This window comes from Cryptomeria japonica, chromosome 5 (genome assembly GCF_030272615.1).
Source record: "Cryptomeria japonica chromosome 5, Sugi_1.0, whole genome shotgun sequence".
Classification (NCBI taxonomy): domain Eukaryota; kingdom Viridiplantae; phylum Streptophyta; class Pinopsida; order Cupressales; family Cupressaceae; genus Cryptomeria; species Cryptomeria japonica.
In genome coordinates, this window is record NC_081409.1 from 318,188,060 (window position 1) to 318,332,238 (window position 144,179).

The following is a 144,179-nucleotide window of genomic DNA, read 5'->3' on the forward strand; positions in this document are numbered from 1 at the left end:
TATCAGGTTCCTACACTACTCCAGGATATCCACAAGTGATTAGAGTAGCCAGGATGGTTCCTAAGTATCATTTTGTTTATTGTCTACGAATTGTTCCAATGAAGTTCTGGGGCATGTACTAATGGTGTCTACGTGGGAAGTTCACTAAGCTACGTGATTTTATGCAAAATCTAGTCATGTATCACTATGGCTTACTGACTACAGCGTATACCTCAACCATATGAGCATGAACCATTATGGGGGGTCCATATTTTTTATCTACGATGCTTGCTTATAGGTACAATGCTCCAAACTTGGTTCCTGCTGCCTCGTCCAAGATTGATACTACCATGCTCAATGATGAAAAATAAAGCACTATGGATCGTCTTTTCATCTCATCTGTATATATTGCATTTTGTTTCATTCCACCCATCCATACATCCATATAGCTGCATATCATTCATACATAGTAATGACAATGGATACTCTCTTTTTTTGATCTTCATCCATAGGAATGAGTCAAAGGTCCTCCATACCTTCTATCTAACATTGAATCCCCCCTCGCCCTCCCCATCTCGATAATCAACATCACATACCCTACATCATGCCCCATCAATCCAATCAAGCCACATTCATCATCGTCCATCTCTAACACGAGGGGTTGTGTTTCCCATCCTAAGTCATCCTATAAATCAAGCAAGTTACTCTATCTACATAGGTACATCAACTCCCACACACCTAGACTATCAACAGATACTCTGATAAAGTATCTTCGAGTCTCAACAAGTAATCGATCATGGTAATCCTAGACTACATTAGGCATTTATCATAATGACCTAGTCTCAACGGGGTTGTTATGATTCATCACAACCATCCATCACACACACACTATCAATTGATCAACCAATCAAACACAATCACAACAAGCAATTATATCAATTGTCTAAGTCTCAACGAGTATTTTGCTTCATATACCTTGACTTCATCGGGCAATTACATCAATTGTCTAAGTCAAATCAGGTCACTTTGATTCACTTACTCAGACTTTATCCTGTCCAAGCGACCAATTGACATCAACTGCCATGCTTTGACTTGACCGGGCCAATTCCACCAATTGCACCAGATTGTCCAACCAATTTTGATCAATTGTATAGCATCAATCGAAAGCACAACCACCACATTTTCACCATATCTCCTACATGACCTAAGGGTACTCACTGGCTTGATGTTTCTCCGTTTTAACTCTGATTTCTTCTATTCTTTCATTGTTATTGCTAAATTCTTCTATTCTACCTCCCCGCCCCTTCTCGTTCTTTTTCGAGAAATCACCCAATTTTCAAAAAAAATCGGCCCATCTCTCGAGGGGGCATACCACCCATTAAATTAACATTTATGGGCATATTTCTTCACACCTATTTTTTTCTTTGAAACGACACGATAAACCGCATTGTCTCAAAGAGGGGCAAATGTAGTCACATAAATATGTCCATTTTAATTAAATGAATATTTACTATTTATTTGATTAATAAATCCACTAGCCAATAGTTAATTAAATTAACATTTAATTAATTCATCTTCAAACATTCTCCTATTAATTAAATAAATTATTTAATTTATTTTAATTCATTCATTAAACCAAATTCACAATAAATTAAATGAATAAATCATATTTATTTAATTTAAACCCCTTTCCTCTTTTAAATAAATAAATAAAACATTTTTAAAAAATCATTAAATAACCCCCACTTGCATTCTCCTACAAATGCAAGTTGCAACCACAAATTGAAATAAATTAATTTTATTTTAATTAAAATCCTATTTTTCCTCACCCACCAAATCCACTTGCAATCATAAATCCCCTTCTAGACCCTTCTAACAACTTTTTAATCATTCCTAATTAGCCTAATCCATCCCCTAAATATTGTCACATTCCTAAGCAACTTGGAGTCACTTCTCAAAGACTCCAAAGTCTTTGAAAAATATTTAATGCTTTATGTATTCAACAAGCTAACCCCTGAAGTCTTCAAAACCACTAATGGCTCTTACATGACCATTAATGGCTCTTACATAACCATTTATGGTTAAATCCACTTGCTCCCATGGTTAGAAACTTTACCTCTAACTCAACCCTCATTTAACCCATAGGTCTCTTCAAGCATTTATTGTTTTGACCATGGTTATCCTCACTAACTCTTGCACAAGAGTTTATCCATTGGATAAAGATATTATTTATTAGATAATGACTTTATTCATTCAACTCAATATTAACCTTACCTCCCGAGTTAACCATCAAGTCATGTCAAGCATTTAATGCTTCTTTCCTCTCCTCTCAACCCATCTCTTGCTGACATTTGTCATCCTGGGATTGGATTGAAAGCTCTCACATGGATCTTAAGCCCTTCAATCCTAACCCTTGATGAGATTATTCAATCTCAGCCCTCCATAGCCCCTTATTTTACCTATAAATAGAGCTCATTTCTTCATAATCCAGATCCTTAAAACTTGTATGCATCTAACTTATAGTGAATTTTAGAGAGCATTTAGCATAATCATCCATATTTGTCATTTTGGGCTAAAATTAATATTAAATAATTAGATAATATATCATTTTAGCTTGTTCATATTTGCATTCTCATAATCATCCATTCTACAATCTTGAACCTCCATAAGACATCCAAAATAGTGCAAAAAGTTACTGAGAGCTACACTCATTTGGGAACTTGGAGAGGAGAGGAACAAGGGAGGAGAATCTACAAGCATGGTGGAAGGCATTTGGAGATGCCTTGTTGCATTTATTTTCTTTGTTAAATGTTCTATTTTTCTTTTAGTGTCTCTCTTGATATGCTTTCTTAGGATAGTGTTTGATCTTTGATTTTCTAACACTAACAATTGGTTTCTTGCTCGTTGCTTGTGTTTGTAATCCTAACCATCCTTTTTGCAGAGCATCAATTCTACTTATAAATCTATTAAATTCATAAAGATATCATATAATTAGATAATGTTTGATTGTTATTATTATAAGAAAGTGCAATATTATATGTAAATTTGAGTAATCTAACAATTACCAAAGTTAAAAGCCTTAGGAATTTATATGAAAAATACAATATATATTTGCAATTGTACTATCAACATGCATTTTGGATTTGTAAGCATACTCAGCAAATTTGGCAAGCGATTGCCATTTTTAGTAGAAAATTAAAATGGAAATCAACTCTTTTAGGGCTACACTTTTCTCACAATATAATTTCAGAATCTTTTTGGCAATGTATCCTTCTTTATATTTGGCTGCTCTGATGTAAAGTCATCTTTTCTAGTATTTTTCCTCCATCAGAAGTGATTATGCATGGTTTATTCTCTAATATTGTTTTGCAACAGGCGACTCTTGTTAAAGTCTCGAAGGAGAAGCTCAACAACAACTTTGAAGTACAATCACAATTATCTAGAATGCAATATTAGCTAGCATCTATAGCTAAAGACCATAATGGATCTCTTCTTGCAATGTTCAAGATAATTACTAATGATCATGTACTTTGTACTCTTGGAGAAAAGCAATTTTTCTCTTAGTGTATCTGATGGTTACTCAAATCTTTAACTTTCAGCTGATGTCGTTATGTATTGCTTCCTTGTACTCATCCTGGGTTGTCTCATTCAGACCAAATTGGCTTGGTAGGCTTCTTCCAGATTGTTGATATCTATTGTACATTCTTTTTCTTCTAATAAAATTATGCATTTTTTCAAAAAAATAAATAATTTGCAATTAGAAATTTCTCACCTTGACATTATGTGCGTGTGTGTGTGTGTGTGTGTGTGTGTGTGTGTGTGTGTGTGTGTGTGTGTGTGTGTGTGTGTGTGTGTGTGTGTGTGTGCACGTATACATGTGTGTGTGTACACACACACACCAATAGAGATATATATGCATATACATACATATGTACACACACACACATATATACATACACATGCATATATGTACATACATACATACATGCATACATATATATGAAGCAGCCATGGTCTGGAGGTCCCTCAAAGAGAACAATTTGGATCATGCAACAAGAGTAAAACAACAGAAGCAACAACATAGAATGTCAAAAATGCAAGATCAGATATCCGCAATATCATAGGTTCATCATAAACTAGCTGACAATATGCGCGCAAACATGCAGGCTTACTAGCCTTATTACAGAATACATTCCAAAATACAATCCAATTGGACCTCCAAGAGGTGTTTTGATTACAAATCATGAATTGAAATAATCATCTAACTTTCCCTCCTAAGGATCAAATACAACAAGATATATAGCATCCGGAACACATTCGAGTTGGCCACAAAAGATTATGTTCTCCAAGATAGGAAAATAAAACGTGTAAAATAGGTCGGACCCAAAGCATGATGATATCCTCCACCAAGGATGAAAATGAAGCGTGAATCACAAAGGAAGGTCTTCTAAGGGCTCAGGAACATCAATTGAGGTGCCAATTATATCTATAAGCCAAGAAATCGCTCCACAAGAGAAGAAATCTCCAGCTAGTCGTTAAGCTCAAAACTGTTCCAGAATCCAAGAAATAGATAATCCGAAAGCGACAAATTGCCAGAAAAAGATCCAAATGAACTAAAAAATATGGAATAAGGAATGAGAACAAGTCTGGAAGCCAAAGATTTGATCCATAACGAAAAAAGGAACAACTTTCGAAGAATGTTGGAAGAAACACAGAATTGAACAAACTAGAAACATTTTTGTTTGGTTGATGAAAGATTGCTCATTGACTGGGGATGCTCCTGCATCAGACACCCCAGGTAGAAAAAGATGTTCCACGAGAGGAAGCTCATGAACATCGAAAAAGATTCGAGATATAGACCCCATGCTCATTTCTGATCCAAATGTCTTCTTTGTGTGCAAGTTTCTTTCTCCTTACCTCTTCTGGTACCTTTGCTAGATTCTCCAAATTCTTCTTCTCTTCTCCCTTTTTTCCTTGCTTCATACCTACACCTTGTCTCTTACCACCACTTCCCTTCTTCTGCAAATCTGATTTAGTTCTTCCACCAAAATTCATCTTGTCTACCACCATAACTCTAACTTTGTTGTCATTTGGTACCACCTTGCTATCAGGCCTATCCATAAAGTCTTTCTTCAAATCCAAGCCATCCTCTGCATCCTGCTTCTCAGCACAACAACTCTTCTCAAAGCTAAAGTTCTTCACTTCCTTCTCCTTCTCCTTTAAAGAATCCAGTGTAAAAATTTTCCCATCCTTCTCAATAGCGACCAATTTCCTTCTACAATCATAGATAACTCCTCTATCAAACTGCCAAGGTCTACCCAACAAAACATGACAAGCACTCATAGACACAACATCACACAAGACTTCATCTTTGTAAGGTCCAATATTAAAATCTACCCAGCACTACTCTCTCACCTCTTTTGCATGGTCATCTTTCAACCAACTCACCTTATAAGGACAATTACACTCAAGCCTCTTCAAACCAAGCTTCTCTACTATCTCATCAGATACCAAATCATCAATACTTCCACTATCCATAATAACCTTACAACACTTACCTCTTGATTTGCATACAATCTGGAAAAGATTCTTCCTTTGTGTAGGTATGGTCTCCTCCCTGCTTTGCAAGACTCTTCTAAACATAAGAGATTCTCGTTGCTCTGGTTCTACCATACTCACATTTGTAGCTCTAGTTTCCTGGTCCTCACATGCTAAGAAATTCATTTCCATTCCTTTGTTACCAGTTCCCTAAGAACACTAATAAGGTCTATGTCTGGTTTCTCCACACTTGAAGCATTTACCCAAGAACTCCCTGTTGTTACTACCAGTTCCTTTTCCGTGTGTCTTCTAATCCGGTTCTTTACTCCATTTAGATTTTGATACTTTAGCAGTCTGCTTCTCCATACTGCCACTCATCTATCCTTTATCTGTGACATGTCTCTCTCTTCCCTTGGGGTTATTCTGTTGTCTTCTCTTCACTTTATCTTCTGCCTTCAAAGCTTATTGATAAGCCTCCTCAATTGTATAAATCTTCATCATACTCATCTCATCTTGAATGTTAAATTGAAGTCCATTTATGTATCTAGCCACCTTCTCCCTATCCATCTCTTGATGTTTCGATCTGATCATCACTTTGTAGAACTCCTCAGTATACCCTTTCACACTCATGCCCTTCTTCTTCAAATTCTGTAACTTCTTGAACAATTCCAACTCATAGTCTCCTGGAATGAATTTAGCTTTCAATCTTGCAACCATCTACCTCCACCGGGTGATTTTCATCTCACCATTATCCACGCTATCTAGAACTCTTTCCACCATAAAGAAACATGTCCTTTCAACTTAGTTTGTGCTAACCAAACTCTATGGGTCTTTAACATCTTAAAACTCGAAGTAGTCCTCCAACTCTTCGATCCAATCTATCAAGTCTTTCGAATTCAATGTCCCTGAAAAAGTTAGAAACCTCAACTTTATGAATTTTACTTACTTGTGCCACCGCTCTACGAAATATATCTTCTCCCTCATCTATTGGTCCTTCAACATCTTCGGCCTCTAGCTCTTCACCTGCCTCTTCATACTCACCTTCTTATTCTGGATTCCTCCGCAAACTAGCCATCACATTTCAAATCTTATTCCTCATCTCATTTATGAAATTATCCATCATCTACTCTACCCTTCTAGGGTTCATCCTTCTCAGTGGCATCTCCTCCTTTGATCTGACGCAACTACCTCAACTCGACGATCTGCTACAAAGTTCCAATTGCCTCTCTATCGGTGATCTATTCAACACACTTGCAACGTACCTCAAATTTGGATTTGTTCACCCAAAGGAATGCCTCAAGGTTTGCAACCAGCTTTGATACCATCTGATGCAGCCATGATCCAGAGGGCCCTCAAAGAGAACAATCCAAATCATGCAGCAAGAGTGACACAACAGAAGCAACAACACAGAATGTAGAAAATGCAAGATCAAATATCCACAATATCATATGTACATCATAAACTAGCCAACAATATGTGGTCAAACATGTACGCTTACTATCCTTATTATAGAATACGTTCTAGAATATAATCCATCCGAACCTCCAAGAGGTGTTCTGAATACAAATCATGAATTGGAATCATCATCTAACTTCCCCTCCTAAGGATCAAATGCAACAAGATATATAGCATCTGAAAGACATTTAGGTCGACCACAAAAGATTACATTATCCAAGATAGGAATATGAAACGTGTAAAATAGAACGGACCCAAAGCGTGAAGATATCCTCCGCCAAGGACATAAATGAAGTGTGGACCACAAAGGAAGGTCTTCCAAGGGATTGGGAACATTGAGCGAGGTGCCAATTAGATCTGCCAGGCAGGAAATCACTCTGCAAGAGAAGAAATCTTTAACTAGTCGTTAAGTTCAAACCCGTTTTGGGAACCAAGAAATAGATAATCCAGAAGCAACAACTTGCCAGAAAAAGATCCAAATGAATTGAAAATCTAAAATAAGGAGCAAGAACAAGTTTGGTAGCCAAAGAATTGATCTGCAACTAAAAAGGAACACCTTCCCAAGAATGTCGAAAGAAACACATAATTGAACACACTAGAAATTGTAGACACCTAAAACTTGCACAACTAATTAATTGAATTTTATTCATTTAATCATCATTTATTCACCTATTAATTAGACTAAGGTTTAATTAAAATCCCTATTCCTCTTTTTAGCCTATTAATCTAATTAAAGATTTGATTAAAATCATTTTCTTCTAGCCTAACCTATTAATTAAACCAAGGTTTGATTAAGTACCCTTTAGTCATTTAATTGAATAAATCTTATTTATTTAATTAAAACCCCTTTTCCCTTTTAATTGAATGTACATTTGATTAAAATCCCTTTGCATTTAAATAAATCATTATTTATTTGTGAATACTCCCCCCACTTACAAAATCCTACAAATACAAGTTGCACCCCTTTTGGCTAAAATAAATATTTTATTTTATCTAAAAATGCCTATTTTCCTCCACTTGCATTCTCCTACATTTTCCATTAGCATGCTAATATTCTTCTAGAACCCCTCTAACCCCTCGTTAACTATCCTAATTCCTCTAATCATGTCACATCCCTAAATTTGGGGGAGTCACTTCTCCAAATTTGGGGAAAAGTCTTCAAAATGTGTTGAAGACTTTACCTTCTTCAACAAGTTAACTTGTTGAGTCTTCCAAATTTGTAAGGCTCTTATAAAATCCTTGAAGGTTATCTAACTTTCAACAAGTTAACCTCCAAAGTCTTCAAAGAGCATTTAATGCCTCTTACAAGACATCATCCTATCCCATGATGGTTGTCCCTTTGGCCATCCCTCAACTTTGTACAAGAGTTTACCTCTTAGACAATAGCATGCTCCCATGGATAATAGCATTATCCAATTATGTCATCCCTTGATGTTATCCTTAATGCTTACTTAGCATCTAATGCTTGCTTAGCATCCTCTCAAGCCATCTCAAGGTGACATTTGTCAACTTGGGATTGACTTGAATCCCCCTCATGGATTGATAACTTTCAATCCTAGCCCTTGTTAAGATTGCTCAATCTTGGCCATTCATTTCTCCATCTTCTCTATAAATAGAGACCATTTCTTCAATCTTAGGATCCATCATTTTTTGCATCCATATTATAGTTATTTTGTTGTGCAGGTTATCAAGGAGCTCCAATTGTTCACCCTCAAGCATCTAGGCCATCCTAATTGCATCATACTTTAGACTATTTCATGTTTTAGATTATCATTTAGCTTAATTTCATATCAATTCCATAGCATTCTCATATCTCATTTTTATCTTAGCTTAATTACATCACTTAATCTTTCAATTTGGAAATACACCTCCATCTTGGATATCATCTATCATAGTTCTTCAACCATATGATATCAATAGTTTTTCATCTAATCACTAGGATCTTAGTTGCATCCATTTTTATCCTAGATCATTCTTCATCTCTTATTCTTTAGGTTGACATCTAAAAGATCAAGTGTTCTTCCAAGCTGAGAGCCAGTTTGAATCTTGAAGATCTTTGGAGATAGAGGACCATGAGACGATTTTGAGCAAATTGATTTGATTAACATGTTTTATTCATTTATATTTGATCATATAATGTTTCATGGCTGCATTTTATGTTTGCTTGTTGCCTTGCACGCCTCCAACAAATCAGGTGCACAGAAACAAATATTTTTTTTGGTTGATGCAAGATTGCTTATTGATCGGGGAATGCTCCTGCATCAATATATATATATATATATATATATATATATATATATATATATATATATATATATATATATATATATATATATATATATATATATATATATTTGTGTGTGTGTGTACATATGTATATATGTATGTATATATGCATATATGTATATGTATACGGTGAAAATGGAAACAATATTGAAAGACTAAATGAATTCAACCACAAAACCCTAGCCTAACAACAACAAAGATCCACCATAACATATGAAGATTACCTAAGACAATGCAAATCAAATGAAATCACAAAGATTATACCATCACATGTCCAATAGGGTCTGGATCTTAATTCTTCCTATCTCCATTGATCTTGCTTGATATATTTGCTCTCAAATTTTATGTGCACAAGAGATCAACAAAGAACGGAAATGTGGTTGCAAGTAGGCTTGATTGCATATGCAAGTTCGAAAGCGTAATCGGGGCTGAATGCATAGTGAGGGTTTGATAATGAAGGAAGTATCCTCTTATATATAAGACACTATAAGAAATGGAGGGATAAGATTGAGAGGTGTAAAAGAGGTCGGCTATGAATAGAGGGTAGGTAAAAGAAATAAGAAAATAATAAGAGGGTAGGTAGTGTATGAATTAAGAGATGAATGACATGTGTCATAGGTAGAAAAGGCTAATGAATTAATTAAACAAATAAAGATTTATTTAATTAATAGAAGAAGTGGGATAATTAAATAAATAAGATATTTATTTAATTTAGGAAAAGGATAATTCAAATAAATAAATGTATTTATTTAAATGAGAAATAAGGCTAGAAGAGGATAAATGAATTAATTAAATAAATACAGATTTATTTAATTAATAGAAGAATTAGGCTAAAGTAATTAAATAAATAAAGATATTTATTTAATTAGACAGGACAATTTTAGGTGTCTACATTTTGCCCCTCTTTGAGACAATGTAGCTTGTCGCGTTGTTTCAAAGAAGATAAGATGAATTGATACAAAGTTGCCGCAAGATGGGAATGATATGCCCCCTCGAGAGATTGGATGAAAATGTCTGGAAAGATCACAGACAATCTCTCGATAAGAAAGGAAGGCTAGAATGGACTGACTGAATAGGATAGAGTGACAGAGTCATAGGATAATGAAGACTAACTCGGGAAATGAGGGCTAGGGCTAGGGTAGGGCAGTATATAAGATAGACCACGAGGGAACACATCCTCATTGTCATCCACACATCCAAGAGATCAGAGTGTAGAGAGAGAATTGAGTAGCAACAGTTAGCAGTGATGGCATTGGTGCATAGATTCGATCGCGTTCACCGATATCAGAGACCAGTAGATGCAGGAGAGTCGGTGAGTACCACAAAACCTCCTTGTACTTTGTCGCAATAAATGTTGTCATAAATGCATGCTAGGTGGCACAATAAATGTACTTTTAGGTGATGTCAAAAAATGTCAAAAACGTCGAGGCGCATCTGCGTTGGTGCCAGGCACGTCTAGGTTGGCTAGGCGCGTCTGTGTTTGTGCCAGGTGCATCTATGTGAAATGCGAGCGTGTTTGCGTTGTGCAAGCGCATTTGTGCAATGTGGGCACATCTGTGGAGAGCAGACGCGTATGTGCAGAGCATAGGCACGTCTGTGTATTTCTGGTGCGTCTATGCAGAGCAGGCGCGTTTGTGCAATATGTAAGTGCATTTATGTCATGAAGGCGCGTTTGTGTCAAAAATGTGCATTTATGTCTTCTAGGGCAAATCGATAGTTCTATGATGAACATACGCTGTCGATTGGATAAGCTGCTGAGAGGATACACTCAAGAAGGTCCTCTAGGGAAGACTATGATAGCAGATAGGGCTAGGATTGACAATTCTGTCATAGAACATACGTTGCCAATTAGGAAACTACTCAAGAGGATACACTCAAGCAGACGCCCTAGGATAGGATAGATCAAGGCACTTTGTGATGAACAGTGAGTACCAAGGCATAGTACTTTGTGATGAACAGGGAGTACCAATAGGAGCAGTACTTTGTGATGAACAGGGAGTGCAAATATGAGCAGCACTTTGTGATGAACAGGGAGTGCAAGAACACGTAGTACTTTGTGATAAACATGGAGTACCATTAGGATAAATAGCAACACTTTGTGATGAACAGTGAGTGTCACTAGGATAGATAGCAACACTTTGTGATGAACAGTGAGTGTCACTTTGACTGACATGATTGATTTACTTGATTGCAGGAGTACTTGCCTATGCTAGAGTCACGTGAGAGATTCCCATTGACTCAGAGGTTACGACCAGAGCTAACATTCGAGGACAGGGCTGCCATTTAGGTTATGGGTCTAAGATACATTCTATATGTGCCTGAGTTTCGGGCGAACATGGGTTTGCTGACTGCGCTGGCTGAGAGATGGCACTCCGAGACATGCACATTTCATTTGCCAATGGGTGAGATGACAGACACCTTAGAGGATGTGTATAGGATACTGCGGATATCGATCGATGGGGAGTTGATACCCTATGATCGAGATGGAGACAGGGAGGCATTGAGATGAGTGTTCCGGGATCCAGGACTGGAGATGAGGGCTGGACACCTGGCATGGGATACCATGATAGTGACAGGACTGGCACTACCAGCAGGAGTGATCAATGGGTTCCTTTATCCGGATAGGGTGACACGAGGGGTGGTTGCAGAGGACACAGGGGCCAGGAGAGATGATCTTGGGGTGGATCCTTCCAGGGCTCAGACTCCATCGAGGCTAGGCGGCTCCGAGGGAGGGAGTTCATCATAGCCTTAGAGGGCTCTCTATGTATCAGTTTTGTACCATTTTGTATGATGACACCTTCGAGTGATTGTAGCCATATGATTTTGACATCATTGTATCATGACACTTATGATTATATATATATATATATATATATATATATATATATATATATATATATATATATGAGATTCATCCTTGTGGTGGCTATATGCATGTGTACCTATGTGATGTATGTTTCTATGTGATGGTTATGATATGGATGCAAATATATACATAATGAAATGCAATATTTTTGTTCTTTTATGTTTTTAATATGTTATGCCAAATGCAAATGTGAATGTTTGAAATGCAGATGAATATGATAATGCAAATGACTATTTATATGATGAAAAATTAAAATGTACTAACATGTGTTGTGTGCAGGATGTGATGCAATTGTGATATCTATATGTATGTATGAAATGCTTAATATGTGGTAATGCAGGTGCAACTACATGAAATACAAATATTTTTGGTGTGTCATTATACTCAGTCGTGTGATAGGAGGCTACGTGGACTCAAGAAGGACGTTGGAAGTTAATCAAGAATGGGGGATGGAAGATAGAAGATATGAAAGTGAAAGAGCTTCTTGTGTGTTATCATCATTGAGCTTTATTATGGCAAAATAGGTTATGACAATCCAAGCATATCTTTGACCCAGAAAGTCATTGTACCTGTTTGCATGGAGATAAGATAGTAGCAAACAAGGAATGCCCCAGTTCACACTAGACTCATAATGTCCTCATATCCTTGGAAAATTCATAGCATTACTAAGAGACAATACATAGACAACAAAGAAAAATAGGTGACGATACCCCATCCTCGCCTTTCTAGTCAAAGACATCTTGGAGATAGAATCTCTAGTCAGAGACATCTTGGAAAAGCTAAAAGACATGTCACCAAAAGATAAAATCAAAATAACACCAAGACTCAACACCAACATCCACTGTAGTCCTCAAGTTTAGTGTTTCTTGTCACTTGCATAAGTCTTATTTGATTGTGGTCACAATGTTTACTTTCACAAAAAGGATAGATAGCACTGAACCATAATGTTGTCTGAGTTTGTTGAAAGATTTGATTTGTTGGAGCCCATTGTTGTTGTTGTGTCTCATCTGAAACTGATACTTTATTGCGGAGAAGACAAAACTTTATTGTGGATTGGTGATGCAAATGTTGCTTTATTGCAGATTGTGTGTGGATAGACTAAAGAAAAGTGGAAGAAACTGTACTCCTCGAAACATGTGATGTTCTCAGTTCCACACCCATTACTAGACTTAGGATTAGCCTTAGCCACAGATAGGAGCTGATTTATTATGGATGGAAAAAGGTGAAAATGAGGGATTATTATGAATGGTGAACCAATCTTGGGTAGATAAATAATAAGCCATGATGGGAATGGGTAAGTTTATTATGGATGGATAGGTTGTGAGTGTGTGCAAAGTGAAAGGATGCAAGTGAATCCTGAAGGAGGGAGGAGCAATGTCTCTACACATGGTGCTGGTAACCCAGTTTTCACCATGGTACTTGCCCAGGGCGTTACCGAAGTGGTTTTCATCATTGGACGAAAATGTTTTTCTTTACTTTTTTCTTTTTTTTTGTGTCACAAGGCACCTGTTTGCCAGGTTTTCACCCAGTAACAATTTTTTATGTTTTATGATTTTTTTTTGTATTTTTTAATTTTTATGATTTTTTTTGTATTTTTGAATTAGGATACTCTGAAGAGCTATATGTAAAACCTGCAAAGGTGCATGTTGTTGATAGGATCCTACAAAGGTTCACCCTCTGTGGTTGAGAGCTGATATGCACTGAATCCATAGGCTGCTGTAATGATGTAAGGACCAAGCCAATTTGGTTCGAACTTGCCCTTCTTCTCTATGTCTTGCTGTTTTTTAGGATTTTCTTTGAGAACTAAGTCACCTACATCAAATGTAGGAGGTTTGACTTTATGATTGTAGTTGTGTTGTTCTTTGACTGAATGATGTGTAGCTCGAGTGATTGTCTTCCTTGATGAAGGAATTGAGATATAATTACTAGTTTGTGGACTACGTTTTCCCATATGCGTGTCACCTAAAGAAGTTTGGGCATCCCCGATAACAAAGTCCCTTGAGGAAGCTCCATTAAAGGTCCATGATGTATCGCCAGAAGGGAATAGATGTATGGAACAAGTGGATGAGTTATGAAGGCTCATGATTGTGAAAAGAAGTGAAAGTAAAATGGCATGATGAAGACTTAGGATCAACAAGTATGCTTTTTGGCTTGAAATTATAGAACTTTTGCCCCCAATTATTTTGGTATTAGGGGAGATCAACTCTTGTTCTTTTTGCTTCATAGGAGTTTTATCCTTGACTTTGATTTTTGCAGAGTCCAATAGCTTTTGATTTTGATTTGGACTAAAGGACTTTTCTTTATTTTTGACTTGTAGATTTTTCTTTTCAAAGCTTGATTTTTGATCCCCAATGAGTAAGGGCTTTTGTAATTCTTGTTGATCCAAGTCTAGAAGTTGAGTGGAAATGGAATGAGTGGATGAAAAGGTAGAGCTATGTGAGTTCTCAAGAGGGTTGGTGATACTCTCAAAATATTCTTCACTGGAACCACTCTTAGGACTATTGATATCAAGAGATGCTTGCACCACTAGAGGATATTTGCATTCAGAGTTAGTAGCCACAACAATAGGTGGTTCACACCCAATTCCTTTCAAATTGTTTATAGATTGTTCATGTTGACTGAATACCTTAGGAGATAGTGGGAGTTGATCAACATGAAAGATATACTCACCACATCCCAGGTCTTTAAACTTGAACTTTTCTTTGAGCTTTGTTTGCTTTGATGTAGAAGGTTTCAAGGATTCTGGATCCACATATGCTGATGAAGGAATAGCTTCTCGATTGACTGGTATTGTTATTTATGATTGAGGTTGTAGATTGTTGCAATATATGAATGGATTTGGATCCGCTTTGACGGTCACTTCAACTCCATTGTGTGGAAACTTGATACATCGATGATATGTAGATGGGACTACACTCATCTCATGAATCCATGGACGTCCTAACAATATGTTGTATGTAAGCTCTAGATCAAGGACATGACAAACCACATCCTTTGTAATTGGCCCAACTCTGAGAGGCAAGGTGACTGTGCCTTTGGATGAACGCTCTTTGTCATCATATGCCTTGATGGTAGTTTTGTTTGTAGAATTCATAGCTTTATCAGAATATCCCAATTGTTTAATAGTGCTCAATGTACAAATGTTTAGACCTGCTCCTCCATCTATCAGGACTCGTTTTATTCAATGTTTGTGTATGAAGGCTTCAATGTGCAAAGGTGTGTTATGTGGCTGACTTACGGAGGCATCGTCAACTTCTGTGAATGTAAGGGAGTGTGGAATGGAAAGGTATCCCACCATGGCTTGGAACTGGTCCATGTTCAAAATCAGTAGGAACAACAGTATCTCTCAAGATTTTGTCAAGAATAGCTTTATGTGCGGGGGATATGCGTAAGAGCTCAAGGATGGAGATGAGCGCGGGTGTCTTCCCTAACTGTTCTACAAGGTCATACTCAGGCTTGGTCGATGAGGAAATTGTGTTTTTGGTTGGAGCACCTTGCAAAGTGAATTTACCTCGATGATTTGTAACATTACATTCAGAGGTAGGTTCGGAAGAAGATCCAATGCCTTTTAGGACAATCTTGGGTCTTTGGGTAGAATTCTCAGGCGTTTTGTCCTTGATGATAATGGTAGAGACATAATTGTCCATCGAAATGTGATTGATAGTTGAATCATAGTTATAGGATGCTCTGGTATAATTGGTTTGGTCATCTGTGGCTTTATACTTTCCCTTGTCATGCTTTGGGAATGGTTCCTTAAACATCTCATGTTCTTGGTTGGATGAGTGTCCTTCAATCTCAATGTCACCTCTATCAATGAGATCTTGTATGATGTTCTTCAGTCGATGACAATTTCCTATTTTATGACCCTTGCTCTTATGAAATTCACAATACTCATCATCATTCCACCAATTTGGTTTAACCTTTGGCTCATATGGAGGAAAATCTGGAACTGTGATTACCTTGTTTGCCACTATCTTTTTGAAAACGGACTCTAGTGGTTCTCCCAATGGAGTGTACTTCCTTCATGATTTGGAAGTTGTTTGAGTATTCACTTGATTGTTTGTATAGATTGATCCAGAAAAAATGATTTTGGGTCGCATTGTATTGGCATCAACAACACCATCATTGACTGTGTTTTTGTTTTTATTCCAAAATCTTGGCTTATCTTTTCCTTTAAAGTCATCTTTGTTTTCCTTGAATATCTTAATGACTCCTTGTCCAATTAGGACTTTCTCTGTTGCTAAGCCTTTTTCAATGACATCCTTGAAGGTGGACAAACAAGCTCTCCTTAGATCATAGCCAATGTCTTTGTTAACATTTTGGGTGAACATTTCTACCATTTGCTTTTGTGGAAATTCATAAGAGCATCTGCTGGCTAGATTCCTCCATCTTTGTAAAAATGATAAAAAAGACTCCATCTTTTTGTTTGGTGTTGCACAAAGTAGTGAATGATATGTCTGTCTCTATGTTGTAGGAGAAATGTTAGATAAATGCCTCTGCTAAGTCACCCCATGACTTAATTCCAGGTGGAAGTTGAGAGAACCATTCCATACCTTGATCACCTAAGCATTGTGGGAATAATCTCATCAAATATGTCTCTTTTGTTACCACTTCAATGCAAGTTGTGAAAAACTGTCTTATGTGTGCCTTAGGATCCCCTTCTCCTCTGCACTTATCAAACTTAGGTGTCACAAAGTGTGTAGGAAATGGAGGCATTGGAATGCTCTTGTCAAATGGATAAGGACATATGTCTCTCATTGTGTAAGTTGGCTTCGGTGTATTTATGTCCTCTATTTTCTTTTGTAAATCCTTGATTTGCTGTTCCAAATTGTTCTTAGGTGGAGACCGACTTCTTGGACCATACCCCATGCTTGAGGCACCGATTGGAGGAGGAGCATGTTGCATATATGGATGATATTGATCATACACATGTTCATATGGAGGAGGTCTATAATGATGTTGCATATATGGACCACTTGGTATAGAGTCATGTTGAGGAACGACATATTTGTTTTGTCCATGTATACCATACTCTATAGGAATGTCATGAGTTTGTTCTAGTGTGTTGCCCCCAAATTTGACATGGGGTTTCCTTGTGTCCAAATTTTGAGCATGCCTTTGAATATCCAATTGCTTTGGTGGTTGATCCTTAGCATTGGTATGTGATTGAGCATATATTTCTGCATAAGACTTCCATAATGGTTTGCACAGGTGAGTATCATATGCTTGACCATGTGTGTATGGGACCTCTAGTTTTTGAAACAAAGATGATGGTGATTCAGGCAGCATATGTGGTCCTCTATTGCCTCCACTATTAGGCCTCCTTTTATCCATGTTGAGGTGAGGTTGTTGCAAAGGTCTTTTTTCCATTATTTGAGACATGTCAAAATCATGAGGTATCTTGGCTCCACTTTGTGCCATCACTTGTAGAAAATATTGTCTATCTCTCCTCATTATTTCCTCAACCAATTGATTGAAATGGAGATTCATAATGGTGTCTTCCACTTCTGCTGAATGTACGAAAAAGTTGTCCATATTGTCATTGTGTGTATCATTGTTGTTTGTAGTGTCCATATTCTCAACATTTGGAATGTTTCTATAAGCATCCATGTTAGGTAATGTAGTATGATCAGAATTGAAAAAGATATCATTGTCATATTCATAGGAACTCATGTTTGCGGACTCTTGAGCCTCTTTAGTTTCTCTCCTAGATTTTTGGGAACGGGTTTCAACCATGAACTAGGTATTGACCAAGATGTATGAGATTAGATGAAAATGGAAAGAGTATGGAAGACTAAGAGTTGGATGGAATGTAAATGAATCTGAGGTGTACTTGCAATGTCCAAAGTGTAAGACCAAGTATGTATGTAGCAGAGTAGGTGTGGCTTCCAAAGAGATGATAGTTTCTCTTGATGAGGTAAGTTGACCTTGACTCTAAGTAAGACCAAATGAGACCCAAAGGTGATAGACCTTGATGAGGGACCACTTAGCAAAATGTTGTTGTATGTAGTGTGTTGACAAAATAAGATGAGGACAAGCAAGTGACCTTTTGACTCAAGTTTAGACAAATGTGAATGTAATGTAAGGTGTAAAGCAATGATGGACTTTGTGAGACCCAAAGACAGGTTGAATGCTAGATGAAAACCCCAGAGAGATAACCTAGGAAGCTCAATAAGTCTGAAACAGACTGTTCTTGTTTGCTGAATTATGAAATTTTTCAATCCTGAACACAGATGTGCCTGTATACTTTACAAACGCGCTTAAAGGACACAGACACTATTCTGTCAGACACAGACGTGTTTCTGAGATGCTGCAATGTTGCTGAAAAGACACAGACGCGTTTCTGCTCTTCACAGACGCGTTTAGATGACACAAACGCGTTTCTACAGACTTTGTGCAATTTTTCCAATCTGTGAATTTGTTTTGTTGTGACCAAATTTGTATGTTTGATTGTTTTTCATGACAAGAGGACACAGTGTTGATGAAGACTCAATGTTTGCAAGTGTTTATACTCAAAATGACTCCAAGAAAAATGTGTTGTTTGATGTAAAATTGTTTTGCATACACTTGAAGACATAAAAGACAGAATGTTTTGGTGTTTGGTCTTGAATGTTTGATTGTTCAAAATAAGTCAAGCACAATTCTTATGGCTGGCCAAGACAATAGTTGTTGATCCCACATGGAGTTTTCCCCAAGGCTATGCTATTCAAAGTGGATACTTAGATGCTTGACCCCACTGGCTCCACCCTCGACACTCACTTCTCAGGGCAGCCAAGCATCAGTCCCCATGAAAACTCCTTGTGGCGAACTTTGTATCTCTACTAAGAACCGTATGTGTGTGGGCTGCTACCAGAGGTCCGACCTCCTACCCCAACAACTAGAAGGATTTTGTCTTCTAAAACAAAAAGGTGCTAGTAAGGGCATCCACTCGTGTGGCCATACATGCGGCACTTTCAGCTCTGTAAATACAGAGGGCTCCCAGCTGGTAGGGGTTACGCCCTACAAATGATCAAATAATTTTGATCAAACGGGTTTATGGGGAGACATAGTGTCGGTATGAACTAATCAGCACACGTTATCCATAGTTTTCACCATGGATACAGTTATTTATAGTGGTTTGGAAGAAGATGGCTTTTCTTTTGGTACCACTTGGGTCGTTCTCTCCTTACTAGTAGTCCTAATGACCACACGGGGAGACAGACCTTCTAAAGATTAAACAAAAAGAACCTATTGCTCAAGACACAAAAGACAATGGTTCAATTTTAGTGCACCAATTGAAGTGTTTGCTAATCTATGAAAACAAGGTACACAATGAAAGATCAAAAACCCTTGCCAAGGTCCTGCAACAAAGATCTATTAGTAGTTTGGATTGTTTGAAATAATCACCCCTTCCTGCAAGCACACAAGTTAGGTAAATTTTAGATCCAAAAGACTTTGTGAAAATAGGGGCCTTCAACAAAACGATTTTGCTTTCAAGACAAGCTACACCAATCTTGTTAGCTAGATTTGAAGATGTTAGCTCAAAATAAACCAAATTTGAAATTTGAATGACACAAAACCGAATTAAAGAAAACCCAAAATGTAACAAATTCACACAGACGCAGTTATCAGAAACACAAACGCTATAAAATTTCACAAACGCGCCTAAAGCCGACACAGACGTGGTTCTAGAACACAGATGTGGCTCCTGGACGCAGACGCGCCTGAAAACTCCACAGATGCGACTAAGGCACACAGACGCGACTTTCAGAATTTGCAGAAAAAATAAAATACTGTCGAGGACACAGACGCGATTCCAGATGTCGCAGACGTGATAAAAAATAAAAAACGCGATCCGAAAGTACGCAAACGCGAAAATATCAAAATGTTGTCGAAAATGTTAGATCTGCAACTTCAAAACACAAAATTTGCAACAAAAGATGTTAAATGCAAAAGGGACAAGAGTCCCACCGGACGTGCCAAAATGTATATGGTGAAAATGGAAACAATATTGAAAGACTAAATGAATTCAACCACAAAACCCTAGCCTAACAACAACAAAGATCCACCATAACATATGAAGATTACCTAAGACAATGTAAATTAAATGAAATCACAAAGATTATACCATCACATGTCCAATAGGGTTTGGATCTTCATTCTTCCTATCTCCATTGATCTTGCTTGATATATTTGCTCTCAGATTTTATGTATGCACAAGAGCTCAACAAAGAACGGAAATGTGGTTGCAAGTAGGCTTGATTGCATATGCAAGTTCAAAAGCGTAGTCGGGGCTGAATGCATAGTGAGGGTTTGATAATGAAGGAAGTATCCTCTTATATAGAAGACACTATAAGAAATGGAGGGATAAGATTGAGAGGTGTAAAAGAGGTCGGCTATGATTAGAGGGTAGGTAAAATAAATAAGAAAATAATGAGAGGGTAGGTAGTGTATGAATAAAGAGATGAATGACATGTGTCATAGGTAGAAAAGGCTAATGAATTAAATAAATAAATAAAGATTTATTTAATTAATAGAAGAAGTGAGATAATTAAATAAATAAGATATTTATTTAATTTAGGAAAAGGATAATTTAAATAAATAAATGTATTTATTTAAATGAGAAATAAGGCTAGAAGAGGATAAATGAATTAATTAAATAAATAAAGATTTATTTAATTAATAGAAGAATTAGGCTAAAGTAATTAAATAAATACAGATATTTATTTAATTAGATAGGACAATTTTAGGTGTCTGCAATATATATATATATATATATATATATATGTGCACACACACAAGTGTGTGTGTGTGCACAGAAACAAATATTTTTTTTGGTTGATGCAAGATTGCTTATTGACCGGGGGATACACACTCACAACTCCCACTGCATGTGCAATATTTGACCTTGTACACACCATCGCATACATCAAGCTACCAATTGTTGAAGAGTATGGAACCTTGGACATCTAGGAGATATCCTCTTACTTCTTAGGGCACATCCCCTTAGTCAAATTAAAATGAATAAGTAAAGGTGTACTAATTGGTTTTGCATCCTACATTTGAAATCTTTTCAACACCTCTATGTAATCATTTTGAGACAATGTTAATGTGTGTTATTTCCTATATTTTGTTATTATCATACCAAGGATTTGTTTTACTACACCCAAATCCTTCATAGCATATGACTTTGCTAATTTTTTTTTGAGTTCATTTATATGTTGCATATCAAATCTAGCAACAAGCATGTCATCAACATGAAATAACAAGGTAATATAACTACCATTATCAAATCTCTTAAAATAAATACAATGATTAGAATGGCATGTGTTTTAACCTTGTTCAACCTATAAAGCTATCAAATTTCAAATATCATTGTACATGTAACGTTGTTCAACCTAAAAAACTATCAAATTTCAAATATCATTGTTGAGGTGCTCGCTTTAGGCCATACAAGCTCTTCTTTAACCTGCACACTAAGTCCTCCTTACCTTTGATCTCATATCCTTGTGATTTCTACATGTATAAATCTCTTCCTCCATATATCCATGGTTAAAAGTTGTCTTTATATCTACTTATTCAAGATTCGAGTCTTTTATAGCCACAAGAATTAGAATAGTTCCGTTTGAAATAATTTTAACATCAAAATCTATACCCTTCTTCTATGCAAAATATTTTCCCAAAACTCTAGCATTATATATTTCAAAAGAAATTATTTCATCAAAATCGATACCTTTCTTCTATGCAAAATATTTTACCACAAGTCTAGCCTTGTATATTTTCTTAGTTCCATGTTTTTCCTTCAACTTATAAACCCATTTATTTGTCAACATTCTTTGACCTTTGAGTAATTGAACTAAGTCCCAAGTACGGTTTTGTATCAAAATATCCATCTCATCTTTCATTCCTTTCTCCCGCTTCTTCTTGGTTTCCACCTGCATTGCTTCTTCATTTCTTTCTAGTTCACCAGAATAAGTCAACAATACATAATACAATGAAGGAGAGTATCATTTAGGGGGTCTACTTATTCTGGTAGATCTTCTTGTAGGAGTCTGAGCTACTTGTTTTGTTCTAGTTGTTAAACATTTTAAACTTTTAGCACCTTTAAAACTTCATTTTTGGAAATTTCATCAAGGACCATATACTTTATCCTTTTCATGTTTCTTTCTCCACTACTGATCTTTGTACATGACCTTTTCATTCAATATAACATCTCTACTCCTAATGATTTGTAATTTTCACAATCCAATAAACAATAACCAAAATGATTAACTCCATATCCAATAAAAGTACACTTATTGGATTTTTCCTCAAACTTTGTTCTATTTTCTATGGCAATATGGACATATTCTTCACAACCAAAAAAATTCAAAAATTAGTAGTTTACCCTTTTTCCCGTCCATGCCTCCTTTGGAATACCACCATCCAAAGAACTTGAAGGTACTATGTTTATTAAGTGAACAATAATATCCATAAAATTTTCCCAAAATAGTAATGGAAATCCTAAATGCAATCTCATACTCCTTGCATGCTCCATGATTGTTCTATTCATCCTTTCAGACACACCATTTTCTTATAGTGTTCCTGGAACTGTCTTTTGTCTACAAATCCCATGGTATGACTAGTAATTATCAAACTCTTTCCTCTAGTGTTCACCTCCATTATCTCATTCTCAACTATATCTTTCAATTTCTTAAAGATATCAAATACATCATATTTTTTGAAAATGAAATAAACTCAGTTAGGGATTAGACAAATTTGGAGCAAATACAAATGAACAATTATATGCATATTTAATTACATAAAGATGAAGAATCATACACAACACAAATAACACAGAGATTTAACATGGTTCACCCAAGATGGGATACATCCACTAGAGAAACAACCATCCAATCTTTTATTATTATCCAATAAATCAGTACAATGCCATTACAATGCCTTATACATTTCAGCCGCTTATAACAAGCAATTTTAGGGCAACGACAAAGTTGGCTAACAAAATTAACCATAACCCTAAAAGAATATTCTCGTTATCTTTTTCTCGTACTCACATTCTCATACGAGAATATGAGAATGCGAGTACGAGTACGAGGAAAAGATAACAAGAATATTCTTTTAGGGTTAGGGTTAATTTTGTTAGTCAACTTTGTATGTTGCCCTAAAATTACTTGTTATAAGGGGTTGGAATATATAAGGCATTTTAATGTTGTTGTATTGATTTACTGGATAATAAGAAAAGATTGGATGACTGTTTCTCTGGTGGATGTAGCCCATCTTGGGTGAACCATGTTAAATCTCTATGTTATTTGTTGTGTATGATTCTTCATCTTTGTGTAATTTAATCTGCATATAATTGTTAATTTGTATTTGCTCCAGATCTACCTAAACCCTAACACTTCTTCCATTATGTTAACACTTCTACCATTGTGATTGTAGCTTCACTACTTTTGGGGGATGAGATCAATTCAATACAAATATTCTTGATATATACATTATTTATCATAAGAGCATGCTGGCCCTAGAGTTAGTGGATCCCTTTATGTGCTTTTTCATATATGTTTTGTGACCATTATCCTTTGATTTGTCCTTTCTTGGGGGCATCTCATTGTGGTAACGTGCTTGTCTTTTGGATGCATGCTACCTTAATGCAATTGCTCCCAATAAGGCAGATGCAATCACTTTAACATGGGGGCATACACTCTACTCAATATTACACTTTATGCATACACCATGACATGTTTTCATATTCAAGTTACTTACGAAAATGAGCCTTTTGCTTTGTAATTTGGTATTTTTATTTTCATGACTTAGAGTAACCGAATCTTATTAGGCTAGTGTAGTCACGTTCTTTCTTCTTCTCCTTTCTTATGTTGTCCCTTTTATCTTGATATTAGAGTATTGAGATCCTAAAGTCCCTGGGGGCTTAGTGTGTCTTGTCTCTTTGATATCTTGATGAAATTTTTTCAATGCAACTTTGTACTTTATTGTGAGTATGCTTAGTCTCATTCTCTTGCTAAAGTGGGGGCTAAATATAGCGTCCTAAATTATACTCGCATACAATTTTGTCCTCATCTAGGCTTGACTTTAGTGTTCCAATTTCCAAGGCTTGATTGCAATGTTGATTATGCTCATACCACCTATCTACTCTAGATCCTCATTATCTTCCCCATCTTCCCCCCATTTTGGAGTCCTCATTTTCAAGACTAGGGTGTGGTATGCTTAGGTCCTAAATCAAGACCATATTAGTCCATGCTTTGGGCCTCTTAATTAGGTCCTGAATTGGGGCATCATAACGGTCATCACAAATGAGTAAGAATTTGGATCCCGTGTCATCCTATTTCAAAAAATCAATTTTAGTTTTGGATAAAAAGTATAAAAGGAGGTCTAGCCCTCTCATTTGAAACCTTACTGAAATCAAGATCTCAATTACACTGTTGGCAAAATTCAATTCAAGTGAGCAAGCAATCAATCATTCATCAAGCATTGGAGTAGAAGTGAAGTCAAGTTCAAGTATTGAAGATGACATCCATGATCAATGTTTTATGAAGGCATCCTACATGAAACCCTAAAAGCTTTGTGTGAAGACAAGCAAAACTTCATCAAGGTAAACGTTGTGGTTTCAAGCATTACATTTCATATTCAATCTTTTCCTCAAAAGGAAAGCACTTCATTACATTCTTTCATTACATTTGTCAATTCAATTTCATGGTTAATTCCAAAATTGGGGTTTGACCTAAGGCAAACCCTTATTAGCAACATATTTTCGTCTCTTTCCGTGTGCAAGAAATAGGTGCGAAGCTGTACATGGGAATTCTGGTAGCGAATAGTGACGAATAGATTTAGCTTTCAACGACAGCAAATTCAGAGGACCAAAGAAAAGCTATACTACCTGGTCTTGAAAAATAAGGCCGAACTTCTGATAACAGGTTCTAGACATTTTCTTTTGCCTAGATCTAAATTTGTGGCTTAGTGGGATATCTATTGTATGCGGGAAAAGCGGGTCGATAGAACTTAAAATGTGAAAAATGAAGCCTAAGGAGCCTTGCTCACACACCCACATGACTTCTTGGTGCAAGCTATGGAGTCATGAAGTATGGCTCAACTTCCCAAGGTTGGTTACATGGTTCTCTATCTCACGTCTACATCTATATCTTCCTATTTCTATCAGTTTACTTCAATAATTCATTGTTTTGCCATAATTTCACAATTACATTACAAATTAAACTAAGAAAGAGGATAATCAATACAAACCAGTTAAATCTAATCAAGATCTCAAACCTTTCCACATTGGGATTGAGCCTAGATCTATTGGGTTCAAACCTCTTTCAATGTAATTTGGTTGGTTAGGCTATTTAGTGGATTGGCTTAGTGAAACCCTAATTCCCAATTTTTCCATACATTACAACAATATTCTAAATACGACCATCCTTAAGTGCCATTAGATATCACAAGATAACAATAAAATAAGTTACACAAGTCTATTGCTTACTAGATTAGATTCATGTTATTTAGGGATTAGTTTGTATAACTTAGAATTGATCTTAAGTCACTCGGAATAGGCCTGCAAAAGATTTTTGGTCTATATAGGGTTTATGACCATGAGCACATCGATGACATCGATTTTTTGTATCATGATGAATTGACTATATAGATGTTCAACATCCATATTCCATTATCAATTTGAAAGCTAATTACACCCATCTTTTACATTTAATTTCAACAATATTATTTCAATTAACCTTCTCCCAACTCTAACTAAATGTAAGAATTTATAAAATTATAAATAAATGACACATTCTTAAAATTACATTAAAAAACAAAAAATATACAAGATTCTAATTTATTAAACAAGGACTCTTATTCATCTTTTATAAAGATTCTAAAAAATATACACAATTATATTAAAAAATCCTAAAAAATGTATTATGATTCTAATTTATCCCATAACATAAGTTTCACCATGAAAGCTTTCCCCCACAAATACAATATTTAGGTTGGGGTGTCATGGAGGGGGGCTTCCTAAAAACTTTCAGTTGGTGCTACAAGATTTTTTAGGATTATTTTAGAGTGGATGGTCCCATGAATTTTGTAGTGCAATTTAAGTTCTATAATTTATGAAAGATGGCAGTCTCATGAATTTTGTTATTTGATATACTCAATTCAACAAAGTAATAAATATAAAATGATAAAAAATAGTTATTTTCAATGGGTCTTCCATTGGTGAAGTTGAATGGCTATTGGTGAAGTTGAATGGTTCTCAATGAAGGTTGGGAAGGACAATTTCTAAAAATGATTGCCAAAAGACCTAAAAAAGACCTAAGACAACAAGACAATTTCTAGCCCCTACCTTTTTGACACGATCGAATCTATAGCCTTTAAGATCTGCTATTTTTCAGATTTAGATTACAATTAATCATAAAGCTATTTTTTTTTTAGCTGGATGATAGGTACCTCTTACTCCTTAAAAAATAGATACGGAAGCCCCCAACCCCCTCATAGGACCCTAGCATTCTAAAGTCTCGGCTCCATGGGACCCGCATCCTAATACCTACTTCAATCCTACAGAGACGGGTAACGACGAGTGCGAGTTATCATATTTTAAAAACATATAATGAATACCCACGTTTTTCAATTCAAAGAGCTAGATTTGGTACGCCTGGAGATCGAAAAATGGCGCACAGGTTATCGAAGACGGAGAAAGCCCTAACCTGGCCCGAAATCAAACTCAAAACAAATCTTGCGGCCAAAAAACTTAAAGGCTCTCATCTTTTCACGGTTTGTTCTACCTCCCAATTCAAATCTCTCATATAACATTCAGTGGATTGTCCCATAAAGTGCATATTCTTATTAACAGTTTGAATGAATTTCTTATCTTTTGACACTGAATTTTATCAATGCATTTCAGATTGCAGTTAAATGGGTCGAGAGAATTTGGGTTCAAAAACTTTGTTAATTTACAACGACAATTTAGACCGGAAATTATGCATAGTTCTGTCTAGCGTCCCCTACTAAGAGCAGTAACTACAGAATTGAACATAATTCATTAAGCCATACCTCGATGACTTGTGTTGGGCTTATATTATTACCGAGACCGAGGTTCAAAAGCTCCTGGAGTGGGTGTGGAGAGGCCAGGTACAAATCTTGGGTAAATTTTCGTGCATTGGTTTGCCCCTAAAAGTACAGCTACTTAGGCGAAGGACAGTTATAAGCTGGCATTTCCAAACACAAAAATTAAGTTGTACAAGCCACCCTGAATAGTATAATTTCAAACCTCCCCGGAGTGTGTGGATGAGGCTAGGTGCAGTTGCTTCTTTAAGGCATAGGTTTGCCCCTCATCGTCTGCCCACATAACTCAAGGACAGGTGTGAGCACCTTCCAAAACCAAATTAAAAAAAATTGTACGAGCTTTGACGAGAAATTTATTTTTCAGAGAAGGGTGCGTTGGAGCAAAATTAGTGTGCAGGTATACTCATATTCACTTGAACACATCACTCTTTGTAACACTGCTGCATGAAACTACCAAAAAAATATAGGGAGAAAAAATGATGCAGACATACCTCGGTTCCTACAAATTAGTAACTCAATCTGGATACTGAAATCAAATGCAGTAGAACTGACACAGAGAGTTAACAAAAAATGACATGCAGCCAAATTTCCATTAACAGCGAACACAGGAAAAAATATTTTATTTTAGAAATATCCATTACATAAGTCTAACTCCTGTACTTAACTCTAGCCAAAAGTTTTGCTAATTACAGTCTAAAGGCGTCAGTATAGAAAAATAAAAAAGTACTTCTAATTTCAACTCTCTAAGATCTAAAAACAATTTTAGAGTGGTCCTATGTGGCTACTTAATTTTTAGTAACAGAGGTGTCTGATGTAAATTTTTAATTAAGCTCTAAGGATAATTTGGAATCTTCTTCCATAGTGGTAGAGTTGTTATAGTTTAAGGATTGGAATTCCAGCTGTGGATAAATAGTGGGGCTGGAATTATGCAGCAATATTAAAATAAATAAATTATATTATAATAAAAATTACAATTTAACAACTACTTAAATAAACAGAAAATGAAAAATATAAGATCATTAACTCTAAAAAAACTCCTAAAACATTTGAACAATATCTGCTAAAGAAAATTAGCTAAACAGCAACACTAGACAACTCTGCCAGTTGGCCCAGTCCATCCTTTAGATAACAGTTATTTTCTTTTTTGCGAAAAAAACAAGGCGATTCCAAACAGCTGCTATTTATTAGAAAAATTAAAGTTGTCTCCCCCACCAGTTTCTGGACTATGCGTCCATTAGATTCAGATTCGGTGATGCATCAAACAAATTATGAGTATTGGCAGTTGGGAAGCAGTCGATGCCCAAACTATATCCCCATTTTACAATCAGTGTTCCATAGGAATGCATCCCCACCCCTCAAACTCTGTATCCGTATTCCTGTCTCCAAATTTTAGGATTTTTGGGGAACTTTTAACAATCTCCTTTTATGCAATCATCTCATTACCCACGCCCCTCAAAAGGGGATTTGTGAACATAGTTTGAAATCCACAATATATTCAGTCTCTAATTTCAGGACAGAGGGGGAAACACACAAGAGCAACTTATTTGATCTCTGGGAGCAAATTTAATGCCCATTAAAATGGCTGAAGAAGGAACATATACTCAGGATTGACATTACTGATTTGAAGCATATGTACAGTGGGGCTGAGATAACATCACAAAATCTTCACAACTGTTCAGACTTCAGAGTGATTAAAAATGAAATATATAAGGCTAGAGCTGCATCATCCAAAGATGGAAACACTCCACCCAACAATGAATGTTTTGCTGATAACCTGAACTAGTAGCAGTGGTTGGCAGTCTTGGTATCATTATCTGTTGACATATCTATTTGATAACTCCTAAACAGGGCAGTATAGTCCTAAAAGTAGAAGTCTAAGTCTAACTGAAGTCACAAGATGTTAATTTTAGCACTTTCAGATTAATGTAAACTCAGAAAATCAGAATTTATTTACTAGTTAAATTGATTAAATGAAGAGTTTAATAGTTTTCCAGATTTAAGCATAACTAAGTAAAGAACAAAATAAGCACAAGACACAATTACCCTGAGAAAACCTCCTAGGAGGAAAAACCCAGCCAGAAAAGATCCTCAGATCTGATTATGGATTGAATTCATATGAAGGTAACAACACTTATTTCAAGTACTTGAAGGTGATTGCACTTAGTGCTGATAATGTCTGTCACAAGACTGCACTTTCACAAGCATCAAATTAACACGCCTGCCCCCTTTGACAGTAATCAGGTACAAACCCTAAGTCTCCAATATTTGGATCTGAAGTCTGCTCTTTGATGGACAACAACCTTATCCCTAAGTTCGCTCTCTTCATTAATGAATTTCACACCTCAACTGGCATGTGTAGTTCGCTGATATGACAGGGATAATTCGCTTTAATTGCAGATGTAGTCTTCCTCTTGAATTCGCATTGGTAGGCACATATATTTCGCATGGATGAAGAAAACTGAATGAGTGAATGATAGAGTGAAGTTGAAGTTTATTTATATAGGGAATAATGATCTTAATCATGTCGGCTTGCATTATGATTTAATTACTTTAATTTATTTATTTAACCGAAAGCATTAGGATAGGGTTGGCCCAATACATGGTGGCGTGTTGGCTTGAGTGTAGCGTGGGATCTTCATTTGATGCCGTGAGGTATAGGGCCCAGCCCTACACGTTGGGGAAGGGGCTGGCCCCCTTGGGCGGATTCCAATGTTGCCCATGGCAATTGGAATCCGCTATCCCTAATTATAATCAACACAAGATACCGAGAGGAATATTTATGCTTTCTTATAATGAATACTGATGTCGAGGATAATCTAAACAGTGATATAAAAATATTATATATAAGAAAACCAAGAGCTATGTTAAAGAAACAGCATCAACAAGATTTTATTTTAATTTTTTCTATGAATTAGGCATTTATATTAATTAATTGTTTTAAAAAAAATACACAATAACACAAAAATATTGGTGGGTGGAGATATTCATGCTTCAAAGTCTAAGGAAGGGGGAGGCTCATACATATAAAAAAAGAGTTACAAAGCTGCTAAACATCTATATAGAACTAGTAGCAGGAGAGAGATCATGCTCATCTAGTTTCTACATGTCCGGATTTTCCTGTCTATCTGGAATAAGCTCCCAGCCAGTAGGGGAACCATCTGAATTATCCTCACAAGTTACCAACAATAGTATTGATGTTCAGATCCTTTAAAATCCTCTGAAAAAAGGAAAGGCTGCTGTTGAATCAAGAACAGATAATTTTATTTTGGCAGAACCATTTCTTAGAAACATAGGAACCATGAAGCCAATATCTTTCTCGAGGATATCTCTGCAAACCAAAAGATAAGCAAATTTTAACTTTCTAGAGATATTATTGGAAATTTAATAAACACATAAAAATTTAAAAGTAACAAGAAAGAGAAATAACATATGTTTTCAATAGTTGAAAACTTAAAGCTGTCCTAATTGCATAGATAGTGACAGAGAGAGTAGATTATACACCATGAGTTTCAAAATACGTAAGACATTATACAGTTTTTACTACCAAACTGGTCCAGGATGTTAGGTTCAAGAGAAAGGTCAACTGGGAAGCCAATATTGCTGCTGCAATGCCCGCCAATGCTGTCCTGGAACCTGATTCTCATATCCTTGGTGCTTGTCTCATAACCTGTACAAGCACATCAGGAGGACAACAAGACACACTTCAATAAACTGTTGCTGAATAGGTCCAGTTACACTTTTACTGGTACATTCATTTGATGAATATGTGGTAGGTTCTGAGTTTTCAAGAGCAGCGATAAAGCTTGCAAGTTGCCAGCATATTTCACCAGATGCATCTTGATTTAATGGCATACCAAAGAGCAAATTATCACCCTGAATTTGACTGTGATCTGCATAGAACAGGTTTGGCTGGAGAAAAACCTGCAGATGAGTTTGGCCATAGATGAAACTGCCTGGTATATTTACTTTCCCAAAGCTTGGGCCTCCAGGTGTCTCGATTACCCTTGATCTTTTTTGCACCTGTCATGTCTTTGTTCTTTTATCAACTTTTTTCATTTGCTGATTTGCAATCTCAATAGTACTGTGAGTGTTTCAGTTTGCCTTAATAATTTTGATTAGTAAGTGAGATTAGTGGTCTAGTCGAACAGAATTCAAATTATTTTCATGTTCTAATTCAGATCACGAGTACTAACATCTCCAAGGACTTTTAATGTCATGGCTTTTGGGCTGTCTCTAGCATGTGGTTGCTATCTTAGATCTAAATTGAATTTATTAGTTACAAGTTATTTAACCTAGTGATATTTATTATGGTGGTATATTCCTTTGACAGAAATTCTTTCCACATTGATAATGTGCAAGTATTGCGAGTAATCCAACATTGGCAACAGTTATGACTAAGAGGTTTATGAGTCCATGATGTACACTCAAAGCTTTGCGAATCTGGAAGCAAGCTTTGGGATGCAAGTACCTGCATGGATTTGTTAATGTCGTCCTCATTGGTGTTAATGTTTGCCAACAATTTTGGTGTTATTCCTTGTGGGCTTTCTCTAGCGTTTGGTTCTTGTCTATGGATCCGAAAATTACAAGCAATAAGGATTGTGTTCCATGTCAGTAATCTCTATCTCACTGCGTGTGTTGTGAATAATCCCATGTGGATAGCAGTTGTGAGAAATAGGTATCTTTTAAGTCCTTGTGCAAAAGCAGTGCCAATGCAGCCTCAGGCTTTAAGGTGCAAATCTCTGAATTGATGTGTTAGCATTGCCCTTCACAGACCAGCATCACCATTGGTTATGGTGTCATGCCTTGTGTGCCCTCTCTAGCTTGTGATTGTTATTTCTATAATGGCTGTTAATTTATAAACTATTTAACATAATGCCATGTCCCTATGATGGGATTCGCTCTTCATCAGTCATCCCTCTCTATCTCTCTAACCTCCCCTTTGCCTCTCCTAATCCACTCTTCATTATGCATATCTGTGGCTGTCTACTTATGAATTTTATATGCTAGTTCACTAGTATGTATAAAAAGCATTCCTGTGCTCCTCCTCACCTCTCTCTAACGATTGCAGCCATCAATCCATCTGTTTGTGACAGATCTACAATTTTAACGAGCATTGCTAGGAATCTTGGTGCCCCTAGAGAAGGCCATGGCTAACTCATCATGCCTTAGATGCAACAAGCCACATAAATAAATTAGCATACGTAGAAATTCATTATTTTTTAATTTTTTTATTACTTTTTCCAAAAAAAAAATCAATAAAAATATAAATTCTCATCTCATTAAAGATGTTAACATTACAGCATTTCATGAATCACCAAGATACAAATTTGCAAATAAGATACAATAAAAATCAGGACAACTGCCCTACCAATTCATCAAATAATATCAATAATACATATCTTTGATTACAAATAGTTTAACTGTCAGTCACAGATCATTTTTCATAATCATCTCATTTGAGTGCAAACAATCATGGTTGTCCAGTTGTAGGAGGGAGAGCATCATCTGAACACTTAACCTCCAACCACAGACCATTCAGTCCTGTTGATGTGTTTTTTAGGCACATGCAAACACAGAATAAAATACCCAAAAGTATCTTATCCTCTCTTGAATAAAATCTCTCAAATGCTGAAGATTAGCTTAAGGATCACTTTAGAAGACTTCAAGGTTCACGAATGTAGGGTCACTACGTGTGGATAAACTCTGTTGGTTGATGTGATTGCTGGTTTCACAAGGGGACTTACATTGAATTGTCGAATGCTCGAATCGCTGGAATTTGATCATTTGATATTTCAATCTTATGATGCTTTTTGTCCTAAATTAACTTGAATTTAAAAAAAAAGGGGCAAAAGATGGAGGGTTGAGAAGTTCTATTCTAAGACCTAGAATGTGAGATGATAGTTGAATGATCAGATGGAATCCTACTGGGCGAGGTCTCACCATCAACCTGAACAATTCGACACAAGCTCAGTGCAATCTTCTAAGGGCATTTCAAAGATACTTGAATCAATACCATCAAACATTGATCACCATACAAGTTAATGCATAAGCAATGGATGTTTAACAATTTGAAGTTAAGCTCATATCATGCTAGTTGACCACACAAGGCACTCTTACAATCAACAAGAGGCTAGTGGTATGGACGAAATGGATTTCACACAAATGCATTCAACAAATTCCTCCATTCAATCTAATCAACATGAAAGCAAACGAGAAGTAGAAACCACGAGACTTGTTGAAATAATACATTTCACCATAACTTCAATGAAAATAGTATCTCATTTCAAGTCTTTAACAACAATTTCTTCTCCTCCTAATCTATTTTAACCTCTATTTTATCTTCTATTCTATTCTTCTCCTACTGTTAATTTTCTGACCCAGATTAGTAATCAGATTATTAGTATTTAACTGTTTGTTAATATTAAGTAAAGTAAATGACAGAATGAAAGTAAGTGCATAAGAGACAAACACAAATGCCCTAGGAAAACCTCCAAGGAGGAAAAACCCAGCACTAAAGACCCACAGGTCAGATTATGTATTCAATCTTAATTGTACCAATACAATACTTAGCTGAACTCTTCAACCTCTTATCAGATCTGCACCTTTTAATGGTCAGATCTGCCCTTCTAATTACTCCAAGTCTGCATCAAATCTGCTCTCTAACAGAAATCTGGAACATCAAATGCCTTTGACCTCCTTGGATAAGTTCGCCCAATTTACTTCTCAATTTCGCACACTTAGTTGCAGAAGTATTTCGCTTTGCAAGAGTAAAATGAGATTTTGTATTTGTGTTTGGTAAATGATCATTATTTATATGATCATTTAACCCACATAACCTCTAAGTCGGCTTTGTTTAACATATTCATTTTGGCGCCAAGTTATTAATGTGGCGTGGTAAATAGGGCTGGTCTTTGTTTAGGGGCACGTTACCCTTTTAGGGCTGGTCCTCCACATTACACTTAAGGGAAGGGGTTTGGATGTTGCCTTAGGGCAATCCGAACCCTCTTTCCTAGTTACAAACAACACTCCCTCTTAACTAGGGAAGAGGAAAATACATAATCTGAACCTTTAGAGTTCCATCTAGCACACAAGCATAGAATTACATCTTCCACCTAGCACACGAGCATAGGATGGTTCTAGCACACAAGCATAGAAAGTGTAATACAAAAGTGGGTCTTTACATAATTACAATTTTCCATCTAGCACACAAGCATAGAGTGGATCCTTTCATTCTTGCACACAAGCAAAGAATGATCAAAACACTGCAGATAGAGTCACTGAGATTGAAGCTCCCTCTCAATCAGGACTTCATTTTCCATAATACCAAGTCTATCTATGAAGTATTCAAACTTCACTTTGGATAAAGGTTTGGTAAGAATATCTGCAACCTATTCATCTGTGCTAATAGACTTCAGCTGTATGGTGCCTCTTTGCACCATATCTCGAATGAAGTGATAATGGGTTTCCACATGTTTGGACCCATCATGGAACACAGGATTTACCGACATCTTTATACAACTTTGATTATCACAATGAATAGTGGTAGGACCACTAGGTTGACCAAATAATCCAACAATAAGTTTGCGAAGGCACACTGCTTCTCTAGATGCAACTGATGCTGCAATGTACTCAGCTTCTGCAGTGCTCAATGCTACTGAAGATTGCTTTCTACATGCCCAAGAGATTACTGCAGAGCCCAAGTTGAAACAGATACCCGAAGTACTTTTCCTGTCCTTGACACTTCCTGCCCAATCTGAATCTGAATATCCTTCCAAGAAGATTGAGCTATTAACTGAATACTTCAGCCCATAGCCAATAGTGCCACGCAGGTATCTTAGAATGTGCTTGGCAGCAACCAGGTGAACAAGTTTAGGCAAGTTCATGAACTGACTGAGGGCATTCACAGCATAACAGATATCTGGTTTAGTATTGACTAGATACATCAAGGATCCAATCAACTGCCTGTACTCGGATGGATCTGCAAAATCAGAGTTAGTTGCAGAAACACTTAACTTCTTTAAGTTAGATTCCATAGGAGTAGATATAGATTTACAGTCCTCATTCTAAATCTTTTCAAAATGTCAATAGTGTATTTTCCTTGACTTAGAAAAATTTCATTGGATTTTTGCCATACTTCTAACCCTAGGAAGTAATGCATTAGGCCTAAATCCTTCATTTCAAATTGTGAGGCCAATTCTTTCTTACATCTCATGATTAACTTATTTTCACTAGTGAGAAATAAATCATCCACATACAAAACCAGAAGAAGCATATCATCATTATATATTTTCAAGTAAATCTTAGCATCAGCATCATTCTTACGAAATCCTAAGCTTAGTAGGTACTTATCAATTCTTTCATACCAAGCACGAGGAGCCTGTTTGAGACCATATAAGGCTTTCTTCAACCTGCAAACATGAGAATCTCTTTTATGGATTACATAACCTTCTGGTTGCTCAATATAGACTTCTTCCTCAATGACACCATTGAGGAAGGCTGTCTTAACGTCCATTTGATGTAGTTTCCAACCTTTGGCTGCAACAATAGCTATTATAGATCTAATAGAAGTATATCTAGCGACATGAGCGAATGTTTCCTCATAATCTATGCCTTCCTTTTGAGAAAAACCACGAGCTACAAATCTAGCTTTATATTTTTCAATACTACCATCAACATTATGCTTAATTTTAAATAGCCATTTAGAGGAAACAACAGACTTACCTTTGGGTCTGGGTACAATGTCCCAGACATCATTCTTGATGATAGATCCATACTCTTCATCCATGGCTAATTTCCAAGCATGATGAGACATAGCCTCTTCGACATTGTGAGGTTCAGACTCAATGATGTTACACATTATAGAAATGTAGTTGGCGTGATTTTGAGGTTTCTTGCTATCTCTAAAGGTTCCTCTGGGAGCAACAAATCCTTCAGCATCTTGGATAGTGTTTCTAACCCAAAGTGGCCTTTTCTTGTTGACCACAATATCCTTAGGTATATCTGTAGAGTCCATGGGTTCTACTGGATCATCCGGAACTTCTTGATCCGGGAGGTCAACGAACTCCTTCTGTATTTTTAGGGTTAGCATCAACATTTGAATCTTGATTTTCAATCACAATATCATCATTATCAGATAATGATCCTTTAGATCTTTTGAAAGCAATATCTTCTTCAAAAGTTACATCTCTACTTACCTCAACATACCTTTGACCTGAAATGTAGATCTTGAAGGCTTTGGACGATTCACTGTATCCCACTAAGATGCCTTTCTTTCCAGAGGGATCCAACTTGGTTCGTTTTTCTTTAGGCACATGAACATACACAGGGCTGCCGAATATCCTTAGGTGGTTGATGTCAGGTTTGATTCCTGTAAAGGCTTCTTCAGGGGTTACATTCTTTAGAGCACGATGAGGACACCTATTCTGAATGTAAACTGTTGTTTTGGATGCCTCCGCCCATAGGAAAGGTTGCAGGTTTTGATCATGAATCATGGCTCTTGCAGCTTCAACAATGGTCCTGTTCTTTCTTTTAGCATCTCCATTTTGCTAAGGATTGAGGGAACACAAAACTCCCTCTTAATTCCTGTCTCAATACAGAATTCATAAAAACTACCTGAGGTGTATTCACCTCCATTGTCAGACCTTAAACATTTAATTCGATTTCTAGTAGAGTTTTCAACCAAGGCTTTGAATTCTTTAAATCTGTTTAGGACTTCTTCAGACTCTTTAGATTTAAGAAAGTAAATCCAAGTTTTCCTAGAGAAATCATCTATGAAGATAACATAATAAAGGAAGCCGCTAGGAGATGCTATAGACATGGGACCACATAGATCTGAATGAATAAGTTCTAACCTTTCTTTAGCCCTACTATCACTTTTATGAAAAGGGTTTTTCACATTCTTACCCTTTGCACAACCTTTACAAGCATCATCATGGGATAAACTAAGTTTAGGCATACCTTTAACCATTTTACCAAGAGTGGGCAGAGCTTGAAAGTGTAGATGTCTAAGTCTTCTATGCCATAGCTCGCATGATTCAGGGGCCTCATGAATGAGAGCTTGAATTGGGTTAGCTGCAAGCTTATATAAACTATCATATCTATTTCCAATAACACGAGCAGATTTGAAGTTAGATTTCTTAGACCAAGCAAGTACTTTCCCTTCAGAAAATGCTATTTGTAAACCCTTATCTTCTAAAGCAGAAATGGAAATAAGATTTCTTTTAATACCAGGTACAAAAAGGATATCACAGAGTTGTAAGGAAATACCGGAGTCTAGTTTTAAAGAGGTAGTGCTAGAACCTTTTACCGAGTATCGAGCATTATCACCAATTACCACATGAAGGTTGGTATCCTTTTCTGTCAGATTTGAAAGATGCTCACGAAAACCTGAGATGTGTCTGGAGGCACCACTGTCGATTATCCAAGCATCACTGTCCGTAGGAACGTTGCTTGATAGAGCAAAGATAAGAAGATAGTCCTCATTTTGTTCAGCAACTTCATTTAAATTGACTTCTCTTTCCATAGGATCATTCTGACAATCTCTAGCATAGTGACCATACTTATCACATCTGAAACAGCGAATGTGGGAGGAATCTCTTGACTTTTTCCTTGGATCATAAGAGGAGGATCTAAAAATCTTTGTTTCTCTTTTCTTTCTTCCAATGCCCACCTTTCCTAGACTTAGCTATGAGAACATGATTATCATCTTTGTGAGAGTTCTTGAGTTTTCCTCTTACCTCAATTCGAGATTCCTCTTCAATGCAATCAGATTGAAGACGCTCAAAATTGGGACGTTCAGCTCTTCCACCAATGCTACGAATGAATGGTTCCCATTCATCAGGTAGACCATTTAATGCAATCATGACAAGATCTTTATCTGAAATTTGGCAATCAAGGTTACTTAGCTTGTCCTTTAGTTCATTGATCTTCATAAAGTAGGCCATGATTGAGTCTTCTTCTTTCATTTTGATGTGAAGTAGCTACTGCCTTAGAGCAAGAGCCCTGCTGAGGTTGTTGACTTCATACATCCCTTCCAAGTGTTTGATCATTTCCCTGGCAGAAGCAAATTTTGATATGACAGTGACAAGATGATTCTTGAGAGATTCAATTATGATCTTCCTAGCCTTGAGGGAGTCTTTCTTGAGTTGCTTCAGTTCTTCAGCATCTTCAGGAGGGGACAACCTTTCTTCTTCTACGAATTTAAGTAGTTCATTCTCTTCAAGAATCAATAGAATACAGACTTTCCAAGCAGCAAAATCAAGGGCTCCATCAAGTCCGTCTTCAGCCCTCAAACTTGACATTTTAATCTGAAAACAAACAGCAACTAAATGCAATAAATGATATACTGAAATCTGAAGTTAGTAACACCTTAGCTCTGATACCATGTTAATTTTGTGACCCAGATTAGTAATCAGATTATCAGTATTTAACTGTTTGCTAATATTAAGTAAAGTAAATGACAGAATGAAAGTAAGTGCATAAGAGACAAACACAAATACCCTGGGAAAACCTCCAAGGAGGAAAAACCCAGCACTAAAGACCCACATGTCAGATTATGTATTCAATCTTAATTGTACCAATACAATACTAGCTGAACTCTTCAACCTCTTATCAGATCTACACCTTTTAATGGTCAGATCTGCCCTTCTAATTACTCCAAGTCTGCATCAAATCTGCTCTTTAACATAAATCTAGAACATCAAATGCTTTTGACCTCCTTGGATAAGTTCGCCCAATTTACTTCTCAATTTCGCACACTTAGTTGCAGAAGTATTTCGCTTTGCAAGAGTAAAATGAGATTTTGTATTTGTGTTTGGTAAATGATCATTATTTATATGATCATTTAACCCACATAACCTCTAAGTCGGCTTTGTTTAACATATTCATTTTGGCGCCAAGTTATTAATGTGGCATGGTAAATAGGGTTGGTCTTTGTTTAGGGGCACGTTACCCTTTTAGGGCCGGTCCTCCACGTTACACTTAAGGGAAGGGGTTCGGATGTTGCCTTAGGGCAATCCGAACCCTCTTTCCTAGTTACAAACAACACCTACTACTATTAACCATTACAAATGAAGAGCTTGAGCCTTTTATAATGCTCTCATTACAATGAATGGCTTAGATCAATTTGAGATCAATGGCCGAGATTTTACAATGAAAACCCTAATTAGGGTTTGTTACAACAAACTCAGTTCTGGCCAATGAAATAATTACTACACTTTGGCATGACCAATAGACAATAAGGGTAGGTGCCTCGAAGTTTGTACCATCATGGGCGAGTCAAGTACATTGAATTTAGACATGCTGATGTAGAACTCCTTTGACTGGGTGAGTGGTGTGATGTTCCCTACGCAATATCCTGGAATGAATGCAAAAAGTTGGTAAACTGAGAGAAAACAATTACCTTTTAATCTAATAATTTTGATAATATACATAAAGATCCTCCAGATTGCCCATCCAGACCATGCTATACCCACCGGGTCTTACTACATAGTGTGGGTCTTATCTTTCTGTTCATACTCTGTTCCTCTGTTAATTTATTATATTTGATCAATCAGTTAGATAAAAATCAATACTTGTATGGCTGTTCATTGATTATTAATTCTACTCTCTTTAATCATCATTGCTTATTAATTAAATTACATTAATTGTATTCCCATAATATTATCATTTAAAGGTAGTTTTTATCAAACCATAGTTACTTTATTCTTATATCTGCTATATGTTGGTAATACCAAATAGTACCAAATACCAATTCATTAAAGATTATTTTCTGTGCTATTTTGTGATTCTCTGATTATTATTATGTACATGTCACTGTAATCTGTATGTTTGCTGTATATTTATTAGCAGTAATATCCTTTGATTAATCCACCTATGATCTCTGTCTAACAGTTTATTGTACCAAATTGTACAGATTCTAGTATATTATATTCATTTTATTTTAATATCACAAATGCTTTCCATACCAGTCTTATGACAAAAGTACTTACCTGGAACGATTCCTTCCTTTTTTACGACTCGTTTGGAAGCTATTCCTGTAAATTCCTTCTCCACTACTTGCCCGTGTAAGAGCCCAACGAAGCCTTATAAAGCACATCGTGCAACCATGGCAGGATGAGTCACGCCCTTTTTGGAGGGACGCAACATTCTTACCTTATTCCCCGATGTCTTGAAGAGACACGATTTAAGAAAAGAGTCGTGATTCTTATAAGAATATCGCACAGTATAACTTATGGGTTATTAATTAATATTAGTAACAAAATAGTTAATATCAATCGTTAACATTTGCAATAGAATATCATTACTATTATTTATCATTACACTAATAATCAATAATAACTCACATAAATCAGAGATTAAATAATTATTGTTTTTTCAACACAACAAATGGGTTGAATATTCAGTGACAGAAATTAAATAAAGATTTGTAGTATAAAAATATATTCATGTTTAGTACATTTAATTCTGGGACATGACAGTCCTCCCCTCTCGATTTTGCTTGTCCTCAGCCAACTTAAGTTGGGGATGATTAAAAATTTCCTCACTTTCTCAAGTAGCATCTTCTTCAGGCAAACCTTACCACTTAACCAAGAATTCTGTAATGTCCCCTACTAGGCTGAGACATGTTTTAACCATCATCAATCTATTTTAATATACTTATGACTCAAACTAGATATATATTAGGAGACATTTCCTCCTTAACCTGAATCCACATCAGTGATATTCCACTGCCCCACCAATTTACTATTAATAAATAAATCGTTCATCTACCATCCATAATTCTTAAGGCAAGGGTCAAGCCAATTGTGTTGTCCCCAACATGAAAACATCTCCTTTCCCAAGTTCTTAAACACTGACAGTAATAACAAAGATTATACAGATAAACATATCTTCCTTACCGTCTTTTATCTTACGGACTCTTTCTGATTTACAATCTAATATTGTTATTTGTCTTATATATATATATATATATATATTTTTTTTTTTTTTCATCGTTACTCTATATATATAATACTTATTCTGATTTGAATATATACACAAAAATAAATTAATTAAATAAATAATATAACCAATTACTGTTGTATCTGCTAATTACCTATTATATACCTTATTAATACTACCATTGCTTAAAACATTGGTTTAATATATATTGTGGCTGGAGAAAGGCGGACAGATCTGACGCATAACAGATCTGGTCTGCCATTGTTATGAGTTCAAATATTAGTATTATACATATTGCACTCTATGTTAGGATTATTATTATATTCTGCATACAGACATTATCAGGCTGCATATATTAAGCCTACTTTTAAACTCATTCCCTATGCATACCACTCAGGGCAAGTATGTTACTGCCTGTAACTTAATAACAATTCTGGTTTGATCTAATTGATGGTGATCAACAGGGATGCAATCTGACCTCCTTTTATGAGCACATACTATATATGATGATTCCCAATCTATTCCATCGTTGTCCCTATTCCTTCCCTTCCCCTTTGATAAAGTTCTACTACTGCCCTCTTATATCGTATGATTGGAAGGATAAGTCACTTAGTAGGGTCACGTCCCTTTAATTCATTATTCTTCATAACAGCTCATTTATCGTTTCCTTCTATATTATTATTCTGTTAGACTTTCCATTCTTTCACTATGATAATCGTTGATGCCTCCCCATAACTTAATTTGATTACAATCAATCTATTAATACCGTAATTCCTTTCAGTTTCATCGACTATTTAGCAGCTTGATGCTTGTGTTGACTAAATGTTTGACGGCTTTGATAATATTAATCTGTGATACTTGCGATAAGCTCCATTCATAGTCCTCACGTGGGTTATCCTTGCTGAGGTGGCCTTTATCATTGTTTCCTACATTCTCATGTTCGGACCAGATCTCGTATGAATGCTTGCTTACTTCCTTTGAGTGGCACATCAAGGGGAATAGATGCCGATGACTTTAAGCCATATAAGTTAATCGCACTTCTCCCTAATAATCCATAATTTTTATATTCAAATCATATTTGAATAATGCCAATCTCTTTCCTTAAATCGATAGTCTCTATGGCTAATTGTTGTTGTATCCTAACATAAATTATGTTTTTAATTTATAATATATTAAATTTATTTTTATTTGAATTATTAGTAATAAATATTAATTAAATAATAATATTAATAAATAAATAAATTTCAAATAATCATTAGTTGGTAATTATTATATTAGTTAATATCAATAATTACTTCATTTAGGATATATATATAACGATTAGGGAGGGGACATGACAAATTCTTAAATAGTTTTGTTTCTCTACTTCTTCTCTCTCATGTTCAGAATAAGTTCAGGTTTCAAAATGAGTTTACCTTCACCATCAAGAGGGGGCAGCTCTTCACATGGAGTAATCTGTTGGCCCAGGAATTTCTTAAGCCTAGATACATGGAAAATGTTATGAATCCTGCTGTTTTCCGGTAGTTCAATTTCATAAGCCACCTTGCTAATTCTTCGCAATACCTTATACGGACCATAAAATTGGGGTTTAAGCTTTTCAGCACCACTGGCCTTAAGGGAAGACTGCCTATATGGCTGAAGCCTCAAAAAAACCAAGTTGCCTACCTCAAAAACTCTTTCTTCCCCCATTCCGATCTGCATACATTTTTTGCTGGTTTTGGGCATGGTTGCAGGTTATCCTTAAGGGAGTTCATAATATTCACATTTTGTTGTACAAAGTCCTTAGCACCGGGCACCCTGCTTTCTTGGATGGCCAAGCCTCCAAAAGTCAGAGCATCATATCCATAGAGAGCCTTAAAAGGACTCATGCCAATAGACATATGATGGGTTGTATTGTAACAATACTCCCCTAAGTGTAGCCATCTAGTCCATGCATACTGCTGGTTTGTAACATAATTTCTCAAATACCCTTCTAGCTATTTGTTCACTATCTTTGTCTGACCATCAGTTTGGGGATGATAGCTAGTAATAGGAGTGAGATCTGTACCTGCTAGTCTGAATAGTTCTTGCCAAAACTGGCTAAGGAAACGGCTATCTCGATCACTGACAATATTCCTTGGTAACCCATGCAATTGAAATACTTCTCTGAAGAAACCTCGGCCACTTGGTGGGCTTTATATTCGATGGAGATCGCAAAAAAGTGTGCATACTTAGTTAGGTGATCCACCACCACATAAATGCGATCTTTACCTTGAACCTTGGGTATGCCTGTAATAAAATCCAGAGATACTTTCCCATTTTTGGTCAGGAATGGGTAGTGGTTGTAAGAGTCTTGCGGGATGTGTCTGTTCAACCTTGTTTTTTTGGCAAATCATACATTCTTGAATATACCTTAGCACATCTCTTTTGAGGCCCTTCCATGAAAACTTCTCCCTTATCTGTTTGTATATTTTATAATACCCCTGATGTCCTGCCAAGGGATTATCATGGTATTCTTTCATAATGGTACCCTTAAATTTTGAATTAGGTACAAGGAAAATTCTATCCTTATAGAGAATAAGTTCATCCATAACCTTATAGTCTGCACTTGGCAAATTTCCTCCCATAACTTCAGTGGCTAAAGAGTCATTGACATATTCGGCTGTGATTTGTGCCTTCCAATCCCCGATAATGCTGGTTATAGACTTCAAACAAGACCACCTGGATAAAGCATCAACTACCACATTGTTTGTCCCCTTAACATATTCTATATCAAAATCATAGGCCTGGATTTTACTCACCCATTTCTGTTGGAGTCATTTAGGTCTTTTTGGTTCATGAAAAATCTGAGGCTGTTGTGATCAGTCTTTACATTAAACTTGCCACACCCTAGGACATGATGGTGTACATTTCCTTATCATAAATGGAGTAGTGTTTCTCAGTGATTGTTAATTTACGGCTTTCAAAGGCTATTGGATGCTCCTTTTGCATGAGGACAGCCCCTATTCCATCACCCGAAGCATCATATTGTAATTCAAAAGGTTGTGTGAAATCTGGAATTGCAAGGATGGGGCATGAACTCATTGCCTCCTTCAATTCTTCAAAGGCTTGTTGAGATACCTCATTCCATATAAAAGCTCCTTTCTTTGTCAAATCTGTGAGAGGGGCTGCTATTTTGGAAAACCCCTTAACAAACCTTCTGTAGTAGCTGCATAGTCCTACAAACCCCCTTAGCTGTGTCAAATTCTTGGGTCTTGGCCACTCTTTGATAGCTTTGATCTTTTCCTCATCTACACTAATTCCTTGAGCATTAATTTTGTGGCCAAGGTAAAGAATTTCTTCTAAGCCAAATTCACATAGAGGCTTTAGCAAACAGCGATTCCGTTTCAAGGATACTCAATACTTCATCAATATGCTGGAGGTGTTCCTCCCAAGTTTTACTGTAAATAAGGAGATCATCAAAAAACACTAGCAAACATTTCTTGAGTTGTTTGCGGAATATGTGATTCATACATGATTGAAATGTGGCTGGAGCATTTGTGAGGCCAAATGGTAGGACTAAAAATTCAAAATGCCCATAGTGACAACGGAAGACAGTTTTTGGCACATCCTCTTTCCTCATTCTTATTTGGTGATACCCTGACCTCAAATCAATCTTAGAAAAATATTTTGCCCCATGGAGTTCATCAAGCAATTCATCAATTCGCAGAATAGGGTATCTATTTTTAATAGTCTTTTTATTCAATGTTTTGTAATCAACACACGCCCTCATGGTCCCATCCTTCTTTTTAACCAAGACTACTGAAGATGCAAATGGGCTCGAACTAGGCTGTATGTGCCCCATTTCTAATAACTCTTCAATGGTTTTCTCAATTTCCTCCTTAAATTTATGGGGGTGTGTATAAGGAGTGGTAATCACTGGTCTAGCTCCTTCTTCAAGCTCTATTGAATGTTCAAATCCTCTACTGGGAGGAAGACCTGTTGGAATGTCCTCAAAAATCTTTTTATGTTTTCTTAGAATTGGTTGAATGTCAATATGAATTGCCTTATCATGAGGAGTGGACTGATCTTCTTACATGTAACCACATTTGCTGCTCCATCAGGTAGCCCCTTTAGTGTGACCTCCTTTCCATTGTGCATGAAACAAACTTCCATATTTGGAAGATCCATAGTGAAGCGGCCTAATGAATGAATCCATGACCTACCTAAAGTGGCATCATTGTCAAGGGTCACCACGTAGAAATCTCCTTTGATTGTGTGGTTCCCCATGTTGAGCTCCATTTGTGGAATGAACTGGTTACAAGGTGCTATGAACCCATTGGCTAATGCTACTTTGAAACCTCCAAATTCTTGAGGTTTAACTTCCTCCGATCCACTAGTTCTTTGCTGATAAAATTGTGGGATGCCCCACTATCAACTAAAGCCACCACTCTTTGTCCCTTAAGGATACCCTTAAGTCTGAGGGTTCTATGCTTAGATTCTTGCGAGATAGTTGCTAGAGTAACCGGTTCATGGCATTTGGCCTTTTTCCTTGGTTGTTCCTCCATATCATCGATGAGTTCCTGTTCTAATTGATGTACTTGAATCTTTGTACATTGGTGATTCCTTTCCCAAGGTGTTTTACATTTAAAGCAAAGATTCTTTCTTCTTAACTCCTCACGTTATTTCTTAGACTCCATTCCTTTGCATGTATGATCATGTGCCCAAGGTCCCCCAAAATAATAGCAAGGCTTTCCTCCTAGGGAACCTTTCTTGTACCTGTCTTCCTTGTAGGAATTTTTTGAGGATGAGCTAGTTGAATAATTTTTTGGCTTATCTCTAGAAGAATGGTTATCAAATTTCATTTCTTTTTGGATTGCTTCCTCTAAGTTCATGGGTTCCATGGTGCTTACTATATTGAGGATTGATTCTTTTAACCCCTCCACAAAGAGATAAGTGAGCCTTTCTTGGGAAATTTCATGAACCATAACAGAAAGTTGTTGGAAAGCTGTGGCAAATTCCTCCACCGTACCTTGTTGTTTTAGTTGTGTCAATTCCTTGAAATACCATTGGGGGTGCTTCTGATCAAATCTTTTGATAAGCTTTTGTGTGAACTCATCATTTTGGGTTATGTGTTGATGGCCTTGGGTGATAATACCATGGTGCCACCAATCGTGGGCTGTCCTTGTTAAATGTAGAACTGCAAATTTGATTGCATTTTCTTCGGTCAGAGGGCTTAGGGATAAATAAGTGTCCATCTTTTGAACCCACGAACGTGCTGTCATCTTGCCTGATCCATCAAAATTTGAAGGGTGATTTTGTTAATTCTATCCCTAAGATCTTTGTTATTTTGCTTCCTTTTTATGCGGGTAGGGACAACTTTCCTTTTTGCTTCATAATAATCTTTGAAGGGTACATCCCTTTTTAATTTGGGGTCTGTTGGCAAATGCACACTCCAATGAGACATTGTAGGTGATTGAAGGTTTTGTCATTGATGGCAACCTTACAATCCTATGAACCGGCAAGGCAATTTACCGGCACTAGCAAGATCAGATTCTACACCGGCACTCAGACCACCAGCATCGGCAGTGAAAGAAAGCATACCGGCATAGAAGCTGACAAGAATTTTATTGATAATTTATTTTGTTTATTATTGTAAAAACATTGTAAGCCGACTTGGCAAGTTGTAAAATGACTCTTATATAAGAGAGTTCATTGTAGAACATTGTATGATGTAGGATGTAATTATGGAGGAATGTAATTAGGCGAAATAAGGCAGACCTATTATGCGAATTATAGGTTAAGGGTTTGTGTAAGAAGCAGAGCTATAAACCAGTACTGGATCTAGCATAGTAGATGTTACTTTGAAGCAGTACAAGACATTGGATTTATATAAACCATTTTGTAAGTCAGTGAGACTTCCATTTTGAGCAGTGAGCTCTAGGCATTTGGCCTTCCTGCATGTGCAGGCCCCTCTTGTAGTAGTAATATTCTCTTATTGACCAGTAAGTGAATATTGTGGGTCACAAATCTCACCGAGGTTTTTCCCACACTGGGTTTCCTCGTTAAACTATTGTGTTATGGTGTGTTTTTCATGTGGTTGTTTCTATCTCTGTTTATTGCATTATTTTCTGTTTACCGGTACACAGTTTTAATTTGTTCTACATGTTTTAAGTCAAAAAATTCAACTCACCGGTCAGATACTGATTCACCCCCCCTCTCAGTATCTGTGGGAATCCCAACAATTGGTATCAGAGCATGATCCTCTATTTTCAGAAGCCTAACAGCTTGAGGAAGATCTTGTCACCGGTAGAGATGGAAAATTTGATGAAGCAATTGGAAGCAGCTCTCTCAGACTATGATACAGAAAAATTGAAAAATATCAAACTTGAAGATGATCTAAAGGCAACTCAGGATATTATTCAAGCACTTCAAGAAAATCTTCAGAAACAAGAGAAGAGAACTCTGTGAAAAGATGCAAAATGAGAATGATGAAAAAGAAACTCTTAATGATCAGATAAGCAAGTTGAAACAAGAGAACATGACAACAAGGAATGAGATGCAGGATATGACTATGAGATTTTGTAAGGAAATTGAAGATAGAAAGAAGAATGAAGAAGATTTAACTAGAAGACTAAGTGATGCAGCAAATGAGAACACCAAACTTAGCTATGAAAATGATTTGTTGAAGACAAATCTGATACATACATAGAATGACTCAAATGAATTGATGAGGCAGAAAGAAATCTTAGAAAGAGAACTGTATACTGCAAATCAGCACAAAGAGAAATTCAAGAAAAGCTCAGAAGAACTTGGTGACTTGTTGAAGAATCAGAAACATAATGGTTACACTTGTGGACTTGGCTTTGAAGCTGGAGAAAGCTCCAGTACTGCAAACACACAGGATCATAGCAAACCAGTAAGACAACCTACTGCTTATAAATTCAATGGAAAATGCTTTAACTGTAACAAGTATGGTCATAGAGAAAATCAATGTAGATCTAGAAATTATCAAAATACCAATGCACCCACTGGTCAATGTTCAAAATGCAACAAAGTTGGTCATAACTCTGAAAATTGCAGAATGAATGTGAGATGTTATGTTTGTGGAAGATTTGGACACTTATCTAATCAATGCAGAACACAAACCGGCATAGGATATGGAAAGGCTATTCAGAAAAATAATGTGACTTGTTATGCATGTAACAAAATTGGACATATTGCTAAATTTTGTAGAAGCAAGTCCTCACCGGCAAACAACAAAGCTCCTAGCTTGAAGGGAAAATAAAAAGTTGAAGAAGTTAAGCATGAATTTTCAAAACAATGGATCAGGAAATCAGAACTGAATGTGGATAGGAATACTCCTCCACGGGCAGGACAGAGTAGCATTCCACCGGCAGAATAGAGTAGCACTCCACCGGCAGGAGTCTCTTCATCTAATTGAAGAAAATTTCTTTGAGGGTTTGGCAATCAAATGTGAAAATTGCTATTATTCCCTCGATTGATGGTGAGAAGTAGAAATTACTTCTATACCGGCAAATAAAGTTAAGTGATTACTTAACCGGCATGCATTAAATGTGGTAGTTGGCAAATTATCATTATAAATTAGTGTTTTTGGCTCCATTTTACTTCACCGAGCATTCAAACATTCAAAGAGCGCGAAATTTCCAGAGCTAAGGCATTTCGAGCAAAGAAGCAAAGCAATTCAGCAATCAATCTTTCCAAAGGCAGAAAAAGGTATTTATAATCATGGCATCCTCTTCTGTACCTGAATTCATAACGAACCTACTGTAGTGGAAGTAATCAAGTGCCCTAGGCCCGTATTTCAGTTGGTTCCCGAGATAGCAAAGAAGGATGATAATGTTGGTGCTTTTTCTCAAATCCCCAAAGGAGTAGTTTTTGCAGAAGACCCGAGAATGTATATCCATTGCCATATAGAAGAATTAGGAGATGAAGAAATTAAGAACATGTACAAAACTGTCATTTGTGATGATTCCGGTAATGTGAAACCTGAACACAAAATTATTGAAACCCTAGGATTCACTGAAATCCTCAGCATTCCGGATTTCCCCAAGGAAGTTATAAGGATAGTATTGAGTAGGGTACATGGTGCATTCTTTTGGCTAGATTCTGTTCACAAAATTACTAAAGAAGCTGTGAAAGCTATAACAGGGTTACCCTCCACCGGTAATAGACCTGACAAGACAAAGAAGGTCTCAAACGACCTAGTAATGAACCTAACAGGTGCAACATCCGACAAAAGGTCCTTAAGGGTGAATGATGTAATTGACATAAATGTGAGATTTATTAGCATGATTCTAGGATACAAAACAACTCATGCAAACAGATTGAACTCAGTTTCCAGCTTATGCATAAAGAGTGCTCATGACATGGTTAAGGATAATGTGAAAATTGATGTATGTGAATGGTTGAAGGATGAACTTATTGACAATCTGGGAAAGACTAAGAAGGATAAGAAAGGGACATTTAGATTTGGCAATTTACTTGTTTGTTTAATGCTACATATAACCAAACAGGTGCTCGGTATAGGTAATAAGAACCTTGGATTTGACATACTGGTAGGGAAACGGTTATCTGACTTATTAAACAACATGGGTGAAAACAAAGAAAAGAATATCAATGAGTATTTTCTAGCATTGAAGGCCCGGATGAACACTAGAGTTAGACTGTCACAGGAAATTGTAAATAAATATAAGGATGACATATGTTTTGTGATTAAGAAGGATGAGATTTGGATGGAAGCAGTTTTCCCAAGAACAATTTGGGTTATTGAAATGGGTTATGAGACCGATGACCACATCATTGAAACATATGCAAAAGCCCTTCTGGAAGCACCCAAGGAACCTAAGGAAGAGGTATTTGGCAGTGTAGAAACCATTGAAAACCAAATTCAATCCAAGAAGAGAGTGAAGAAAGTAGAAGCAACTGTGAGGAGAGGTTCAAGACAGGCTAAGGCTATCAAAGAAGATGTACTAAAACAAACCGGTATCACTGAAGATGAGTTGGAAGCACTACAGCCTGAAACTCACCTTTCATCGGTAGCTACTTCTTCAGAGAGCGATATGCTTGCAACATTTAAAAGAGTTGTAAGGAAAAGGGAACCTTCACCGGTATCCACACCTTCACCTAGAAGAACCAGGCAAAAACAACAAGCAGTAAGGCCCCCAGTCAAGAAGACAACCCCCAAGAAGAAAAGTTGACACCAAAGAAAAGGACTCAACAAAATATCGCTCCGATTGACAGATTGTTGGATGAAATAACTGAGGAAGGAAAGCTCAAAAACATCAACAAACTATATGATTCACTATCAGTTGATGATAAAGAAAAGGTTGAAAACAATGTAATTTTACACTTGGATATCTACAAGAAATTCTTGATGCAAGTTGTAGATGAATTACCAGATGAACTATTCAAGAAACTGGAAGCAAGAAGGCAAGCTGTTGTAGAGCTTGACAAGAAAATAAAAGTTGAAAAATTACTTGCTGTCTACCTAGTTAACTCACCGAAGGAAATAGATGATCTAGTTGCAGAGGCTAACCGGTCAGTATTCTCTACTGCACATCGGCATATTGCACTAATGGTTGGAAGAGTAAATGAGGTTGCAGAGGAAACTACAAATGGATGGGATATATTCCTTGTTGAGAAGGAAAAGCGGGAAGAGAATAGAAACCCCAAGCCAATCAAAGTTTATCAGAAAGATAAGGATAAAGGAAAAGGAAAGGCTGGTGGACCTCCAAGCTTAAAGATAACAGATAATCTACCCCCACCGCCTCAAGGTACTCCACCAGTAGCAACAACTGAAGATCAACCGACAGATGAGTGTATGGATGTATCACAAGAGGATACAAATCCTAATTCTGAGGTACTATACACAGTTGATGTTGATACTTAGAAAGTCAACATTGTGGTAGACAAGGACACAACTGGTAAGACAGATATGGTTAGTGAGCCACCGGTAACTGATAACACAGATAAAACAGAAGGAAAACCGGCAGATGGTAACACAGAGCAACAGGCTGAAACACAAATAGAGCAACAAACAGAACAACAAACAGAGCAACAGGCTCTAGAACAGCAATAGGTTAATGCAGAATCAGTGCCACCGGCAACAGGTGAACAAGACAAACCACTGCTCTAGGAAATGGAAACACAGACTGACCTACCAGAGGTCACTACAAGCAAGGATATTGCTCCCACCGACAGAATTCAGAATGTTGGTTCCTCTTTTGCAAGATTCAAATCAACAAATGTAATTGAAGTTCTTTTAGATTCTATAAAGAAAATAACAGATTGTAGTTCACAGGCATATAAAGCTATAGATGATACACTTCTACCGGAACTGTGCAACACACCTAAGGAATTCAAAACTTTGTACAGAGACACTTGTAAGACAAACTTTTTGATAGTTGACATAGACAGGAAAATGAGCAAGATACAGGAGGAAATTAATCAGCTAGCTGACAATTTTATTAATTCATCTGATTCATTATCAATTTTTGAGCAAAGGATAACAGGTTTTGAGGAAGAACTAGTAAAACCGGAAAGAGAAAAGGAGAAAATAAAGGGTAAGGCTAAGGATCTGAAATGGAGATTAAGTCCAAAGTTGGACTACCTAGCATGTTTAAGGAAAGAAATATCTGAAGCATTAGTACAAGGACAGAAAACACCGGCAGAGCAAATGCAACACCTCACCGGTACAGTTCAAAGAACAGAGGCAACAATAAAAGATAGTAAAAAGTTTCTTGAAAGCCTGAATTTAGTTTTGGCGGATCTTTTTCAAATTGTAACCACCTGGTTACAAGGTTGAGACAGGGAACCACACTCTATTGACACTTTGACAACCTTTGTCATTGATGCCAAAGGGGGAGTAGTGGAATGAGAAAATAATCAACAAAAGACTCATCTGCTCAGGGGGAGTTCACACACTTTTGGTACACACATTTTTGGTAACATTTTTTTTGACTTCAATTTTTGGATACACTTTTGAATTTTCTCACGAGTGTTGCCATCAATGCCAAAGGGGGAGATTGTTGGCAAATGCATACTCCGATGAGACATTGTAGGTGATTGAAGGTTTTGTCATTGATGGCAACCTTACAATCCTATGACACCGACAAGGCAATTCACCGACACTAGCAAGATCAGATTCTACACCGGCACTCAGACCACCGGCACCGGCAGTGAAAGAAAGCATATCGGCACAAAAGCCGACAGGAATTTTATCGATAATGTATTTTTTTTAATTATTGTAAAAACATTGTAAGCCAACTTGGCAAGTTGTAAAATGACTCTTATATAAGAGAGTTCATTGTAGAACATTTTATGATGTAGGATGTAATTAGGCGAAATAAAACAGACCTATTATGCGAATTATAGGTTAAGGGTTTATGTAAGAAGCAGAGCTATAAACCGGTACTGGATCTGGCATAGTAGATGCTACTTTGAAGCAGTACAAGACATTGGATTTATATAATCCATTTTGTAAGTCAGTGAGACTTCCATTTTGAGCAGTGAGCTCTAGGCACTTGGCCTTCCTGCATGTGCAGGCCCCTCTTGTAGCAGTAATATTCTCTTATTGGCCAGTAAGTGAATATTGTGGGTCACAAATCCCACCGAGGTTTTTCCCACACCGGGTTTCCTCGTTAAACTATTGTGTTATGGTGTGTTTTTCATGTGGTTGTTTCTATCTCTGTTTATTGCATTATTTTCTATTTACCGGTACACAGTTTTAATTTGTTCTATATGTTTTAAGTCAAGAAATTAAACTCACTGGTCAGATACTGATTCACCCCCCCTCTCAGTATCTGTGGGAATCCTAACAAGGTCAAGCCTAGAATAGGCTTCCAAGATTGCATCTACATCAACCAAGGGTGGGGCACTTGCTTCCTCACCTTCTTCCTCCTGATTTTCATTAGGTAAGAAGGTAGGTCTAGTGGACCTTGTGATGGGAGAGTTATTGTTATGATTATTTTCTGAGTGATTGGAATTTGTGTCCCTCCCATTATTTTGGTGAGGCCTAGTCTGATAGTTGCTGAATGATTGTATGGCTTGCAGGAGAAGCTGGTTAGTTCTTTCATTTTGTTTGATCAACTGTTGGTTGGAATGGGTGGTGCTGATGTGTTTTATATGCACATGCGAACACAGAATAAAACATCAAGGTATCTTATCCTCTCTTGAACAAAGTCTCTCATATGCTATGCTTTGCGATCAAATGCGACAACTCCAAGGTTACGAAATGTCAGGTCTTGACGTGTGGATAAGTTCAGTGGTTTGATGTGATAGTGTTGGAATCACAAGGGGACTTACACGTTGTACATGGATGCACAATCTTATCATGGATCAAGATAGGTATGCCGATAACTTAGGATTTGGCAATGAAGCTCCAGACTTAATTCTTACTAAAAAATGAGCAAAAGGAATAAGGTTCAGGAAATCTATTCTAAACCTAAGAATGTAGGAAATGATGAATGGATTTAGTGGAATCAAACCAGGCAAGGTCTCACAATCAGGTATTGACACAAGCTTAGTGCAATCGTCTAAGGTATACTTAAAGATTTTCAGGCTATCACCATCAAACGTTGACACCATCCAAGTTGATGCTTGTCAACGGACGCGTAATAGTTGAAGTTATGCTTACTCAAATTCCAGTTGACCACACAAGGCGCACTTACCAACAGCAAGAGGCTAGTGGTATGGATTAAGGATTCCACCCAAATGAATTCAACAAATCTTCCACTCAATCTAACATACATGAAAATAAATTCTAATCTAAATTCTAATCTAACTTGGAGGAATTGAGAACCATGAATGCAAATACAACACTTGAAGAGCAAAATCACCACCAATTGAACAATGATTAGGATTCAAATAGTTGCAGCATATACCAACAATTCTACAAAAACTCTCTCTTACAAATGAGAGACAAGGGGGCATATATAGAGTCTCTTACAAATTGGATGGCCAAGATTGATCCAAGATCAACGGCTGAGATTACAAGATAAAACCCTAATTAGGGTTTGTACAACCACCATTACATTGGCGAGTAAGAAACGAGGGTAGGTAAGATAAAATAATATTTGATGTAGCGCCATGTGTCACCTATTCCCTCCTTGAATGGATGTTGACTTGGTACCCTTTGATTGAACGTGTGGTGACTAGGATGCCACCTCGGCTTGCCTTATATACTTAACCAATTTGCCTTGTACATTCTTCATCTTCACAATGCTTGGAACCCCTTATGACACTTTGCATTCCATCCTTATGTTAAGGAATTCCATAAATTGTTCCCTCCTTATGTTTGGAAAATTTCCCAATCTTGGAATCCTGAAATATTTCCTTCCTTGATGCACTTTGATATTGGAATTCCTTGATGTAGTTCTGAATTTCTTGATGTAAAATCCCTTGTGTTCATTTCTTGAACTTGCTTTCCTTCATTTGTTCACCAGCAAAGTGAAGTCTTCTTCATGATTGATCTAGTCCTCATCTTCACCTTCTGGAACCTCTATCCGGAAATCCCCATCTAATCTTTGAAGTATTGATCTTCCCCATCTGCATTGCGTGCACCCTCCTTCACCTCAAGCCTTGATCATCGTACTTCCTTTCCTCGTAACAGTCCTGCAAAACGAATAAGCATTGAATCAAACACTAGTATGATAAACTTAACTTCAACCTTGGTGGGAAATTCATCCGCATATGGACTGATCATTCCTCAAAACCATCCGCATTATCCTTGTCCATTCTTCACTTGGTGGAAATTTGATGCCTATCTGGACAACTTCCTTCCTTTGGTATTCTGCCCTGCAGTGGAAATATGACCCTCCTCCAGACTCACTGTCCTTGAAAATCTTGTGTTGACTGGATCACCATGCCATGGAGTGGAAATCCGGACACCATCAGGACTTTGTTCCTGACATTTTGTCCCAACATGTGATAGGTAATCCTAGAAAATTGTAACACCAATTCTGGAAAATATGAAGGTCTAGATTAAAGTCTGGTAGATTTTCCTTAAAAAAAACCGATTTTCAGCCTTAGGATAAGTCTGATCATAATTGCTAAGTCTGAAGACACCCATGTAAATTCAGAAAATCAAGTATTTGGAGCCCAAAAATGAATGTCCAGGTCTAGAAATATCACTTGGAGGTTTGAAAACACTCAGAAAGTGACTAATTTTTTATATCAAAGTTGTAATAAAAGTCTGATTTTCTGAGGACAGTCTGAATACGCCCTCAAATGCTTGAAAATACTTAGAAAATGGTGTATTGAAGTCTGATTTTTTGATTCTTAAGTCTGACTCTGAATGGACCCTCTGAAAGTTTGAAAATGGCTCCAAAAAGTCTGAAGACACACTGAAAATGATGAATATCAATGGCTGGAAGTGGTCGCAGCCATGTCACATGCTTGCATTTGAATTATTTTGACCTTCAAAACTCAGAAATGGTCACATCTGGGCACAACTATGTGGCTGGAAATGAAGTTTCAGTCTGAAGACAACCTGGTATACTTAGAAAAATGTCAAAAATGGTGCCCGGAAGTATACCACAATTCTGAAAATGCTTGGAAAAGGGTGTGGAAAAGTCTGAATTTTAGTTCTTAAAGTTTGAAGACACCCTTCCAAGGTCCAACAATGGCTGCCCAATGTCTGAAGACAACCTGCAACTTTAATAAATCAGTCATTTAAATTTGTCGCAGTCATAGGAAACACCTGTATTTGATGAATTTCATCTTCCCAAAGTGAAGTTTGTCAAATCTGGGCACAAACAAAGGGCTGGTAAAAAATATCTAAGTCTGAAGACAAATTTGAAAATGGAGTTTCAGACTTAGATCAACAATGGAAGCTCCACCAAATGCCCAAAAAACTCATAAGAAATGACACCCAAGTAAAATTTTCCAAGTTGGCAAGTGGCTGGAAATGAAAATCAGTCTGAAGACAACCTGCAACTATGGAGTTTCAGATTGTAACAAGAATGGCAGCCCTTGAAAATGCACTGAAAACTCTTCCAAACAGCCCTTAACCAAAATTGCTTTAGTGTGGATGAGCTAGGCAATGAAGAATAATTTTGAAAATGTGTTCCCAGCCAACAATGGAGGTCAAATCACTCCTAGCAATGGCGCCCAGCAAGGTCTGAAAATAATGGCAGCTACCAAGCATGAAGAAAATCACCCCAAACAACGGCACAAAGCACTCCAAAATAAAAATCGAAATTTTCCCAGCTATGGCGCCAATGTCAAATTCTGAAAAATGTTATTAATGGCAGCCTTGATCTGCAACAATGGAGGTTGGAACAGCCAAGCTGGAAAAAATGGAGGAGGAAAGAATCCTCAACCCAACACTTCACTTCAGCACTTTGCCAAAATTCGCCAGTAAGGGAGAAAAATCACCTTTCATGGAGACACCTGGTAGATTTAATAATAAAATAATGTTGGAGACTCCTCTCATATACTTGCTTTTACCTCTCACTTTTACCACACAAGCAATGTGGGATAAAACATTTGCTTAAATACTTGCTTGGTGGAAAACTAACTTGCTTCTAGAAGGTTCAAATATTAAATGATTATTGCAAGTTATTAAATTTTGCTTTTAAAATTTTAAATAATTATTAATAATTATTTAAAAGCAATTAAAATGGGGCTCATCTATTACAATATTGCAAATTAAATCCAAAATAAGCGTCCAAGGGAAAATCAATTTGGGTTGGCATTGAAAAATCCCTTTAAAAATCATTTAAGTGTCAAAATTTACCCCATAAGGGAAATTCGACCCATGCTTGGACAAAAATTCATGCATAACTTTGTCAAAATGCACACAAAAAAACCTCCCAGGGGAAATTCGATGCGAGTTTGGACAAAAATCCAGACAAAAATGCACTCTACTTGCAAAAAATCACCCCCAGGGGAAATTCGATATGGGTCTGGACAAAAATCCACACTCAAAACTCACTTAACTTGGAAAAAACCTCCTTGGTGGAATTTCGACCTCAGTCTGGATGAAAATCCAGACTCAAAACTCCTCAAAATATTCCCAGTGGAAAATCGATCCCTGTTTGGATGAAAATCCGGACAAAAAATCCTTACAAATGCTCTCAGGGGAAAATTGACCTCTGCCTGGATAAAAATCCGGACAAAAATCCTCACTTAGTTGTCACAAAAATCCTGGTGGAAAATTGACCCAGGCATGGAATTATCCTTAACGTTGCCTGCATTCCAGTCCGCACTCCTGGTGGAAAATCAATGGCAGTCTGGATAAATCCTGACACTTAGCCAAATTTTAGCACTCCCAGGGGAAATTCGATGGTAGTCTGGATAAACAGTGGGGGAAAATAGTAGCCAGTATGGATTTCAGGGGAAACCCATGTGTGGTGTGGATTTTGAGTGGGGGAATGGGTTGGGTAGTCTGGAATGTGAGGGGAAAAGCACCTCTAGCATGGAATTTGACCCTTTAACCCTTGGAATAAGGATTTCCCTTAGGATTTTATCATTTTAACCACTCAAAATCACTTAGAAACATTAAATTTACACTGGACTTTGGCAAATTTTTCAAAAATATGAGCGAAATGCTAGGAAAATATTGGAATAAAGTGTGAAAGCAACTTAAATAACACCTTAGGAGCGAGAAAACAACTCCAAAAGGTCTTGGAATACCTTGACACTTTAAAATCACTGATGCGCGTTTTTTAAAAACACGTTAACGCTCAAAAGGTCAAACACTTAGACAAAACTTAGGATCATTAAAATATCAACGTTTGCAACTTGATCCTTTAACTTCAAAAAAACCCTAGACGACAGTAGGCAAACACTAGGAAACTAGGCAAAACTTCTACTCTAAAAAGCGAAAAGTGGGGGCCCCCATTTGCAATGGGGCGATGTGTGAAGACGTGACAATAGGTGGTTTGTTCCATGAGCCCTTAGGTCATTGCTAAGTTGTTCACCCATCTTACTTCCCCTTCTCTGCATTAAATAATATTCCACAGGATGGCAGGAATTGTCTGCTCTGATACCACTTGTGATGTTCCCTACCCAGCATCCTGGAATGAATGCGAAAAGTTGGTAAACTGAGAGAAAACAATTACCTTTTAATCTAATAATTTGGATAATATACATAAAGATCCTACAAATTATTAAGAATTCTATGGCATTCACATATTAAATAATTATGATTTAATTATCACTTGTGCTGTTCCAGTTTAATGTTATAGGTTTTGTAGTCATGATAGGGTTGCCCAACCAACCCATGCTAAGCCCCCCGGGTCTTACTAGCATAGTGTGGGTCTTACTTCCCTAATCACACTCAGTTTGGGGTTCAGAGTCATGATCAAATTGCCCATCCAGACCATGCTATGCCCACCGGGTCTTCCTACATGGTGTGGGTCTTATCTTTCTGTTCATACTCTGTTCCTCTGTTAATTTATTATATTTGATCAATCAGTTAGATAAAAATCAATACTTGTATGGCTGTTCATTGATTATTAATTCTACCGTGTCTTTTATCATCATTGCTTATTAATCAAATTACATTAATTGTATTCCCATAATATTATCATTTAAAGGTAGTTTTTATCAAACTATAGTTACTTTATTCTTATATCTGCTATATGTTGGTAGTACCAAATAGTACCAAATGCCAATTCATTAAAGATTATTTTCTGTGCTATTTTGTGATTCTCTGATTATTATTATGTACACATCACTATAATCTGTATGTTCGCTGTATATTTATTAGCAGTAATATCCTTTGATTAATCCGCCTATGATCTCTGACTAACAGTTTGTCGTACCAAATTGTACAGATTCTAGTATATTATATTCATTTTATTTTAATATCACAAATGCTTTCCATACCAGTCTTATGGCAGAAGTACTTACTTGGAACGATTCCTTCCTTTTTTACCACTCGTCTGGAAGCTATTCCCGTAAATTCCTCCTCCACTACTTGCCCGTGTAAGAGCCCAACGAAGCCTTATAAAGCACATCGTGCAACCATGGCAGGATGAGTCACGACCTTTTTGGAGGGACGCAACATTCTTACCTTATTCCCCGATGTCTTGAAGAGACACGATTCGAGAAAAGAGCCGTGATTCTTATAAGAATATTGCACGGTATAACTTATGGGTTATTAATTGATATTAGTAACAAAATAGTTAATATCAATCGTTAACATTTGCAATAGAATATCATTATTATTATTTATCGTTACACTAATAATCAATAATAACTCACATAAATCAGAGATTAAATAAATATTGTTTTTTCAACACAACAAATGGGTTTAATATTCAGTGACAGAAATTAAATAAAGATTTGTAGTATAAAAATATATTCATGTTTAGTACATTTAATTCTGGGATATGACAAGTGGTGACTGGGATGATGACTAGGATGCCACTTCAACTTGAACTTGTGGACTTGATTTATCATTATTAATGAATATTGAGCAATATCTCTTGATACTCAACGTTATCCAATTTGCTCAATGTAATGATGATGACAAGCGGACTTTGATTAAATCTTCTGAAACTATTTGCTTCTTTGATTCTGTATATTGTGTGATGACCTTGATTGTTCCTCCCTTGTTCTTGATACATTTGATGAATGGTGCACCTAGTTGAATGTAACTCTTCAATGTACTGACTTCGATTCTTGGATTTCCGAAGGGAATTCAAGATTGTAAAACATTCTTTCATAATTTGAGTTATGTTTCCTTCATGCTCTAGTGCCCTGAGGTAGTTGAGTGGATTCTTCCTTGCATTCTTTTGATCTCCTCATGTCGTCATGATGTGGTGGGAATCTTTGAATACTTTGAGATCTTCCCTGCCTTGATGTTCTTGTGTTTGCTGATGAAGCTTCTTGAAGTGGTCTTCCTTGTATCTTGACCTTGATGTTGAAATTCTCTCCTTGAGATCCTTGTTCCGATCTTCCTTCAACCTGGTCCATTTGATCTCTTTCCTTACCTCCTGCAAAATAAACAAATGGGCATCAAGCACACATAATATATAATCTTTACACACTCCTATTTTGACTTAATCTCTCATTCTGATTTTACGTGATTTTCTCTAAATCTGATCAAAAGAGGATTGATAATAATAAAGGAACTCGTTGTAGCTGAAGGGATTTCGCCTTGTGGAAGATGAATTTGCTGCTCTTTAGATGAATTTGGACTGCTCAATAGTGAAATCCTCTTCCTCTTTGACAAATTCGCTCCTCTTTTGTTTAATTCTGATGCTCTATGATGAATTCGTCCCCCTAAAACATCAGACCTGCTTCTTCAATGATTGAATTTAGTCTTTATGCTGACTGAAATTTGCTTATGTGTTGATGATATTCACTGGCTTTCTGGAGAAATTCGCTGTTGGAGAGAAATAATGATGTTGAAATGATTGTTTTGACCTTTCTTATATAGGCGTTTTAGGGTAAAAGACATGTCTTTTAGGTGCAAGGCCGACTTGATTTGGTAAAAACAAAATAACAAACTACCCTTTTTTATGGTGGCCGATTCACCTTTTTTATTTGAATTCAAATTTTGAATTTAGCTTAAAGTGCACCAAAACAATGTTTGATTATTCTTTAAAGTGCTTCGGGTCATTAGTAAAATTCGCTCTCCTTCCTCACCTTATGAAGTTCACTCATGTGTCTAAATTCTTGAAATTTGCTCATGTCCCTTGATTTGTGAAGTTGAAATTCGCTCTTGAAGCTTCCTATATGAATTTCGCTCATTTCATTGAGTTCATGAGGTTCGCTCATGTGTCTCCAAACATCAAGTTGAAATTTGCTCATGTAGTTTTGAACATGAAGATCGCTGATGTAGGTTTGAAGATGAAGATCGCTCTAAGTGGTGTGCACATGAAGCTTGTTTCAATCACCTTGCTCATTAAGTTTGCTCTCCCTCTTGAATTCATGAAATTAACTCTTTTGAACATTGAACTTGCTCATCTCCCTTCAAAGGTGAAGTTCACTCCAAATCTTCAAGTCATGAAGTTCGCTCCAAAACTTCAAGTCATGAAGTTCGCTCCAAATCTCCAAGTCATGAAGTTCGCTCCAAATCTCCAAGTCATGAAGTTTGCTTTCAACTCAAAATCAGATTTGTTCAAGATAAAGACTCGCACATCTTCCTTGGGCATATGAAAGAATTTCGCTTCCACTTAGGAATTCATGAAGTAAAAATTTCGCTCCACTTAGCAAGCTTATGGAATTCACTCTCCTTGACTAGCACATAAAGTACGCTCCCATAGGTTTGAAGATGAAGTACGCTCTTCATGCTCAAGACATGAAGTTTGCTCCATTTGCCCAACTCATGGAGTCACTCAATTTGCTCAACTCATGAAGTCACTCCAAATCTTCAAGTCATGAAGTCGCTCCATTTTCTCAACTCATGAAGTCGCTCCATTTCTTCAACTCATGAAGTTGCTCTACTTGCCTTGTGCATGAAGTTAGTCCTAAATCTCACCTTTCATTATCACTTTGACTCCAAAATCACTTTTCCCAAGCATTGAATTAGCTCTTGAAGCAATGTTCTTATAAACAATATTGCAAAATCGCTCTTGATCTCTTGCACATGAAATTCACTCTTATATGTGTTGTGACGTATTCACACATCGCCCCATTGCAAATGGGGACCCCTACTTTTTTGCTTTATGGGGTTTGTTTCTAGGTCTTTTAGGGTTTTGTTTGTTAGCCTTTGCATGCTGAGTGTTGCCAGAGGGATTATTAAGAGAGCAGGCTCTGTTTTAGCTAAAGGTGAGTCAATGGATGCTCCGGGTTAGGGTTTCTTTGAAAGTCTTCCTTAGGGCCTGGTTTTGCTCTTGTTGCTAATTGTGTCTTGCTTGGTGAGTGAATATCCTCTTTGAAGGTCTGAGTTAGGTCAAGATGGTGAGTGATGAAGTCTGGAATGTCATCCTGATCTTCAAATGTCCTGAAATTTGGTTGTCTGGAACGTCATCCTGATCCTGAAATTTGGCTGTCTGGAAAATTGAAGAATCCTCCAAAAACTAGATTTTGCATTATAACTCCTGGAGGTCCGAAACCACTCTCAAACATCCTGACAGTTTATATGGAATATAACTTAAAGTATAAGTGACATTTCCTTGTATCTTTCTTATACTTATATGTTATATTCCATAAATGAATCCCGACGGAGAAGCTAAAATGTCAAATTTCGCTCTCGACCCTTCCAAAGGGTCCAGAGCGAAAATTCACCAAGGACTCAAGATCTCACCTAAGTCAAAGAGTGTTTGAGTGAATGGGCAAGGATATGGAAGGATATGCATCAAGGCGTGAGTCTAGGCCAAAGGTCAAGTCAATTCCAAAGTGAATCAAGCCTAGAATAGGAATTTCGCTCCTAACCCTTCCAAAGGGTCCAGAGCAAATTCCTTTGTAAGACACTCTACATTGCCCAAAGTCATGAAATAGCTCATTCCGAGGCATTTGTGAAGGCAAAACACTTATTTGGAGTGAAGAAATGTGAAAATGAAGTCAGGATTTGAGCCCAAGGAGGAATTTCGCTCCTGACCCTTCCAAAGGGTCCAGAGCGAAATTCTCCCTAGACACTATTTTCTCCCTTGTTTGGGCTAACATCCTTGTTCCTTGGACATGGTGGGGGTAGATTGATATGCTCTTGCCTTAGGAAATGAATGGAAGCATCAAAATGTGAAGATTTTGTCCAAGATCAAGAATTTCGCTCCTGACCCTTCCAAAGGGTCCAGGGCGAAATTCTTGCAAACACCTATTTTTCCCTTAGGGGAGGTCAAGTCTTTGGTTTCTATGGCGTGGATGGAAGTAAGATAACATGTCTTTTCCTTTTGAGGTGGTTTGGAGTTGGAGAAATGAAGAATCAAGCCTAGAACATGATTTTCGCTCCCGACCCTTCGAAAGGGTCCAGAGCGAAAATCTCCGTGGACCTCATTTTCTTCCTTGTTTGGCCAAGTTCTTGGTGTCCAAGGCATGATAGAGAGTGAATTGGTTTGTTCTTGCCTAGAAAGGTGGTTGGACACATTAAAAGATGAAGGTTTTGACCTAAGACATGGATTTCGCTCCTGACCCTTCCAAAGGGTTCGGAGCGAAATCCACTTTTCCTCCACTTTGCTCTTTGATATGACCAAAAATGTTGACTATTGAGGCATAGTTGAGGAGGTTTCGATGCATGTTTGCCTTGGAGAGGAGGTTTAAGACTTTGAAATGGTGAAAATAAACATGGAAGGAGAATTTCGCTCCTGAGCCTTCCAAAGGGTCCAAAGCAAAGGGTCCGGAGCGAAATCCACTTTTCCTCCACTTTGCTCTTTGATATGACCAAAAATGTTGACTTTTGAGGCATAGTTGAGGAGGTTTCGATGCATGTTTGCCTTGGAGAGGAGGTTTAAGACTTTGAAATGGTGAAAATAAACATGGAAGGAGAATTTCGCTCCTGAGCCTTCCAAAGGGTCCAGAGCGAAATCTTCCATTTTGCCTTCTTTATGGCCTTAAGACCTAGTTTAACCTTTCTTGGTGCCAATTGGATGGTGGATTGTCTTGATTGCGATAGAAGGAAGTTGAATTGATCAAGTTTGAAGGAGAATGAGATGAACTTAGGTGAGAAACTAGCCAAGAATAGGGATTTCGTTCCTGACCCTTCCAAAGGGTCGAGAGCAAAAATCCCCTTAAACCTCAATTTCTCACTTGTCAAGACCGAATTCCTAGTTTCTTAGGCATGTATGGAAGTGTTAGACATGTTTTTTGCCTTAAGGGAATGACTAAAGGTGGAGGAGATGAAGGATTTTAGCCTAAAAATTGAATTTCCCTCCTGACCCTTCCAAAGGGTCCAGAGCGAAATTCTTGAAAGCAGTCATTTTCTCCTTAGATAAGGTCAGGATCTTGGCATGGATGCAAGGAGAGTGATGTATGTTTGCCTCCCAAGGAAGAGTGGAGTTGAAAAAATGAACAATCAAGCCTAGAACATGATTTTCGCTCCTGACCCTTCCAAAGGGTCCAGAGCGAAATCCTCAAAAACTCCATTTTTCTCCAATTTTGCATCAAGCTTGATGTTGGTTGAGATTAGAGGAATCCTTAGACATGCATTTGAGCAAGTTGTGGTCACAAGTTGTGAAGATTTTGTCCTAAAATGCAAATTTCGCTCCTGACCCTTCTAGAGGGTCCAGGGCGAAATCCTTTGAAACTCCTATTTTTCACCTTGTTTGAGCTAGGCAAAGGGCTAGTTGTGAGATTATGATGAGAAGAGGTTTGAAGTCTAGGCCTAAGATTATGAAATGATGAAATGAGGTCTAAATTGGCCAGGAATGCAAATTTCGCTCTTGACCTTTCCAAAGGGTCTAGAGCGAAATTCTTATAGGGCCTGTTCTTGGGGAGAATCTTGAGCAAACTTCATTTTGATGTCTTCTTGTTAATGATTTAAGGTAGAAAATGCTATGTTAGAATGAATTTATTATGTGTCCTTAATCATCTTATGGTTTATTTTGCAGATTAAAGAAGACCAAGCCAGGACAAGGACGACCTCTTCTAGTCCATCATCATCAAGGACATTCCACATGCAAAAAGGGAGGATTCAAGGTGCTTCGTTGGAAGACTAGGGGTGTTCAAGGAATTCAAGTTAGCCTCAAGACCTCATTCTACCACAAGATGACAAAGAAAGCCTTCGCCAGCACTTCAAGGCAAGGTATGCTACCAGAGAAGGAAGACTTGATGATAAGAAGGCCTCATCAAGCACTTGGGAGCAAAGGAAGTACATCATTCATCATATCAAAGATAGAGGAGGATCAACCAAGTCACAAGCATTAGACAAGGTGGCATCCTAGTCACTGCTCCTTCGGTCAGATTGGTCCACCTCAACATGTCCAGATTCAATGTACTTGACTCATCGGGGACGACACAAACTTCGGTGTACCTATCCCTGCTTCCTTTTGGTCCTCACTCTTGGAATGTAATTTTCTCATTGGCTAAGGAAGTTTGTTGTAACAAACCCTAATTAGGGTTTTTATCTTGTAATCCTAGCCATTGATTCTAAATCAATTAGAGTCATCTGTTTGTAAAGGGCTCCCTATATAAAGCCTTGGCTCATCATTTGTAAAGGTTAATAGTTGGTTAATAGATAATAGGGGGTGAATAGTTAGAAATAGTGAATAGTTAGCTGATAGAATAGCAATTAGAGTAGATTAGGAGGACAAGGCAAGAAATTGTTGCCATTGATTGTAAATAAACTCCATTTTCATTGAAGTTATGGTGAAGTGTGTTGTTTCTTTGCAATATGCATGGTCTCTTGTTGAATCTTCATTTTAGGTGATAGATAATTAAATTGAATGAAAGAAGTTATTGAATGCACTCGCATGGAATCCACCTAGTCAAAACCACTAGCCTTTTGCTGACTGTAAGAGCGCCTTGTGTGGTCAACTGGCATAGAACGAGCTTAATCCCAAGTCATAACACCTCTGTTGTTCACGCATTATCTTGAATGGTGATCAATATCTGATGGTGTACGATTTGGACATATTTGAAACATCCCTTAGAAGATTGCACTGAGTTGGTGTTGAATTGTTCAAGCTTGATGGTGAAACCCAGCCCAGTAGGACTCCACCTAGTCGTTCATCCATCTTCTTGCATCCTAGGTCATAGAGCAGACTCTCTAAACTCTGTACCTTTTGCCATTTCTTTATCTTCCAACTAGTAGATAGGGCTTGATTTCCTGTAAATCAGATGCTTAGGCAGTCAAACGTAAGTCCCCTTGTGATTCGAGCAAAATCACATCGTACCGCAAAGAGCTTATCCACACGTAGAGACCCTACATAATAGAACCTTGAAGTTTCTCCGATTGATCCTTTTGCGATATCTTCAACATTCGGGAACTTTATTCAAGAGAGGATAAGATACCTTTGGGTATTTTATTCTGTGTTTGGTCGTGTACAAAAGACACATCAACAAAATTGGTGCTAGGAGGGTTGAGCATTTGAACGTCAGAGCTTGTCAAGTCACATCGCATTTGAAGAAATCATCTTAAGGCTTTTTACCCTCCTCCGCGTTCAGTAATTCATGTGTGATGGTTCTATAATTCACGTGTGAGATTACATCAGGTTGGATGGCTTTCTGTACTCTTGGTCATTAATACTTTGTAGATCCTGGGAGGGTCTCTGTAACAACAAAGTGTTCTTTGCATTTGTGATCAAAAGACCTATAGTGTCTTCTGTAGGGTATTGAGTACGATGACCATTAGGGAGGGTATTAAAATAATATTATATCTATTCTATAATGGTCATCTTAGTTGTCAACTTAGTTAGCTTTTTAGTTTTTAGCTTTTTAGCTGTATTTAGCGTTTTAAACCTTTTAGCTTCATGTTGAAGCTTTAGTTTAACGGTTGGTTCTTTTTAGAACACCGTCTTAGAATTCCTTTATATACATTGTATATTCATAATTAATTCAACCAATTATTATTCAATTATTTTTTCAGATGCAACCCCTATTCATATGAGGATTTTAATGGGGCTTTAACCAAATTGAGGCAAACCAGTTTTGTTTAACTATCAGACTGAATTTGAAAGACTTGCCAATCAAATGGAAGATTTGACAGTTGACATCCTCAAGAATTGTTTTCTTAGTGGCTTAAAGGATGAGATTCATGTCAAGGTCAAAATGTTCGTAAGGATATGATGGTAGCCATTGGGTTGGCTAAGTTAGTGGAATACAAATGCATAGCCCAACATTGTTTCAAACCATCTCTTATTTGAAATATTATGTCTCATAACAGTCCCAAACCCTTGATTGTCACCGATCAAATGAAATGTCTAGTTGAGGTAGAGATGTAGATCCATTAGGAAAAAAGTTTTGATAAAATTGTGATGAAAGATGCATTGGGTAACCATTGCATAGAATGGAAATTGTATCTGTTTGATGTGGAGTCACCTCTAGAACTTGAAGATTGGGATGATGCTAGGAAAGCCCAATAAGAAGAGAAGCAAGTGGCAAAGGACATAAGTGAGGAATTGATGTGACTCCTTAAATGATGATGTCAAGGGGTCTAATAAAAAACATTCCTTCACCATCCTTACGATTATGGCACCACGCATGGCTTTATCAACCCTCAGTTACAAGCCGATTGTTATATGTACCCACATTCCAAATTTGAAGTTATGAAATCATTTATTTTGGCTGATAGGTCCTTCCATATAATATTCATAATCATAATATAACATTCCAAATGTTAGCGCCCAACATAATTCTTTTCAGAACCCAAAATATTTGTAATAAAGCGAACCTAGAAGATGTAATCATGCCAAACCTTTGAACTAAATTAATTCATTCCACCAAAATAATATTATAATCACCTAAGTATTATTCCATTCTTGAGCACTGGAAATGCATTCATATAGGTGGTAGTAAGAAGAGCCCGACTCTTCTTATAACTTTCATTATTTTATCCAAATACTTATCTTCCAACTTTAAAATCTTCTTTTAATACCCAGCACTATTGAGTCAAATCCTCCAATAATGAAATCAATTCAATTATTATCCAATAGGACAAACAAAGGGAAGACCTCCAATAAAATGCTTGACAGATGAATACCTTGATATTAATAAATCTCCATGCTCTTCTAATTTTGTCTTAGAATGAGACTCCACAAAATTGATAAACTTATGCTGTAGAAATCTTTTGTGAGATTTCTGGATGAAACCTCCAACACTGAATGCTGAAGTGCAATGGTGAATGAATCCACTCTAATGATTAGCTGGATTTTCGTCCAATCCACTGAGAAATCCCAAGCCAAAAGCTCTCAAGCTCTTCAAGAGAGATTAGTAAAAACCAACCATGTCTAAAATTAAGTCCAAATTGCTTCTTATAACCATTGGCCCTTTGGTTTTCCCTCTTCTTTACCTTTTGATATTCCCTCTCTTTTTAACTTAAATTTGAACTTGAGGGAAATGATAATAAAGTGACTATTAAAATTTCACTTAATTAACCATTAAAGTCACTTTATAACTTTTATTAAATTAATTAAATAATACTACTCTTTGAGATATAATATTAAATAATTAAAATAATTACTTTTATGACCTTATTAAATAATTAAAATTAGTCGTCATGAAATTTACTTATTTTTGACAACTCAATTTTAATAATATAATTATATTCTAGGGTCACATAAAAGGGGACATTACAGATCCACTATGAATTGCTTTCTTTATAGAGCCTCAAAACCAGTATGACACTTAAAACTAGGTTTGGGCTTCTCACTCTTTTGAATTTCAGTGCCCCCCACAGCCTTGGAGAAGGGAAAATTTTCCAAGCAACTGAGGGAATCTTGCTTTGCTCTTTTGTTCATTGTGGTAGAAAATATCATGACTCCATTGATCTCTATCAAAACCTTGCTCTATATTATAGAAAACCCAAAAGTCGGAACAACATGGAGATCATGGCCAACCGGCTTGTTGAGAACAACCACTTCCCTTCCAATAGCTCATCTTCATCTTCTATCATACCATCCCAATGATTAGAACCTAAGTCACAGATATCACCGAATTTCAAGGATGAAATTTGAAATTTGGCGAACTTCAAACTTCTATGTAAAATTCGTAAAAATTTGCCTCGAAATTTGTATAGAAAAGTCGGAAATGTTTTTTGGCTATAATATATTTTAGAAAAGCATTTTTTCAAGGTTTTTAGAAAGGGTTTTTAGATTTTCAAGTTATTTTTTTAATAAAACATTGTGAATTCGCAACAGAAGAAAAACAAAAGGTGTGAAGCCGAGCATATGTCATTCAAAATCATGGTGTTTTTCTATTCGTCCAACATGAATCGGGGGCGTTTCTCTGGAGCACAAATATTTTCGAGTTAATAGTCACATTTTAGGAGATTGAGGACTGGTGAGAGTGAGATCCGAACACCGTTTGTTGGGCGTCCAAAGTCACAAACTTTAAGTGTTTTTTTCATTTATATAATTTTATCAAAGTATACTAAATTTTTAATAATATGTGTATAATGTCAAATATTATTTTATTTATATTAAATTGTTATTACAACTTTTAACATTTATCTCTTATTTTATTTATTTGATTTTTAATGATCTTTTTCATTTATAAAATTTAATGATGTGTTATAATTTTTATTAATATGTGTGTATTATTAGCAATGTCAAGTATTATTTTAATTAAATTAATTTTTATTAAAAAAGTTAACATTTACTATAGTTGAATTTAATATTATTTTATCTTATTTAAATAGTTTATTTTTTAATATTAATATTTAATAAATTAAATTGTCATATCTTAAAATGTTTAATTTATATTTTAAACTATTTATATATAAAATTTAACAAATTGATTATACTTAATATAATATTGTTTTATTTTAAATTTAACACATTTACTAAATAAGGTGAATTTAATGTTGATTTTTTTTTTGAATTTTTTACTCTTGTCGAACTTCATCTGAATTTCATTGTTGCCGAACTCGAACTTGAATTTGAACCTTGTGACTTAGATTAGAACACAAGTTTGCCTATAAAGAGGACTAAGATGTTAAAAAAAAATGTGCTACCTCATGCCCTAAGACCCTAGCAGAGTGGTTCTGCTCACAATTCTGCATTTCCATAAATAATTTTCTAGATTTTCTGTAATTAATGGTCTGATTGGAAGCCCTTTCATACACCTTGAGAGATCTGTACTTCCGTAGAGAAAGGTTGAAAATCAACATGATATCATCCATAAATTAGAGATAGGTAAAAAATTCATTAGTCAAATAGAATTTTGATTTAGAAGTTGTTCAACACCTGAAGCCATATGCATTGTGTTGGATTGAAAAGTATTGAATTGTCCATTACTAGGCAATATAAATTGAAGTTTGGTATTAAGTGGAGGTTTATTGATGAAGTGCTTGTAGATGTTCCATTGAATGTGTATAGAGTTGTTTTGGATGTTTCAACTACCACATGCTCTAACCATCACCATTGGTTTTGGAAAGGGGAGTTTATGAAACTTCTATTTTCAACATGTGACAAATTCTTAATCACCAGTCTGATGACGGGGACAGTTTCATCCCATGACATAGAAACAACTAGTTGCATTCTCACATTCTGCATTTTTCCTCTTCCTTGCATCCTTTTAACTTTTATTCAGACTTCCACAAGCATAAATAACCATGATACGTGTGGAATGCGCAATGGGAGGAAGTGATCCCAAGTGTCCAAGAAATGTTTAGGTTGAGGAATTTAGTCATAGAGCATTTGTTACTGTAAGTAGACTCTAGCAAAACTAAGAGGGGAGTGTGAGAGTTAGTGATTGATCTTAGGAGCAGAACACTGAACGTTCTTGTTTTTTGTATACCCAAGAGGCCTAATATTGTATCTGTATTGGAGATAGTGGATAAGAAGGCCAATTAGGCCTCACTCTTGCTGGAATTTTCTCTTGGAATTCAGATCTCTAGGATAATAGTGCTTCTGTCTTCCATTCTTTCATTGATTGCTCTTGTTCCTTCATGTTCAATTGTTTATTTGATTGCTACAATATTTCAATCCTCCTTTAAATCTGTAATTGGCAAGCTATGTTATGTAATATTGATCCTAATTTATGGGTTAGGAAGTGCCCAATTCAAGTAAAAAATCCCTTCCTGTTGTTGCTTTTGAAGGAGTGTACGGCGACCCACTCCTTTGTCTCATTATCAAATCTTATCTTTTAAATGGCATCCTAAATCTTCCTATCTTTTTCTTCTAAATGTGCCTTATTAGTAAAGGTAATTATGAACACCTCTTTGTAACATGCCTTTAATTTCATCTTTAGGAACTGTAGCTTCTCAATACTTGAAAAGCTCTCTGTCCCCTTAACCTCTGGAGCTTCAACCTACCTCCTAGCTACCAAATCTCCTAGCTTAGGATGCTTCAACTGCACCTTCTCAAATCTAGAAGATGCGAGTAGTTGGGTGCCCTCCTTGATAGCCAAACTAATTCGCTAGTGATCATATTCTCCTTCTTGCAATGCCTCAGATTTTATGGTAAGATTTTGGTTTAGCCAACCTTTTGCAATGAATTCTTTTCCCTGTCAAGGTTACTTCTAGTGAAATGCTCATAAAATAGGCTCTATGTCTTAGATTGCAGGTTTGACACAAAGGTCTGTAGAGTCTCCAATTTGTGTCTTTGTATTGGTCTCCCCTATTGCTCGTAGTGTTAGAATTTTGTCATAAACAATAATTCTGCCTAGGACCTAATGCTTATAAGCTAATAATAAACATAATAGATGAATAAATAATTTCTATATCCAAAATGATGGAGCATCATTACAAAGAGTAAATTACAAATATATAGACCTTTTGGATTCACAAATCAAGGAGATGACATGGCCAAGAGGTAAAAGTTTCACTCCCAATCACTCACGATTGAGAGGTGAATTAACTTAGTCTAATTGAGATAGAGGTGGTCTTGACTAAACGTAGGATTGATGAGATAATGGTGGGATTGGGGTAACTCAAGTCAAGATGAACACATGCCATTATTAGCTACCTAAATGAGAATAATTGAATATTCCTAACTAAATTTAATATATAGGTGCAATGTTACATTTAGGATGAACATTATTCTAGGTGAAGTGAAATGTTTGTATCAACAACCCCCTTTAGTAGGCCCAAAGGTGTTTGTAGAATGTCCTTCCTAGCCATGAAGGGAGATGAGGGAAGAACACATGAGATTAGGAACTAATGTTTGGTGGTCTTGTGTGGTGCCAATGTCTGATCCGGTGTCTTATATACAACCATACATAGTTACGTCTCAAGGGCATGTGGAGGATGAGATGGAACGAGTGTCAAGTGTGATGAAGATGCATCTGCTTGAGTAGTGTCATCAAAGAGGAAGAAAGTTAAGTCCTCAATTGTGTTTTCCAGATCTGAAAGATGAGACTCAACAAACAAATATGAAAGATTTCAGATATGTCAAGTAGGTATCCTAAATAGTTGTATCTAGAAAACATGAAGGATCCTGTTCAGAAGAAGCAAAAGCCTTTGGAGAGGCAAATTGAAACTGTATAGAATCAATAGGAGGTGGTGGGATCTCAGTGCATGTTGCAAGAACTACAATTTATGCCAGGTTCAGATGACCATACTGCTCATCCCAAAAACTGCTCATATTTGTGGTGTATGTAGATTTTTCAAAAGGGCATTTGGTGCAAATTGCAAGAAGGCATAAGCCCTTGACTTGTGATCAGCCTTCCCTACTGAAACAATGTTTTGACTTTGCAGTTCCCAAATCATGATGGAATCAAGAGAGAAGTCTTAACACTTTTACCTATCCCATAGTGAGTTATTTGATATATAGATAGGAGATTAGTTGACAATGAAGGTACACAGAATACATCCTGAAATAACACTTTATACCCATCTCAACATATTCTCCCCTGTAGACATCCATTCAAGTGTTGTCACCCATAAGAATTTTTGGCACAGAACATGACTATAACGTGGCAAACATATCCTGTGTTGTAGTCATGTGGTAGGAAGCTCCAAAATTGAGAATCCAAGTCCCTGTGGTAGGAGCTGCAACTGCAACAAGTGCCTTGCCCTTTCTCTCATCTGATGTAGCAGGTAATATAAAAGAATTGGTAGAAAAGAGTCTAGAATGGAGATACAATTCTTTTTAAGAAGATTCCTCAACAAATCAATCTGCTTCTTCATGCACTTAGATTTTTTGTGTCCTGACTTTTGACAATTGCCACACTTAGCCCTCTCTTTCATTGATGAATCATGATTTGAAGAGTGAGTCTTAGAATCATCTTTGGAGTTTGAGTAAGAATTATGTTTACTAGTTAATGTATTGCTCTTAGTGGACTTGTTTTGCTACTAATCCTTTTCACCATCATCTTTTTATTGGTAGTGCTTTTAACTTCCACCAAATCATGTTACTTAGAAGAAGATATTATAGTGCCCATTTGGATTAGTTTATCAGTTATATTGCTCACTAGGTAGTGCATCTGAAATGCATCAAAGATGGGTATTTTAAACTCAGTGCCTAGAACAGTCTTCGTAGCATAGAATACAGAGACGAAAACTGAATAATTAGGTCCCCCTTCTAGGAGGTTTGCAAGGGAGGAGTCCAAGTTTGCAGAGCACATTCAATATCAGTTGAGAGTCCCTTTTTAATTTTACATTCCTTCAACTGTGTTCCTTACGATTTAAAATTTGTGATGAAATCTTGTCTGTTGTCAAAGTTTGTTACATTAAGGCTTATGAGATCATTTTCTAGTTGATGATCTCTTAGTTTCTCAGTTTTACCAAACAAAGATTCTAATTTGTCCCATATTTCCTTAGGTGTGCATTTTTGTACATGAAAGAGTAGACCTTTTGACATAGCCAGACACAGCCAAAAGCTTCATCACATTTTATAAGCCATTTAATTTTATTTGCTTCTTCTGTAAGTTTAGTTTCAGTTTCATGTTCTATCTTGTCCAACCCTCTATACATTAGTAACAAATTAATTTGTTGTTTCCAAGAAAAGAAGTTATAGTGTGTGTGAGGTGTCAATTTACAATTTTACATATCCATAATGCTGAAAAGGAGTAGATAGGAGAATTGGAAATGAATGGTTAAAGACAATCACAGAATTACACATCTTTTTAGATCATATAAGAAACCCTTTAGACTGTTATATTTGGCACTTTATCGTTAGTGCATGTTTATGATGCATGGTTGCATGCTTACCGTATAGTTTCATGCCATTGAATTCTTTTGGTCATTAATGCATGCTGATGCATTTTTTCGCTTCTTTATCTCTCAAATACACTTGGGCCTGTTTTGTGCACAGACCTTCCTGTGGATAGCAGCTTATTTGACAATACTGAAAAGTCAAGGACTGCCCCCAGGATGTCCTTTAGTTCTTGAAAGCCAATTTTACTGATGTGTAACAGCTTGGCCCCTTTCCGGATCTACCCATAGGGTGTCAAACCTTATTGGACTTGATCTGCTCTCCTTGCATGAGGCTTCTGATTGGCTATGCAAATTTATCTTTAAAAATTGTTCATGTAGATTTCCAAGTATCTTTTTGAAAGAATGAATATTGAAGCTAGTATAAAAATAGCTGAAAGAACTTATCCGTTTTTAATTTTTTTTGTTTTGTTCTTGTACATGTCTAATCACATGATGAGTAATAGATTTGAAGAGCACTGTTGTTAAAGACGATTGATATGCATACTGTTAATTGTTATCTAATGCTTGTTCTTCCTTTCATCCAAAGTGAGGATGATCACGTTGTTGCAAACTGTCAAATTTTTATTGATGATCTCTTTTTTGTCATATTGATATCTGTTAAGTGATAATGGTTGTAATTTTCAGGTCTCAGATTTTTTAAGTCCTGCTGAATGTGAGGCATTTATCAAGAGTGCAGAATCCCGTGGTTTTGGACATCAGGGCAGTCTGGGGCCAAAACATGGAGAAGCTTTCAGAGACAATGATCGCATTTCTGTGCATGATACCATTCTTGCAGAAAAGATTTGGAAAGCTGGTCTATGCAACTTCTTTTTGGACATTAAAGTGCAAGGAAAATCTGCAGTGGGGCTGAACCCTAATATCAGATTCTATAAGTAATATTGTTGTTTCTAATGCAATTTTTTTGTATTGTATCTAGATTGTGATATTTCAAGTAAATTTGTATTCAGGGAGTAACAATCAATTTAAACAATAACAAAATAACGTGTCCCTGAGTAGGTATAAAGTTGGTCAACGCTTTGGTCAGCATATTGATGAGAGTGTTGATCTTGGAGGAGGCAATAAAACAGAGTATACATTATTGATTTATTTGAGTGGTGGTGTAAGATGTAAAGGAAATAAAATCCAAGGCAGCAAACATAATTCTTCTGAACAGCATCTGGTTGGTGGGGAAACGGTGTTCTATGCTCCTCGCAAGGGTATTGTAGCAGAGGTAAGAAATATGTTTGCTCCTCTTTCATGTTGTCAGTAGTGTGTATAATTTATATTTTTATACTGGATTTCCAAATTTCTATAATAGTTTAGAGTACAGCGAATTTATTAGAGATTTGAAGTTTCCATGGTCGATACTTATTATTACAAAAAAATTTCTTTAAATGAAATTGGGTAAGCATTTTTTAATTTCATGTTCCGTTCACACTTCATCATGACTAAATATTTTTTTTTAGGATATGACTGTAATATACAATTGCTGGAAAAGTGAACAAACTAACAACCAAATTTTACCTTATTGCATCTTTATGGAAGATATGCACAATTGAATTTGAACATTCATGGTATTTGAATGGAAGATATGTTATACTTAGAATATTATGTTGGTTTGCTTACCATATTATGGTATACTTCTCAGTATGGTTTTTGTTCTGCTTAGAAGTAACAGGGAACCCCTCAAGATCAGCTTTGGCTCTTGCCAAAAATCATTTGCAGCTTTGCCTTCAATCTCTAGAAGGCTCCTGATTTGCCTATCTTACTGTTAGAAACCTCTCCCTTTCAATTTATGGCAATTTTTTGTTGACTGCCAAAAATGTATTAATCTAGGTTTCTAACCCTTCTGATGATTACTTGTGTGCGTTAGCCAAAAGTGATGGACTGCTAGTGGCATGCTTTGTGCTATAGCTTCCAAAGAGCATGCTCATGAAAATGCTAATGTAAGGCTCCTTAGTTTCTCCCTTTTACTGTTAGAAAGCTCTCCCTTTTAATTCGTGGGAATTGTTTGTTGATAGGAAAAAATGTGTCTATGTTTCTAATCCTTCCAAGGATCTCTTGTTCGTATTAGCCAAAACTGGTAGAATGTTAGTGGTGTGCTTTTGTGCTTTGGCGTCCAAGCTCATGAAAACATTAATTTAAGGCACCCGATTTTGTCCTTACTGTTACAAATCTTATGTTTAAACTTGTGGCAATTATTTGTTGACTGCCTAAAATGTGTCTATGTTTATAAACTTTCCAATGATCACTTGTGTGCATCAGCCAAAACTAATAGAATGCACAAGGTATACCTTGTACTATGGTTTCCAACGAACATGCTCATGAAAATGTTAATGCAGATTTGCTTCAAGGTGAAGAGAGGTCACTTGGTTTTTGAAATCTCTTATTTGTGGTGCTTTGAATATAAATATTTAATATGGTGACAAATATTTATGGACTTGTGCATTGAATGCCTTGAGCCTCTAGGTAGTGTGTCGTATTTCTTCTCTAAATATCTACTAAATGCCATGATGCACCTGGCATAAGATCATAAGTTTGTTGGGTATTTTTCTAGGAAATTAAATTTGTAACTGATTCATAAGAATCTGTAAAACAGTTCACTCCACGAAACATGTTGTACACATGGAATTTCTGTATTGTCTCAAGATTAAATCTAAAGTCTATTGTTTTCCTAGGTGCAAGCCATGATCATGTTTTGTCCAATTTGTTTGTCTTGCTGTCTTTGTGGCTCTTTTTTGAATTGTCGAAGGATAATGGAAATTTTTTTTTGAAGTCATCCATCTTGGTGGAGAAAGAAGGTTGCCGTTGAAGATTTTTGGTGAGTCTAAAGATTAATCATGCACTCGATATAGGAATAAGGTATTGTGTTTTCAAAACCAAAGAAGGCAATTCCTTCTCAAGAATGCACTTGTGTGAAGCAAATAGAATAGATTGTAAAGAGGTGCATACCTTTGATAAGAGGATTTTGAATGGATTAGCCTTATGGTGGTTCAAAACAAAAAAAACAGGTGAAATCCAGATATGTGTAGATTTTCATTCGCTCAATAAAGAACGTATTTATGATCTCTTCCCTGCCCCATTCATAGAAGAAATCTTGGAATTTGTTGTAGGGTGAAAGATCTATTAATTCATCGATGGTTTCTTTGGATACCACTAAGTCCGGATCAAGGAGGAAGACCAGCCAAAAACAACATTTGCTACTAAATGGGGATCTTTTATGTATACAGTTATGTCCAACTTGAAAAATGCTCTGGCAATATTAGTAGGATTATGGTCAACACATTCAAGGAATTTATTCATGATATTTTGTAGGTATATTTAGATCACTGGACAATATATGGATTAGTCAAAAACCACATTTAGTTCCTTTGCACAATGTTAGAAAAGGGTAGTGTTGTGAGGTTTTCACACATCGCCCCATTGCAAATGGGGACCCCCCACTTTTTGCTTAGGCTTAGGTGTTTAGTTAGGTCGTCTTAGCTTGATGAGTTTATAGCTATTAGCTCTTGCCTTTGAGGAGTGAATATGTCTTGTCAAGTCAGGATTGAGGTTGTGTTGTCAACCTTGTCAAGGTGGTTAATGTTGCTGAAGGTTGTCAATTTGCAAGTCAGAGGGCATTAGGGGTTCAAGATGGCATGAACTAGGGTTTTGATGTGAAACCTGACAAAGGTATGAGTTTATTCAAAAGATCAATCTTGATAAATGTTAAGCTTAACAATTTCAAGTTTGTATTGTAAATTTATCTAATTTGGCCAACCAAGTCTCAAACTGTAAAGCAAGTCAGTTTCACCACTCAAGCTTTGCACTGCAAAGGGTCTTCGACTACAAAGGTCTTCAACTACAATGCTCCCTCTAAAATCCGCCTTGTTGCTAAGTTGCAATGACCCCTCAAATTTCCGCTAGCATGCTAAGTTGCAATGAGGTCTCAAATTGCCACCAAGGAAAGAGTTGCAATGATCATTTAAATTTGCACCAAGAAAGCAATGATGCAAAGCTCATTCAAAAACCCGACCAAATATTGAAGATGCAAAGGTGCTGATATTACTACTAAGATCAAATGGTGCAATGTTCATTGAGAATTTTGACTTGATGGTTGAATTGCAATGGGGTCATAATTTGCCGCCTAGATGTTGAGATGCAATGACTCTCCAAAAATCCGATTTGATGTCAGCATGCAATGGTCTTTCAAATAGCTGCTAAGAGAAAATCTTGCAATGCTACTCCAATTTGCCGCTCAAGAGGTGTAATTAGAGTTCCGTGACTCGCCATGACTCGCCAAAACTCGGCGAGTCACGGGCCGAGTGATCCTCGGCGAGTCCTGGGTGGCTCGAACCCGAACTCGCCAAGTTTTGGCCGAGTCATGGTGAGTCACATGACTCAGTGACTCGGCTCGGACCCGGCGAGTCCCGAGTCCATAAACAATGGAGGGCATCAGATCTGCCTATGAAGGGGATGAGAGTAAGTATCGTCCCATTTTGGATATCATTGACAGGAGATGGCAGCCCAGCTTCACAGGCTGTAATGTCCCCTTCTCATTGATGCTCTTTCAGTGGTCCATTAGCCTATTCCTGAGACCCGTAGGCTAGGTGGAATGAAGAATGAGGGTCTGGCATTGATGAAACAAGGACTTACTATTTTTAGTAAGTCAAGGGATGACCATTCTGGTGTCATTGTCCTACTGAGTTCTCCATGTTTTGCCTCTGGACGCGATGATCATGCTTTTCTGAGCATTAATTCTTGACTTACTATTTTTAGTAAGTGGCAGTTCGGCACAATTCTATTTCTGGCAGTAGACATGGTTCAGATTCTGCAGTAGTTGGTGGTTGTCCCAACTCAGTTTCATCCTAGCAGTGTTAATAATCAGTTCCAGAGCCATATGCGAAATAATTGAATATTAATTCCTTATCCTAAGGTTAATATTTAATTAATTTGATTATTGACGACTGATTTATTATAAATGGGGATTAATGCCTATTTTTCCTTAGTTCTTGGCAAATTCTTTTTTATTAGAGAGATATTGAAATATGGAGGAAGATGTTATGTTTTTTTATAACTTATCTCTAATTTTGCCAAGAATGGTTAACGTGGGTCCAAGTCTTGGGCGTGGGGTTTGACTCTTGCATTGGGCGCTACATTGGGTCCACATGAAGATGAAATGCGATGCAAATGGGAAGTGGAATTTGCATTTGAATTTGAATGGTGAGAAGTTATAAATAAGAGCCTTGGGCTCTCATTTGGGATATCTTGAAAATCTGTAATGTTATGCTGCCGGATTGGCGACAGAACTTGAGGCTTCGGAGTGCGTCTCCCTAGTGCTACCCGGTTTCGTACTTGAAATACAGTACCTAGCTGTGCCTTGTATTCTTCTACCATTTTCAGAGCTTTGCCATAGACTTCTTGGTGTTGCAACGATTCTGGAACTTGCTGGTTTTGCCTGTGGCTGAAGCACATTTTTGCTCACATCTCTCTGCTGGGGCGTCTGACAGTTATGGGTATCATTCCTATCTTCCTTCCCAGCACTGGCAAATAAGTTTGTAAGTTTTTAGCACATTTGTTTGAGTTTTGAATTAATTATGCAAAATCGAAATTCCTAGTCTAGGCGTGGGTTTTCTGCCTTGCATTGGGATTCGTGCAAATTAAATAAGGGTCTTTTTGGGGTGTTGTTTTGATTGGTTACCATTGCATATGTTGTACGATGGGTTTGGGACTGGTTTGAGCTAATTCGGATGTAAAATGAGGGAGTTATGAATATTTTGGCATTTATCTAGGCTACTAGTCTGTGTTTCCAGCCTGCAGATTGGTTGTAACAGAAATTTATATCTTTATTATAGAAATCTGCATTACTCTCCTTCTATCATTTCTATTATTGTAAGGTTAAGTAGTAGTACTACTAACCAGTTCTCTCTTTGTAATTCTCATCCCGCTGAATAAGTGGAAGAGGCTGGCTTGCCGCCTGATATGCAACAATTTGTAATTTTCAGTCCTCCCGTTGAAATATGCGGTAGAGTGATTGTTAATGTAATGTCCTCCCGCTGAAATACGTGGTAGAGTGATTGAACTTCAGTTTCTTGTAATCTTTCCCTTGGTTGGTTTACCGCCAAGAAGTTTAGTTTCTATCCTGCTGGATAAGCAGAAGGGGATGGCTTGCCGCCCATACAATTGTAATTTTCAGTTTGTTTTTTGATACTGACGATCCCCGGAACACCGTATGCTCTCACCCTCCCAGTCTGGGCTCTCGGTGAACAAAAGGTAGAAGGGTTCCCTTTCAGTTGTTTTGCTTATTACTCTAACCTTAACGGGTTATTTGTTGTGGATGAATTGTTATTGGCCTGAGAAAACAAAAAAAAAAATTAGTGGGATATTACATAGGCCCCTTCATGCTGCTGCTTATTACCTCAATCAGGCATTCGATTTCCGCCCTGATTTCAAGGCGGATGAGGAGGTTCTTAGTGGGCTCTACTCAGTGATAGAGTGAATGTCGCTTGGTCATAGCAGTATTATAATCTAGGAGCTAGAGGCCTTTTCTAATGCAGAAGGGGAGGTCTTCTCTCGTCAGCTTTGCAAAGAAAATCAGACAAAATTCAGCCAGGTAAAATGTATATGTTAAGAAATTAAGAGCATAATTTTAATTATATGTTATTCAATTTGTTATTAAAAATTAAATGAGGCTGATTTTTTTTCCTTTTTCTCATCTCAGATAGGTGGTGGTAGATGTTTGGTCCTAAAACACCAAATCTTCAATGGGTAGCCATTCGTATTTTGAGCCAGCCATGCAGTGCTTCCGGTTGTGAGCGCAATTGGAGTATGTTTGAGCACATACACTCCAAGAGGCGCAATAGACTGTCCATGGAGAGGTTGAATGATCTAGTCTTTGTTCATTACAACCTCCGTCTTAGACAGAAACAGGTTATGGACCATGACAGTACCCCGATCACGCTAGAGGAGGTTGATCTAGAATTTGAGTGGATTCGTGAGGCTATAGATCCTATCTTTAGTGATGAGGAATTAGATTGGATCGACCAGGTAGATAGAGAGGTTGAGGTTGTAGCCATGGCAGAGGTGGAGGTTAGAGCGCGAGCAGAGCCAGAGCTAGAGCCAAACATAGTTGATGTTGGTGAGGGTAGAATGGAGTCACGAGCAGAGAGTATGGCTGTTGACGCATCCAGGATCTACCTTAGACGCCTTCGTAGGAAGGACCCAAGCTCGTCTGAGCCATAGACTTGTAGTTGTTTTACTTTCGATATATGTGTGGAATTGGAACATTTGAATTTTGATGTCATGGATTTCATATTCCATGAGTTTTGTAATATTTTTACATTTGACACTATTTATATATCTATGGTTATTGGTTGCTATTTCCTTCAGCTACAATTTGCGTTTATACTAATATGATTGATGTATACTTGTGTATCTAATCAAATTAACTTCTATTTGATGATGTTATTGTGTATTTAAGGTTTTTTTAATGAAGGGTGCATGAAACAAGTTTTAAATCCTTAAAAATTGTTAAATTTCTAGGGTTTTTCACTTTGCCGAGTCCTGGCCGATCCGAGTCCCGAGTCCTGAGTTGAGTCACCCTTGCTGAGTCCGCGCCGAGTCCGAGTCTCGTTTCTATGGGTGTAATGCAAAGGTAAGATATAAATTTGACTAAGTGTTGGAGTTGCAAAGGGGAGTCAAAATTCTGACTTGATGGTAAACTTGCAATGACCCCCCTTATCTCCGAATTGAACCTTTGCATGCAATGACCCCCTTGATTTCCGAATTGACCTTTGCATGCAATGACCCCCTTGATTTCCGAATTGACCTTTGCATGCAATGACCCCCCTTATTTCAAAATTGAACCTTTGCATGCAATGACCCCCTTGATTTCCGAATTGACCTTTGCATGCAATGACCCCCTCAATTTCCGATTTGCTTGCAATGACCCCCCTAAAATCCAATTTGATGAAGAGTTGCAATGACCTCTCCAAAATCCGCCAAAGTTGAAAGAATTTAAAAAATTATTAATAATGGTGCAAAGTTGGCCTTCAAAAGTACAATTAAAAGTTTCTTTTTTTGACAATGAAAGTCGGCCTAGGAAACTTTGAAATGAAAAGACACACCCTTCAACCTCCAGCACCTACATAAGGAAGTTTAGAACAATCATCTAACCATAAAATCAAAGCGAATTCATCAGCAATCAGGCAAACTTCAATCAGCACTAAGACAAACTCAGTCACAATAGGTGCAGGTTCAACAATCAAGAAGGGCGATTTTGTCTACATAAGCAAAGCGAATTTGATCATTGCACATTTGTAAGAAGGGTGAAAATCAATTCGATATTCACATCTGTATCTCTGAAAATCACGATTTTCTTTCTACAACAGCGATTTTGATTGAAGAGTTGATCATTACCTTGAGCAAACATTCATCTACAAAGGAGGCGAACTCACCTACAGCAGTGATTGTGATTGATCATTTCATTGATCACACACTTATTTGCAAGAAAGAAGAAATCGATTTCAAGAGAAACATTCAGATCTTTATCCCTGAGATCACTATTTTGAAGGACAGGTTCATCCACAATCTGCGATTTTGATAGCAAGTTTGAGGAGCAAAGTTATCTATATTGTCAATTTTGGACAAAGGTTTGATCATTTCATTGATCAAACACACAGTGACAAGGAGAATGGAATCAATTTGAAGATCATTATTCTGATTTTAAAGGCATTTTCAGATCAAAATCTCTATGTAATCAACCCTACATTTGCATATAAAAGGTGGAATGAGATCTCCAAACATGTGACTCAGACCTTGGAGCACTTCCAAATCAGATATGGGAATGAAAGATAGAGTCACCATCTTATCATTTTTTTGAGGATATACCATGTGTGTTTAACACTATCTTTGTTTATTTTGCAGGTAATAAAGGGTGAAGATATGAACTGCAAACAACATCAAGATCAAGTTCGAGTCATAAAATCAAGGTCAAGGCATTAGTTAGAAGGGAAGATAACTTACATGATGGAAGAATATTTTACAATCTTGAATTCCCTTCGGGAATCCAAGAATCAAAGCCAGTACATTGAGGAGTCTAATCCCACCAAGTGTATCGTGAGCAAGGAAGATCAATCAAAGTCATCACACAATCTACATCAAACATGATCAAGGAAGCATATAGTTTCAGAAGAGTTAATTTCGCTTCTCATCATCATCACATCAAGCTTTGAGTAAGTGACTAATGTTGAGTATCAAGAGATATTGCAATACTCATTCATGATGATGAATCGAGTCTACAAACAAGTTGAGTCATCATCCCAGTCACCACTCCACCAATCAGAGAATGTCCTACATCAACATGTCTTGATTCACCGAACCAAGCTCACCCATGGGAGTGCAAACTTCATTGTACCTACCCCCACTGTCTATTGGTTGAATATTCTAAAGATGACACGTGTCAAATCATTATAAAGTTTGTTGTAACAAACCCTAATTAAAGTTTTCATTGTAAAATTTGGACCATTGATCTCAAATTGATCCTAGCCATTCATTGTAATGAGATCTTTCTATAAAGCTCAAACTCTTCATTTGTAAAGGTTAATAGTAATAGAATAGTTAGTAGCTCAAGAATAGTTTAGTAGAAGTTAGAAGTTAAAATAGATTAGGAGAAGAAGAAATTGTTGCTAAGGCTTGTAAATAGAAGTACTCTTTTCATTGAAGATATGGTGAAATGCATTATTTTAACAAGCTACACGGTTTCTACTTCTCATTTTCTTTCATGTTGGTTAGATTGAATGGAGGAATTTGTTGAATGCATTTGTGTGGAATCCGTTTAGTCCATACCACTAGCCTCTTGCTGATTGTAAGAATGCCTTTTGTGGTCAACTGGAATGATATGAGCTTAACTTCAAATTGTTATATATCGATTGTTTATGCATTAACTTGAATGGTAAGCAATGTTTGATGATATTGATTTGAATATCTTTGAATTGTCCCTTAGAAGATTGCACTGAGTTTGTGTCAAATCGTTCAGTTTGATGGTGAGACCTCGCCCAGTAGGATTCCATCGAATCATTCACCCATTCTTTTGCATTCTTAGGATTAGAATAGACTCCCTAAACACCCATACCTTTTGCTCTTTCTTTATTCCCCAGTGAGTAGATAGGATCTAAGTTCCAGTGATTCAAGCATTTAACAATTCAACTTAAGTCCCCTTGTGATTCCAGCATAATCACATCAAACCAACGAGCTTATCCACACGTCATGACCCGACATATAAGAACCTTAGAGTTATCTCAAGTGATCCTTATGTGAATCTTCAACATTTGAGAAACTTTGATCAAGAGAGGATAAGATACTTTTGGGTATTTTATTCTATGTTCGCATGTGCATGAAAAACACATCAACAAGGACCCCCCAGTTTTTTTTGCTTTATAGTGTTTTAAGTCACCAATCTTTGCAAGTCTAGAGTTAGGGGTTTTCAGAGAGTTTTCTAAAATTCCTTAGGTCAATCGGACCAATCATGATCAAATGAGCATTTTGACATCTTAGAAGTGCCAAAGCAAGCCAAAGGACGAAAAAAACGATTGCTTAGGGTCAATTCTAATAACTTCCTATTTTTGTAGGATTCTGCTTTTTTGATTTTTGCTTTTTCATTTTTGGCACTTTGGGACCAATCCAGGAAGCAGCTTTTTCGCCTACTTTTTTGCTTTTTGCTTTTTTCCATCTTTTTGAAAGTTGACCTAGGATTGGGTCACTCAGGTCATGGCAACAAGGTTCTTGTCTTCGAAATGAAAAGTTTGTATCTCCAAGTATGAAAAGCAAGGAAAAATCCCCAAGCAAGGCGTTGATCTAGAAAGTTCCAGATGAACATGACGATGAGCAAGAAAATCCACTAAGTGTTTATGTCAAAGAGAAAGTTTCTAAATGGAGAAGGCAATGTCTTGTGCCGTAGCAAATTCCGCCTAAGGAAAAGTTGAGAATGACTTGCCAATGCACAAATTCCGCCAAAGAGAAAATTTCTAAATGGAGAAGGCAATGTCTTGTGCCATAGCAAACTCCGCCCAAGGAAAAGTTGAGAATAGCTTGCCAATGCACAAACTTTGCCAAAGAGAGTTTCTAAATGGAGAGGGCAATGTCTTTTGCCATAGCAAACTCCGCCCAAGGAAAAGTTGAGAATGGCTTGCCAATACATGAAGTCCGCCATGTCAAGAGAAAAATGCCTCAACTACACATGAGTTCCACCCAAGGCACCAAGAAAATGGTGTGACAACAAGCAATCTGCTCAACAAATAGCAAAAAGGGCGTGACAACAAGCAAACCCCACCCTACACATAGAAAAAATGGCTTGGTAGCAAGAAAATTCCGCCCATCAAGGAGAGAAATGTCTTAAGACATGGTGAAGTCCGCCCAACACGTAGGAAAATTCCTTGTCCAAGTAGCAAGTCCGCCCAAGGAGAGGATAAGAAAATTGGTTAAGTGTTGATACCTTGGGGAGAAAAAATTCAGAATATTGGCTAAGTGTTGATACCTTGGGGAGAAAAAAATCAGAATATTGGCCAAGTGTTGATACCTTGGGGAGAAAAAAATTCAGAATATTGGCTAAGTGTTGATACCTTGGAGAAAATAAATTTGAAAATTTGGTAGACGAAAACAAGAAAAACAAAGGTTGAAATCAAAAGGAAATTCGCCTAGGTCTTGGAAGGGAAAGAATTTGAGTAATTTGGCTAAGTGTTTAAAAAGTTCAAAATTGCAAATTTCCAAGACATCTTCCGGGAGAATTTTCAAAGTCAATTTCCATGCTTGAGGTCAAAATTGGAGTGGTTTAATAAAGAATTTTCCCAAACTTACAAAACAGTTTTCACTTCAAATCATCTTGCTTTTTTATGCTTTTTAGGGGCAAATGCTTCAATTTCTAAAATTTTGATAAGTTAAAATTAACCTTTGAAAATTTCTTCAAACTTTGCACTCCAGGATGGGAACAAACATCCAACCCCCTTATTGTTTTTTAACTTAGAAAGTTCTCATGATTTTCAAGAGGTAGATGAAAGCTCAGGAAGGGATTTCCAAAAAGGTGCAAATGAAGATCGCCAGCAAGGGAGCACAACCAGAATTTAAAATCACTTCAGAGTGGAAGAGGGTTGGTGATAACAACCTTGGTCATGTTGACTTCAAAGACAATCAAGGAAAGATTGAAGAGAAAAGTAGAAAAGAAAGAAGAATTAAAGAAAGAAAATGAGCAGCTAAGAAATTATCTCCAACACTTGATCAATCCTATTGCTCAAGGAAATGCAGTGGTTCTCCCAGCTTTGGCTCTTCCACAGGAAACGGTTGAAGACTTTGAAGATATGAAAGTGGCAGCTAAAGAAACAAAGGAATGGATGACAAACATCAATAATGAAGTTGTCACGTTCATTAAGGAATTGATATTGGCACATGGACAAGCTTCTTTGTTACTATCTAGAATTCAAGACATGGCAGAAATGTGGGAGGATCTTGAAAATATTCCCGATAAAGTAATCCCATGCTTGAAGGTGTTAAAAGGAATTCCCAAATAGGAATTAATAGGTGGACAAGTAATTGCAAGTGGAGATATCTATGACTTCAACACATGGTATTGGACATTGATAGCAAGAAATGAAGTTTAAGAAAAGGTAAAGATTGATGGTGTCAAAATTGAAGAGCTGATTAAAGAAATTCAAAATAAGATTTTCCTTATGGCCACTGATGTGCTTGGAAATGAAGCAATTCGAGAAAATGAAATGAATATGGAAAATCTGAAGGTCAAAGCTCAAGAGAATTTCTTCACTGTCACAGGACCAATCCTTAACAAAATTTGACTAAGGCATCAAACTTCTTTCCCATCAGGGATGCCTTTTAGAAACAAGAACTAGATTGGGAGAATGCTTTTGCTACCTATGCTGATGACTTGGACATGATCGAATTCAAGATAAACATGCTACCACATGTCACAATGGAAGAGGCTAATCCTCTTGTGTCCAGGTTCATCAAATATGCTGCCACAAAAAAGGGATAAGGATGCATTCTTCTAGAAGAAAGCTCCCTGTGACATTTGTCAATCTTTTATTTTCTCTTGTTGGATAACTATTGTAAACCCTATTTAGGGTGTTTGTGTTTTGATCTCGGCCGTTGACCTCTGTTTCATTTGGGCCTTTCATTCATTTTCAAAAACTCTATATATACCCCTCCTCTCATTTGTATGGGAGAGATTGGTGAGATTGTTGCTTAAGATTACTAAAATAATAAAGTTCATTTGCATTGCTCTGAATGTCTATGTTATCTTGTGGTTGCATTGTTTTATATTTTCTTCAACTTAGAGTAGAATTTGCTTTATAAATTTGTTAAATGAATGCAAGATTTGATAGTATTGATTGGCAAAATTGTTGCTCATACTTTTGATGAACAAATGATTTTTGTTCATTGTGTAAAGTTAGCTTGAGTGTATTTTGTGGATGTTTAACTTCTGCTTTGGATAAATATTGTTCATTTTGATGGTATTATTCATAATTTCATAGTATGAAAACCTTAAGCAAAACCCTTGAAGATTGCACCTACTTTGTGTACTTGTCCTAGTGTGGCGAAGAAAAGCATGGTTATTAATTTCCTCAATCATTGCCATCTCTTAAATTCCTAGTAGTATAGAATTCCTAAAACCCATTGATGTGTTTTTTACGTACATGCGAACACAGAATAAAATACCCAAAAGTATCTTATCCTCTCTTGAACAAAGTTACCCAAATGCTGAAGATTCGCTTAAGGATCACTTGAGGCAACTCCAAGGTTCTTGTATGATAGGTCATGACGTGTGGATAAGAACAGTTGGTTGATGTGATTATGCTGAAATCACAAGGGGACTTACGTTGAATTGTCGAATGCTTGAATCGCTGGAACTTGATCATCTGATATTGCAATCTTGTGATGCTTTTCTATCCTAAACTAACTTGAGTTGAGAAAAAGGCCAAAAGGGAAGGGTTGAGAGAGTCTATTCTAAGACCTAGAATGTAAGAAGATGGATGAATGATTAGATGGAATCCTACCGAACAAGGTCTCACCATCAAACTGAACAATTTGACACAAGCTCAGTGCAATCTTCTAAGGACATTTCAAAGATGTTCAAATCATTACCATCAAACATTGCTCACCATTCAAGTTAACGCATAAACAATGGGCACATAACAATTTGAATTAAGCTCATATCACTCCAGTTGACCACACAAGGCACACTTACAATCAGCAAGAGGCTAGTGGTATGGATTAAATGGATTCCACACAAATGTATTCAACAAATCCCTCCATTCAATCTAATCAACATGAAAATAAATTGAGAAGTAAAGATCATGCAAGTTGTTGAAGTAACAAATCAAATTCACCATAACTTCAATGAAATCAATTTTTCTTTACAACAAGGTTTTGACAACAATCTTTGCCTTCTCCTAATCTAACTTCTATTCTAATCTAGCTATTCTTCTAAAAACTATCTATTTGCTAATTATTCACTATTAACCTTTACAAATGAAGAGCCTGAGCTTTATATAGAGAGCTCATTTACAATGAACGACCAGGATTGAATCTCCATCAATGGCCAAGATTTTACAATGAAACCCTAATTAGGGTTTGTTACAACAAACTCTCATTAGCCAATGAGAAAATTACATTCAGTGAGTGTGGACCAATAGATATCAGGGGTAGATACATCGGAGTTTGTGCATCCATGGGTGAGCTTGGTTCATTGAATCAAGACGCGTTGAAGTGGAACTTTTCTGATTGGTGGAGTAGTGACTGGATGCCACCTCAATCTTGCACTTGTGCTTGGTCAAGGAACGTTGAGCAATATCTCTTGATACTCAACATTATTCAGTTGCTCAATGTGATGATTGATGAGAAGCAAACTTTGATTCTCTTTTGAACCTATCTGCTTCTTTGATCATGTTTGATATATGCTTGGAGATGACCTTGATTGACCTTCTCTTGCTCATGATATACTTTGAGTGGATGGTGCACTTAGTTGAATATAGCTCTTCGATGTACCGAATTTGATTCTTGGATTCTCGAAGGGAATTCAAGATTGTAAGACCCTTATGTTCTACCATGTGAGTCATCTTTCCTTCACGTTCTAGTGCCTTGAAGTAGTTGGATGATCCTCTCATGTCGCTGTGATGTGGTGAGAGTACTTGAGATTCTTCCTTTCTAAATACCTTCACGTTTGATGAAGCTTCCTCTTGATCTTGCATAGCGGTGATAGGAAGTATTTGTCATGGTCAAGTCATTCCTTCTTCTTTGGTAGCTCATCTTGCCTTGAGGTGATTGTATAATCTCTCCTTTGCCATCTTGTGATCGCTCCATGTCAATGTGATAAAATGAGAACCTTGAAGATATCCCACTCTATTGCTTGCAGCTATTGAACATTTGAAGTCTTTCAACCTAGTAGCATTTTGAGTCTTCTTCATGCACTTGAGGTATCTTGATCTTGGTGCTGAAATTTTCTCCTTGAGATACTTGTTACAATCTTCCTCCAACCTGTTCCTTTTGATCTCTTTCCTTACCTCCTGCAAAATAAACAAATGGGCATCAAACACAATATATAATCTTTACCAAAGTTGGCCACTCGACAAAACTCGCCAAGGCTTGGAAAAAAAAACTCGGGAAGAACTCGGAAAAACTCAAAAAAACTTGGCGAAAAACTCGACAACTTAAAAACACGTTTAAAGTTTAATTAAAAATGCATTTTTTTTGCAAAATTTAATGAGAAGATGTATCCAATGAGTCAATAAATGAAAACAAGCTGATTCTAGATATATTTAAATGCAAAGTATCTACAAAATCGCATCCTCATGAGGAATGCTGATGGCTGGAAGCCTGGAAGCAAAATAGTAAATACTTTTTGTAAAACCAAAAGTAAATACATCATTACAATTACAACTTCCTCTTCCTAGCTCTAGCAAAAACTAGGGGAGAGGTAGAACTAGAGGGTCTAGTCCTAGAAGTCTGCAGTGGGCATGACTCACATGATTGTGCCTCCTCGCTTGGTATGGCTGGCTCATCCTCCATCCTGGCTGAAGCTATGTCTCCACCTTCTTGTGGCACTAACAATGACTCCTTATCCTCATCCTCTTCCTCCTCAATGTCATCCAATGTGAAACCATATTCACCCCCCTCCTCCTCCATAGCCTGCCTCTCAAAATCAGTGATGTCATCCTCAGAAAACAATGGAGGCTGCTCTTGTGATATCCAATCACTGTAAGGATCTATATCATCCAAGTCAATTGGACCACCTTCTACTTGCTCTACCTTCCTTACGCGCAATCGAAGATTATATTGCACGAAGACAAGGTCATTGAGGCGTTTCTGCACTAACTTTTTCCTCTTCTTCGTGTGGATTGCTTCAAACAAGCTCTGATTGCGCTCACAATTGGATGAACTAAAAGGCTGACATAAGACTCCGAGGGCAAATTTTTTGAGATGTGGGGTGCTTCCACCCCAATTTTGCCACCAAGCATCTGCAAAATACAAAAAATTGGTAAGTTAGAAAGCAAAGAGAAAAGAGAAAACATAATTTATCAATTTATCAATCACTTTAGATCCCAAAATCCAAATGGCAAATGTTATACCTGGGGTTTTGTTGTGACGTTTTCACACATCGCCCCATTGCAAATGGGGACCCATGTTTTTTTTGCTTTTTAGGGTTTGTTTTCTAGGTCTTTTAGGGTTTTGTTAGCTAGCCTTTGCATTTTGAGTGCTGTCGGGGAGATCAATAGGATAGCAGGTCCTGCTGGAGTGATGTCTTGATCCTGAAAATTTGGCTAAATCTGGAATGTCCTGATCCTGAAATTTGACTAAGTCTGGAAACTGAAAAACCTCCAAAAACTAGATTTTGCAATATAACTCCTGGAGGTCTGAAACCACTCTCAAACATCCTGAAAGTATCACTTATACTTAAATGTTATATTCCATAAAAGTTATCCTGATAGAGAGTTCGAAAAGTCAAATTTCGCTCCTGTCCTTCACTGAGGATCCAGAGTGAATTTCGCTCCTGTCCCTCTCCCAGGGTCCAAGGCGAATCGCTCGTGTCCCTCACCAAGGGTCCAGAGCGAAAAGGCTTAGTGGAGTCATTCCTGACCTTGTTTGGACAAATTGAGACATCAAAGGCATGATGAAGGACGAAATGAGCATGATAGAGCATCCAGACTTGATCAAAAACGATGAAATGATGAAGTTTTTGCCTAGAAGGTCAAATTCGCTCCTGTCCCTCACTGAAGGACCAGAGCGATTTTCTTTATATGCACAATTTTAGACCTTTTTTGGACATTAACTTTTATTCATAGCATTAAGTAAGATGATATCTTCCTTAGCCAAGACTTTTTTTGATGAAAATTGTAACGATTTGGCCTAGAGAGCAAATTTCGCTCCTGTCCCTCAGTGAAGGACCGGAGCTTAAAGTCTGACATTGCTTTGTCCTCGCAGGATTTTAACGACTTGATGATTTGAAGAAGTCCAAAGAGATGCATTTTACCAAATGAATATAACTTGAAGTGCCGTCGTGAAGAAAAATGAACCAAAATGCAAAAATCGCTCCTGTCCCTCAGTCAGGGACCAGGGCGAAGTTCTTTGTAGCTCTCGTCCCTCTCCCAGGGACCAGAGCGAAATTCTTCATAAGGCACGTTCTGGGCAAAGATCAAGCAAGTTTTATGTTCGAAGGCAAGAAAGGAGGTGAATTGAACCCGTTTAAGATAAATTGAAGATTATAAAACGTCAACAAGGGACCCAAATGCCCAAGTTCGCTCCTGTCCCTCAGGCAGGGACCAGAGCGATTTTTGTCTTAGACAAATTTCTTGCCAAGTTACAATGGATTCCAAGGCATGGATGAGTGGAAAGGTACATTACGAATCCGTTGAAGATAAATTTTGAAGGTGACAAGGCGAAATGAAGCCCACAAGAGTAAGGTCGCTTCTGTCCCTCTCCAAGGGACCAGGGCGATGTAATGAGTATGTTGCCTTTTCTTCAAGTTCAAGGCACTCCAAGTTCGGACATAAGGTGGCAAGGGCGTTTCGAAGCATCTCAATCAAGCACAAAGTTACAAGGACCGCCAAAATGAAGGATTTGCACTTAAATACCTAAGTTCGCTCCTGTCCCTCAGGCAGGGACCAGAGCGAAATTTCCATAAAGGCCTAGATTTTGAAAGTTAGACAAGTATCAAGTGATTAAGAAGGATCAAGGGACTTCATCTCACATTATGAAAGCGATGGCAAGTTGATGGAAGCAAGGACAAACCTAAAATCTTAAAGTTCGCTCCTGTCCCTCTCCAAGGGACCAGAGCGATGTTCATCATATTGGCCAAATCTCTCAAAAATTACGTTAAGTCAAGATTTTACAAGGTGGTAAAAGGTCCAAGGCATGATTAGGAGGTGATATACAAAGGCTTCAAACGTTAAAAGATCATCAAATCGAACAAAGAGGCTATATCGCTCCTGTCCCTCTCCAAGGGACCAGGGCGATTTGCATAGGATCCTTCATTTTCCTTCAAATGCATGTCAAAGCAAGTTCACATAAGATCAAGGACGTCCTTTAAGAGGCAATGAACAAGAAACAAAGATCAAAAGTTTGCCAATCTGAGCCAGGACATAAGGATCGCTCCTGTCCCTCCCCAAGGGACCAGGGCGATAATGGTCATAAAAGGCATTTGTTCACATAAGCAAGACACTCAAGCTCGAAGGATCCAACGAAAGTGGCAAATTCAACGTGGAGATGAGGACTTTGAACGTTAAAATTGCAAGAATCAAGACCAAGATGATGGATCGCTCCTGTCCCTCAGTCAGGGACCAGGGTGATGAGGTTTGTATTTTTTCATCTTCCCATTTTGGCTCCAAAACAAACAATTGAATTTATTTTAAATGCTAAATTCGATAGGTTTTGAAAATTTAATTAAGTGGCATTTAAAAATAACGCATATCATTTATTAATTAATTTTGCCTATTAAAAATAAAAAAAATTAATTATAAAGGCATAAAGTTAATTAATTATAAAATCAAGTTGAGCGCTTGGGTTTATTTTGTCAAGGTCGGCCATTATTATTTGTTTAAAATCATTTTAATTGCCTCATTTTATCAAAGTCGGCCTAGAGGTAATTGTGAGAGGTGAGCGCTTATAAAAGGAGGTGAAAATTTCATTTTCAAATCATTATTCAATCATCTCTTACATGCGATTTGGAGAAAGCAAAGGTGGTGCGAAACATCTTCAAAGGGGAGTGCGAGCTTGAAGTTAGAGTTAAGGCGAACTTGCCAAAAATATTGAAGATCACATCAAAGACCCCAAGGGTGACGAAGTTGATAGGAAGGACGTTCGCTTGAAGATCACGTGGAAAAGGCTTCAAACATTAATTTTGCCTAGGCAAATTCCTTGTTTTGCATTCTAGAGTTAGCTCTCAAGTGAGGTATGGCGATATGGATTTATTGTTTCGATTTTGATTTTTGATCGTCATAGCTGTCAAATTTTGAATTGTAATAGCTCAATCGTTTTTTAGGAAATGATAATTCTAAGACTTATCATGAGGTTTCCTAAAATTTACTCTCTAATCTATGCTATTCATTGCAAGATCTAGTTTCTAATTTTGAAATGTTGTGTAGGCATCAAATGGAGATCTCATCAAAGAAAAATCAAGCCGGATCAAGGACGGTCTTCGCCGGGACGATCAAGCCAGGACAGGGGCGACGTCTTTCAATCCAGCGTTCCAAGGCGAGGTACATCATCATCTTGCAAATCAAGGACAAAAGGAGTTAGAACAAGAGTTAATTAAAGCAAGCCTCTCAACGACATCAAATTGAATATCTAGCAAGCTACAAGTGTCAGATGAGGTGGCATCCTAGTCATCACTCCTCCAGTCAGTGTGGTCCACCTCAGCATGTCCAGATTCAATGTACTTAACTTATGGAAGGTGGCACAAACTCCGATGTACCTACCCTGGCTATCCATTGGTCGATTTTTCTAGAGATGACATGTGTCCAAGCAATACAATTTTATCATTGGTCAAAAAATTAAATGTTATGTAATGGTTGTAACAAACCCTAATTAGGGTTTTCATTGTTGAATCTTGGCCATTGATCTCGAATTGATCTAAGCCATCGAATTGTATTGTGGGCACTATATAAGCCCTGGCATTTCATTTGTAAAGGCTAATTAGCAATAGCTAGGGAGTTAGAAGATAGAAAGTAGTTAGAAATTGATAGAATAGCAATTAGAGTAGAATAGGAGGACAAGGCAAGAAATTGTTGCCATTGATTGTAAACAAACTCCATTTTCATTGAAGTAATGGTGAAGTGTGTCGTTTCTTGCAATTTGCATGGTTTCTTGTTGAGTCTTCAATCCTAGATGGTAGATGATTAGATGAATGGAGGAAATGCGATTGATTAATGGTGGAATTCGTATATCCATACTACTAGCAGTTTGTTGATTGCAGACTTGCCTTGTGTAGTCAACTGGAATCGTTCAGCTTAAGCTCAATTTCAATTTGTCGCTTCTTCATTGATATGCATCAACTTGATGGTGTCTATGCCTGCGGTGATGATTTGAACATCATAAAGCTTCCCTTAGAAGATCGCACTAGCCTTGTGGAGATGGTCCATTGATGTCAAAACAAGACCTAGTTAGAGTTTCATCAAAAATCAAATCATTGCTCCTACATTCTTAGTATTAAGATTAGATCTTCTCTTCGCCCTCATCCTTTTTCCCATTTTTTTTTCAAATCTAAAGCCAGTAAGACCCTGTGTTCCAACAAAGCAGATCGGAAGTTCAATCATCAGATGTAAGTCCCCTTGTGATTCCAGCAAATCACATCACACCACGAAGAGCTTATCCACACGTAGAGACCCTACCAAAAGAACATTGGAGTCATCCTAACTGATCCTTCATGCGAATCTTCAGCAGTTAGAGACTTTATTCAAGAGAGGATAAGATGCCTTTGGGTATTTTATTCTGTGTATGATTGTGTACAAAATACACGTCAACAGGTTTGAGTGGTTCTTCCTCTCCTAGCCAGCTCTAAAGAGAATAGCTTACCCCTTTGCTTCCTCATAGTTTTGGAGTTCGCCCACAATGAGGTCTCTCTCCTCAACATCGAGTACCATCCTCTCAATGCATGTACTGAGGCCCTCCATAACCTCTCCATCAGGATCCGAGTAAGAACCTGTTGTGACCTTTTCACACATCGCCCCATTACTAACGGGACCCCCCTCTTTTCCTGCTTTCTGCATTGTTAGGTTAGGGTTTTGGCTGCTTAGTGGGCAATTTGGTGTTCCTTGTGCTCGAGTCTCGGAGTTTTGATTATGCCTAGTGTCGTTTAGGGTTTTGACGTTATAGGATCAAGCGCGTGAAAATTGAGATTTTTAACGATTTTAGTTTTGTCTAAGTGTTGACCCTTTTTGAGCGTTAACGTGTTTTTAAAATGTTCTCATTGGTGATTTTAAGTGCTAAGGTGTTTTCAGACCTTTTGGAGTTGTTTTCTCGCTCCTAGAGAATTATTCAAGTTAATTTCGCACTTTGTCCCGATAGATACCCTTGTGTTACGCTCCAATTTATAATGAATTTGCCGTAGTCCAGTTGAGTTTTATTAAGTTTCAAAGTTTCAAAGTGATTTTGAGTGGAAAAATCATCATTTTCCGGAGTAAAATCCATATTCTAAGGGTTAAAAGGTCAAACTTCCATACTAGAGGTGCTTTTCCCTTCATATTCTTGACTACCCATGGTTTTCTCCTCTCAGAATCTAGACTGGACATGGATTTTAGGGCCCTGAAATCCGTACCTGTTCCATTTTTCCACCACTGTGAATCCATACTAGGGTTGTTTTTCCTTTGGAAGCAATAAAATTTGACTAAGTGTCAGGATTTATCTTGACTACCCACGTTTTTCCACTAGGGAGGTATGGATAAGTTGCGAATGACGTTTGCATTGATTCCACATCTGGGTCGATTTTCCACCAGGTCTTTTGTGACAAGTTTTTCATGATTTTTGAGTCCGGATTTTCGTCCAGACTAAGGTCGTTTTTCCACTAGAGGGGTATTTTTGTGTGATGACAAAATTAAAAGTGGAATTTTTCACTCCACACTTATATTGATTTTCCCGTAGCCCCATTTTTATGCACGCTTGATAATTTTGAGTCCGGATTTTCATCCAGACTAAGATCGATTTTTCCTAAGGGGATATTTGATGATTTTTTTAAAGTGATTTTTGTGAGGATTTTAATCCTTACTAGGATCGATTTTCCCCAATTGGCCCATTTTGGATTTAAATTGAAATATTTTAATAAATGAGCCCCATTTAATTGTTTTTTAAATAAAAGGCGATTATTTAAAAGATGAAAAACAATTAATAAATGATTTGCAATAAGCATTTAATGTTTTCAACCTTCTAGAAGCAAATCAGTTTTACCCAAGCAAGTATAAGAACAAGTGTTTTATCCCACATTGCTTGTGTGGTGAGATTTGATGATGAAAGCAAGTTTAAAGCGAGGAGTCCAACATTATTTTATTATTTGAGTTTGCCAAGTGTGTTTGTGCAAAGGGCGATTTTCTCCATGGTTGGCGATTTTGGAGCAAGTGTTCAAGTAAAGTGATTGATTGAAGGCTCTTCTTGCTGCCATTTTTTCCTATTGCCATTCCATTTTCCAGCTAGACGACATGCTTGGTAGCTGCCATTGTTGATCAAGTGCCACAATTTTTGGTGAAGTTCGCCATTTATGGTGAGGTAGCGATTTTTCTAAGGAGGGTGATTTTTTCTGTTTGGAGCTTCTACCTCCAACTTGGACGATTTTTGTTAATGCCGCCATTCTTGCTTGCTGTTCTCAGACCTAAGTTGGCAGATTTGAAGGCCATTGATGGCGTTTTCAGCCTTGTGTGAGGTGACGCCATAGCTGGAAAATTTCGATTTTGGTTTGGTGCCATATTTTGGTGGATCCCTTCGCACTTGGTGGCTGCCATTGTTCCTACTTGCTGAGGTTACTGCAGATCTGAATTCTGACACCATCGCTTCAGCTAATTCGACCTCCATTGTTGGCTAATCATCAATTATCAGATCTAACTTTTATTGCCCAGCCAACCACAACTATAGCGATTTGCATTTGGAGGACATTTGGAGGCAATTTGAGATCAATTTTCAGACCATTGGAAGCTGTCTCAGGTCTGCAATTGTGTTATTGGCTGCTTGTCCTCATAAAACTTATCTTTTACCAGCCATACCTATGCTCCCGAGTTTGATTGTTTTCGTCATCAAGACTGATTTTTATCAAGTTTGTGCATATTTTTGAAAGATTGCAACTTGTTTTGAGAAGTTAATTTATTTAGTTGTAGGTTGTCTTTAGATTTGTGACCTCCATTGTTGACAGTGGAAGGTGTCTTCAGACATAATTTTTTGTGAAAACACAACCTTTCACACCTTTCCCAAGTCACTCTTGATCCGGTATACTCCTTTGCACTATGATTTGCATGAAATTTCTAAGTATAAGGAGGTGTTTATTTCATGAGGGTTTCAGACCCTAATCTTGTCACATTTTGTATTTAAATTGTTAAGATCTACCTAGAGTGTGGACTATTTTCCTGACTTCATACCCTAATTAGCCTAAATCATTAAGAAGTTAGGAATTCTATTAAGAATATTATATTTTTCCTAAGTTCTAACTTCAAGCTTCGTACAAGTGCGATGTCGAAGTCCGGATTTAAGGAAAGAAGAGAACAACAGAATATACTGGAGATTGGATTCTATCCAGAATCCAAGATGTCATCTAGATGGAAAGAGATTACGGATACAAACATGCATTTCCTGAGCCTGAACTTGATGCGACAACAGATGTTCGGAGTCGGAAATCAGATTCTTTCCCCAACATATGTAAACATTATGAAGAGTGGTATTTTTCAAGCCGCTAGATTTCCACTGTCCATACAATGCAGTGAGCTTATCCTAGTGTGTGCACAATGTTATGATCCTCGCTTGCGAATGATCAAGACTCCTAAGGGCGTTGTCATTGCCTACTTTGCCGAGGATGCGATTGCTGAAGTGTTTGGAATCCCACGTGGAGCAGATATGAAGAATGCAACTAAGGATGAATATGAAGAGCAGTACACGAAGAAGATGGATGCGTGTAAAAATATAATAAACAAAGAGTGGATGATCGAGCCTAGGCTTCATCATTCCAAGGCTCCCAAGACACTCATGTACATAGACTTCAAAGAGGAATATAGTGACTTAGTATTCCTGCTTAATAGAGTGATGGGGATGCTGCAGGGTGCAATATACGATGGATGGATGTTCTACTTCATCCAGGATTGTCTTAGAGGACATTGATAAATTGGTTTAGAATCACAAGTGACAATTTGGACTTTCAGTTGAGGAATGTAGAGCGGTCCAAGTCATTCGCCATGACTTCCTACTTGGTATACCTGCTTGCACAGTTTGTTTCATACAAAGGATTGATATGCAGAGGTGAAGTCGGGAATGGACAAGGACAATCTAGGAGTCATGAGTGCTATCCCCTGTTGAACATGTATAGAATTGAAGACTATAAGAGAGTGAATGACGTATTCACAATGTACATCACACGAATGCTGCAAGGCGGAATCCATAGGAGGTTGTCCAAGGAGGCAGCAGAGCTAATAGAGAAATATGGGTCATGGTATATTCAGTTTCCCACTTTCACTTACCTTAGGATTCATGGGTTTCAATCCGAGCCCTACAGGCTTCCTAGGTATCCTTCCGACAAAATGATCTTGTTGGAAGTGTTGAGACAACTTCTATAGTTTGATTCCATTCAAAGAGAGAAGCATAGGACAGGCATGACATACCCTATTTCAGTTGGGAAGACGTTGGAGGTTTGCTAGTCTGCCTTAGCCGCCAACATTGCGAGTGAGGAGCTTTCATTCTATCGATTTGCAACCTTCAAGAAAAGAGAAAGATTTGATCCAGATAAGAAAGTTGGAAGGATTAGGGGAGAGAAGTTCATCCACAAGGTAGACATAGAAGATTGTTGGGCCAACCTGATGGACGAGCAGGCAGTGAAGAGACGAATGTGGTCCAGAATATCAGTGGATTTCATGAGGAAGTGTGGACTTTTCCTCATTCCTGATCAGGTATTAGATGACAGGGATCATACGCATCCACAGTATGAAAATGAAATGAAGAAGGCAATCTTATTGCCTAATTGGTCTGAATCAAAAGAGATTGATCTGAACGTATTGATGAGAGAGGTCTTGAGTTTCTCCCGTATCACAACTAACAACTAAACTAAGATGACTAACCTAGAAAGCGAAAAACCGGGGGTCCCCATTTGCGATGGGGTGATGTGTGAATACCTCACAACAAAACCCTTTCCCTTTTACCCTTTTCTAAAGTTTAAATTGAGAAAATCCCCCCAAAAAACAAACCAGAAAGTTTTCATTGTAATTTAAATTGACAAGTCCCCCCTTGTATTACCAGCATACATCAACCAAGAAGATATATTCAACATTAAAGTCGCTAGTTCGTAGTGTAAACCTTGGAATTGTCATATGATCTTTTCAATATTAGCATATGCGGTGATTTTATTCAAGAGAGGATAGAGTGTCTTTTGGGCATCTTTATTCTGTGTTCAGTGTGTCATCAAACACACACCAATAGGTAGAAGCATGCAAATATTTCTCAACATCAAGAAATGCATATTTGTGGTACTTTTTGGTACACTTCTAGGGAGTGTTTTAAGACTCGTGGACTTGCCACGGACTCGCAAGTCCATGGGAGCCACGAGTCTTTTGCAAGGACTCGCGAGGCAAGTCCATCTGAAAGACTCGCGAGTCTTTTGCACGGACTCGCAAGTCTTTCAGATGGACTCGAGCGACCCAGAAAAAATGTCATGCAAGCTTTAAAAGTGAGTTTTTTTTTATTTTTTTGCCCTCATTTGGCATTCTTGCTTGGTTATGACAGGTTTGTAGGGTGTGAAGGAGGAGAAATACAAAGAGGAATATGTAGTCTTCTCTTTAGTTTATTCATTGTTGTTTTTCACATTTGGAGTTGGACATATCATTATATGTAATTTTGTAAACATTTATAAACTTATGCCGCTATTATACATTTTAGAGTTGAAACTGAGTATGAATGATGAAATTTCAAATATTGTGCTTTTGTGGATCATATGACATGTGTAATGTTTCAATTATGGCTCTTATGTTCTCTAAATGCATTAATTTCTTTATGTTTTTTAGTAAAACTACGGTTTTTTTTTGTCGAGTCCTTGCCGAATCTTTCGCGAGTCTTTCACAAGTTCGAGTCCGAGTCCAAATTTTTGGTTTGCTGAGTCTGTGGCGAGTCCGAGTTTTAAAACTTTGGTATGAATGATGAAATTTCAAATATTGCGTGTTTGTAGATCATATGACATGTGTAATGTTTCAATTATGGCTCTTATGTTCTCTAAATGCATTAATTTCTTTATGTTTTTTTTGTAAAACTACGGTCCAAATTTCACGAGTCTTTCACGAGTCCGAGTCCGAGTCCAAATTTTTGGTTTGCCGAGCCCATGGCGAGTCCAAGTTTTAAAACTTTGCTTCTAGGTCATATAAACTGTAAAGGACTCATGGTGGACCCAATGAAGATTTCTCTAATCATGACACTACCACCCCCTAAGACAGTCCTAGAGGTCAAAACACTTTTAGGATACACAAGCTACCATCGAAAGTTTGTCAAAGGATATGCTACCCTAGCAGCCCCTCTAAAGGAAATTTTAAAGAAGAAGACTAATAAAGCAATTACTTGGACTGAACAATGCGAGCAATCTTTTGATACCTTGAAACAAAAAATAACAGAAGTCCCTATCCTCATATTCCTTGATTTGATAATACCTTTCCATGTCCATTTAGATGCTTCTGGTATAGCTATAGGAGCAGTCCTTGCCCAACCTCGTGGTATCAAAGATCATCCCATTGCTTTTACTAGTTGGAAACTTACCCAATTGTACTACCACTGAAAGAGAGGCCTTGGCTATGGTCTACACATTACATAAATGCTGCCACTATCTCCTATCTACACCATTTACATTTTACATAGACCATGAACTTTTGAAATTTCTACTAAATAAACTAGTAATCCAAGGGAGAATTTGTAGATGGTTACTACTATTCCATGTGTTTAATTTCAACATAATGGCAAAACCAGGGAGATAATCAAGGTTTAGATCACTTATCTTGCCTTGACATAGGATAATTGGAAGAGGTTGAAGACTTACCTGGCACTTATCTGTTCTGGATAATTGTGGTACTAGAAGAATTCCACGACATTGCTACATTACTTTCTATAGGAGAATATTTCACTGACATGACATAGGATAAACAACTATTACTACAAAAGTCACTTCCTTACACAATGATAGGAGTATTATACAAAAAAGGGAGAGATGACATTCTCCAATGGGTACTATATGAACATGAATGAGATGGAATTCTAAGAGAAGCACATGAAGGCATTGCCGAAGGACATAACTACGAGGACACCATTGCGTGGAAGATACTACTAGCTAGGTTATGGTGGCCTAATTTATACAAAGGTGCTAAGAACTACACTAAAATTTACAACATTTGTCAAAGAACAGGATGACCTACTACCAAAGATGAAACGCCCATGCAACTAGATCACAACTTCCGTTTGAAAAATGGGCTATCCACTTCATCAGACCCATAGATCCTCTGACAAAACTTTCTAAGGCTAGGTTCATTATCACCAACATAGATTACTGAACAAAGTGGGCTGAAGTTGAACCAACTAGAGAAACCGCATATACTGTTGCTAAAGTCCTTTATCATAACATAATCACTAGATTTGGCTATCCATTGAGTATAACTAGTGATCAAGGCAAGCATGTTGTCAACAAAATAATCAAGGAATTATTGACCAATTTTATGATTACTCACAATAGGAATACACCTTACCATACACAAGCAAACGAGGCCAGTGAAGCATTAAACAAGATTATTGGAACCACTTTAACTAAGATGTGTGATGCAAACAAAACAGATAGGGGTAGTAAGATTCCGGTGGTACTTTGGGGTTACCGAACTACTTACAAATAGTCTACAAAGTTAATGCCTTTTGAACTTGTCTATGGGATGGAGGCCAACCTACCTCTCATATTTATTGTCCATAACCTCCACACAACACTAGCCTTAAGACTCACATACGATCAGTCCATCAAGCAATCACTAGAAGAGCTAGACAAATTGGATGAGTCAAGACAACTTGCAGAATATCATCTCTTAATTTTTTAATAGAAAGGAGGTGGCCTAAAGCATGGCATGACAGAAATATCAAATCCAAACAATTCCAGGTCAATGATATGGTACTATCATATGATAACATTTTCAAGAAACAAGGAAAATTAAAGATTAGGTTGTTGGGCCCATACCAAATCAATGACATCTTGGAGTTTGGAGCAATCAGACTGAGAACATTAGATGGAAAATTTTTACAATACTATGTGAATGGCGCTTGACTAAAACATTACCATACTAATCTTGAATAGGGTTGACTTGAGGACAAGCCAACGTTTTGAAAGTGGGGATGATGTTGGTAGGAAAGGAGTAAGGGTAGACACAATCAGTACAAAACCTACCACACTTCACCACAAAGAGCTTGCAAAGCATAAGCCTGAAAAGACATCATCTAGAATATGGATAGAATAGATGGGTCATGTCCCATTTGCTAGATATTTGTATAACGAAAGATATATGTAACAAAGGAGGAGTATGTATGGAAATACAGGAATGAGAAGATGTGCATATATGATGTAATAGGAGATGTAAGGATAAGATGAATTTACATGATTGATCTTGATAATATCTGATAATATCAACATGCCACAATTCTATATATTTTATGTTATCTATTAAATGTTTCATGCTTTCATATTCTGTTAACTAGTTAGTTCTTTGTCTGGATTAACTCCTTGCTCCTTTTGTACAACTAAGTTTGGGGTAAAAATACAACACACAAAAATTACTTGGGGCTCAGAACTTCGGGCTATGTTCCCCATTTTTCTTGCTAACACATGGATTTATTGTGGAGCATAGTCTTAGACGAGGACATGAAGTTCACAAGATATATTTGGAAAACATTATGGAAGAAAATGAAGATCATCCTAACTTCAGTTGAACATTTATGCACAAACACAAATGGTAAACTGCAGTATGGGTAATTCATTGTGATGCTTAGTGGGAGATAAGCTAGGAAATTGGGATATAATTCTACCGCAAGTAGAGTTTGCATACAACAACTTAGTGAACAGTTGTACAAGGAAACCATTTGAGATTGTGACTGGATTGCAACCTAGAGGAGTAAGGAAAACAAAAGAAGTGTAGAAGCAGAACAATTTATAGGATACATGGAAATAGTACACAATTATCAACAAATACAAGGAATAAGTAGATGAAAAGCGAAGGCACAAATAATTTTTTGTTGGGGATGAAGTTATGGTATATCTTAGAAAAGAAAGATTTTAGTAGGCAAATATATCAAGGTAAAGATGAGGAAGTTTGGTCCACGTAAGATTCTTAGGAAGTTTGATTTAGGGAATGTTTATGAGGTTGAGTTAGTGGAAACACTTGGTATATCACTTATATTTGACGTTGGAGACCTCCGTTAGTACCATGAAGGACAACCAAGGGGTAACTCTACAAAAATTTCTTTGAATGAGCAACTATTGCATCAACCACATGAATAGATAGAGTAGATTTTTGATAGTAGAATTGGATGTATTACCAAAAACAGGCAGTATGGAGAATACCTAGTCAAGTAGAACGGAAGACCTAAAGAAGAAGAATCATGGATTTCACAAGTTGAGGTGGAGCATTTTGGATTTCTACTAGCACTGACAAAGTGCGAGACTCACTTTTCAAACAACCTCATGTCTTTGGTGCAGGAGCATCCTAGTGTAGTTTATTGCATTTCACCCAATAACATCTTTTTGGATTGCAATAGAGAATTAGAGTTCAACATTAACTCATACACATCATGTCCAAATCTTAGGAGTTTTAGAGCAAATTGCAAAAGGTTATTGTTGTCATAAGATCATAACTTAGGACTTGCAGCACTCAGTTATCAAGCGAGGTTTGCAGAACCTTTTTGTGCTTTGTGGAGTACAACCCAACAATACTGGACTAGAGGGACCTTCACATAGAACTGCAATGAGTGTCTTCAACACCCAATGCTTCGCTAGTGGGTTTGGCTGACTGAAATGTTACATTAAACACTGAGATTTGGAACATCTTGTGGCTGACATGGATCATCCCTAAAGCTTGGAGCTGATATATAGACATCCTTGGAATCCATGAGGAAGCAACAAGAATAACTGCAAGGGATAGTAATTAGCAAGCCAGTTTGTGATAGCAATAGAGTAGTAGAGTGATAAATAGTTGTTAAGATCATATCTTTGCATATAAGCTTGTAATAAGCTTGTGGCGTCTTGTGAGCCAATCTATATCTGCATGTGATAGGTCAATGTGCCAATTGTATACTTTTTGTGATATTGAATCAATGATAATTTGCTTTTCTCTTTTGAATCTATTTTGTTGTGTTAACTCTAAGCTGCACGGTCGAACAGTCCTTTGGGGTCTCCATTTGTGATTGCATTAAAAGTCATGAAGTGTTGCCTATCTAGAAGACTATTTTTGGCCCAAAATAAAAATAGCTCATGCTAAACATGGATCGCACTATTTTTAGCCATCACCTTTATAACTAATAAGAGAAAATTGCAGCAGGCTGATTGTTGCATTTTTGATAGGGTGGTTTTGAATGTGTCATAGCTGTTTTGTTGTGCAATGGTGGATATGCATTTGTCATGGTGGTTGTGTATGTGGCATGGTACTTCCCTCGATGTTTGTGGTGGTTTTGGCTGTTTTAAATAAGATAAAAGAGTATTGATAGAAAAAGGAAGCCTCTTTATGTTCTTTGGTGTTTGGAGGTATGTAAGTACATAAAAGGAGAACTCCAATAAAACATATCTTTAAGAACCATAGGTCCATTGAAGCATATGAGTGCGAGAAGGATTCAAAAGTTCTAGCTGGTCATAGGAATATAAATTGAGTGTATAGAGTAGGTGAGTGAGTATAGCTGTAAGAAGATTGCTGTAATATGCTCTGTTCAGGCTCATTATAATTATGTCAGTGAAAAGGAGTGAAAGCAGAATATTTGCCACTTATAGCCTCTTTTTCACAATGGAATGGTTGTTTTGCAATGTCTTTATTTTTTTGTTTTGTAATGCAACTACAGTACTGTTCGTTTCAGCAACTTAAGAACACCATCTTTAGCACTGAATTTGCATTCTAATCAATATGGGGCATAATTCAAGGACAGCATTAATTTATGTTGTGTTACAGCAAAAAGTCTAAACTTGAAGTGATTACGGTTTGTAGTGGTCTCGGAGCAGTTCAATCTTTATTTATTGTGGGTAGTTGTTTGTGTTGATTTGTATGACAATGACAAGGTCCTAGGAGGCAATCAACAAGAGAAAAGTGTCCTCATATTCCTTCTATTTAATGTTTATTTTCTTTTCTTTTATTATTCATTATATTTGGCATTCTAAATATAAGAAACATCTATCATACTCCTCTTAAATGCTATTTCCATATGTTAATATAATTCCTTTAGTTGTCCATAGCAAAACAATTTTTAATGTGCAAACTAGTGGATTTCCAGCATAAGAACAGCACCCTCATACACAGCATTTTATGAATATGCCCATCCACAAATAACAGAAAAGTAACGGGGACCAGACAAGGAATGGAAAGCAAGTCTCTATGTTAGTTGGATGCTTATGAAGTGTTAAAAGTCAAAACCCTTTCGACACAACTTCTTACATTCACATTAACATTGGAATCAACTACAATGACTTAGTAAATACAAAATGTAAATGTTATGCCTTTTTCTTTCTACATCTACAACTTAATGCAAACTCCAGTGGTAGAGCCCAATGTTGATGCATGTTTTGTGACACTCACCAACACGTAATAAAATACTAAGTATTCTATCCTCTCTTGAACAGGGAAACCTCAAATACTAAACAATGTGATCAAATAAGGCAACCCCAAGGTTTACAAGGCGAACAATGTGACTTTATGATGGATAGACTCAGTGAAATGATGTGATTTGCTGATATCACGAAGGGACTTACGCTTTGCTGCAATTGGAATACTGAACTGCCTTGAATTTCAAATAAAAGACAAAAGATAAAGGTTAGGGAAATCTAATCTAAACCTAAGGACAATGAAGATAATGGATAGTGCTTTGATAAATGGATTCCATAAATCAAGCTTTGCTTCACCATGAAAAAACAACTACACAAAACTGATGCAATCTCCAAAGGTAATGAAGGATTTTCATATTGTAAAGCATTCATCCAAATACCCAAAGCTGGTGCAGTTCAAATGAATATCCACAATCAAACTTGTGCTAAATTAGGTTTAGACTAACCATGCATTGCAATTTGCAATCAACAAACTACAAATGATATGAACCAAAGAATTCATCATATATCATCTCATTTCTCCATTATAATCAATGGACTTTAACTAAAACTTTGAGAAGTAGAAACCATGCAAAATGTTGAAATGACACACAAAGATCCACCATATCTTCAATGAAAATCATGAATTTATTCCATCATAGTCTTGGCAACAATTTCTTGCCTCCTCTTCCCACTGCTACTTCTACTTGCTTCTTCTAACTATAATTGTTAATTTTTACAATCCTTTTATAGAGATCTTGATTACAATTGAAGGGCTTGGGTTGATTCTAAATCAATGGCAAAGATAATTCAAGGAAACCCTAAAGTGAGGTAGTTACAACAAACACACCTCATTGACCAATGAGAAAATTACAACACTTTGAATGCACATCCTTTTAGGAAAAGGACCAATGAGAAAATTGAGTTGTTACATCGTATTTAATGCCTTCAACTTGTTCACTTGGTGGTGAGTCAAACTTGGACATATTGACTTGGAATAACTTGATTGGAGGAAGATGTGTAGACACCACCTCAGCTTGCACAGTTCTCAAATTGTTCTCCATTATCACAAAGAAGTCTTTGCATCTTAGGAATATCTCTTGATACTCAACATTAAACCTTCTTTCTAAATGTTTGTGATGGTTCATATTCCCAAATTGCCACATCTTGAAATCCATTATGTCGCAATGCAGTCCCTGGGCTTCATCTCCTTTGCACTTCATCTTTGAAATCCTTCATGATGTCTTGGATACATTTGAACTTGATGTTGATATCCTTCATCTTTGAAATCCTTCATGATGTCTTGGATACATTTGAACTTGATGTTGATATCCTTTGTAGTTCTTGAATATTCCATGTGGTTTTCCTCTACATTTTGGAGTTCCTTCCAGGTCGTTGTAGAATCCTTCATCCTTGTATATTCTTTGTCTTGAAAACCCTTGAATTCCTTCTTGAAGTGCGAATTTTATCTTTCCTCGTATTGTTGTCATCTTTCCATCAGATTCATTTGCTTTCCTTGAACTTGAACACCTTGAGCTAGTCCTCATTTTGGATTCCACTGTCTTGAAAAATCCGCTCTCTTGCATTGTGAAGTTCCTATCCTTGTTCCATGTGCTTCTTTGCATTAATCCTTGCAATCATTCCTTGGATTCTTGATCCTTTTGATGTTGTTGTTGAGTATCCTCTCATTGTTGTCCATCATTTCATCAATCGTGAAAAGAAAGAGCACACCTTGAATCATGATTATAAATGAAACCCTAGGTTAGTGAAATGCAAGAAATTGATAATAAGTCAATGAAAGTTGACAATCATGCATTCCAAATTCACTTTTCATGACAATTAGCGTTTAAAAATGCCATGAAACAATTTGCACTTACAAAATCATCAATATTTCACAAAATTTTGCCTCATAAACCCTTCTAAAACCCTTCCACTCGCCATTTCACACAATTTTTCAGAAAAAAAACAAATCTTAATAGATTCTGATTTTTGTATATAACAGTCTGGAAATGACACTTTTAATCTTGGATTTTTCTGAAAATAATGTTTCAATTCTGGAAATGAAGTTTTGGTAAGGAAATTCGCTCTCATCTGAAAAGAATCTGCATGCATTTCAGCTGGAAATCACCTTCCCTCACCTCTGCTATGTCTCTTTATCAAAGTTCGGCTCCCTCTCATTTAACCCTTGTCTTGGGTTCTGATTTCTTTTGCATAAAATTCACACTTGTTCTGATGTAAATTCAACTCTTAACTCTGCTGGAATTATTCTCTGATCTGCTCTTATTCACTTGGACAGTCACCTTCTTTGATCAAAACTACCTCCAATCTAATGTAGATCTGCATTTGCTTATGAAAATTTGCTCCAAATCTGGTGAAATTTGCCCACAACCTGCTCTCAGTTTCGCTTTGATTTGCTGCTGGTCTGCTCTCAAATTCGTTTGCTTTTGAATTGAATCGATGTGGAAATGCAGTTTTAGATCTCTCTCTTATATGCAATCCACACTTAGGAATTGCAAATTCCTTAATGTGGCCAACCTAGGCAATGATTTGCTTGCATTTGAAATTTGAATTGACCTTATTTCAAGTCAGCCAGCTATGCATCCTTGTTTGCATTTCTTTGCTCCTTTTCCTCAAGTCGGTCAGCCAGCAATGCGGTTAATCTCTCTTCATCTATATGCGCTCCATAATTGCAAATTCCTTAATGAGACCGACCTAGGCAAAGGTTTTGCATTCTAAATTTGAATTTCTTCATGTTAAGTCGGCCATCTCGCCCTATACCCTTCCTAGGCTGGATTTTAGTAGTGGTCATGGACAACATGAGCAGGATTTAGGAGGTGTCCGGAACTATTGGGCACAAATGAGGGGTTGTAAGGGATAGGTGGGCGCAAAATGAAGGTTGTGAAGGATCATCTTTCTATCCTTCATCTTTAATCATCCTTCTATCCTTCATTTTCTTTTCCTATTTGCCTAAGGAAGACCATCAAGCTTCTTCCCAATAAAATCCTTGTTTCTTAAGGCTATTTCACCAATCCCTTGCCTCACCCTGCAGCCAAAAGTAAAATTCCCACGACAAATTTTGAGGTTAATTATTTTAAAATTATATATAACAGAACGTTTAGATAATTAAATCTAAACATTTCCTTTTCAATTCAAATTGTGACAATCAATTCACTTGCTTAGATTGAAAGATGTGAAGAATTTTCTATTTATTGCCACAGTCATAAATGCAAAAGATGGTAGTTCATCAATTCTGGGACAACTTCCTATGTAAATCCTTTAACAAGTTCTTTAAATTATCACTCATTGAAGTGCTCTTGAAAAGTACTTACAATGGGGCATATATGCCTTTTAGGTTTATTCATATGCTTTTGTGAAGAGAATTTGATTGTGCAAGTGGAGCTCTTTTTTGTGAAGAGGTTTGTTGATGTGTTTTTCATGCACAAGCGAACACAAAATAAATCACCCAAAAGTACCTTATCCTCTCTTGAACAAAGTTACTCAAATGTTGAAGATTAGCTTAAGGATTACTTGAGATAACTCCAAGGTTCTTGTATGTCAGGTCACGACGTGTGGATAAGCTCGTTGGTTTGATGCAATTATGCTGGAATCACAGGGGGACTTACATTGAATTGTTGAATGCTTGAATTGCTGGAACTTAGATCCTAAGTACTGGATTGGAGAATAAAAAAAGAGCAAAAGACATAGGGTTTAGGGAGACTAAGAATGTACGAACGATGAACAATCTCCGATGAAACTTGACTAAGTTTTGATTTGACATGCAAAGCAACAACTCCACAAAGCTTAGTGCGATCTTCTAAGGAAACTAGATGATTTTCAAATCATTATCAAACATAGACACCATTAATTGAATGCATATCAATGATTGAATAACAATTGAACTTAGGCTCATTCAAGTATTGACTCACATTGAATAACAATTGAACTTAGGCTCATTGAACTTAGGTGTAACTTGATATCTCTTTCATTGATTTCCTTGCTCTTCTTTATTGCGATTGACTCCTCATGTTCTTGATGGATTCTATCTTGAAGTACCGAGACTTGTCAATTCTTTGTATTGCAATGTTGAAAATGTGGGGTGTAGGTGTCGCTTTGCCCCTAGTCTTGAAGTCTTGATGTTGCCTTGGAATGAACCCTTGATGTCACAACTGCTTCTCTCCTTTAGAATTCCTTAGAATTCCTTCTTGGTGATTCCCTTCATGTTGTTAATTCTTTCATCCACATCCTTGAATGTGTGGACCATGTCCTTGCATTAGTGAATCCTTTCCACGCTTTTGAGGTGTTCCTTGTGAAGTTCTTTCAATGCATCAAACCTGAAAGACAAAAGATTTGCATCAAAAAATTAAGCAATTAATGAGAATAATACTAATACTTCAGCAAATTACTCTTCCTAAAACCCCTCCCAATCTGGAAATGATAATTTAACTGAGAATATGAAATTTAGGGCCTGCAAATGAGATTCTGTAGGTCTGATTTTCTGATCTGCTGTGCGAATTAGGAAGAATTCGTGGAATCTTCACTTGATGTTGATTCAAGGCAAGTTTGTGTATCTAAAGCCGGCGAACTTCTTTACTTCCAGAAATATCAGTAACTTTAAGCGATTTGCTCCCTCCCATCTGCTAAGCGAATTTCTTCTCTGCATTTGAATTTATGCTATGAAAGGTATATGACTTGCACTTGCATTTGTGTAATTCAAGAAACCTTTCTCCTCTTACTTGTACGATTTGGGGTTTCAAAAGTCACATCTTTTCATGCTTCAATGAAGGCCGACTTAGCAAATAGGTAGAAGAAGGCTTTTGAACTGATTTTCACTATGCGATTTTAACCTTTAGCCTTCTAAGTTAAATTTGTTTCGATTTGGGTTCCAACTTTCACTCTTGAAGGTTCGAATTTTGCTTTGTTTGTTCTAACCCCACAGTTGCAACTTAGATGTCTTATGTTCGAGAGATGGCAATTTTTTATTCCTTGAACTCGTCCTTCATTCCTTTCAGCGAACTTGCATCTTTAGAAGTTTAATTTTAATTTGACGATTTTAACTCTCACCCTTGCGACTTCAAAAACTCACATCAACATCTCATCTTTCACCTTTCTTCTCTTTTGATACTCAAGTGCTTTTAACTTACACGCTTGGAGGTTCGAATTTCATGCTTGACATTTCAACCTTGGTCGATCTTTGGAGGTTTGATTTTCATTTTAACCTTCACCTTTGGAGGTTCGGTTGTGATCTTATTAATGTCAACTCCCATCCTTAGAGGTTCGATTTTCATTTTAATGATTTTAACTTCCATCCTTAGGGGTTCAATTTTGATGTTTAATTATTTTTTAATCTTCCTTCATTGTGACTTAGAAGAGTGAATTTCATCTTTGCGTACGTTTCAACCTCATCTTTAGAAGTTCGATTTTGATGTTCAAATATTCTTAACCTTCACGCTTGGAAATTCGATTTTTGTTTACTTGATTCAACCCTCACCGTTGTAACTTGGAATTCATATGCGTTGGGAGAGGTTATTTTACTTCTTGATATTGGCGAACTTTTCTATTCATTCCTCTTTCAACGAACATCATCTCTTTGCGTGCTTAAGTATGTCCAACCTTCATCTTTTGATCACTTAGTTGCTCCTCATGAAATCAGTCCTTAAGGCTTGGTTTGTACAATCTATTTGAAGCAGCTTTGTAAGCTTCATTCGTACAATCCGGGAATTACTAAGCAAGCACTCATCAAGGTCACTTTCTTCTTTGAAAGTTGATCCCATTGTATAGATGCAGCCTTTATGATATGAATTCACTCATGATCTTCACTTAGATCTGAACTGAGCTGAATCTGTGATTGAATTGTATGGATATCCACCACTCTTCTTCGGTAAAATTTGTAATTCTGAGTTCTTTACTCTCCCTGTATTGAATGTGAAACTTGGATTCTTGATTGATCTGCTTTGTTCCATGCTCCATGCATTGTTCCATACTCCATGCATCCTTGCTGCCTCCCTTGGACCTGGAAAATAAACACATTTTGATCAAGATAATGGAAAGAAAACAATATTTTCTCAAATCTGGAAACGAATTCCAAATCTGGTTTTCCCTACTTGACCTCTAATTTTCATCATACTTCCCCTGAATTTGCACTTTTGTATTGTCATTATTTCTGCTCTTTTTCCATGATCTGATCATGTAGAAATTTGCCTTTGATGTCTGATTTCACCTTATTTGAATTTAAATGTCCCGTGCTCTTGTTTAAATGACAGGTCTCTTGTTTCAAAGGCCAGCCTCCTTATTCCTTGAGGCCACACCTTGCTTCATGTGTCATCGTATATTTTAAGGAGTTTAGGCATGTGTCATAACTGGAAGTCAAAGGGAATGGTGAGGTGGATTCTCCTCTTTTTTTGTTTTGCTTTTTAGATGCTTTAAAACTTTTCTTCTCTCCAAAGTTTTGGTGGGGCCCAAGCAATGTCAAAGGCAATTACAATGCCTTAATATATTAAAAAAAAACAAAAAACAAAAACATTTAAAATTCCCAAGCCAGCAGTTAGTGGGTCCCAGCAAAGAGTCCTTAAGAAAAACTAATTTAATTCTCCATTTTAGAGTGTGTGGGGCCCAAAATATGTAGCAAGGATGGATGAAGAAATGTGAGGTGCTGGAGAAAGGCCACGAGTGAAAGGGAAGTAGATGATGTTGGAGAAAGGGAGACATAAGGGATAATGAGGATGAAAGTAGGAGATACGTGGGGGAAGGTAGATTTAGGTGGGGTAGATTAAGATGGGCTGAGAGTTGAGGGTTGGGTTAAGATGGTAGGTGAAGCAGAGGGGTAAGGGGTGTGAGATGGAGGGTAGAGGATGTAGGTAAAGGTAGAGGTATGTGGAAATGTAGGTAAGGTGAGGGTGAGGATAAAGGTATAGGTAGGTTTAAAATATAGGTGAAGGGTAGTGGATGAGTATGCTAGGATGGGAAGAGGGTTAGGTAGGTGAGGGTATAGGTGAAGGTAGAGAGGTAGAGGAACTGGAAGGAGATGGAAGTGGTATGGTAGGTGGAAGTGGTAGTGGGGTAAAAGGGTAAGGTAGTGGTAGGGGTAGGTTAGAACGTGGGATGGAAGTTGGCTGGAAGGAAAGAAGTGAATGGGATGGAAGTTAGGAAATGTAAGTTAGGTTATGATCGGGTTTGGGCACCTATTGATAGTACTGGGAGAAGTGGAAGTGATTATGTTTTGGTTGGGCAAAGGGAGTGTTGAACTTCGCTTCATCTTTAAGAGGGAGACTTGACCGGATTCTGAACAACTACAAACAAAAGGTTAATAGTAAAGACTCAACAACAACCAACAACTAAGCTAAGACATCTAACCTAAAAAGCGAAAAAGTGGGGGTTCCCATTTGCAATGAAGTGATGTGTGAATACGTCACAATAAGGTTTCTGGAAAATTACCCCTGATCCATGGATACTTCTTCCTTTTGCCGAACCTACTGTCTTGATATTGCATGTAATAATCCAACTATGCCATAATAGGAACACAGAGAAATATAATTGAGATTATAAAACACAAGATACATGGTAGGTTACACCTTATAAAACTCCTTTTTGGAAGGAATTACTCCACAAGATCTTGTAGTAATGCATCTTATCTCTCTATAGACTTTCATCTAAGATAGTTGGGAGGTTAAAATGCTTAAACCATGGATTGCATCTTGGACTGACTAATGAGTGAACAAGTTATTCGTTTTATTCAATAAATATTTTTTAAAAATTGGCTGCTCCATAATCTCCTGTACATCTTAATATCAAATGCCTAGGCACGTAGCATTAACTTTCAGCATGTTTTGCATATATACATTCTTATTGTTTTTGCCATATGATGGTTTGAAATTTTGAATGCAATGTTATCCTTTCACATGAAAACAATTCAGCTAATATAGGCTACCTAGAAGGAATTACTCAATGGGTTTCTTATGAACTTATAAAGCTTACTTATTGGCATGTTATTTAATGTTGACTCATAGGTGGTTCCAATTGCGGGAATGGCACTTTTTCACATCCACGGAGACGAATGCATGTTGCATGAGGCTCGGGTAGTCTCAAATGGTGTGAAGTATGTTTTGCGCTCAGATGTGATCTTTGCATGAGATGACATGGTAAATTTTTATATTGGACAAAATGAGGCAAGAAATATTTTACATTTATTTGAGTAAAATATTGGATATATCTGTCAAAATCATTTGCATTCTTCAGGGAGATGAAGAAGGTGATGCGAGGTAAGGTAGGGGGCTTCAAAGAGGGAACTAGAAGATATAAGATTTGCTCAGAGAAAATTATCTTGTTGCTTTGCTTCTAGAGAGAACACCAAAGCCAGCAACCCCTTTGTCTTCTACTGACTGAGTCCCCTTCTTAAATAGATCTTGGAGTAGCCACTACCTGAAACCCTGATTTTTCTTGCACCCTCTTATACCATATGAGTGATGCAGCACACCCTTCTCTTATAAAAAAGATCTAACCAACCAAGTACACCCTTTCATCGCACAATCTCACGAAGTGAGGGTGGGTACATCCTTCTCTTCCGACCAAACCTGATTGGATAATCTAAAATTTAAATACATTGTCAAAGCTTTATAGAAGAAAAATCTGTTTTGTTTATACACACATCAAAATGTTTTGATATAAGTGATTACACTTTTAAAAAAAAAAAAGTCTTTTAAGTGATATAAATGTCTTTGAGAATTGATTTATGTAAAAGTCATATAATTGGAGTTTGTTTTCATTAGTTGAAAATTTGATATTCAATTGCTTCTCACTTGGGTGATAATCAACACTTGCATTATTTATCTAGATTACATTTAACTAAGAGAGCATGCCCATGTGCACGTCCCTGAATATCAGCAAGGGTTTGCTAGGCCAACTACTACTTTTTGAATGGAATTAAAGCATATTGCTATTTTTTAAGCTGCATGAGATGGCAGGCCATCACTCTTCGTATTCAACAGTATTTTGTACTGAAAGATTGGTCACAAGCAAATCTTAAAAAATTAACTAAGAAAATGTATTCTAGCAGGCATAAGCCTTCCCAAGTACAAGTTCGTTTTCTTTGTCATTTGATTGAGCTGTGTTGCAAATTTCATTATTTGAGTTCTTATTGGATTGGTAAGGTGCGATTTATCACAAGTTTGGTCAAAGAGTTGAAACTTAAAAGAGGACAAAAATGATCAATATATAAGATAATTTACAAAACAATCCCCTTGTGAGGCTTGCATGAAGGTAGGGTTAGGGGTAGGCCAGATTGGTTGTTTTGCTTGGTGGTAACTGAAAACACTACTTTTGCCATTACCTTTATTTGATGGGGCCGGTTTTGCTTCATCAACCCCGCAATAAAGGCAAATCTTTATAGAAATAGGTAGTCTCCCTACTTCGGGTTAATGTTTACATCATAGCCCGAACAGTGTGTCTTTAAAATTATGATTGTACAACTAATTGTCTCATTGACCCCATGTAGAGATCATCATATCATTGAAATGTGATGTTTCAAGAATTTGAAAAGTAAATGTCTTTCTTAAGTACTTCCATAATATAGATATTTACTATTTTTGGACTCGTTGAACTTTAAATCTTCTTCTGCGCAACCTTTTCTTGAGGCTGCAAATTCAGTCATCTTTACCATTGTATCTATCACTTTTCAAGTGATCTAAATGTTTTAGATATTCTGTTATACAATTTTCCATATGCGGAGGAGTAAAAAAGGCAAAGTTCCCAGGCTCGGACTCTACTCGTGACTCGGCTACAACTCGGCAAAATCTTGAAGTTATATACTTTTACAATTATATATATATGAAATTATATACCATATTCCATGACTCGGGCCGAGTTATAAAAACTCGGTGAGGTCTGCTCGGTTCGGCGACTCTGATAACTTGCACGACTCGCGGCAAGTTTGGGAACTATGAAAAAAGGTGATTACATGCTACTGCTAAGTAATTCTTGTTTTTCAAAATTGCATATTTAGGGCAAACTGGATAGAACCTTGGATACGAGGGATTTGTTTTTCAGAAATCTTAGTCTTCTTGGAGAACTCAACATGTTCTTTTTGACTTTTGACTCAATTTACAGTTACCATTTGCCAGACAAATTTTTTGTTGGCTTCTTGTGGGTTGTTAAAAACCCAAATATTTAATGCATCCCTATATTATTGGCTCTAGCCTAGCTTTCACTTGTGAGGAGCATGTATCTCTTGATTATTCAATCATATGTACATAAAATTCTATGAATACTATAACTGAAGCACGCAGAGAGATGAATGTATAAATATTATTCAATGGCATCCCTGGCTTTGCCGTGCTCAGAAAACTGTTCTTTACAGCAAAATACATTGCACATTCAAATAACACTATTTTAACTAAACATATTGTAGACACAAAGATACTCAATTTATCCAACATAACTACCAATTGGTGTGTCTTTAAAATTATGATTGTACAACTAATTGTCTCATGCTTGTCCTTTTTCCAACTTGTACTTTAAAGTGAAGGTTGAGATCCTATAGTATTTTTTTAGCTAGAATATTCTTAAAGGGTGTGTTAGTTTATCAAGTAATTGTAATATGCATGTCTTAAGGTTGCATTCATTTGTTTTTGCTAGTTAGTCCCTATGTATGAGTTAATCTCTATAAGTCTCATGCGATGCATGTTGTTACAATTACACCTTAGTTGATGATGATTACAAGTATCATGGGAAGCTTGCCTCGTCGTCATAAATAATTGACTGTGAACTAGGAAAAAGGATGGGACCCATAGTATAGTATAGCATTGCTATTCCTTTTTTAGGTTGGGACGTACTTAAGGGATTATGGTTTAGTGAACCAAGTAAAGGGGTAGATGTTTGTTGTAAGATTGTAACATTTAGTCTCTATGTGTATGTGTAATGTTCTTCATGTTGTAGATTTGGATGCATTAGCTAATCATACATGTACATGTGATGTATGCTCAAGTTTATCACGTGTATATGTGTGAATGACAATGTACATTCAGAAAGAATAAAAATGGTAGTTGTGAGAGGTGGCTGTTACAAAAACCAATGATGACAATAGTGAATTCAAATATAGTAATTAAAGACTTGTAAGAATAATCGTTGAATCTAATATAACTCGAATAAAAAACTAATAATAATATTGAAATCTAATTTAACTCTTTTTCTACCAAGAGTGACAATATTGAAGTTTAGATTCAAGACATCTTATTTAAACGAAAAATTTATTCATTTTGTTCAACAGTCACAAATAAATACGTGTTATGACTACAAATTTAAATCAGCAACAAAGAAAAAGAGTTCATTTGCCACTTAATAAATTTCTTAGCAATTAAAACATACGAGGAATAAATAATAAACTATTTGTTTCGTCAATATACACACTTTTAAACTCCAGATCACATCCGGTTTGTAAGCTATTTTCAAGGATGTAGTTCTATAGAGGGAATGAAACACCTATTGATTCTCTGCAGGAGGGGAACCATATTTTTAGGAGAATTTTGAGGGGGTGCTGAAGAGAATCTAGAAATTTGCAGCACCCACACAGAAAATTTTGTACATAGAATACTTGAGGAGCTCTTCGCTGCCTCTCAGACAGTTTTTACATCGTTGAGCTCAGTAAGAACACATGCTTTTGCATGTTGCTGTGTTTTATATTGTCCAGAATTCATTGATCTTGAACACAGGTTGATCTTATAAAGGTGGTGCATATTGTTAATTGATACAAATATTTTCCAAACATCATCTCTTCCACCTTGGGACATTGGATGGAGAGTATTGATCACTGAAATTGGATGGTCCACTTTGTACGCACCATCAGTTTTGGGCCCTTCAATCTCAAGACAACATTTTCCTTTAGCATTCAAACTCTGTTTGGGTTTAAATAGCTTGCAGTCTACCTTAGGTTTGACAACATGGTTTACTATTTGCGTAGAGCGGGCAGCAAGACTGAGTGTGTGTAACGCCTCGTAGAATGAAGCTGGATTCAAGCATGCAATCATCAAAGTACGGCTTGCTCCTCCCAGTGAGTCTTGCAATATACGAGTTAACTTGCTGTCTCTGTATGGCACTCTCTTCCCATTGGCATTCAAAGCATGGATAACATTTGACAGGGCAAATAGTGACTGGTTAATGGTGGAGCTTTCCTTGAGACTAATTCCCTCACTTTTACTTCTTCTGTTGTCCTCATTGCCTGCAAGATCAATAAGATTAAGCTTGCCAACAACATTTCCATAAGTTACCCAAACGACAAGCACCCCATGGCTACGACTGGACACATGATTCAAGGCTGTGTGACCAATCTTCCTACTCAGACACCCATAACTCAGTATCTCCTCAAATTCCTGCACAGAAGAAACCTGAAGTTTGCTAAGGCCTAGGAGTTGGACTCGGCCCTCAAGGTCGTCAAAAAATGAAATGGGAACCGGTGATTTGGTCTTGGGCCCCAAGAGATCATAGCACCTATCCATATAAACTTCATAGTAGGAAATGTCTAATCTAGTCTCTGAGTCATGGGCTTTTGATAGAAGGCTGCTAATTACTAGAGGCATAAGACCAGGTTTCTTTTTGTTTCCCTGCATTGTGTGTGTTTTGCCACTACCACTCGCACCATAGGCAAAAACAGTGGCATTATAGCCTCTGAACAACCCTGCTAATATGCCTTCAACTTCTCTACTGAAAATTTGTTCTACCTCAGCTTCTTGACCATAACAAAAATCTAACTTATAAGACGCTTTAATGTTGGTTTCATCTTCCTCAATATTGAGTACATGTTCCATTTCTGAATCTCGATTGGGTTTTGTTACAGTAAAGCAAGACTTGGGTTTCCCTTTGGCTGCCCTGATTTCTTTAGGAAGGAATGGACGTATTCTTGCCACCACTCGTACCTTCAACTGCTCATCATCTGCTTTACTAATGCATTGAGCAGGGGTGGGATGAGTGATCCTCTGGATTACCGCGGTAGCAGACATGTTATGTTCTTTCCGTTCAATCGGAGTGTTGAAACATGTGGATTCTGAACAAATTAATTAGTTCTTGATAAGAAATTCCTAGTTTACTAATATGACGTGCTCTCAATGTATGTTCATATATAGAATCATATGGATGCGTACCCAAAAGGCACCTTTAATAATGTCGGTTCTAAGCTATGAAAAAGTGGCTTGTAGTACAAATTTATAATTAATTCCCTCTTTAAAAGTTTATCTATTTAGAGTAATAAAATTACAACCAAGGTAGGCACGCCTTTTATGAGGTTTAAATATGGAAAAGTTTTACTATAAATTTTTAAAAGATTTTTCTCGTTAAAGTTTTAAGATAACAAGTAAGGTAGGCACTTGTTATATGAGTTTTAAATATGGAAAAAATGGAATACTAATATATATATATATATATATATATAAGGAAACTCTCAATGGAGGAGATGCAGAGCAAGGGTAAGGAGGAAAATAATGGTGGAAAATTTGTATCAGATAATGAGGATTTTAGAGGGGAAGAGGAACAATTATGTGAAAAGATTGATCATAAGGGATTTTAGACTATTGATGTCTCAAAAGAAGTATCAATTGACATGAGACTAATGGAGCATCTAGCGGTTATATGTAGGGTTATTGGTCCAAAAAATAAATAGAGAAGTTATGGAAATTGGGCAAAGGAATCATGGAGAACATATTTCGTCTTGAAGTTATTGCCCAAAGGTTTTTCTGTTGTCATTTTCACTAATGTGGAAGAAAGGGGAAAGTATTATAGGGCAGGCTTTGGAGTATGCATGAGGCTCTTGTCTACATGCATAAATGGTGTACAAACTTTAATCCAGTCACTTTAAAACCCTATGAATCTGCTAAATGGATTGGGCTATATATATTCTTCTAGTTGAATACTGGACGAACGAATGCTTGGAGAAAATAGGAAGATCTTTGGGCATGTTAATTGGCATTGATTTAGATTTGGCTATTGGGGACTCTTATCTGTATGTGAGGATCAAAATTGCAACAATAAGAGAAATATCAAAGGAGATTCTTCTTTGTGCAACGAATACGCATTGGGAACAGACTATTGAAGTTGAAGAAGATTTATTTTTTTGTTCGTTGCAGGAGGAGAGATTATTGAGAATCTCTTTGCAAGGTGACTTACAAAAGTAGCACTCAAAGATAGACCCCAAAAAAAGATGGTAATAAGAATAGGACATATGAAAAGATGGTTACAAAAAAGGTGGTTGAGAATAAAGCAAAGGATAAAGACATTCCCTTAAAAGAAGAAGGAGAATGCTCAAGATCCGTAAAGGAGATAGGCATTCCAGTAGAAGATAGAACATGTTAAGATAGGGGGGATGATGGTAGTTTTGTAATGATGAACCAAAACCTGGAGAAGATTGTGGTACATAGTAGTGAGTCAACGAAAGGTCCCCTAAAGGAGATATCGACAGTTTGTAATAAAGGAGAGAATTTTATAGATCTTTCGGAGAAAGAATGTTGGAGAAGACATAAGATGATTAGGATTTTAGAACCAAGATGTTTGAGTCAATCTGCCACTTCTTTTTTTAGCAAATTGGTAGGGGGAGAGTTGAAAAATCCAATAAGTAGAAGAGAGAGGAAGAGGCTTTGGAAAAAGATTTCCTTAGCATCAAAAAAATCGTGGCTACATCCAAGGGAGCAAAGAACTCCCTTGGACAACAATGAAAATCATTGCATGGCATGTCAGGGGTCTTTCTGCCCTTGACAAAAGACGCTTAGTGAAGCGTCATATAGAGAGGATGATGGCTAATATCTTTCTCATTCAGGAGACACAAATTAATTCCTTTGTTGCAGAGGAGTTTATTAGATATTGTAAATTATGGAAGGGATTCTTTGTAGATGCTATAGGTACAATAGGAGGATTGGGTCTATTGTGGAATGATAATAAGATGAACATATCTCTTATTGAATCAGAAGCAGTCCTTTCCTTCTCAAATCTCTTGTTAGGCAATGCAGGTTGGACTTTTCTAAATAGAACATAACTTTTGGATTGTATCTCGACTTGTATTGGAGATGCTGAAAATAGGACGTTGAAGAAGCTCTTCTCTTTGGAAGAACTCAAAAAGGTTGTTTCTCAACTCCACTCGGAGACTATCGACCTATATCACTTTGTAATACTTGTCTTCAGGGGTAAATTAAGCATAAATAACATAATCAGATATCAAAGAGAGAATCACAACTCTAATTCTAATCAAGATTACTCCTAAATGACAATAGAATAATGCAAGATCATTTGAAATAAAGAATGGATCCTAAATTAAACTTCCTCAATTGATGTAGCAAGGCTTCCATTCCTCTTCTCTAGAATTGTGTATGAAGGTGGCTCTCAGGTATTCCACTGGGATTTCTTGCATAAAGTAGACAATTATTTTGAAGACTGTGATCCTAGCTTGAATTGAGAAATTGATGTTGTTTTTATAGATTTTTAACACAGATGGGGAGGGATTTTGAACTCAAGTCTTGATTGATAGTCAGCTGATTTAGATTGATCAATGAACTCATCTTGATTGATTTGTTAACTCAATAGATTGGTTTGTTAACAGGGTTGATTGGAGAGTGAACTCAATTGATTAACCAATAGACTAGCTAGTTGACTGAATTGATTGATTAGTCAGAAAAAGCTGATTTGGAGTGAAAAGGGTGATTGAAGAGTTAACTGAGTTAACTAATTAGTCAACTGACTTGATCAATGCGTTATGATTTCAACATGTGTTGTAGGATTTTGGAATTGAATTTCATTTTCATTTTCAATTTGGATTTGAATTTAGACTTTCGAATGTTGAAATGCACATGAAATTAATTGAAATGCAGATATGATGAAATGTGAATTTGATGATTTGGAATTAGATGTAATTAACTGAAATCCACATTTGGAGAATTGTGAATTTGAGAGAAATGAAATTAGATGGAATTAACTGAAATTTGAATTTGGGGATTTGGAGGAATAAGTTAATTCATTTAAATAATTTAAACATTGGAAATAAGATTAATTAAATAATAAGGAATTAATCATAATTAGTTAAATAATTAATATTTGAGAAAGGGGTTAACTGATTAATTAATTAGAGAATATAAATTGAATAATTAGAAATGTTGAATGATGATTGAGTCGGTTTAGAAGAATAATTAGCTTAATTAAATAATTAAATAATTACTTAATTAATTAGGACGATTAATTAGTACATGATGAAAGAGACATTTTTCAGTGTCTACATCTGCCCCTCTTTGACACAATGTCGAGATGACGTTGTTTCAAAGAAACTGAAATTTTTTTGCCCCAGTATGCCTCAGTAATGGAGGTAGGATGCCTCCTCGAGCGATTGTTTGTGTATTAAAGGCATGAATGATCTCCTGAAAGAAGAAGAATGTTAGATGAAAGATGAAGAATGATTAATTGATGACATGAATGGATTTAATTGAATAGAAGATTGATTAAATGATCGATTAGATTGATAGGAATTGATGGAATTGATCAGATAAAGATGAAGTTTGGTTTCAGGAAGGACACATCTTGTATAAGACAAAGATGATCAAAACATGATTGATTAATAGATAGAATAGTTGATATGAGGAACTGATTTGAGATGGAATTAGAAAGATGTGAGTAAAAATTGAAATGAACTCACTGAGAGTAGACTATGTTAGATGAGAAAATGATCTTTGAGATAGAATCAACATGATGAGATGAGAAAATGAAATGATATAATTGATGATGATAGTGAATGATGGTGATGGATAATCTTCTTTGCCTTTATTCGTAGTGCAATACATTATCATAATTGAGCCTTATTATGTATCAATGGAGCTTAGTACACCAAGGTATAAGGAACCAAGATGTATATATATCTCATTGCAAGAAACAAACACGTACCAGACAAGGAATGAACCCTCCATTCTAGGAATTTCACTAGGGGTCGAGGTATGTGTGGCATTCACAGGTTGAATGCTCCTATCACAAACACCCACTAGAGAAATTGCCCCAGAACTTCATTGATTCACACCACAAAACATCAAACAAAGTAAAGGATCATGCCCATCATGGCTCCTCTAGTCACTTTTGGACATCTCTTAAGTAGCATAGAAACATGATCTTCGCCAATTGATAAAAAATAAAAACCAAATTAGACAAAATTCAACAGCTAAATTGATTATGCCCTTGCTTTGATTTGTTTGATGTGATGGTTGATAATGTTTGATTTCAAAAGTTTTGGATCCCTTTTAAGACTGATCTGTCTGGTTTCGAGTGTATCTGATTTTGTCTAAGACATGATAATGATCACATTGATGTGGATATCAACAATTGATAAGACTTGATTAGGTTGTTTGCAGATGTTTGATAAGATAGTTATATCCTTTGTTGAATTTCGTGCGAAGTGTTTGTTGGATATCTGCTAGGGTATTTGTTTCTCATGAGACATTTTATTGCAAGTTTTTGTTTTTGTTTTTTGCGATGTTTAGGGTTTTTGGATTGATTTTTGAATTTTTTTTGTTGATTTTGTTGGATTTTTTTTATGTTTTTAGTATTTTGTCAAGATGAAACATGAACTACCATCAATTGATAAAGATAAGGCTAAATAATACAAAATCCAACATCCATATTGATCTATATCATTGTTTTGATTGTTCGATGATCGATAAGAATGTTTGGTTTCAAAGAGTGAGTGCCTCGTATAAGACCGATCTGTCTGGTTTCGAGTGTACCCTTCCTTGTATAAGACATGTTGATAGATTTTTATCGTTGGATTGATTAACAAGACATGTGATCAGTTTGATTGTAGACTTTGAGAGTTTACCTGTTGTTGATATGATTTGATGGATGGCCCATGCTTTCTTGCTTTGATTTTTCAGATTTATTTATTTTTTGTGATTTCGATTTCGTTTTTTATTTTCGATTTTTATGGCTTTTTTCAAGATATTTTGTGATTTTTTATGTTTTGCAAATGTTTGTGTATTTTTGGTTTTTCGATTTGTTTGGATTTTTATTTTTCTATATTTTTATGTTTTTTTTTTTAGGACTTTTTTTGATTTTTAGGATTTTTCAGGACCTTATCTGATTTTTAGAATTTTTTCAGTTATGCCCCCAGTATGCAGACCTATATGACACAATGATCTAGGTAATGCATATGGAGACAATGAATTTTTTATATGAGCTATGCTAATGCAAGATGAAGATGTAATTCTTATTCAAACAAGGATGTTTGTGTGTGTCTTTCATTCTGAAATGCACTAATTGAATTAAAGGTGTGGAATGTTTCAGAGATTGGAGCTCAATCCGTTATTAGAAGACTTTAGACCATACAACCTAAAATGCTATGTAACCAAGATTTATGAATGGAGGCACATAAAACTTCTCCATCAATTCTTGAAACTTTTGATCTTCTTTTGCCCATGTGTGTGCATCTAAGTTTATTCCTACCCTTATAACCATCAAAGGCCCTTGGAATCCTATGTGGCTAGCTACGTGTGTTATTTTAACTTCAAAAGCAACTTGCATAGAGCCTCGTTGCCAGCAAGCTTTTAGGGCTCCGACGAGGTTATACACCGTAATCTCTCAAATATTGCTCCATTGCCAACAAGCATCCATAGCTCTGATGGAGTTACTTGCATGTTCCCATAGTCGAGCTTTTATTGCTCTTGTATGCATGATATTTCAGTTATATATCTTTTCTCTTTTTCCTTGATATTTTGATATTGATTTTTGGCATAACATCTTTTATTTTATTTTCTTGCCTTGACTTGTAAGTAATGAAACCTACTTGGGTATGACAATTACAATGACGCTGAAGTAGAATTTTGGATTTTTCATTAGCCACACGATCAACTAGGTATCTGTAATGACTTAGAGTATTTGATTAATGTGTGATATATAACAATTGATAGACTTTGGGAAACAAGGCTCAACAGTGAAACCTCTACTCAACCATGGATAAAGCTCAATCACAAGGCGACGTTGAAGATAAATGACTAAAGACCTCCTATAGACTTCATGAACAAGTATCTAGGAAATGAGACCATCTTCTCTCCCTTCAATGCAGACAGGTGAATGACTTAGACAATCTCCTTTCTTTATTGATGCAGCTATATGAGAAAGCAATAATGATATGTTGCTAGATGTTGTGCAATATAAAATGCAGATATGTGTTACAATGCAGTAAAGTAATATGCAAATGCAGTACTTGAAATTTAAATGAGCCCATCCCTTGATGTAATATCTTTTAAGGTGGATGTTGTTATTGGGTCGGTATGAATTTTGTGTAGATAGTTCATTGGTCTTTGTTTGAAGAGTTGGAAAAAACTGTCTTTTTCAATAAGATATAAGGACTCATCTGGGTGTATTGCATGTACAATTTTTGCTCTAGCCTCCTTATTTTGAAACCAATCCAGTTGCGATAGATCTTCTTGCCCCCAGTCTTTCAAGTGCGGGTATATGAGGTAAATGGATTTTGGTTCCGAAGTTGTGACATGAGTGGGTGTTATGTTTGTTTTTATTGATGCACTTGAAGAGGATGGTGAAACCAACCAAGGGTTGATCTCATTGGATGATGTTATGCTTGTGCTTGAAGAAGATGATGGAACAATTTGGGTGTTGATTTCATTAGTTGGTGCTATGCTTGATTTTGTCACCATATTTGCATGTGAAAATGGTGCACATACAATCATTGATAAATTGTTCTCTGCAATATGATTTGGATTGGTGATTTTATTGATAAGGGGTTCATGAACAACTTGTGTAGAGGGATTGGGATCACTAGGAGAAATGGTAAATTCATTTGAGAGGGAATCTTGTGAGAGAAATGGAGGATTATGACATGGAAATGAATGGTGGAGAGATCTTGATCAGGATCTGGAGAAATAATGGGATCTTGTTTAGGACATGAAGGTGAAGGGATGCTTTGACTTGGAAAGAGATTATTATGAAGGATGGAAGGGATGTCTTGATCTTGCTGGATGGGACTTGAAAGAACATCTTGCTCTTGAGAAACAAGGGTGTTATTATGAGTGGAATAGAAAATAATGAGGGGATCATCATAAGATTCTTGGTTGGTGGGATCTTGATCAAAAATTGGGTAGGATGAAAGGGTTTGTTCTTGATCCTGATTTGTTGCATGACTGATTTTTTCTAATTTTGGATTGTCCTCTTGACACGTGGAAGGAGTTTGAATGAGACTCTCTAAAGTGGGTTTTTTTGGAAATGGAATAGATGGAGGCATTGGATCTCGAATTTCTGAAGCATGGATAGGACTAGCATCATGACTTGGATTAGATTGGATCTGTATTATGGATAACCCTTGGGAGATTGTGTTATTGGATAGAGATGGCATGGATTGGTCTTGTGTAACTTCAAAGGATGATGAAATGGTGGATAGATATGATTGATTTAGATTTTGGTTGAATGGGATTTGATTTTGGTTGAAAGAGGTTTGATTTTGGTTGAAAGGGTTTTGGTTGTGGTTGAAAGAGGTTTGATTTTGGTCGAAAGAGGTTTGAATGTTGGGTTGATGTGATTGGTATGTTTGATATGTTGGGTTGAAAAAAGGTTAACATGACTCTAATGTTGGTTGAACTAAGGCATGAATGATTTTGTTGAAGAATGAAGGTTGGCATGTTTGAATTGTCTCACAAGAAGAAGAAGGTTGGCCTGATAATGATTCCCTCGTGGTTATCACTTCTCTCATCATTTTTTCTAACCAACCCCTATGGTTGTTAGGACTAGTCATGTCTATCATTTGTTGTTGCAAAGTCTTGATCTGTTGAGCTAAGGTTTCTATGGATCGCGATGGAATAGGAATGGAAGGGATGAATTCTTCACCTTCCCTGTGAAATGTATTACACCATTCTATGATGTTTGCTTGATTAGTCTATCACAACATGTAAGACGTTTTCTCCATTTCTAGAATGTTGCAATGTTTGATTGATTTGTTGATCTTGAGAAGCTTGTTTGTTGTGGGGTTTTGATCTTGAAACTTGACTTTGTTGAGGGGTTTGATCTTGTTGATGTTGAAACTTGATTTTACTGAGGGGTTTGATCTTGTTGATGTTGATGTTACAAAGACACGGTAGCAAGCAAATAAAACAATCTAAACTAAACAAAGAGAACACTTGTTTAAAGGACCTTTTCAGACCGTCATGAATGTTGAGATCTTTTTCAAGACCACATTTTGTTTTCGACAGTGTTTTGGCAATTCGATAGCACATCAAGCAGACTCTCCTTAGGTCAAAAGGTCACAAGTATTATTACAACCCACAGCTTGATACTCTGTCAGCTCAAACAACCCTGTCACACCCTAGGGTGCGCTCATTTTTTTGCCTTTTTTTCTGGAAATTAGACCAAAGAAGATCGCTCCTCAATTGGCTTGTTATCCTGGGAGATATATGGTGAGTGTCGTAGGGGTAGATTCTTCCTCGCCCTTGCACTGTGATAATAAAAGTGTCTGGTTACTGGCTCAGTTAGGCTTCTAATTTCTAAGATGTTTAGAAAGGGTTCCATTTGAGTGGTCACAATCAACAGCGTTTTACACTCCGTTAAGGGAGGTCTCCCAGTATGTAGAGGTTACACTCTATAGATTTTAACGTACCGTATAGGCACTAAGGGAGGCATAACATCGTTGTGACAACATGTAACACTCTTCGCATATAATTTTCATCACATATGCATTTATTTATAGTGGCTTGGATTACTTGCCTTTAGTCATTCCCACTTAGGTAGTTCCCCTCTCATCGGCCTTATGGGCTTCTCGAGAGGGTAGACCTGCTAAAGGTGTTATTCTAGTGCAGAATTGACAGAAAGCATAAAAGAAATGGTTCTAGCTTTTTTATCACCCATTGAAGGGGATAGCATATACCTATCACCTCACCAACACGCAAAACAATGTTCTTTTTAACCTCAATTGCAAAATGTTCTAGTCTAAATGGAGATGTTTCTCCATGAAAGCATGATATTCATTTTATCCTTCATAGCAATTATGAAGCAAAAAGACAGATTGTTTGTGGTTCATTTTAAATGCAACAAAATGAAAGATTTTCTAAGCTACCCCCGCAAGGAAACTAGAAAAGGTTAGTTGATACATGGTGGGCTATCCAGCCTAATTTTTCCTCTTCGTTACAAATTTGGATTCTTTGTATGTGGATACAAAACTCTTTAATGATAGAGAATAAACAAAAATCAAAATACTAACTGATCAGAAAGAAACTTCAAAAATATCGAAAATATAATTTTTGGTATTTTCTACATGTTAGTAAATTGCATTTTTGGAGGTCTTCGGAGCATTTTTAGCCCTCAAAACTTTGAATGGTCTTCTATGAACATTATAGCAGGCATGTCCAAAATGGGCTGAAACCAGAGTTCTTTGATATCTTTCCAATGGTGTAAGCGGTTTGCAATTTCGAGTTTGGAGTGAAAAGTTATGACTTTTCAAAGTTGGTTATAGATTTGACCTCCCCGTTTTCAGAAACAAAGATAATTACTAACAACAAACACAAAGCAACTGAAACATACGCATTATGCTGTATTCCAGCAAATGTGAATTACTATCTAATCAATTGTGAACCACTAACTAATCAATTGCGAATTTCTGTCAACACAATTGCGAATTTATGACAAAGCAATTGCGGATGAATTAAGTTGAAACTTTTTGAAAATTGTATAGAAGAAAAAGACAGAAGAGATAAGTTTTTGCTTTCTTTGATATGATTTTTCCTCCTCCTGACCCCTAAAATTTTGAAAATTACCCTTCCTGCCATTGGATTAGAGACATTTTATGCAAAAATATGAAAATTTTCAGAATCAAGAAAAAATGATGGGTTAATCTTGCAAATGGAAATAAAGCCAAAACGACACAAGAAATGTGAAATCTGGGTTAAGCCTGCAATTGCGCAATAGTTAATGCAATTGTGCATCAGTATGTGATCAATTGTGAATCAAAATGAGGTCAATTACGCATCAAAATTGGCAATTGCGAATTTTTGTATTGTCAATTGCGTATTAGATTTCTTGTACGGTCCTATAGAATCAGAAAAGACAAAAAAATGAAGTCAAAATTCATGTTTCATGTCAGGTTCACCAAATGTCTTCAGGGGTAAATTAAGCATAAATAACATAATTAGATATCAAAGAGAGAACCACAACTCTAAATCTAATCAAGAATACTCCTAAATGACAATAGAATAATGCAAGATCAATTGAAATAAATAATGGATCCTAAATTAAACTCCCTCAATTGATGTAGCAAGTCTTCCATTCCTCTTCTCTAGAATTGTGTATGAAGGTGGCTCTCAGGTATTCCACTGGGATTTCTTGCATAAAGTAGACAATTGTTTTGAAGACTGTGATCCTAGCTTGAATTGAGAAATTGATGTTGTTTATATAGATTTTCAACACAGATGGGGAGGGATTTTGAACTCAAGTCCTGATTGATAGTCAACTGATTTAGATTGATCAGTGAACTCATCTTGATTGATTTGTTAACTCAATAGATTGGTTTGTTAATAGGATTGATTGGAGAGTGAACTCAATTGATTAACCAATAGACTGAATAGACTAGCTAGTTGACTGAATTGATTGATTAGTTAAAAAAAGCCGATTTGGAGTGAAAAGGGGTGATTGAAGAGTTAACTGAGTTAACTAATTAGTCAACTGACTTGATCAATCTGTTATGATTTCAACATGTGTTGTAGGATTTTGGAATTGAATTTCATTTCATTTTCAATTTGGATTTGAATTTAGACTTTCGAATGTTGAATGCACATGAAATTAAGTGAAATGTAGATATGATGAAATGTGAATTTGATGATTTGGAATTAGATGTAATTAACTAAAATCCACATTTGGAGAATTGTGAATTTGAGAGAAATGAAATTAGATAGAATTAACTGAAATTTGAATTTGGGGATTTGGAGGAATAAGTTAATTAATTTAAATAAAATTATTTAAACATTGGAAATAGGATTAATTAAATAATAAAGATTTTTTAATTAAGCAATTAATCGTAATTAATTAATATTTGAGAAAGGGGTTAACTGATTAATTAATTAGAGAATAGAAATTGAATAATTAAAAAAGTTGAATGATGATTGAGTCAGTTTAGAAGAATAATTAGCTTAATTAAATAATTAAAGAATTACTTAATTAATTAGGACGAATAATTAGTGATGCTCTGCAAAAAGGATTAGAAAATCTGTTTGATGGCAACACACACAAGAGCACAAGAAACAAACGTTAGTGTTAGCAACAAAAGATTATCCTAAACAGGCATATCAAGAGAGATATTAAGCATGAAATAGAACGCATATAAACATAGAATAAAATAGCTAATCAAGATGCTCATAGTTGCTCCTCCCTTGTTCCTCTCCTCTCCAAGTCCCAAATGAGTGTAGCTCTCAGCAGCTTTTTGCACTATGGATGCTTATGGAGGATTGAGATTTAATATTAAGTTTCAAATATGAAATGAAAAACTAAATACTATGCTATTGATGCTAAAATGATTGATTTTACCAAAAAGACAAGATTTTAGTTATGCTATGCTAAATGCTCTCTAAAAATGTCTATAGCCTAAATGCATACAAGTTTTCAGGATCTGGATTATGAAGGAATGGGCTCTATTTATAGGAAAAATGGAGGAATGGATGGCCAGGATTGAAAGGTTTAATCAAGGGTCAAGCTTGAAAGTTGGGGATCCATGTGCACAATTGGCACCAATAAAATAGTGACAAGTGTCAACACAAGATTGGGTTGAGAGAAGAGGTTGGATGCATTAAATGTCTGAGGAGACCTCATGGTTATCTAGAAGGTAAGGGTCAAGCCTAAATTAGGATTACCCATTGGATTAGGAGTTAATGCAAGGATAAACCTTTGTGCAAATGATTAAGAGATAATCATGGTCAAAGCATTAAAGGCTTGATGAGACCCTTGGGTTGGGTAGAGGTTGAGTCAAAACAAATGTTTTAACCATGTGGGAGGGTTTGAGGTAACCATTAATGGTTATTGGAGACTTTGTGGATTAAGTGGTTGAAGGTTGGAAGCTTTCAAAGGTTATCCAAGACTTTGAGACATTTAGTGGTTGAAGGTTGGAAGCCTTTAATGGTTATCAAAGACTTTTAGGCTTTGAGAAGTGACTCCATTTTGCTTAAGAATGTGACAATATTTAGGGGATGGATTAGGTTAATTAGGAAAGGTTTAGAAGAATCTAGAAGGGGTTTAAGCATGCAAGTGGATTTTGTAGGAAAATGCAAGTGGGAGAAATTTTGGTATTTTCAATTAAAATAAAATCATTTATTTCAATTAAATGGTGTAATTTGCATTTGGATAAATATTCAAATAAATATTAATTTATTTAAATGAGAAAAATGAAGATAAAGCATAAAAATGCTTGAAGACTTTGAGGGAAACCATTAAAGGCTTGAAGACTTTAAGGAAAACCATTAAAGTCTTAAGAAGACTATAGAAGGAAGCCATCAAGTTTGAAGACTTTAAAGCCATCAAGTTTGAATACTTTAAGGGAAACCATTAAAGGTTTCAAGTGGGTGAGGATAAATAGGATTTTAAATAAATAATTTATTTAAAATAGTTGTGCAACTTGCTTTTGTAGGAAAATACAAGTGGGTGGAGGATAAAGGTGATTTAAATAAATTATTTATTTAAAATAATTGTGCAACTTGCATTTGTAGGAAAATGCAAGTGGGTAGAGGATAAAGGTGATTTAAATAAATATTAATTTATTTAAATGTGAGAGGTGGGATTTTGGGGGATTTAAATAAATATTAATTTATTTAAATGTGAGAGAAGATTTAATTAAATAAATATGATTTATTTATTTAATTAATGGTCTGAATTTGGTTAAGTGAATTAAATCAAATAAATTGAATAATTTATTTAATTAATAGGAGAAGAGGGTTAAGATGAATTAATTAAATATATTTATTTAATTAATTCATTAATTGATGGTTAAATAATCAAATAAATACTAAGTATTCATTTAATTAAGTGGACAGATTTATGTGACTACAATTAGTACATGATGAAAGAGACATTTTTCAGTGTCTACAATACCATTTACAAAATCATCACAAAGGCTCTGGCTAATAGATACAAAAAGATTTGGGATAAGATTATATCAAAGGAGCAGAATGGAGTTCGTTTTAGGTAGAGATATAATTGTCAACATTATTGTTGCTAATGAAGCGATCCACTCGATCAATTATCACAAGATTAAAGGTATGCTCATCAAATTAGATATTAGCAAGGCTTATGACAGAGTAAATTGGAACTTTTTGTTTACAGTGATGAAGGAATTTGGTTTGGATGAAGATTGGATAAATATAATTAGAATTTGCATTTCCTCTCCCCATTATTTTGTGTTAATAAATGGACCATTAGGTGGATTTTCTGAAGCAACTAATGAACTTCGTCAAGGTGATCCCATCTCCCCTTTTTTGTTTGTGATAATGGCAAAAGATATGGGCAAATATTCTCAAAAAATGAGAGTTAACAGGATATGGAAAGGTATTCAAGTCACAGAGGGAATTACATTTTCTCCAAATTTGCAGGTGACAATTCTTTTTGGAGAGTCTTCATTGAGGGAAGCAAAAGTCATTAGGGGAGCTATTGAGAAACACTCCTCAGCCTCATGACTGATTTTAAATATAGAAAAATCATTAGCTTTCTTTTTTAACATCAACAAAATATGTTAGACGATGATTGCTGATCTTTTGGGATTTGCTTGCTCGAATCTCCCTTCCAAGCATTTGGGGGCCCCATAGATCAATGGGGGATGCAAAATCTCACATTGGGAGGAGACCATCAATAATTTTAGAAAAAAACTAAATTATTGGAAAAGGAAGTGGTTGTCTTTGGTAGGGAGGATTTTAATGATTAAATCGGTATTAGTCGTTGTTCCTATTTTTGTGATGTCTTGTTTTAAGATGACCAATAAGGTCAATAATATTTTGGGAAGGAAGTCCAGAAGAAAAGAAGATTCCATTAATTGGTTGAAATAAGGTTTGTCAGTCCAAAGAAGTAGGGGGAGCGGCTATGAGTATAATGATGAAGCAAAATAGAGCATTAGGGGAAAAGTTAATTTGGAAAATATTCAAGGAACCAAACAAATTACAGAGGAAGATTGTTAGGAGAAAATACTTAGATCAAGATGAACCACAAAGAATATTGAGTCTAGCTAACTCAGTGGGGGGATCGACGATTTGAAAGTTTATGTTGTAGAGTCGATATAATATTACCAACCATATTTCATGGAGGATTGGTAATGGTAGAAAAGTTTTGGATATATTCATGGAATGGTGAGGAAGCGATTACTAGTATGTTGGGTAATCTAGAGTGGATCCCTGGGGTGATAGACAAATGTGGGGAATTGATGACAAACTATGTTGTTATAGAGACATGGGTACTGGAAGAGGAACACTCTTGGATTAACTTATAGAGAATGGGGATTCCATATTACGATTAAGCAATGGTAAAGACTATTTTACAAAACAAAAAGATTATATTAACAGATGTTGAGGACAAAGTATTCTGGTGTGCAATATTTTTGGGTAATTATATGGTTAATTTGGGATATCACATACAAACAAAGGTTTCCACTAATTTTGAATGGCCAAGGCGACTGTGTTGGCATTTGTATGTTCTCCCAAAAGAAGGAGTCTTTTTATGGGTGGCCTTGCATGGTAGAATTTTGACTGAGGACATGATTTAGATGATCGGGATACATGGACCAAGTATTTGCCCCCTATGCTACGAGGATAGCGAAATCGCAATCACATTCTTTTCACTCGTCCTTATGCAAAGATATTTTGGGATTGGTTACTTTCCTCTCTAGGATGGATGTGTACGAGACAAATTTGTCTTTAACTTTTTACAGGGATAGGCGAATAAAGATAGGAAGAATACTTGGAGTGATTTATGGATCTCAACACCGTCAATGCTCATTTGGCATTTATGGAAGCAGGGAAATAGAAGGGTCATGCAGACAAAAGAATTATTTGATAAAATAGAGGGGGGGTATTTGTGAGGTTGCAAACTCAAACAAAAAATAAAGAAAAATCTACTCTTCACTACTTGGGATTTAAAAATTCAGAAGAAATGGGAAAGATTAAGACCTCCGTCAACATTGGTCCTAAGTAAAGGAGTGGATAGGAAAATTGTTAAATGGATAGCCCCAATTTGAGGGAGATTGAAGTTAAAATTTGATGGAGCAACTCGAGGTAATCTAGGAGCGACAAGAGCTAGTTGTGTTATTAGGGATAATAAAGGACAATGTTTGTGGTCCTTGGCTAGGAAGGTGGGTATAGCCACAAATAATGAAGTTGAATTTGAGGTGTTAGCTTGTGGTCTGTGTTTGTGCAAACATAAAGGAGTTAAGGTTCTAGTTATAAAAGGAGATTCTCTAATTTGCATCAATGAAGTAAACAGAAATGAAATTTATAACTAGAATTTATTGAGATGGTTGACGGTTATCAAAAAATATCTTGATGAAATGGAAGATGTTTCTATCTCGCATATATACAAGGAGGCTAATCAGGTGGCCGGTAGATTGGCAAACTTGAGATTGGATTTAATTCAAAAGGAGAGGATTTGGTTTGGGGTGAAGATCAATGACAAAGTGACAATGATAGATAGAGCCTCGATTTTCAACATTTTGGATTGGATTTCTAGATAATTTTTTTGATTATAAATGCATATTTTCCACCATGTTAAGACGTGTTGTTAAAGAAATTTTAGGGTAGGTGATAATGGTAGGAAGGGTCTGTTTCGAAGTTGCATGCTTATGCCTGGAGGAGGAGCTTGATAGGTAGTTGCGTCGACTGTTTGTGTTGGAAGATGAATTTATGTTGTCGACGATCAAGAACGTGCTTCAATAAGAATTTGAGGTAGAAAACACGACGATGAGATTTTGCAGATCTTTACGTTGTTCATGGAAGGAACCGGAAGACATTACAAGGCATTGAGATTAGCTCACATGATCTTGTAGGAGAGGTATAAGGAAGGGGTTATTGCAACTCTGGACTCAGTTTCTCCTAACCCCTACACTGGGTTCATCGTTGACATGTTTGATGCAGAGGCAGTTGGCAGAAAGCAGAAGATGATAGATGCCCTTATACGTATAGGGAAGGGCTGGAGGAATTCTCCTTCCCCCCTTCGCCAACTTTGTAGGCTTAAACAAAGATTTATTCTCCACTCTATGTTCTAGTTTTTTTTCCGTTTAATAGAAAGGGTCTACCCCCATAAGGTAGAAGCTTATATATATAATATTGAGAGATTTATTTGTAGTTTGATTTGGGATTTAAATGGAATGGACATCTTAAGATGATATCCCTAAATATCTTTTAAATAAACTTCTTAAAGACATGTTAGTTTAATTTTGTAAAGAATTGTTTTATTTTATTTACTTAAAATTATTTTATTTAAAACTATTTTATTTTACTTTACAAGTATCAAGAATTATGTTTATTTATTTATTTTACTTTATTCTAGTTTGTAATTATTTTATTTAATTACAATATTATTTGAATAGTTTTTTTCTAAAAGGACTAAAATTTATTAATCAAGATCAACACAAAGCAACAAAGATTCTGATTTGGGTAAGATTGCCCTACCTCTCGCTTTAATTTTGGGTTAAATATTGTTTGAAAGCTATTGGTAATTCCTTAGGCAATTTTATTGGTGTGGATGAGGATTCTCATAACCTTTTACACTCAACTTATTCTTGTATCTTGGTTGAGATGGATTCTATAGAAGCTTTTCCTGCTAAGTTTTCTATGATTTTGGACAATGTAGAATGGATCCACCAAGTGGATTATGAAGGTATTCCCTTCAAATGTAGGCGGTGTTTTTAGACTAAGCACATGGCTGAGAGTGGCCCAAACAAGAAGAGATTTAGACAGGCGACTTGGTGGAAAGGTGAATCAATATCTTCTGATTTAGTGGGGAAAGAGGTAGATAAAGTGTCTAAGGTGGCTTCTAAAGAGGTTCCTTCTTGCTCTGTTCCTACGTTGCCTCCCCAAGCCTTTGGAGGATTGACGGAAGGTGTAGGCCTGGAATCTAAGATTTGTCAGCAAGATTCTAGGATCGAGCTTCCAAACTCAGCTGAGGAAAACTCTGGGGATTTGTTGAAAAATAGTCAGGTTGAGAGTTCTAAAATGATGAATATGTCTGAGAATGTTGCTAAAGTTAGTGGTAGACATGGAAATTTTGTTGCTCCCTTAGGGGATCAACAATAGAACCTTGATAGCAAGTCTTGTTTCTCTTCTGAGGAGATGCAGGGCTGGTAGAAGAAAGTTGAAAGGCTAGAAGATGGTTGGGAAATTGTGAAGGGTAAAAAAGCTAAAAAGACAATGAAGGAGGGAGGATTTGACATGACTCTATGTTCTCATTCAAAAGGAAGGGCCCCCATTAAATGATTTGTTGGTTTCTGGCTTTTTTGGTTGTCTTGTTTACAACTTTTGTTTTAGGTTGTGGGAGCCTTCTTTGAAAACACATGTTTATGGTTATGGGAGCCTTTAAAACCCATGGTTGTCTGGTGACTTTTTTTTCTTTCTTTTGGCAACTTCTTATTTTTGGTTCCCAGATCCATTCAAAATGTGTTTGTAAAGGGTTTTGAGTCCCTTCAAAACTTGGTTTTCCTTTAATAAAAAACAAAAGCCAACAAGCACAACAATAGGTCGGCCAAGAAGACAACCAACCAATCAGGGTTCACTCAAAATCCCCAAGTAGTGTCTCATGTCCGTAACTAGATCTTCTAAAATCCTAGCATACTTTGTGGACAAGAGACCCCAGTCCTCAACTTTCCGCAACTCCCATCTATTTAGAAGCCCATTTCGCCAAACAATCTAGTACCTTGTTCCATTCCTAACAGATATGACAAAAGGTAACATCCAAAGAACCACAAAATCTCACTATCTAATTGACCACCGCAATGAATTGCTAACTTGCTCCCTCCACCCATAGCTTGTTCAACATATTAGTAATAATCTATGAATCAAATTTAAAGATGATCTTTCTCTAACCAAGGGCACAACTTCTCACAAAAGCATAAAGGATAACATTTGAATAGTTATTTTAGTTGTGTCTAAATTTTAATTTTCTTTAAAAAACTACAATTTATTATTTTGGTAATTATTTTATTTTATTTTTACGTTTAAAAGTATAGTAATTAGTATTCAAACACATCTTACTCACTCAATCCAATCCACAAGAAAGAGTAGTATGGTGTTGAAACTTGACATTGAGAAGGTTTATGATAGAGTGGATTTGATATTTCTACTAAAAGTCATGGAAGTATTTAGATTTGATAAATATTGGTTTGTTTAGATTTATAGTCTCAAAGCTAGTCCTATATATTCAATAATTGTGAATGAATCCCACCAAGGCTTCTTTGAAGCTTTTAGAGGCCTTCATAACGGGGGGTCCTGCTTCCCCTCTTTTGATTATAATAACGACTGATGCTTTGGATATATATATTCAGGTGGTCTCTAATTTTGGTAAATGGGAATGGGTCTCTATCACAAGGATGTTTTGCCTATCTTGCATCAACAATTTGTTGACAACACTATGCTTTTTTGGGATATGAAAATATGAGGCAAGACTTGTAAAGAACAATATGCATTCCTACTGTAGCATCGTAAATTGTAACTAGTCCAATTTACACCTCATTTTGTGGTCCTACTTTAGTGTCTCCTATCTCCATCCCCTCTCTAGGTCTGATTTGACCCTATCCTCCAACTTTAATGTCATGACCGACATTTGGTGGGTTCCATCTTGGAGGTTCCTCTTCCATTTCTCTTTGTATTGGTCTTGTTTGTTAGAGGACCAGGGCGTGGAGTGCCCTAATCTAGACTAGGGCACCCCAAAATGCCCTAGTCCCCCTTAAATAGGCCCCAATTTGAAATGGGGTAGGCCCTTTATCTCCCCTATGGCTTCTAGTCCCCATGGCTACACATGACTGTTGGAGGTCGGCCTAATTGATAATTTACTTAGGGAACCCTATATAAAGATATCCTATCAATTCATTTTCACCTAGAAGCAATTAAAGTATCCATACCTAATATTTGTGCATCCGTGAAGCATTCATCATCAAATATTTTCAGAGATTCAAGGTTGCATATTCATCATTCAAGCATTGTGGAACAAAGTTACATCAATCTTCATGCAAGCATGTGCGTGTTATTAGGGTTTTTCATGTTCGTTTGTTTGTCATGCTATTACATTCAACATTTGCATTCACATTCAAATAACATTGCATTATCATCAATAATTACAGATCTAAGGTATATCTCCTTAACATTAATTTTAATATTTGCATTATTTCATCTAAGTTTAATTCCTAAACCGAGGTTTGACTTAGGCAAACTACTATCCACAACATCTTTCCCTCTCTTTCCGTGTGCACTAAATAGGTGTAGGGGTTGTATTCCAGAATTCTGTCAGAGTTGACAATGATGAACAAGTTCAACTTTCGATGGAGGAAAATTTGGAGGACCAGGACAGATTCGTGCTACTTGGTCCTGAAAAAACAAGCCAAACTTCTGGGAACAAGTTCTGAATCCATTATTTTTCCCAAATCCCAGTCTGTGGCTCCATTAGACATCTGTAGAGTTTCATATTCATCAATTTACTTCATTATTCTTCATTTTGCCCTAATTTCACAACTACATTCCAAATTCAAATATAAGAAAGAGGATAATAATTCCCAACCAAGTGAATCCAATCAAAATCTTAGCCCTTCCCTTAGGTGGATTGAGGCTAGATCTATTGGGTTCCCTCCTCTTGTAATTATTTTGGTTAATTTGGGATTGCTAGTGGTTTTATTATCTTAATTGACCCCTATTCCAAATTACACCATTACACCTACACTCAAGACTTGGGTCAAATTGCCAATCATATGAAATCAAAATATTTTTTCTTTTTCACTAATCTAAAGTAATAACATGATATTCTGAGCATATTGGACTTTAGAAAAGGGTGTTTGTCAAGTAAATACCTTTGATTTCCTCTTTTTGTGGATCACTTCTGTACAAAAAGCTTTGGCAAGCATTACTAGACACATTCTTTGGAAATCTATTCTTGTCTCTCTTGGGGTGGGAGAATTATAATGTTAGGCTATGACTGTAGTTATTCCTATATTCCTCAAATATAAAGCTCCCTGGGAAGCCTGGGAACATATTAGAATACAAAATAAGATTTTTTTTGGCAAGGATCTTTAGAAGAGAATAAAATTCCATTGATTGCATGAAATAATATCTACAAGCCAAAGGAGTTTGGTGGGGTTGGTTTGAGAAATTAGGTATCTTAATATTTAGACTATCAAGAAATGAACTATGATAATGCAAAATAAATATTTAGACTCTCAAGATTGCACCATAACTTTGATGAGCTCAAACTCTCCAAAGTGATCCAATATTTGAAGATTTTTGCTTTCATGTAAAAATATTATATTAGATATCCTAACATGGGAAATAACAGGTGGAAGATGTACTCTATTTTGGGAAAATTCATCAAATATTTGCCTCATTCTACATACCTTTGATTTTTAATCAATCAAAATAAGTTTGATGCTAGAGTTGGGCAAATATGTGGGAGACTATATGCCGGTCCTTGTCACAAGGATTTAAACCAAAAGTTGGGAATCAAGAGAGTTTGGTGAATTAGGGATCTCAAGTAGTGAAGCTACAAGGATAAAGGAGGTTTTGAATAAAAGGAGCATTTGGATCTTTGATGGTTAAGATGTTATAAGGTGGAATTATTGAAGTATAGAGATTATTCTAGAAAAGTTGGCTATATATAGTGGTGAAAAATCATGAAGTATGTACATATTTGTCCACTCATCTTTGTTGGAATAAAATCTTCTTACCTAAGTCAAGGATCTTCATTTGGGTTTCCTGCAAAAGAAATTTTTGGCTATCGATTGATTTAAGAAGCTGGGATATTGTGTTTCTTCAAAATATCCTTTATGAAAATAAATAAGGAGACAATTGACTATATTTTACTAGGATGCTAATTTGCACAACAATTTTGACAAGGGGTTTGTGTCTACTTGGGCTAGAAGGGTGTGATCCCAAATGACATCTTAACTCTTTTTAATGGATGACATATCTTGAAGAAATGGGTGGTTTTCTCTAGCTTGAGGATAATCTATCTATGTATTTTTGTTTTGAAGATATGTAAGGAGAGAAATGCAATACATTTTTAAGGATAACGGTTTTACTATAGTTTCCTTCCTAATTATAGTTAAAATTATAATTGTAGAAGTAGCTAACAACTATATAAGTGCTCTTTCTTCAAAGGGAAAAGAGTTCACTTGTTGGGACATCTACATGGTTAATAGTTTTCATGGACTCATTGTTACTCATTAATGAGGATAGGAGAGATAATAACCTTAGTAGGAGAAAATAATCCAAATGGATTGAACCTCCATTGGGCTGGTTTAAAATGAATTTTAATGGATCCTCAAAATAAAAAAATCTTGGAAAATCTAGGACAAGATGTATAGTAAAAGGACTCAAATGGTGTTGTGTAGTCTCATAAAAGCTCAAACTTGGAACAAATAATTAGGTTGAGGTGCATGCCCTTATATTAGGGCTAAAATTATGCATTAATCAAGGTTCAAGGAAGATTGTGATTGAATGTGACTTAACTATTAAAGTCAACACCATAAGGGAATTTTTATTTTAGAATTTAGAGGATTAACAGGTTAATTTCTTTGGCCTTGTCTATGCTAAAACCTTTGGAGGTCTTTATAATTAATTGTATGTGTCATACTATCAAGAATTACTTTGTAACCTGATGATTGATGAAATAAAGGAACTCCTAGTTGATAATATAAGATAGACATGTGATCCCGTCTTAAAAAAATTCTCAAAATCTTTATAGGGACAAGTGATCGTTAGTGAATAAGCTTGAAGGGTATATTTCAATCACTAATTTTTTTATTCATCTCATTCAAAATATGTGTTGTTTTTCATCCATGCTAAGTTGAGATTGTGGGAGATGATCTCTTGTGGAGTTAGCCTAATAATGATTCACATTAAGAGTCCATGGGCTATATGGAATTTTCACTAGTCTTTATAGTTATTTGGATTTTGAACACAAATGACCAAGGTAGATGTCATTCTTGGGGAAGGTATTGAAGATGAGATTGAAACGTGTATTTAGAACTCGTAGTTGTTTGCTCATCTTTGTGATGCAATGGATCTTGAGGGATGAGTTCATGGTGGTAGATCATAGTTTTTAAGTAAATAAAACATCTCTCTTATGTTCATAGCTATATTGCTTGACTTGGGAGAGGAAAAGGGTATGGTAATGGTAATGACTTCTTCTCTTATCAAAAGTTAGTTTCTTGGCGGGTTGGTGAAAATTTTTGCAATGACCAAATATGTGATTGGAGTGTCAATTCTTGAAGACATGAGGAAGATGAGGAATGAGCTCCTCAATGTGTATAGTGGCTCCCATTCATCAACACCGATATGTTCTAGAGTGAATCTTGACAAAGGAAGAAGGCAACTAGAGGTGTGGATTTGTGGATTTTATGAAACAAGAAATGGGGATCATTACAATAGAGGATAGCTCATGGTTCAACATTTTGATTTTTAAAAATACCTAGAGGAAGAGGTAGATTAGTGAATTTGTTATAGTGCAAAATAATGTATGATTTTTCATGTTTTAGTCTAGAACTCTAATAAGTTTTATATGGACACTATTAATCAATTTTTTTGGCTTCCCAATAATTATTTGATTATATAAATGAGAGAAACCTTACGATTGCAATTTACCTATCAAATATATGCATGCATATGTGTGTATATGTGTATACACGTGTATACAATATTTAAATATATCTATATAAAAATGTAGATATCAAAATTATATTATTTATTTTATTTTAATTTACAATTATTGTGCATTGTCTTATTAATCTGTATTCTCAAAAGTATCTTTAATTATTTAAGAATTATTTTATTCCACTTTAGAACTATTTTAATTTTTAATTCATTCAAGAGTTATATTAGAAATTTATTTATTTTTAAATATATATGAACTCTTTAATAATTCTAATATTAATTTTAAAATTAAAAATTTATGTATTTATGTTTTATACTATTTATATATTTTAGACATTTAAAATATATATTTATAATATGTTAATAAATATTTATTTTTTATTTTTTATAAGAATTTATATATCTTAAATAAATTTGATAGAACATTATTTTAATTACTTTAATTTTAATTTATATTACTATTTACATGTAAAGAATAAATTTTAGAATAAATTTGTTAAAAATATTTTATTTTCTTATTTATATATTAAATTTTAATTGTAAAATAAATTATTTATTAAATATTTTATTTGTTATTTACTTAAAAATAATTTTATTTAATGTTTATGAGTTACTCACAATTACAAATTAAACATATATAAATACTATGTTATGTAAGTTATTAAATGATATGAAATTGGAAGGATGAGAATGTTGTTGAAACTAAAATTAAAGTGACAAAAAGATAATAATTTTGTAATACAACATCAAAAAAAAATCCCACAAAATCTTGGAGTGGGAAAAATATTAGAATACTAATTACTCATATGCTTGTGAGTATTTTTCAACACAAAATTTATAGCGAAAATAGATACAATAATCAGATGTTCCTTTTTTATAGATAAATACTACCATACAAAATAGCTCTTTTTTATTAAACATAAAAGAAACAATTACATAGTAATATCTATAGACGTAATGGTATATATACCCGATCCCAACCCCAATTTCAAATAGCCTGTTGACTAATTCTTCCATTTAGTCCTTCCAATCCGCTCAAGTCTTTTAGTCTTCATTGGGAGGCCGAGGAAAAATCTAAAAGGTTGCCATCACAGGAATAAGGAAACTTATCCTGAGCGACCACTTTCCCTAATCCAGTGCCATGTTATGGTACAGGGGCTTAAAAGTAAATTTCCAGTCTGTTCCCTGTGATACTCCAATGGAATCAAGCATCCGTTTCAATCTGGCATCGTTAATCATATCTTTTGTAATTCTTACCTTACAGGTCAATATTGAAATCAATAGATACTGATTGATTAGTCGAAGCATGCATCAATTCTTATTTGTAATTTCATGTTCTTATTTATTGTGTACTTCTCTTCTTGTATTTTCTTGGTCTTTCAATATAATATCTTCTAGTCTAGGCCATATTGAGGACTTCGATTTAATAATTTTAGTGTCAGCTTGATCCCCTATGTGATTTGCTAAGTTATCAGCTGCTTTATTTGCCTCACGGTAAATATGGGAAATAGGAAAATCTCCTAGTGTCTCCAATTGTTTACAAGCCATATCCACCCAATTTTTAAGTTTATATGTTTGGCATTAATTTTTTGATTAAAGCATGTATGCATAATTGGGAATCCCCTTCGATATCAATGTTCCTTGGGTTTTTTTGAATTGCAATAGTCTCAAGCCAAGAACCGATGTCTCCATCTCATTGTTGGCTATAATCCCAAGATTATTTGAGAGAGCCCAAACACATTTACCATTACCATAGCTGATGATGCAACCTTGGCAGTGGCAGCTCCATCAAAATTAAGCTTTCATCTATCTGATTTTGTTATTGACCATTTTACATCTTCCTTTGTATTGTTTCTAATCATTAACTATAGTTGCTGGAGTTAGTTTGTATCCCATTTTGATAACTTTAATTCTGCATTTTATATTTGACAATTTCAATAATGTTATCTTTGATTATCCTAATAATCTCTTCTACACTTTTTTAATTCTGCACTTTATATTGACAATTTCAATAATGTTATCTTTGATTACCCTAATAATCTATTCTACACCATTTTAGTCTCCTTAAAGATTCTCCTATTCCTCTCTTTCCAAATTCACCAAATCAAAAATGAAGGTGCTATAATCCACAAATCCCACCAAAATGAATTGTGTTTAATCCTTAGACAATTGGAGATGATATCACCAACATCCTCTCGACGAGATCCCTGCTATCCAAATGCATTTTGAAGCCAATCCCAACATAATATCGCAAAGGTACACGTTAATAGGAGATCATTAATGATTTCGTCATTGCATCTACATAAAGGGCATCTTGACTGACCATAAAAACCTATCTTACTCAGTCGATCAACTGTTAATATTCTTATATGCATGGCAATCCATAAGAATGCACCTACTTTAGAAAGTATCGAATTGATGACCAATTCTGATTATTATGTATTGTGTTTTGGATGGAATACCCTAACTTACCGAATATTCCCGAGTCTTCAACCCACACCATATTATCTCAACGCTCTGGTCATTGATTATAATTCTCCTTTGACATAATTCCGAATGCAAAGCACGTTGGAGATAGTTAGGAAGTGGAAGTACCTCGGTTCTCAACCACGTATAAGAGATGCCAAACATATCTTGGACCGCTTCTACATAGTCCAC

General features: G+C 36.4%; 2 protein-coding genes across 3 annotated transcripts; one reads left to right on the forward strand and one right to left on the reverse strand.

Moving 5' to 3' along the window:
* The first annotated feature begins 26,723 nt into the window (after positions 1-26,723).
* LOC131062663 (uncharacterized) lies at positions 26,724-114,423 on the forward strand. Of its 2 annotated transcripts, XM_057996375.2 has the most exons (5): positions 26,724-26,881; positions 74,364-74,611; positions 74,736-74,949; positions 113,721-113,852; positions 113,950-114,423. In XM_057996375.2, the coding sequence occupies exons 1-4, from the start codon at positions 26,777-26,779 to the stop codon at positions 113,841-113,843; spliced, it is 690 nt and encodes a 229-aa protein (XP_057852358.1). In that variant the 5' UTR covers positions 26,724-26,776; the 3' UTR covers positions 113,844-113,852; positions 113,950-114,423. The 2 variants fall into 2 exon arrangements, with proteins under 2 accessions (XP_057852358.1, XP_057852362.1); XM_057996379.2 differs by having other exon boundaries at positions 113,721-114,423.
* A 2,682-nt stretch (positions 114,424-117,105) lies between these two features.
* Positions 117,106-118,766, reverse strand: LOC131063181 (kinesin-like protein KIN-10B). The gene has a single exon (XM_057996975.2). The coding sequence runs from the start codon at positions 118,698-118,700 to the stop codon at positions 117,321-117,323; it is 1,380 nt and encodes a 459-aa protein (XP_057852958.2). The 5' UTR covers positions 118,701-118,766; the 3' UTR covers positions 117,106-117,320.
* Positions 118,767-144,179: the final 25,413 nt, after the last annotated feature.

What these genes read in the sequence shown, in the direction of transcription:
- LOC131062663 (XM_057996379.2), top strand. Translation starts at nt 26,777, where the DNA reads ATGGCGCACAGGTTATCGAAGACGGAGAAAGCCCTAACCTGGCCCGAA. An exon ending in AAGGCTCTCATCTTTTCACG is followed by an intron (nt 26,882 to 74,363) that starts GTTTGTTCTACC and finishes TGTAATTTTCAG; the next exon opens with GTCTCAGATTTTTTAAGTCC. An exon ending in CCTAATATCAGATTCTATAA is followed by an intron (nt 74,612 to 74,735) that starts GTAATATTGTTG and finishes GTCCCTGAGTAG; the next exon opens with GTATAAAGTTGGTCAACGCT.
- LOC131063181 (XM_057996975.2), bottom strand. Translation starts at nt 118,700, where the DNA reads ATGTCTGCTACCGCGGTAATCCAGAGGATCACTCATCCCACCCCTGCT.